General features: G+C 43.8%; 2 protein-coding genes, 1 long non-coding RNA gene and 1 other non-coding gene across 5 annotated transcripts; 3 read left to right on the top strand and 1 right to left on the bottom strand.

Moving 5' to 3' along the window:
- The first annotated feature begins 23,351 nt into the window (after positions 1 to 23,351).
- Positions 23,352 to 23,427, top strand: TRNAS-GGA (transfer RNA serine (anticodon GGA)). Its single transcript has one exon. It is a non-coding gene; the product is annotated as a tRNA-Ser (tRNA).
- Positions 23,428 to 46,740: 23,313 nt separating this feature from the next.
- Positions 46,741 to 89,031, top strand: GTF3A (general transcription factor IIIA). The gene is made up of 10 exons (XM_066254425.1): positions 46,741 to 46,860; positions 72,378 to 72,671; positions 74,805 to 74,905; positions 81,568 to 81,664; positions 81,856 to 81,944; positions 83,274 to 83,347; positions 86,014 to 86,094; positions 86,915 to 87,144; positions 88,438 to 88,497; positions 88,748 to 89,031. The coding sequence occupies exons 1-10, from the start codon at positions 46,741 to 46,743 to the stop codon at positions 88,910 to 88,912; spliced, it is 1,311 nt and encodes a 436-aa protein (XP_066110522.1). The 3' UTR covers positions 88,913 to 89,031.
- A 110-nt stretch (positions 89,032 to 89,141) lies between these two features.
- On the bottom strand, positions 89,142 to 103,104 carry MTIF3 (mitochondrial translational initiation factor 3). 2 transcript variants are annotated; one of them, XM_066258966.1, is made up of 4 exons: positions 102,973 to 103,104; positions 94,190 to 94,653; positions 91,325 to 91,482; positions 89,142 to 89,374 (listed from the first exon to the last, which is right to left on the bottom strand). In XM_066258966.1, exons 2-4 carry the CDS (start codon positions 94,650 to 94,652, stop codon positions 89,156 to 89,158), a joined length of 840 nt encoding a protein of 279 aa, XP_066115063.1. In that variant the 5' UTR covers position 94,653; positions 102,973 to 103,104; the 3' UTR covers positions 89,142 to 89,155. The 2 variants fall into 2 exon arrangements, with proteins under 2 accessions (XP_066115063.1, XP_066115064.1); XM_066258967.1 differs by lacking the exon at positions 102,973 to 103,104 and adding an exon at positions 102,687 to 102,816.
- A 205-nt stretch (positions 103,105 to 103,309) lies between these two features.
- On the top strand, positions 103,310 to 111,564 carry LOC136325120 (uncharacterized). Its single transcript, XR_010729205.1, has 3 exons — positions 103,310 to 103,449; positions 104,125 to 104,241; positions 110,898 to 111,564. It is a non-coding gene; the product is annotated as an uncharacterized lncRNA (long non-coding RNA).
- Positions 111,565 to 144,179: the final 32,615 nt, after the last annotated feature.

Below are 144,179 nucleotides of genomic sequence, written 5' to 3'. Positions count from 1 at the left end.
GGGTATTTCTTCCAAGAAGCAGGTAAACTGATCTCATTTGCACAAGGGCCACTAAACTATGTCTTACCTGAATAGTCAGGTTTTTGTTCTTCCCTCAAAGATCTCTGTTGTGGGTGTTGATAGTCCTATTTTCTGCTACTTTGTTTAATATATAGTGTTACCTTTATTCCTCCTACCTCAATGTCCCACTCATATTTCAGGCTGGAACTACTCCTAATTTAGAGCTCTCTCCCCCCCTTTTGCCAACTTCTATTGTGAATTTACCTTTGCCACCCAGCTTAGTGTATCCCAAGGTTCTCTTTACCAAGCCACAGTCACAGAGCTCCAGGGAAAAGCACCCTGGTCTCATCTCTCCAGGCAGAGGAGAACAGAAGCTCCATCTCCACACATACTGCAGATGGCTTTTCCAGTCTACCTGAATCATTACCAGCTAGAAGCAGCGGTCATTGGGACTTGGACGTGAGCTGCAAAGTATAGAATTGTGACAATTCCAGTGCCATGTGGACCTTTCCTGGATGTGGACTTTTCCTGGACTCCTGCTCCTTGTGATAGCTCCTAATGGACTGAACTGGGGTTGGGTTGCATTCACAGGGATTTGGAATGGTGTTGGTGCCAACTTGGACTTGGTGAACATGTTAAGGACACTATTCTTTTATGGATTCTTGTTGTATTGGCCAAGAGTTTGCTTAAAGGCTTTAATCACTGTAAAAAAAAATATATATAGAATACTGGATAAAGAAGATGTGGCACATATATACTATGGTATACTACTCAGCCATAAGAAATGATGACATCAGATCATTTACAACAGAATGGTGGGATCTTGATAACATTATACGGAGTGAAATAAGTAAATCAGAAAAAATCAAGAACTGCATGATTCCATACATTGGTGGGACATAAAAACGAGACTAAGAGACATGGACAAGAGTGTGGTGGTTACGGGGGGCGGGGGGAGGGAAGGAGGGAGAGGGAGAGGGGCACAAAGAAAACTAGATAGAAGGTGACAGAGGACAATCTGACTTTGGGTGATAGGTATGCAACATAATTGAATGACAAGATAACCTGGACATGTTTTCTTTGAATATATGTACCCTGATTTATTGATTAAAAATTAATAAAAATTAATACAAATTTATTTATAAAAAATAAAAAAATAAAAGTGGCACAGAGTCTAAATTTGTCTCCTAAAAGAACTCACTGGTCCACAGGTAGAAAACTCACATGGCTGTAGCTCTGGCAGGTGGCTAGCATAAAGTTCATATGAAAGACCGAGTTTCACCCAGGGGTACCTGCAGCTCAAGTCCTGCGAGAGGCTGTGGTAGTCAGTGGGCAGGCTACACGTTTTGGTCACTGGCCACTGCAGACTCCTATTGGACAGAGTGACAAAAAGGGGCTCTGATATGGTTTCAAGATGGTCAGATAAGGAACAAGACCACCTTTTATGCTCTCCATTCCTTTTTCCTAACATCCTATCACTCTACTCAGAGGTGGTACCCTGGCATCCATCCGTCTGTCTGTCCGTCCATCCATCGAGCCAGCCAGCCCCTCATTTGTTTATTACTCCTCACTCATTCAACATGTACAGTCTGTCAGATGTCATGCTGAACCCTGGGGTTATGCAAATGTATGAAACATAACCGTCTTTAAGTTGCTGTCTAGAAAGGAGATGGACTATTTTTTTTTAAGTGAAAGCATTTCTGTGGGTTGCGCACAGAGGCTGTGCATGGGAGCTGGGCTGAGGCTTTTTCAGGGAGGAGAGCTTTCAGCTGAATCTTAAAGGTAAATGGGAGTTTATCCAGGTGGAGGGCAGGGTGGCAAGAAGGGGACATTTCAGTCTGAAGGAGCAGCTTATACAAACTGTACAGACAAGAAATCACAAGCAGTTGGCAAATCTAATGATACTTCGGGCCACCCTTGCTTCTGGCCTTGCCCCGCTGCTGATCAATCATAAATCCACCACTGGGTTACTCTTCCTAAAACTTGGTATTCACTATGTCACTCCCCTGCTCCACCTCTTCCATGGTGTAGGGTACACTCCCCAATGTCTGGATTGGGAGCCAAGGCCCTCCACCACCTGAGACCCTCTGACTGCCAGGTGACTTCCGGCTGCTTCTGCAAATGCAGCCTTTCCTTGGATCAGTGCTAGCCTCTGAAAACATGCAGCCCAAGGGGGAACCTGAGGCTACAGATACCACCAGGGCAGCCTGGCCGAGCAGGGACAATAGGACACCTGTGACAACAGGCTGCTGAACATAGACATTTCCACTCAGGTCTCCTGCTCACTGATTTGGGGCACGCAGGGCTGTTTGGGGGCTGTTCCTGGCTTGTCTTGCCTCCAACATTGTACGGCCTGGGCCTTGCTTCTGCCTCACCCTCCTCCCCTGTGCATTTCCTGGCCTCTCTTCAGCACTTACCTTTGTGGAGACTTCCAAAAACATTTCAGGAAACAAAAACTCCCAGTCTGCCATGTCCCCAAAACAAATTTGTCCAAAACCAGATTCATCTTTCTTTCCCATAAGTCCTTCCTCATAATATTCCCATCTTCAGGAACAGCCCTGCCATTCCTCTGGTCACTGAGCTGTAAGCCACACTCCTCCTGCTTTGCTGGCTTCTTCACACTGTATACATATCACGCACAGCATTGCCCACTATTGGAAGGGACTCCAGCTGTCATATATCTACCTGTCCACACTGCCAGGAATCTCCTTTATCAGGGCTCTCATCAGCGAGCTTCCAGATTACTTGCCCTCCTTTCCTACCTGCCCAAAAGCTCTTCTTTATATCGATGAAATAAAGCATTGCCTTCCTGGGCCCTCCCTGCTCCCCAGCCCCACAGAGTGGGTCTTGTTCCTCTCCTGGATGCATTTGCCATGAAACACATGCAAACCCACAGTTTCAATGCAGCATTAGGAATGAGGCAGAAGTGCATCTAAACTATGAAGGGTGCTCAGCAGTGTGTGTGTGTGTGTGTGTGTGTGTGTGTGTGTGTGAGAGAGAGAGAGAGAGAGAGAGAGAGAGAGAGAGAGAGAACTGTGTCTCCAGTTCTGGATACTACCCTGACCCCCGAGGAGAGCATTAGCCGATTTAACAGCCAGTGTTTGCTTGTACTCATATAAAAGACCAGTTTCTCCCAATTTGTTTTTTTTGTTTTTTGTTTTTTTGAGAGGCAGAGAAAGAGAGAGAGAGACAGGAACATTGAGCTGTTCCTGTGTGTGTCCTGACTGGGGATCGAACCAGCAACCTCTGTGCTCTGGGACGACACTCCAACCAACCAAGCTATCCAGCTAGGGCTTAATTTTTATTGATTTTTAGAGAGATAGAGAAAGGAAGGCAGAGAGAGGAGAGAGGAGAAAGGAAGCATTCATTTGTTGTTCCACTCAGTCATGCATTCTTTGGTTGCTTTCCATGTGTGCCCTGACCGGGGATCAAACCCTCAACCTCGTCATTTCAGATGATGCTCTTAACCAACAGAGAAAACTGGCCAAGTCTAAAACCAATTTAAAATTCAAATTTTTTTTTTTTTTTTTTTTTTTTACAGAGACAGAGAGAGAGTCAGAGGTATAGACAGGGACAGAGAGATGAGAAGACAGAGAGATGAGAAGCATCAAGCATCAGTTTTTTGTTGTGACATCTTAGTTGTTCATTGATTGCTTTCTCATATGTGCCTTGACCACGGGCCTTCAGCAGACCAAGTAACCCCTTGCTCGAGCCAGTGACCTTGGGTCCAAGCTGGTGAGCTTTCGCGCAAACCAGATGATCCCGCGCTCAAGCTGGCAACCTTGGGGTCTCGAACCTGGGTCCTCAGCATTCCAGTCTGTCGCTCTATCCACTGCGCCACCGCCTGGTCAGGCTAAAACCAATTTTTTAAAAATTGAATTTAGAGAGAGGAGAGAGAGAGAGAGAAAGGAGGGGGGAGGAGTGGGAAGCATCAACTCATAGTAGTTGCGCCGTGTATGTGCCTTGACCTGGCAAGACTGGGGCTTCAAACCGGTGACCTCAGCATTCCAGGTTGACACTTTGTCCACTGCGCCACCACAGGTCAGGCTGTCCCAGTTTTCATAGACTAGTTATTCTCCTGGGCCATGGGACCAGACTGTCTAGGTTCAAATCTGTAACTTTGGTAACTTACTCATCTCTTGGGGTCTCAGATTCCTTGTCTATACTAAGGTCAATAACAGAACCTACCTCATGGAGGTGTGAGGTCCAAATTAGAAAATATCTGCAAAACCCTGGCACCATGCTTGGCATGTTGTTAGGGACTCAGATGATCCCTACTTTTCTTCTCCTCCAACTCCTAAATTATTCTTATAGAGAACTCTTTCCATCATAGAATTCATGGCCAAACATCATATTTCTTTCCCACTCCCCCCACCAACAAGCACATTCCTGCAGGCCTCTCACTGGGAGCGGGGAGGGCTGAGTTCCTCGAGCTCTCAAGTCCTCCCGCTACTCCTTGTTCTGGTGCCAGACTCCTGGCTGAACGGCAGCCGTGCTGGGGCTGTGTGTGTGTGTGAGGGGGGGGGGGGGGCGGTGACCCTGTAGGACCAGGACAATGTGAAAGGGAAATAATGAAGGTTCCATGTTCTTAGAAAAGAAGAGGCAAAAGCAAGGCTATGTTAATCTGAGACGGACCTGCATCACAAGCGTCCCTTCCCTCCCGGAAAAGCTAAGCCACAGGTTGCAGGCTTCATTTTTATTGCTCTGGGACTCAGCCTCACTTTTTTGAGTCTACAGCGGCACCTAGTGGCGTTACCCACACACACCTAGTCATTTTGACAGCCCAGATTATCACTGTCCTGGTATTGACACAATGTCTAATGTACTTCCTCCATAGTGAAAGATCCCTCTTAGCAAAATTATATTCATTTCTGTCCTAATAAAAGTTTCATCTTGAACAAAATATTATTTTCTATTTTGTTGAAATCACATTCGAACAACAGAAATCTACAACACATACTCTCCTGTGTGGTAGGGAAGTGCTTATTTCTCTGTTATAAAAAGTCACCCTGTCTTGGCCAACTTGCTCAGTGGAGAGAGCATCGGCCTGGCATCCCTGGTTTGATTTCTGGTCAAGGCACACAGGAGAAGCAATCATCTGCTTCTCTTTCTCTCCCTCTCTTCCTTCTCTCCCTTTTCCCTCTCACATCCACTGTTTCAGTTGGTTCAAACATTGGCCCCCAGTGCTGAGGATAGCTCAGTTGGTCTGAGTGCATCAGCCTCAAGTGCTAACAACCGCTTGGTTGATTTGAGCATCAGCCCCAGACAGGGATTGCCAGGTGGATCCCAATTGGGATACATGCAAGGGTCTGTCTCACTATCTCCCCTCCTCTCACTTAAAAAAAAAAAAAAAGTCACCCTCCAAGATGACTCCTCACAAGTAGCCTGCTGCTCTCAATCTACCCACTACCTCCTCTTGTGGTCCCACTTCCAACACCAGACCAACTTGCTCTTCCTTCTTGTCCTGCCTCTGTCTGGTCTGTGCACTTGCCAGTTCCTTCTGGAATGGTCTCCCCCTTCTTGACGGGCTCCCAGAGTCATTGTGAGTTGCACCTAAATGCCAATCTAAGGGCACCCTTCCCACGGTGTCCTCTCTATGATGAAATAATCACGATATGTTTTCTTCTCCTTATGACAGAGACACTCATCAGAAAGCATCTTTGTCTACTTGTCTACTGTCTGTCTCCCAACCACAGTGTGAGCCTCAGTTACAATTCACATTGACATTACCAGTCTCTTCTGCTCTACTGGCAGCACCGGGTGCCTGAGCCGTAGAGGCACTCTATGACCAATTTGTCGAAAGAATCAATAAGTCTTATCTTTTAAAGCTGGGCTTTTCTGCTAGCTGGGCAGCCCTCCCCAGCCTGTGCTGGACCAAGGGAATGAGAGGAATGACACAGGTGTGTGCTCTTTCAACAGTGACCTTGCAGGAAGCATGAGGTCATTGCATATGTGGATGGCATGTCTCCAAAAAGATCACTAACTTCATTATTAACTCGCTGAGCAGATCACCTTGCACCAATGAGGCAGGGTCTCGGCTCTATTGGGAAGACAGTTTCTTTTTCAATAACCTTTTCCAAGTGTATCAACCATCACTTTGATGTGCACACTTCTTAGAAAATGTTTGATGCTTAGGAGACTAAAAGTGCCCAGAAGTGGTTGGGAAAGCTGCTGGTATCTGCCTCTCGCTGTGGTTAGACTGTCATACAGAACTTTTAAACAAGGAGCAAAGAGGTCATCTAATTTCTGAGAACTGGCTTTTATTAACAGCACCTGCCAGCAGATGTCACCATTGCACAAGACATGCTTTAACCATCTAGTGTGAGCATTTGTGCCAGCTCCCTGTCCCCAGAGCCGCCTGCAGGACCCTTGACTTGTTCTGATTGGCAAGCAAATGGTGGTGATATGATGTTCAATAGGGGTTCCATCTCAGTGGAGGCAAAGGTCTCACATTTTGATGTCTTTCATCACTACTTCAAGAAATTTAACATGTTTCAAAACTTCAGAAATCAACTGGAATGGAGCCAGCTCTGTCCAGGAGATTATTAATGGCCTTGGAGCTGACTCATCATTTTTGCACAGCCTTTTAATAAACAGCTTCCACAACAAGGCAAGTAGAAAAGAAAGCACACACCTGTCCAATCAGGACCAACTTGAAGTATTGATTTCACTACCTCCTTCCCCACCCCCACCCCACTTTTGAAACACACTCGTGTATTACGCCAGCGAGTTTGATCATTGCCACATTTCCATGTCACCAGGCCCAGCTAGGTTTTGTGGGACATGCATGCCTTCCTTTAGCTAAAGTAATCCTTCCAAGGCTTCCTGAGGCCAGGGGTGTAAATAGCTGAATCATGAGCACAGGCAGCAATGAACGGGACATCTGCTTGGGCCCAGGTGCTCTAGGTGGCTTTTCCTGATTGATCACCTTGTGGCTCCCTGGGAAGGTGCTGCCATAAACCTCAGAAGGAGTGGCTGGTCGCCCCACTGCCCTTCCCCCCAAGAGCCCTGGGAAGAAAAGGCATTCCTGCCACAGGAGGGTGGCAGGCAGGCCCAGGAGAGCCTCTGTTGTTGGCAAGGCTTCCTCCTGTTGTAGAGTCTGTCCTGTTAGTGGGACATGGCCAGAACCATGGGAGATAGTCAGAGGACCCTGTCTTATCAACCTACACACCTGGGGTACTGCTGCTCTGCAAACTTGGTCCTTATCCCCTGTGACAGAAGCAATGACTGCTTGGTGACATAAGGACATGGATTTTCTTCTCTCTCTCAATTATTCTAAAATTTCATGGATTAACACAAATTAACTGGCTAATTGTGCGACACCCTCCCTTCCCTTTCACTTCCATCTGCTTCAATGATTAACAAAACCTGTTTTGCTTAGTCTTTTCCTCTTTTAGGTGTTTTTTTCTCCTATCTGACTACAATGTCACCTTAATGCTTGGGACTGAGGATAACCTTTAAGGCCTATGTGACACCTTCCAAATAACAGCAAAAGATATGGCAGAGAAGCAAGAGCACAAGTGTTGTAGATAGGTGGATATATATCACTTTATTCATTCAGCAACATTCACGGAGGGCCTGCGAAATGCCAGGCCTCGTGCTACCTAAATATCAGCTGTGCCACTCAGCCTCAGGCCCTTGAGTCGTGGCTGTCTCACCTGTGGCTATGCAGGTAATGGCACCTGGGGGTCTCCCAGGGGGCTCAAAGGGATGATGGTGCAGGCTGGCATTGGGCAGCGCTTGATAATCTTTTGTTTCTTCTCCCTTGGATCAAACCCAAGGGAGGCAGTTTTAGAGTGAAGCATGATCCATGAGACCCCAATGTGTTAGTCAAATGAGCCTGGCAGAGACCGAGTCACTCTCCTATACTTATCACTGTGTAAAAAGCAAGGCCTCTGACCCTACGCCCTATCTTTAAAAAGTTTACTTTACCTGTACAAACACCAGGTATCAAAGAAACAAATAAGAGTAACACAAAAGCTCAGTTATTCCAGGTGGGAGTTAATTAGATCTAACCAGTCATCAAATGGTGTCTGGTCTGTCAGGTTTTAGGAGAACACAGTGGGTGTGGTCTTGAATTAAGGACCAGGAGGACTGGTTCTGACCCTAGCCAGGACCCCATTTACCTAACTAAAGCCTATGACTTTGGATGTAGCCTCTTTGTGCTGGGCCAAAGGTCCTTTTATCAGAGCACAAAGTGAGGCACTGGATGATCTGAGAGGCATTCCCCCTCCCTGTCTTTCCTTCCGAGACCCCTGAGCCCCTTTGGTACCAGGCCTGCGCTGTACGTGGGGGAGCCGGGCTCAGGAAGGAGTACCCCGTGCCCTGAGTGTCCTCCTATCCATTCTGATTGTAGCAAAGGAAGCTCCCCAAAGGACACTGATGTTCTGTAAATCCTAAGAACTATTGTTAGTAATTTTCTTTTGTCACTAATTACCATTTTGCATCCAGTGTTATTCTAGAAGCGCGGACCAGGAGGGGAGAGCTTCCGCTGGTCTCAGAGGGCGCCGCAGAGTAGGTGAGTCATGGCAGATGCAGCGGGGCTCCCGGCCTCGCAGGCCCTGCTGCCTGGCGCAGTGTCAGCACCGGTCCACCCACAGGGCCGGGCTGTACGGTGAGCTTCTCAACTGCTTTCTGGTACTTACTACATGATGTTTTGAAAAATGTGTCTCATAAATTCTTATACAGTAAGACACAACATCACTCAATGCCCCGAGTTTAGATTTAGACAATAACCTTATTCCTTTTTTAAAGTTGTGGTAAAATACACATAACCTACAACTTACCATTTTAACTGCCTTTAAGTATACAGCTCAGTGGCATTAAACACATTCACATTATTGTGCAACCGTGAAACTCATCCCATGCAGACCGATGCTCATTGCCTTTCATTCGCAGTCTTTGTCTCCGGCATCCTCCTGAAGCTGCTGCCAGTTGCACAATGAGGAGTTAGGTGGGCAGCGAAGCTGGGTGTCTAGCCAGTGATAGGCAGCTAGGATTTGGTAATTTGAGATGCAAACTTAGATTATTTGCCTTTCTCCCAGGTGATGTGCATGCACAGTGGTCTGAGAAACACTGGACTAGACATTGTGCGTTCAGACGCCTCCTACCCCTTTAAATTGTTACTCGTGTTACTTCCTCTCAGCAGCTTACTTTGGTGAGATTTGGGCCTGTGCTAACCTGAAGGATTGTTAACTGGTAAAAACATCGAAACACCTGCATTGAATGCTGTCTCCACCCGACTGGCCTTCACCTCCCTCCAGCAGCACTGTCTTCATGAATGCCAGGGTGACAAATGCCTTCAGGCTGAGTCCCTTTCGGTCCTTGACCCACCTGGTGAACTGAGGGTGAGGAGAGAAGACGCCTCGTGTTCCTGAGCTGCTCCTCTGTTTCCTGACTTCGGCCCATGGGAACATCCATGCCAGCACTCCCTCGCTGCTTCCTCTCCCATAGGTCCCAGGCCACAGCGGTATTTGTCCAAACTGGAGTCCGTTTACTTTGCAAACCACACTCTAGTTTCCCTAGACACCAAGCAGCTGCTCCCCACCGTCTCCACCAGAGCCCTGTTTGCACTGCAGGTTGTCAGCAAACAGACCGCCCTGAACAAGCCGCAGAGGGCCGCTTCCTGGCGGGACCCAGCAGCAGGCACGTGGAAGACTCTCTGGCTTTTCCTTAACAAACTGCGCCCTCGGTTCACTATTTAAAAAGAAATACAGCATTTATACAAAAGTGTCCAAAGATGTCTACGTGGAGTGTAAGCAGCAATAATATGCCCACTGTGTGGTAGCCACTTGGCCTTTGCTCCTCCAGACCTCTCTTTATTGGTAGGAAGAGTGGTGGTTATTAAAGCCATCTCACCAGCAAGACTGCCTAGAGTTTTATCTTGGTCCTCCCTGAAAGCAACTTAACCTCTCTGCAGCTCTGTTTTCTCACCTGTAAAATGGGGTGAAGAATCCTATTAGGAAGCTTAAATAAACTAATAATGTAAGGTATTTGGAACAGGGTCTAGTACACAATAAATTCTCACTAAATAATAGCATTTCATTGTCTTTCTGCTTGCTAAAAGAGTACTGAGTTATGAGGCTTTGGTGGGGGGAGGGGAGTAGGGGGGATGTGTTATTTCCAGTGTTGAAGATCCTTCCAGACCAGAAATTGTCAGCATGAAATGCTTGTCAGTACCTCTGTGTAACAGATGGAGCAGAATTTGGTTGGAACAAGTTTTGACACAAAGGGGCTTACTAATGATGAAAACTGGATGCCCAGGAATCTGGTTCTGGTCTCATTTCTGTTGTATTTATCCCTGTTGCGGGTCCAACACCACCCACCTTCATCCTCACCACATATCAGAGACACTTCCAGCTCCTCCTCTGAATAGACTCATTGTGGAAATGTACTATTTTCCATCCCAGTAAGGACAATGTTTGTCTGTATATCCCACTATTCCTGCATTTGTGTAGCTCTTTGGGGTTCACATTATTTTTTCTCTCTTGAAACTACCAGACAGATATTTCGTATGAAACTGAGTCTCCTTGGAGCCTCCATGTGGTCTTGCCATCTAAAGCAGGCAATGTCTTCTATAGTAACATTGTGTTCATTGGCAGCAGAATAAAATGGAATTCATAGAATAGGTCCACGGGAAGGACGAGTGCCTAGACTGGAACTGCCTGTGGTGCCGAGGAGCTGCCCCTGTAGGCTCCTCTTCAAGGCAAGCCACGGGCTCCCCCTTAGCCCTGCAGGTCTTCTGTGAGCTGCTGCACCTACTGTGAGCAGTGCCCTGCAAAGTCCTGACTTGGCAACAAGGGCTGGGCAAGGGAGGGGACTCTGGAAAATCCCATGTGATTCTTTGGAAGGGAGTGGAAGGCAAGGGATCTGTCAGTGAACATAGAATTGCCACACCCCTGTTCCCAAGCCTAGCCTTAGACACTCTGGTGCTTAGAAGTGTCATTTCCTGGCAAAGGTGAAGAGAGGATTGGTTTCTACCTGCTGTTCCTGATTCAACCAACTCTTGACCCAGTGAGCAAACACAGGCAACCTCCCCAGCGACAATTGAAATGTTCTCCCTGATTCTCCCTAGTCTAGATCTGCTCTGGTTGAGTTATCATGTGCCATGCACCTCCCATTTTATTTGATGGTTTCCATTAGGTGGTCTTTATAGACACAGCCAATCCCTGGAGGTATTATTATGCTCAAGGTACAGAAAAACTAGTACAGCCCCACCCAGTTCTCTCTTTCTTTCAGGCTTAGGCGTCAAGCACGTTCTTGTCCGTACTGTTCTAGGCTTTCTGTATTACTGTAATGACCAGGAGGGGGCACTGTGTAGCCACGAAATGTCTTCATAAGGGCTTGGAGGTCCTGGTACTGGTTTCCCCAGGTCCTCTTTGACCTGGCCATCCATCCATCTGCAGAGGGATTTCACTCCAGAAGTCTAATCTAACTTGTACCTGGACCTGAACACCTGGATGGAATTGCTGTGTAACAAGGTCAGGGCAACACATTTCGTAGGATCTTTTCTGATGGAAATGCTGGATGGCTAATTTTTTTGTTCTGAAGTGACAATGAATTTATTGATTTGAGATTAATCACTGAATAATATTGACACCAACTCTTCATACTCCTGCATTTCCTCAATTAACTTGAAAATTGATCTGCTTTCCCCAAAGAACATGTTTAGAACATAAAGCTTTCAATGAATTTGTGTATTTAGGTACTGCTAAGAATAAAAAGGAAAGCTTTGTGTAAAAACAAAATATCTCATGAGTATTTTTAAAAACCCAGTTTTATTGAATGAAAACAATATTTATGAGTTTTGTGTTTCATTTTTACATTTGGCCTAACACGGAATAGGAGAATTTTTGTATGAATAACAATAAGATTTTGGTGCCAACACCAAAAACAAAAATAACTGTACAGGGATAAGTGACACACCCAGTGACGTACAAAGCAAGTGTTAACAGAAACAATATAGAATTAGGCATGTGGGAAGGGGCCTCACACACTCCATACAGGCTGCCATAGTAGGGCCGGGAGAGGGAGGATAAAAGATAGCCCTGGAAAATCAGAGAGGTGATTTCCCAGCTATGGGCCAATGGGCCTTGGCCACCCCCTCACAACCCCTAACACTTCTAACCACCAGGGGGCTTCACTCTTCTTTTCTGCTTCTATTCTTTTTCTTAGACTCTCTTCCTTCCTTTCACCTGTAGGTTCCCCCCCACACTCCCCAATTTTCCTCCCACAAAAGGGTTTCCCATTCTCATTTCCCACCCAATCTATGATCTAACTATTAAGGCTTTGGGGAGCAACAGGTGAAATAAAGCAAAGCTCACCAGTCCATTATATCAATACTGTTTCTGTGTCTGTAACTGCATCTGAGACAAAGTCTATGAATTTTTCCTAACATCTAGCACAGTGTAGTTGGAGGTGTTCAACAAATATTATGGATCTCAGCTAAACTGGGACCTCCAAAAAAATGTGAGTAAGGTTGAATGAAAGCAATACATTGAGAATCCACTGCTGATGAATTTGGATAATTTTTTAAAAATCACACAAGAGGGGCCTCAGATAATAGGGTTTTAAAAAAAATTTTTTTTTATTTTTTAGTCACAGTTGACATACAATACTATCATAGTTTCAGGTGTATAACCCAATGATTGAACATTTATATAATTTACAAAGTGATACCCCAACAATTCTAGTATCTATCTGGCACCATCCATAGTTATTACAATATTACTGACTATATTCCTAATACTGTACACCCTTGTGACTATTCTCTAGCAACCAATTGGTACTTCTTAATCCCTTCCCCTTTTTCACTCAGCCCCCAGTGCCCCTCCCATCCCACAACCATCAGTCTGATCTCGGTCTCTGAGCCTGTTTTTGTTTTGTTTGTTCATTTATTTTGTTCTTTAGATTCTACATATAAGTTAAACCCTATGGTACTTGCCTTTCTCTGTCTGACATCAGATTTGACAACACTCTTTTTGCTTTTATTTTAGTTCTTTCTCTTTATCATGACATAAAGGACTGCTTGGCAGTTGTGCTTCCCTTAAATATTTTTTCCCCTTCTTTTCCAAGTGAGATAGAGAGACAGACTCCCGCATGTGCCCCGACCAGGATCCACCCGGCGAGCCCAGCCTGAGGCTCATGCTCTGCTGGTCTGGGACCATGCTCACAACCAAGTTAATTTTAGCACCTGAAGTGGAGGCTCTACAGAACCATCCTCAGTGCCCAGAGCTGATGCGCTCTAATCCAGTGTTTTTCAACCAGTGTGCCACGGCACACTAGTGTGCCGTGAGACATGGTCAGGTGTGCCGTGGGGAAATTAAACATGGGTCCCCAAACTACGGCCCGCGTGCTGGATACGGCCTGCGGAGGCTATTTATCTAGCCCACCGCCAGCTGCCACCATCCGAACATAAACATTCACCTCACAATCCCTCCAGCTATTAGCGACAGGAAGAGTGGAGGCACAGGGAACGCTCACTGACCAATCACCTTCTAGGATTCATCCCGACCACTAGCGATGAACCAATAGCAGGCCGCCTCTCATCCACACCCAGGAAGGTCCCCGCTCTCGGGCTGCCGCGCACTTGTCATTGTGTGGCCCCAGCGAGTAGTTGAAGCTGCTACTCCTCCCCATGGTCCTGATTTCTAATCCTGGTCAGGACTGGAGGTAAATGTTGCCACCACTAGATGAAGCCTCAGCCTCATCTGGTTCTGTCTATCCTGATGGTGTATATAGATATTTAACCTTTTTCTTTTTAAAAGAGGTCCCTGCAGAGGGTGATATACAATGTATCACAATGCATCACAATGTTATCTATATTGTATATGGCCTCCTGAACGGTCATCTTCTTAAAGAGCTCAAAGCTCTATATACACCATCAAAACAGACAGAACCAAGGCCCCTGCACCCAGCTGACCATGGAATTTGAACCTACAACCTCAGGGAGAACTCTAGTATTTATCAGAATCCTTACTTAGAAAGCAAACTTCTCAATCTGACAGTAGAGATGCTCTGAGGACTTATGATGTTACACAAGTACTCAACATTTTCTAAAATTGATTTTGTCCAGACTCTATATAGAGTATTTGCCAAATTGATTTGAACCCACAACCTTGATGAAAGCTCCAGTATCTATTAGCGGGACTGTATATATGAGGGGATACATGGGAGTGTATATATGAGGGGTTACATGAGACTGTATATATGAGGTTACATGGGACTGTATATGAGGGGATGTTACACAGGACTGTATTTATAAGGGGATGTTACGTGGGACTGTATATATGAGGGATGTTACATGGGACTGTATATATGAGGGGGTTACCTTTTTATTTAACTTTTTTTAATATATGTAATTTATTTAAACTTTAAATAAATTCTAACAGTTCGAGTGTCATTTTGTGTCATTTTGGTAGGTGGTGTACCCCAGGATTTTATAAATGTAAAAAATGTGCTGCGGCTCAAAAAAAGGTTGAAAATCACTGCTCTAATCAACTGAGCCATGGCTGCAGGAGGGGAAGAAAGAGAGAGAGAGAGAGAGAGAGAGAGAGAGAGAGGAAGGAGAGGGAGAGGGATAGAGAAGCAGATGGTCAATTCTCCTGTGTACTCTTGTTAATCCTAATCCGGAGGGACCTGAAACACTGAAGACACGAACAAGGTCCGTCGATTACACACCAAAGCTTTATTGTCTAGTTTGGCCAAGCAGCAACAACTCCAACAGTGGTCTGAGGGAGCGCACGCTGGCCCTTTGTTCTACCTAGTTTTTATAGTTTTGTAAGTGGGAAGTACAGAAGCAAAAATTGCAATTAGGAGCCCCTTACCACTATTGGTTATAGTCATATGTCCTTTAACATGATAGGACCACGTTCAATTTGCAAGCCATACATTATTTTGGAGAAAACATAATTTACAAATCAACACATTGGTAGAAAGATGTCTCTTTACATATTAAAAGGCATTCCTATATTTTCTAGTGTTCATCAGCTATCTCTCTGTCCAGAGTCACATGTGTTAACTACACGCATTTACATAGTAGAGGTAGTTTCTGTGGGGACAAATGCCCACAAATGGCTCATAGTTATAAGAAAAGGTTTATTTTGGCTTTTCTCTTCCTGCACCTGGCTAGCCATTCACCCCTTTCCCCACAGGTATGGTGGAATGTTTTCCTCCCCTTTGCATTTACAATACAATGCCAAGGGCCATCCTGGTTATGCCAATCACACAGTACAGAAACTATTTTCACAATTTCTCTGCACACCTTAACCCAAATTAATAAAATGTTCTCCAAGCCTCTTAAAATGTTAATATTAATTCTGTAATTTTTGGTACCTTACAACACCTGCAGGTGAAGTGGGTCAGTGGCTCCTCACTCTGACTGGGAATCGAACCCAGGACATGCACATGCTGGGCTGACACTCTACCACTGAGCCAACAAGCCAGGGCCTTAGAATCTTTAGACCTATTTTATATATATTTATTTTTTGTATTTCACATAATATATATTACATATTATATTTAGTTTTATATGGACACACCTTATTAACTATATAAGATATATTATTGGCTCTATTTTCATAAAAAGGAAATTAAATTTTACATAAATAATAAATAAAATGGAAAACCATGAGATGTGAAAAAAAAGAAAAGGAAGACAACCATGACGTATGAAAGTGAATATTTACTTAGAGTAAGAAAATAGATTACAAAATTTCAAAAGGTGACAAATACCATAAATGTTTCAAAATCCAAGAAAATGACATAATACTTCATTTATTACCTATATACCTATATACTTTTATAAGACTTTTTCTTTCATTAAAAAAATGAAAATGACATCGGCCTAGCGTGCGAAGGACCCAGGTTCGATTCCCGGCCAGGGCACACAGGAGAAACGCCCATTTGCTTCTCCACCCCTCCGCTGTGCCTTCCTCTCTGTCTCTCTCTTCCCCTCCCGCAGCCGAGGCTCCATTGGAGCAAAGATGGCCCGGGCGCTGGGGATGGCTCTGTGGCCTCTGCCTCAGGCGCTAGAGTGGCTCTGGTCGCAACATGGCGATGCCCAGGATGGGTAGAGCATCGCCCCTGGTGGGCGTGCCGGGTGGATCCCGGTTGGGCGCATGCGGGAGTCTGTCTGACTGTCTCTCCCTGTTTCCAGCTTCAGAAAAATGCAAAAAAAAAAAAAAGAAAATGATACATAGGGTGGGACAAAAGTAGGTTTACAGGTATGAGTACGTGAAACACAGTGAATTCTTGTATTATTATTTGTTAATTATTGTATTATTTTCCATATAAACAACTGTGTTTTTCATACTCACAACTATAAACCTTTGCTCCACCCTATACATAAGACAAAATTTACCATTTTAACCATTAAGTATAGTTCTGTGGCATTAAGTACTTTCGCATTGTATACAAACAAAACCACCATCCATCTCAAGAACTTTTTCATTTTCCCAAACTGGAAACTCTGTTCTCATTTAACAACTTCCCATTTCCCTTCCCCCACTCTCTGGCACCCAACATTCTACTTTGTGTCTCTTTGAATTTGACCACTCTAGGTAGCTTATGTAAGTGGAAACATACAATATTTGTCCTTTTGTGACTGTCTTATTTTGCTTAGCATAATGTTTTCAAGGTTCATCCATGTTGTAACATGTGCCAGAATTTCCTTCCTTTTTAAGGCTAACATTTTATTGTATATGTTTATTTATTCATCCATCAGTGGACACTTGAGTTGTTTCCGTGTTTGGCTATTGTGAATAGTGTGTGCACTCGGGTGTACAGATATCTGTTCCAGTCCTGCTTTTACTTCTTTAAGGTATCCATCCAAAAGTGTGATTGTTAGATCATATGATAAGTCTTTGGTTAATTTTTGGAAGAATTCCCATACCATTTTCCATAGTGGCTGCACCATTTTATATTCCCATCAACAATACACAAGGTTTCTAATTTTTCTACATCCTCACCAATTGCTATTTCGTTTTTTTGATAATAGCCATCCTAATGGGTGTACAGTGGTTTCTAAATTTTTTGAGATTATAGTTTTTTATCCACTTTTCACATGCCAATGATTTTGTATTACTACTTTCTAAAAAAGACAATTCAGTTTTTTCTCTGGCATGGTGGTTGGGATTCACAAAATATGTGACTCCACATAGCCACCGTGCAAATACTGCTGTAGACTTGGGCCCTACAAACACAGCAGTCCTAATAAACACTTGATTTTTATTTAAAAATAAAAATCCACGTGATGCATTCAATTTATAGTCTGCACTAAATATAAATACATTCATTTTATAGTCTGCATTGAATAAAGTCCTGGGAGGAGAGAACTTTTGTGAACTCAGAGTCATTGCAAACCACCTTTGCCACTGAAAAATTTCATATGTCTAGTGATCAGAAGATTGCCTCACCCTTGTGTCCCGATGCTGGGTGCATCTGTGTGGTGACAAGTGAACACATACCTAGGAGCCATTCGTACACCAAAACAACTAGCAATAACTTAGCTGTGCATAGACAAGACTGCAAACCACATAGATGCATCTGGTTAACTCAAATTAAATGTATCCCTAATCAACTTCTCCTTAGCAGGATCCCCCAAATGCGTGTTCCTATCCGCATGCTACTTGATAGTAGGGCAATGTTAGTGGTCTGTCATTTTCTTATTGATCTATGAGCATTCTTTATATGTCACAGATACAAGTACTTTATCTGTAAATGCTTAAAAATATTGTCTTGTACTCTTGGCTTGCTTGACTTCTCCCGATATGAATTATATTTTTGACGAACAGAAAAGTTCTTGATGTTGATATAGTTCAATTTATCCATTTCCTTTATGGTTAATGATTTTGGTGACCTTTTAAGAAAAGTTTTCCCTAGTTCAAGGGTGAGAAGATATTTTTCTGTTTTCTTCCAGAAACTTTGCTTTACCTTTCACTTTTAGATCATCAACCATCTGGAACAGATATTTTTGTGTATGGTATGTGATGGGGGCCAAGATTGTTATTGTGATTTTTAAAATTATGGCCATCCTATTGCCCTAACATTGATTACTGGCATGACCATTCTCTCCACTCCACTGTGTTGGAACGTTTCACATAAATCCAGTGTCTGAGTATGTGTGGATTTATTTTTGGACCTTTTATCTGTTCCATTGGCTATTTTTTTTAATCTTTGCATCAATACTACATTGTGTTAATTATTGTATGTTTATAATAAATCTTGATATCTGGTAGTGTAGAAACTCCAGTTTTGTCCTCTACAGTTTTCTCAGCTTTTTGGGGGACTTTATATTTCCACATAAATTTCAGAAGGAGATCGCCAATTTCTAAAACTAAAACTAAAAATAAACTGTTGGTATTTTAATTTAAATTTCATTGGTCTATAGATCAGTTTGTGGAGTAAGTCATTTAACTGTTCTGTGTCCTGTATCCCTCTTCTAAGAAAAAAAAAGGCAAAAAGACTCATGAGCATTATGTGAGACAATGTATTTGTAAACTGAAAAAAAAATGTAGAAATGCTGAATCTTTATTATAAAATGAGAAGGAACACGAGCAAGGACTGAAGCCAAATCTGCCTACAGTGGGTTTGGAGAAGGCTGGAGCAGCTCTGCAATTGGGCCCCTCGGGCTCCTCCTTCCAGCACTGTGGCTCCTGCTTTGGGGAGGCGGGAGTTGGGGAGAAGGGCGGAAGGGGCCACGGAGGCTTTCCTGTCCCTGCACTCCCTTCACATCCCAACAAGGATTATCTGTGTGTTTGTCTTCTCACATCTTTAACTTTGTAGTCTGGAAACTGTGGAGAGAATCACGTGATGGTTTATTTTTTTAAACATGTGGCTGTGTGTCAGGTCCAGTTGGGAGGATCAGTCTTTCCCTGCGTTCTGTATAGAATGTCATCAGGAGATGAACCGGCACCACTGACTGGAAAGGACTTTCCCACAGGACTGTCCTTGTTCTGTTTCCCTCGTGCATGCTCTGCGTTAAGGCCACGTGTGTGTGTTTGTGTGACTGGGGAATGAATTGGAGGCGATCTGCTTTCTCTGTGAGTCAGCCTCTTCGGAAAATACAAGGATCTGAAACCTCCTCTCCCGATGCCTCACCCTGGGCTCTAGCCCCTTCTTTCAAAGGTTTCCTTTGGAATCTCTTGAACAAACACCTTTTGTGAGAGAGGAATCCCCAGGCTGACACAAAGGGAAGTCAGTGGGACCCTACCACATTTTCTTTTTGTGGGTCATTCTCTTTCCCTTTGCTTTTCAGGGAGCTGTCTGTGGACCCCACATGGAGAGGGTGGCCACTCCACACAGTGGGCAGCATCTGGCAGAGCTGCTCAGTTACCCACAGGAGCTATAGGGCACATTCCGACAGACTGTGGGAGCCATGAGGACTTTCATGCTCTTGGGTCCCCCAGGACTCTGTCCTCCCCACCTATGGAAGGAGGGCCCAGCAAAAGAATTGGCTCTGAGCTGAGAAAGCAGCCAGTCAGCTGAGGACACCAGCTTGGATGAGTTTCAACTCACTCTGGGACCCTGCCTGGGAAACATGACCTGGTGTCCTCAGCAGAGTCTGAGTGTCTCCACAGTGGGCAGGACCCAGGTAGCATTGAGGAGTCCTGTTTCCTCCATAGTCCCTGGTGGAGTGTGGGGTTTACCAGGATGGCTGAAAGTACAGGATAGGACTGGGGTGTCTTTATAAATAATTCCTTTGAGGGAAGGTGGCAGAGATGTGGGCCAGGTGAATCCCCTGAGGACATCCCTGGAGACTCCCCTCAATCTTGGGGGAAGAGGGACACCAAAGCAATGCTTTGTCGCTTTATTCCTGCCTCCTGTCAGGGCAGCCATCTCGCAGTTGAGGAGAAGCAGACAGGAGTGATCTGAGTGGTTGGAGGCCTTGCACCCTCCTACCCAGCAGCGGGCTAGAGGCCTCCCTTAGAAGACTGGATACCTGTGGTGGGGGTGGGGAGGAAGGAAGACAGTGGGAGAAAATGAGACAAAGGAAGACGACCATAAAACCAGCAGCATGTCTGTAATCACAGGAGCCCTTTGTTTAGAACGGGTTTAAACAAGTTGTGATCCTTTGGAAGGAGAGGTCATAAACTGAAGTGAGAATTAAAGTGTTTACAGCATGGGAGACCCGGATGCAGCAGGGATTCCTTTGGCCAGGATCAGGGGCGGGGGGTTGTTGGGTGGCCTGGCTGCACTTAGAGAGGGGCTTCCTCTTGGTTCTGGGCTCTTCCAAACATCACAGACTCAACACAAATGAAGGGGAAGGAGCTGGAAGGGGGGTTGGGGGTCACCCTTTTTCCTCTCCTTGACTTGAAGTGGCCAAGGGACAATCCCACATTCCAATCATCTGGAGAGAAGAGGGCAGGGTGCCAGATCTTGTGACATCCAGAGATTCATCTCTGGAGGCCAGAGGCCTCAAGATCTTAGGGTCAGCTTTTCTACCTTTCTGCAAATTCCTTTATAATAGACTCGAGGGATTGCACTAATAAGAGGATTTGAGGGTAGTTGTTTCTCAAAGAAATCCCTGTTAGGCCCAACTTACCATCCTGGAAAGGTGTGAGAAGGGAAGTTTCACCCAAGGGAAAAAACATTCCTCAGGGAAGCACCACACAGGCTGAGGGCGGTGAGGAGGAAGGCAGATATTGTAGAAGGTGAGGCAGAGGTTCCTATGCCTGAAATGTCTGAAAGCTCTCGGCTCTGATCAGGCTGTGCACGCCTCCTGTCATGTCTGCACTCAGCCCTGTTCAGTGTGGAACACAAACATCTCATAGTCAGTCATTCATTCAACCATTTAACAAACATGAAGCACTAAAGGCAGGCCAGCAGGGCAGGGGCTCTCCTGGTGTGAGACACAGTCCCTGATCTAAAGTGGCAATTGTAGATTCATACTTACCCCTGATTTTTAAAAGATTCGTTCTCTCCAACAATACATGTATCCATGTAAAGCAACACTTTTGGAGAATGTCATATGGTACAATTTGTTGTCTGTACTAAGACAAAAAGGCCGCCTGACATTTTTGCAAAAAAAAAAAAATCACACTAAGATTACATTTATACTAATAAGTAAAATGTGGCCACCTCGTGTCCTTTTTCCCTTTATAAAACGTGCTAAGGCTCTTTTGCTGGCAACATTTGTTGAGGTGTCCCAATGAACCTCTGTCCTCCCCTCCCAACTGCAATAGCCCAGCTAGAAATGTCTCCTCATTCATGGACTTGCTCTCAATTCTGGCATCAGCCCAGCCAGTGAAAGATGTGAACTTTGTTCTAACACCCTGTACACTTTCTTTATTAGGAGAACTGGTAAGGAAGTTAGCAAAGAAGCCAGTTCTGTTTTTCAAATACCTTTATTTTCTATAGCCAGCTCATCTCCTCAAGACGGTTATCTTATTCACAAAACAGGCACAAGGACTGGCGGGAATGCTGCAGAGCTTGGCTCCGCCTGGCTCAGCTGGGCTGGGGCTCAGGCTCCTGCCCGTAACGCTTCTGAAGAAAGTCTACAGAAAATAAATCTCTCGAATTTCAAGGAATGCCAACTGGATATTAACCAAAGTAATTTAGAAACCATTAGTGGTTGATTCGGTAGGAATGATTTCAATAGCAAGGTCTCTTGACAAATATTTGTTGCTTTTCTGAGCTCTCTGAGCCAGTGTCATCAGGGATTAAACATGAAAAGTGACTCAATCTAGTGCTGAATGACATACTGAGCATTAGAAATTCAGAGTGAGAGAGGTGGTGGGTCAGTGAACTGCAAGGGCCCCTCAAGGAAGAGAGGGTTGGATGGGTTGGAGGTGGTGGTCTTGTGATGCAGTGTGTGGGAAGGACAGTGACAAGGCAGACTGCAGCTGGGAAAGGACTGTTGGGACTAGGGAGAGATGAATAGCTAATGGCAAGATTGGGAAGCTGGGCATGGAAACTGGTCATGACTGAGCCATAAGAGTAACAAAGGGTCAGGAGTGTGACTTCTGGACAAGTAGCCAGGTTCCAATCTGGATTCAGCCACTGCCTGGCTCTGTGATCTTGGGATGTTACATGATATCACTGTGCTTAGTTTCCTCATCATAAGACAGTCCCTAAGTGGCGGCTTTGTTGTGAACCGACAGTGCTCTGTGGTTGGTAACAGGTGTAGTGTGGGTAGCAGGTAGTGGGGAGTGACCCAAAAGGTAGGAAGGTGCCCTGGAGACTGTGCTGGAAGTTTATGGATTTGTTAAATTTGGCCTAAATTATAGGACATGCCATTTGCTTGTTACATATCAACTTCCACGTCATGTGTAGTTGGTAACTGAATCAGTCAGGTAGGGCTGCCATTGCAATGCACCACAAACAGGAGCTCATACAATACATTGTACTTTCTCAGTCTGGAGGCCAGAAACCTGGGGTTAAGGGTGTGGCAAATTCCATTCTTCTGAGGCTTGTCTCCCTGTGTCTCATGTAGTCTTTTCTCTGGTCATGTTTGTGTCCTATTTCCTCTTCTTTAAAGAACCCCCATCCTATGGGATTAGGGCCCATTGTAATAACCTTATTTTAACCTAATTACCTCTCTAGACAACTTACCTCCAAATACAGTCACATTCTGAGATGTGGGGGTTAGGACTTCAATAAGAATGGGGGCACAATTCATCCTGTAACAGTAACTATAGTTCTGCTGGTAATACCCACCAAATGCAAAGATCTGAGCACCTGGGGGAGGGAGCAGGGGGGGCAGGGGCCAGGAGGAAGGGCCTGGGGTTATTTCCCAGCTTCTGTCCCATCTGCCAGGACTGGTTGCCCTCCCCTTTCTGTGGACAGTGGTGCTGCGGCCCTGGCCCGGGAGGCTGCTGTGACATGTCCTCAGATCTCGCTGCTACCTCTGAGCCCGCAGTTCCAGGTTGAGTCTTGAAGAACATTAAAAGACTTTTTGAAGCCCTGGCCGGTTGGCTCAGCGGTAGAGCGTCGGCCTGGCGTGCAGGAGTCCCAGGTTCAATTCCCGGCCAGGGCACACAGGAGAACCACCCATCTGCTTCTCCACCCCTCCCCCTCTCCTTCCTCTCTGTCACTCTCTTCCCCTCCCACAGCCAAGGCTCCATTGGAGCAAAGATGGCCCGGGCGCCTGTGGCCTCTGCCTTAGGCACTAGAATGGCTCTGGATGCAACAGAGCGATGCCCCAGAGGGGCAGAACATCGCCCCCTGGTGGGCATGCCGGGTGGATCCCGGTTGGGTGCATGCGGGAGTCTGTCTGACTGCCTCCCCGTTTCCAGCTTCGGAAAAATGAAAAAAAAAAAAAAGGCTTTTTGAATCTGCTTTCCGGAAATTTTGTACCATTCATGTCCCAGCTCCAGTAACATCAGCAGCTTTTTAAAAAGAAAGAAAAGGAGGCCCTGGCCGGTTGGCTCAGTGGTAGAGCGTCGGCCTGGAGTGCGGGGGACCCGGGTTCGATTCCCGGCCAGGGCACATAGGAGAGGCGCCCATTTGCTTCTCCACCCCTCCCTCTCCTTCCTCTCTGTCTCTTCCCCTCCCGTAGCCGGGGCTCCATTGGAGCCAAGATGGCCCGGGCGCTGGGGATGGCTCCTTGGCCTCTGCCCCAGGCGCTAGAGTGGCTCTGGTCGCAGCAGAGCGACGCCCCGAGGGGCAGAGCATCGCCCCCTGGTGGGCAGAGCGTTGCCCCTGCTGGGCATGCCGGGTGGATCCCTGTCGGGCGCATGCGGGAGTCTAACTGTCTCTCCTCATTTCCAGCTTCAGAAAAAAAAAAAAAAAAAAAAAAAAGAAAGAAAAGGAAAAAGGAAAGGGCTTGTGTGTATGGGTTCCTGGCAACAAAGCAGCAGTCGATGGCACCTAAGATGAATTCATACTGACCGCTGACGGAGCTGCTGTGTGGCCAGGTGTGGAAGACTTCAATAAGTTATTCCCGAACAGGACACAAATCCTTTCCTTTTATTTTGGGCTCCAAATGAAACACTAAGAAGAAATAGATTTATAGTGAGGCAAAGGCAGAGGAACAAAGTAGAGACTGAACAGTCGCCCAGGTTTATAGAAGAGAGGAACATTTTGCCCAGCCCCTTCTTGTACAGGTCCTGGTTCCTAGGGGAGGACTGGAAGGAGCATGGGATGGTGTCCCCTCCCCTACTATTGCAGGGAGTGGGTGAGAATAAAGAGGACAGGGCCACAGAAAGCCCTCAACCTCTGGCAGAGAGAGGGGTGAGAGGGAAGTGGGAGGGGGAGAGAAGAGGGAAAATGAGGAAGGAAGAGGGGGTAGAAGCCCAGCAGAGAGCAGAAAAAGAAAGGGCAGTTTTGGCAGATGTGAAGAAAATCAAGTTTTTGGTGTCTCTTTATTGTTAAAGCAATTTTGACCTACCTTGCCTCACCTGTAATCTGCTCTGGTGTCTAATGCACCTCATGCTAAGCTAAGATTGTTATCCAAGTATTTAGAATTTGCTATCTTCTGACCAGAAGATGCTAAGTGCCCTGCCCCCACCTGCACCTAATAGGACCTGGTTATTCCTTTATTCAATATGTATTCATAGTATATGTATGGGTCAGGCTCCGTGGTAGGCCCCAAGTACCATCTCAGTAGCCAAGAGAGTCCCTTTTCCACCCCAAAGGAAAGTGTATAAATCATCCTGTTGTTCTGTCTAACCTCCTTTCACGGAATGAGTACTACTGTCTGTCTGGCTGGCTGGCATTATTGAGTCTTGAGTAGGAGGGCACACTGAGGCTTCATGGAACAAACTAGAATATTCTTAACAGAGAGAGTAGTATAATGACTCTCATTTACTCACCCCAAGCTTCCACAAGGCCAAGCTTGGCTCATCTTCTTTGACACCCTTGCCCCCCTTCACCCCCAGATTATTTTGAAGCAAATCCCAGGTAGCTATCATTTATAAATAGTTTAATAAGTATTGCTGAATGATAAAGACTAAAAATATAACCACAGTAAATTGCACTTCAAATATAAACAGCTGTATCCTCAATATCAATTAATGTTCACATTTCTCTGATTGCATACAATTTTTTATATTGTTTGTTTGACTTAGGATCCATATAAGGTCTTTGCATTGGGACATATCTCTGGAGTATCTTTTAATCTGTAGGTTTCCCTCCCTCCCCCACCCCTCAGAAATGAAACTGTTTCTCCTTTAAAGTTGTCTATGGGCTGACTTTTGCTGATGAAATTTCTGTGGCGTCCTTTAACGTACTGTTCTGTCCTTGTACTTTTAGATCTAGAAGCTTGGTTCTGAGTGTGTGTGCACTTGTGTGAGACTGTTCTGTGGGTGGTATGTATTTCCATCAGCAAGTATATAATGTCTGTTTTCTCTCATAACTAACTATTGATGATCACTATCTAGACTTATTAGTTTATTCAGTTGCAAAATGGTGATATTCTAGTGCTACCCAGCATACCTCTTCATCTATTAGCTGGAATACTATAAATTAAGATTTCCCTCATCAATTTTTTGGTTACCCTGAGGTCTGGATCATATGGGAAATGAAGATATATGCTTAGCTTTTTCCCTTGATTTACAAGTTCAAAAGTGAATAAAAGAGTTGGTTCCTTCACATGATCCAAAGGAAGGTAAATAAGCTGTTATTGTGTGGGTGGGTCTTTGGATCACCGTGACCTTGCGGACTTGAACATACCTGATCTATTTTAATGCACTGCACTTTTCATCCTTATTAAAATTGTTTACATTGTCCTATCAATGAAAGCCTCTTCAAAGTAGGTTCCGAGTCCTTAGATGTCAGTTGAGCAAACTTCTAAATATGAGAAACTATGGTACATTATCTGACACAAACCTTCAATGGGCCATTTTTCCTGGCCAGCTCCTGATTGCTGTTAGCAGGAAGTGCCATATAGTGATCACAGTCTGGGCACTGAGACTGTCATTACAACTTCGTGGGCCATGGTGTACAGGTCTTTTCCATAGATAGAGCTAGAAAATGTGTACTCTTTATTCAACATCAAATTATTTATTAGGTGATACTTTGATCCTTCCACCTAAATGCAGGATAATAGGAATTTCACTTCATAACGTCATCAATCTTACAACATACCTCCTTTCAACCACAGTGAAAAGTTCTCAAAGACACTAGCATAATTGTTCCTTTGATTTGTCCCAGGACCCACAGACACCAGTTTCAGGATTCCAGCACCAACATGATCATCAGCAGTGTGAATACTGAAAGCCATTTAATCCTTTGTTTCCAGTTCCCTTTGTCCTTCTAGTCCGTCCCACTCAGAGCACGCAGACTACAGGGCTTTCTTTGCATAGTTCCTGTCTGTGTGGCACACCTTTGGGCCATTTGTTTCCTTTTCATTTCAATGTTCAGGAATTGCTTTTTGATTTAATTTTGTTATTTCAAATTATATAAAATATTTACTTACTCCAAAATAAATTCTATAGTCTCTTCATTCCTTTCCTCGGTTAGTAAGCATTTAAAAATTAAATGATGGTTTGTTCATTCATTTTTAAATACTTATGTATACATATATTTATAAAAGCTGTATTGAAATATAATTTAAATATCATAAAATTTATCCTTTAAAAGTGTATGTCTTCTTTTCTTAAGTAATGGCATATAATAAACACTTTCCTCGTCCTTGCTTTTTGCATTAACAATATACCCAAGGGATCCTTCCATGGCAGTATGCAGATTTTCCTCATTAGTTCATACAGCTGCATTGCTTAAAAGTACCATAATTTATTCAACCAGTTTCCTATTGTGGACTTTTGCGTCATTTTCAGATTTTTGCTATTACAAAGAATGCATATATTTTTTCATATTTTGGCCAGTATACTTTTGGGCCAACCCTGTGTAGAAGGGAAGATGCTGGGTCAAAGGGTAAATGCACATACAACTTTTCTAGACTTTGCCCAATTCCCTTCCCACCAGGAATACATGAGAGGCTTGTTTCCTCACAGCCTTGCTAACATTGCATATGGTCGAACCAGTGCATGTCTGCTAACCAGCCAGCGGGGAAACAGTCCCAGTGTTGCTTTACTCTGGGTTTCTCTCCACACGAGTGCGGCTGAGGGTCTTTTCATGTCACTAAGAGCCCCTGAAGGTGTGCTTGTGAACAGTGTTCTAATTTCTCATCAGGTTCTCCAAAGATTTGTGATATAAGTTAATGATTTTCCTAATTGGTCCTTTGTCATTTGACTTTGTAATAGAGCCTTATGCCATATAAAAAAAATATTGTTTTTGTTGTTTTATATAAACAAATTTATTGATCTCTTCTTATTTCTTGTTTTGAGACAGAGTGAACTTACCTTGTATCTGGTTAATGGATTTGAGATGTTTCCTTCGTAGTAGACTGAATTCTCATGTGCACTTGGGGTCAATTTCTGGGTTTTCTTTTCTGGTCCATTGGAACGCCTGTCTAGTCTTGGGTCAAAGTTACACCATTTTCATTACAGATGCTTTATAATGCACTCTAATGTGTGGGAGGTTGATTAACCTTTCTTCTCCCAATTGGTGCTCTTTCCCAGGATTTTCCTAGCTGTTCTTGCCTCTGTACAAACCACATTTTTAGAGTTTAAGGTGGTTACAGAATTGCCATACATACATCTTGGTTAAATCCTCATTCAAACAAAAATATATATGTATACAGAGTTTTGTATCAAGCCCAAGAAAATACCCATACTATATCTTTGATGAAATTAAGAGATTATTGCCAACTTGTGTGTGCTTGATAATGGTATTGATGGTTCTTTTTAAAGTCCCTATCCTTTAGAGATATACTGTGAAGTGATCACAATTTATAGTTTATATTTGTTTCTGAGTAATCTTGATATATAGTGGTCACTTAAATCATAATTAATATTTGCTCCCAAGTAACCCTGGTGGTGGGAGCAGATACAGACGAAACAAGATGGCCACAAATTGATAATAATTGAAACTTGGGACTCAGTTTACTGCTCTATTTACTTTTATGTAGATTTAAAATTTCCTATAATAAAAAGTTTTAAAAATAGACAAGGGTTTCAAATCCTAAAGGTTTTTGAAATGTGGAACAATACAGGACTTAAAAAAAATCAGGTTTTGCAAGGACTGGGAGCTTTGCATAAGGAAATGTTCAGTTAGAGGCAGGGGATCAGAATCAGAAAGGGGAGAAGCACTGGTTACCAGTTACTGCCTTGGCTCAGGGCCAGGTGCATTTGCTACGCATTTTCTCCATCAAACGTTTACCTGTCTTCCGTTGTGCCCAATTCACACCCAGACAGGCTTCCAAAAAGTTGGGTTGAAATTGTATATTTTGTAACTGTTAGGCTAGCATGTTGCTCAGAGTTTTTTTTCAGGTGGTACTTGAAATTCTTAAGTGTTTTCAAAGAAGAAAATAAGTAAGATATCATAAATGTCACTTTTATGGTGATCCTTTTACTTTAAGCAATGTACTTTTTAGAAATGAAGAAACTTTATAACACCTGAAATTAATGTGAAATATTGAATGTCAACTGTAATTGAAAAATAAAAGATAAATAAAATATCCTGGAAATATAAAAAGAAGACATTATAGATTGCAGACCATAGAACCCCTAATTTGCTATTTCCACACTTTAGCACTTCATAAGGTAAATTTTGTTCATGTTTAAAACCACAGTCAATCCTGCCATTTAATACCCTCTGTCACTTGCATAGTCTAAAGAATGGGAGACTGAGTACTTTGATCACCAGGAGGTAGCACTTCAAAACTTAAGGAGTTGGGGTGAGGAAGAAGGGAAACAAATATATATTCTTGGTTCCTTTAAAATGCAATGCTGCTTATGTATATTATCTGATAAACATTGATAGATGTAACTACTCTGAAAACCAGCTCTGCATTGGCCAGAGGTAAAGATACAGAGATGTTATTACCCCGAAACGCAGCTTCTAAAATACCCTTCAGAGAAGCACATGTACATGTCCACCTGTATATGAGGGCCAGAGGACGTGCTAAGATTATTCACAACAGCCAAACACTGGAAACAAAACAGATATTTATCAGCAGCACAGGGGATAAATATGTAGTTGAATATTGATGTATTAAATAATCACACAGTAATGCAGAAGAATGAACCGTGGCTACAGTCAGTAACGAGGGTAAATATTGCGAAAGTGCTGTGGTGAAGAAAGCAAGACAAACAAGAATGCATACGAATTATTTATCAACTACGTTGCTAAAGGATGCCTACATAAATGTTAAACTAAAGCAATAATAGGAGTAGTGAAAATTATCAATGTGTTAAAGTCTATGAACAACTATAAAGAGTTGGAGCCATCATAGAAGGCAGGATAGTGGTTACCTTGGCAGGAGTGGGAAATAAATTCAAAGGGACACTTAGAAATATCTGGCGTTCTGGAAATGTTCCATTTATCAACCTGGTTGGTGAGTGCACAGGTAAACAATGTAAAATTGTTTATTAAAGTAAACATATATTTATATGCACTTTCCTGAATATGTTCTACATTTTCAATTAAAAAGGTTAAAATATAAAAAGGTAATTGCCTGACCAGGTGGTAGCACAGTGGATAGAGTGTCGAATTGGGACGTGGAGGACCCAGGTTCAAAACCCCAAGGTCGCCGGCTTGAGCGCTGGCTCATCTGGTTTGAGCAAGGCTCACCAGCTTGGACCCATGATCACTGGCTTGAGCCCAAGTTTGCTGGCTTGAGCAAGGGGCCACTCGCTCTGCTGTAGACCCTGGTCAAGGCACATATGAGAAAGCAATCAATGAACAACTAAGGAGCTGCAACAAAGAATTGACTCTTCTCATCTCTTTCCTTCATGTCTGTCTCTCTTTATCTGTCCCTCTATTTCTGTCTCTGACACACACACACACACACACACACACACACACACACACACAAAAGAGTTAGTTTAAAGGACTTTTAAATTTTTATGAGAAACATAATTTCCTATGTATTGGCCATACATAAAAATACATGACTTGTAAAACAGTCATTGTGAACATAATTGTCTGTAAAGCCATTAAACTGCTGACTCAAGTAACTCAGGGAGAGGACACTGGGGAAACTAGAGAGTTAAAACAAAATAAAACATCAAAATGTGTCAAGAGCAGGCTTATTGCTGAATTACAGTTTGGAAATACACACCCCACATCCCTGAGTCCAGGTTAAAAAATGATTAGTAAAGGGAAAATAGAAAATGGATAAAATAATATGGCATAGGGGGAGATTAAGATGGTTAAAAAAACAAATTTGAAGTATATTGCTTCTTTTTTGCACTTAGAATAAAACTCCTTTTTTACACTTGAGGAAGAGAGGACCATTTTGAGTAACATGGGAATATGACTTTACTGTTATTGATCAGTGCAACCTTTGGGGTCACACGCAATTTAGCATGCTGTAGGCAGCCAGCAGAGCCCTTTCCAGAATCAGTCATAGCTATCAGTCAGTCAGAAACTCAATGTAGAATGCATTTTAAGATTTTAACATTGATTAATATAGTACTTGCACATTCCCTGCATTATGGATTGTTACAAAAGAGCTATGTATTACTTTACATGGTATGAGAACAAGCTACAGAAATATAATGGACAGTTATACATGTTATCAGCATGAGTAACAGAATCACTCTGAGCAAGGAGACTTAAGGAGAGGAGCTGTGAAGCTTACTGTAGGCCTGGTACTGGACTAGGCGCCTGTACACATGGTCTCGTACAATTCCACTGGCAGTACCTCAGTACTTTCTGTGAAGTATATGCAAATGCCAAAGGATGAGCTGCTCTCCCCCATTTCACAGATGAGAAACTGAGATTCAGCATGGCAAACACTCACACAAAGTAAATGGCAGAACCTGGGAAAAGTGTGAATTTCCATAGAAAAAATAAATTGTGAAAATAGACAAGTTAAGAAAATGTAGATGCTTTAACTAATATATTTATTATAAATGAAGACTAAATGCTCAGCTCAAATAAATATTCAAATATAATCCATTGCAGTCTTCCTGCTTTAAAGACTTATTATATGACTACAATAATTAAGAGTGTGCAGGCCCAGGCTGGTTTGCTCAGTGGATAGAGCATTGGCTCAGCGTATGTATGGCACACAAGAGAAGCAGCTCTCTGCTTCTCTCCCCTTCTCTCTCCCCCTTCTCTCCCTCTTTCCATCCTGCAGCCAGTGGCTTGATTGGTTCTAATGTTTGCTGGGGCACTGAGGATAGCTCATTTGGTCCTCAAGTGTGTTAGCCTCAGGTGCTAAAAGTAGCTCAGTTGATTCAAGCATTGGCCTCAGACAGGGGTTGCTGGGTGGATCCCAGTCAGGGCATATGTGGGAGTCCATCTTGCTATTTCCTCTCCTCTCACTTAGAAAAAAAAGTGTTTGGTATTGGTGGAAAGGTAGACACTTAGATCAATGAAACTGCATAGAGAACCTATACAAATACACACAATTAATTTTTGGGAAAGATGTAAAAACAATTCAGTGGAGGAAGGATAGCACTTAAAATAAAATGGTGTGGAACAATTGGACATCCATAGGCAAAAAAAAAAGAAAGAAAAAAAAGAAAAAGAAAAAGACCATGACTTGATTTTCACAGTTAATACAAAAGTTAACTTCAAATGGATGATAGACTTAAGAGTAAAAGTAAAATTATAAAACCAGAAGAAAAAAAACAAGGAAGAATAGCCTTAAGACTCAGGGCTAGGGTCTGACCTGTGGTGGCGCAGTGGATAAAGCATCGACCTGGAATGCTGGGGTTGCCAGTTCAATACCCTGCACTTGCCTGGTCTAAGGCACATATGGGAGTTGAGGCTTCCTGCTCCTCCCCCCCTTTCTCTCTCTCTCTCTCTCTCTCTCTCTCTTTCTCTCTCTCCCTCTCCCCCCCCCCTCAAAATGAATAATAAAAAAAAAAGACTCAGGGCTAGGGAAGAAGTTCTTAGACTTGACATCAAAAGCATGACCCATAAAAGGGAAAATTGACCAATTTCACTTCAAAATTTATAGCCTTTGCTCAGTGTAAGACCTTTTTTAAGAAGGATGAAAGGACAAGCTACAGAACAGGAGAAAATATTTACAAACTATATATACGATAAAAGACTACTGTCTAGAACATATTTTTAAAATAACCCTAAAACTCAAAGGTTAAAAATGCAAACAATCTAATTAAAATATGGGCAAAAGGCTCCATTGGAGCAAAGATGGCCCGGGCGCTGGGGATGGCTCTGTGGCCGCTGCCTCAGGCGCTAGAGTAGCTCTGGTCTCAACATGGCGACGCCCCGGAGGGGCAGAGCATCGCCCCCTGGTGGGCAGAGCGTCGCCCCATGGTGGGCGTGCCGGGTGGATCCCGGTCGGGCGCATGCGGGAGTCTGTCTGACTGTCTCTCCCTGTTTCCAGCTTCAGAAAAATGGAAAAAAAAATATATATATGGGCAAACGATAATTACTGAAGAAGATACACAGATGAAAAATAAGTACATGAAAAGATGTTCAACATCATTATCCGTTAGAGTAATGCAAATTAAACAACAGTGAGATCCTACTACATACTTATCAAAACAGCTAAAATTTAAAACCAGTGACAACACCAAATGCTGCGAGGTTGCAGAGGAACGGGATCACTCAGACTTTTTTGGTTGGAATGTAAAATGGAACCACCCTTTAGAAACAGTTTGGCAGTTTCTTTTTTTTTCTGTTTTTTTTTTTTTTTTTTTTTTTTTTTTTTTTTTTTTTTTTTTTTTTTTAGCGAGAGAAAGAGACACACACACACAGACAAAAAGGGAGAGAGATGAGAAACATCAGCTGGTAGTTGTGACTCCTTAGTTGTTCATTGATTGCTTCTCATATGTGCTTTGACTAGGGGGCTCAAGCCAAGCCACTGACTCCTTGCTCAAGCCAGTGACCTTGGGCTTCAGCCAGCGACCACAGGGTCATGTCTATGATCCCATGCTCAAGCCAGTGACCCCACGCTCAAACTAGCAAACCCACACTCAAGCCGGTGACCTTGGGGTTTTGAACTCAGCATCCCAGGCTGATGATCTATCCACTGTGATACCACCTGGTCAGGCTAGTTTGGTAGTTTTGTAAAAAAGTAAACATGACTCTACCATATGACCCAGCAATTGAACTCCTGAATATTCATCTTAAGTTAATGAAGATTTATGTTCATGCAAAAACCTGTATATAAATGTTTATTTGTAGTAGCCAAAACTTGCAACCAACTTAGATGTCCTTCAATAAGTGAGCAGCTTAACTGTGGAACATCTGTTCCCTGGAATAGTACTCAGCAATAAAAAGGAGCTGACTGCTGATACACACAACTGGGATGGCTCCCCAGAGAGTCATCATTTTTGGTAAAAGACTGACATGGCCTCTTTGCTCTTTTCCTGGTTTTGGGGAATTTTAACAGTTCTCCATTCTTTGAATATCATATGTCTTTGTTCAAAGTCTGATTTAAGGCTTTGGTTTTAGAAAATTCTGTGAGCAGTTTGAGGAAAAACCCAATTGTTGTCCAAGGGTTTATCAGCCTACAGTCTTCAAAATTAAGGTTTAGAGCAGTGGTTCTCAACCTGTAGGTCGCGACCCCGGCGGGGGTCGAATGACCAAAACACAGGGGTCACCTAGGTGACCCACAGGTTGAGAACCGCTGGTTTAGAGCAATGAGCAATGTTATAACCAAATATTTTTGTCCTTCTAGTGCAGTAATTCTGAAACTTGTTGGTCTCTTTACATTCCTAAATATTACTGAGGACCCCAAAAATCTTTTGATGTGTGGGTTATATCTACCTCTATTTGCCATATTAGAAAAAAAACCACTGAGGAACCAAATATTATTTTATTAATTCACTTAAAAATAACAGTAATGTCTTTTATATGTTAACATAAATAGCATTTTTTGATCAAAAATACATATATTTTTGGAAATAACAAAAATTTAGTGAACAGAGTAGTATTGCTTTCCATCTTTGCAAATTTCTTTAATGTCTCACTTTCTAGTTTGCAAATTTAACAGCTGAGTTCTCATGTCCGCTTCAGTCTATTGTGAGCTACTGGTTAAGATGAAGCCAGTGGTGGGATTCAGCTGGTTCACACCAGTTCAGCAGAACCAATAACTAATTTTTTGTTGAGTTCAGCAAACCGGTTGTTCAAATGGCACTTGTCATCAGGGTTGTCTCTAAGGTAGGTGCCTGGGCAGCCGCCTAATGTGGAAATCACAAATTTATATTTCTTTTTCTTTTATAACATTCATCTGTTTCAACAGTGTATTCTAAGCACCTGTAGTAATATTCATTCCACCCATAGGTGAAAAAATTGCAAGTGAAAATGCCAGTCAAGAAGCAATATGGAAATAATCTTAAATAACAGTTTTATTGTTTTTGTCAGGTATTGTTTAGTATTTTTTCATTAATATTTTAAACTCTTATAATTAGGTTTGTGTACCTCTTTTTTTATATATAAATAAATTTTTATTTTAATGGGATGACATCAATAAATCAGGGTACATACATTCAAAGAAAACATTTCCAGGTTATCTTGTCATTTAGTTATGTTGCATACCCATCACCCAAAGAGAGATCGTCCTCTGCCACCCTCCATCCAGTTCTCTCTGTACCCCTCCCCCCCCCTCCCCCTCTCCCTCCTTCCCTCCCCCCACCCCCCATAGCCACCACACTCCTGTTCATGCCTCTCAGTCTCGCTTTTATGTCCCACTAATGTATGGAATCCTGCAGTTCCTGTTTTTTTCTGATTCGCTTATTTCACTCTGCACAATGCTACCAAGACTCCACCATTCCGCTATAAGTGATCCAATGTCACCATTTCTCCTAGCTGAATAATATACCATGGTGTATATGTGCCCCATCTTCTTCATCTAGTCCTCTATTTTTTTTTACAGTGATTAAAAGCCTTTAAGCAAACTCTTGGCCAATACAGCAAGAATCCATAAATGAGTAGTGTCCTTAACATGTTCCCCAAGTCCAAGTTGGCCCCCTCACCATGCCAAATCCCTGAAAAATGCAACCCAACCACAGTTCAGTCTGTTAGGAGCTGTCACAGGGAGCAGGCGTCCAGGAAAGTTCCCCACAGGAAAAGTCCGCATGGCACTGGAATTGTTGTCACCATTCTATACTTTGCAGCTCATATCCAAGTCCCAATGATCGCTGCTTCTAGCTGGTAATGATTCAGGTAGACTGGAAAAAGCCATTTGCAGCATGTGTGGATATGGAGCTTCTGTTCTCCTCTGCCTGGAGAGTTGAGACCAGGTTGCTTTTCCCTGGAGCTCTGTGACTGTGGCCTGGTAAAGAGAACCTTGGGATACACTAAGCTGGGTGGCAAAGGTAAATTCATAATACAAGTTGGCAAAAGGAGGAAAGAGAGCTCTAAATTAAGAGTAGGTCCCAGCCTGAAATATGAGTGGGGCATTGAGGTAGGAGGAATAAAGGAAACACTATATATTAAGCAAAGCAGCAGAAAATAGGACTATCAACACCCACAACAGAGATCTTTGAGGGAAGAATAAAGAACCTGACTATTCAGGCAAAACATAGTTAAGTGGCCCTTGTGCAAATGAGATCAGTTTACCTGCTTCTTGGAAGAAATACCCTAGGCTCGTCCACAGTGTCGTAGATGGGGTCGACGGCCCTGGGCACCTTCAGCCTTCAGTGGCCAACCCCAGCATTCTGGGCAAGGTTAGGTCATAGGTGGCTGGAGCAGGCCTGGAAGAGACTGAACCCTCCCTTAGAGGAGCGAGGGGGAAGCCCACCTTCCAGTGTCCCTGTTTCCTCACAGCAGAGGTGTGTAAGCCTGGCAGGCTTTAGCTCAATGACCTTCCTTTCCACTATTGAAGCAGGACCCAGATGGCATCCTATGAGACCCCTTTGGGGTGCTGGAGCCTTTAAGGGTGTATCCTAAAAGCTGGTAGTTCCCCCTGATCTCTATTGGGCTTTTTATGCCTCTAGGTATCTTAAAAGCCATTCTCAGAAGATCTCGCTGAGGGGTTTGAGGATCCCCATCCGCCTATATAAATCTTTTCCATATATCTGGAGCTATTTGGAAAAAAGACAGAACAGTGTTATTAGCTAGATCTAACAAAGAAGGTAGATTTGGTGTCTCCTGTTCATCAGCTTTCAAAAGAAATGTAAATTTTTTTTTTTTAAGTAAAAAGCATGATATGGTAGACCCGTCGGAGTCATTGGCCTGGTGTGCAGGATTCCCGGGTTCGATTCCCGGCCAGAGCACACAGGAGAAGCGCCCATCTACCTCTCCACCCCTCCCCCTCTCCCCCCTCCCGGTCCCTCTCCTCCCGCCCACAGCCAAGGCTCCACCGGAGCAAATCCACCCTGGGCACTAAGGATGGCCCCATGGCCTCCGCCCTAGTTGCTAGAATGACTCCGGTTGTAACAGAGCAACATCCCAGATGGGAGAGCATTCCCCCCGGTAGGCATGCCAGGTGGATCCCAGTCAGGCGCATGCAGGAGTCCGTCTGCTTGCCTCCCCATCCCCATCCTCAGAAATATACAAAAAATAAATAAATAAAAGAAAAAAAAAAAAGGAGGGGGGGCATTCCCTTGTGCTAAAGCACCAGGAAGCATGGAGTGAGCTTGAGTATGTCCTATGAAACATGGAGCTCTATGTTTACATATAAGTCTTTGAAGAAGGAGGAACTGCTGAAATAGTTTGTCAGCATTTGTCCCTAAGACAGCAGTCTTTATAGTGGGAACACCATACGTAAATATTTGCTGTCTGTCTATAGATTAAGGGGGGAATATGGCCAATGCTGAAAAGCCATGATCTTTGTGCCCCTCCCCTCCCCCAACCCCCTCCCTCTCCTCCCCCCACCCTGTAACCCCAACACTGTTGTTCATGTCTCTGAGTCTCATCTTTATGTCCCACCTATGTGTGGAAACATATAGTTCTTAGTTTTTTCTGATTTACTTCTTTCACTCAGTATAATGTTATCAAGGCCCATCCATGTTGTTGTAAAAGATCCTATGTCATCATTTCTTATGGCTGAGTAGTATTCCATAGTATATATATACCAAAGCTTTTTAATCCACTCATCCTCTGATGGACACTTGGGCTGTTTCCAAATCTTTGCTATTGTGAACAATGCTGCCATAAACATGGGGGTGCATTTCTTCTTTTCAAACAGTGCTATGGTGTTCTTGGGGTATATTCCTAACAGTGGTATAGCTGGGTCAAAAGGCAGTTCGATTTTTAATTTCTTGAGGTATCTCCATACTGTTTTCCACAGTGGCTGCACCAGTCTGCATTCCCACCAGCAGTGCAGGAGGGTTCCCTTTTCTCCACATCCTCGCCAGCACTTATTCTGTGTTGTTTTATTGATGAGCGCCATTCTGACTGGTGTGAGGTGATATCTCATTGTGGTTTTAATTTGCATTTCTCTAATCATTAATGATGTTGAACATTTTTTCATATGCCTATTGGCCATCTGTGTGTCCTCTTTGGAGAAATGTCTATTCATTTCTTTTGCCCATTTTTGGATTGGATTGTTTGTCTTCCTGGTATTAAGTTTTACAAGTTCTTTATAAATTTTGGTTATTAACCCCTTATCAGACGCTATGTCAAATATATTCTCCCATTGTGTAGTTTGTCTTTTTATTCTGTTCTTATTGTCTTTAGCTGTGCAGAAGCTTTTTAGTTTGATAAAGTCCCATTTGTTTATCCTGTCTTTTATTTCACTTGCCTGTGGAGACAAATCAGCAAATATATTGCTGCGAGAGATGTCAGAGAGCTTACTGCCTATGTTTTCTTCTAAAATGCTTATGGTTTCATGGCTTACATTCAAGTCTTTTATCCATTTTGAGTTTATTTTTGTGAGTGGTGTAAGTTGGTGGTCTAGTTTCATTTTTTTGCAGGTAGCTGTCCAGTTTTCCCAACACCATTTGTTGAAGCGGCTGTCTTTACTCCATTGTATTGTCTTACCACCTTTGTCAAATATCAGTTGTCCATAGAGCTGTGGGTTTATTTCTGAGTTCTCTGTTCTGTTCCATTGATCTATGTGCCTGTTCTTATGCCAGTACCATGCTGTTTTGAGTACAATGGCCTTATAATATAACTTGATATCTGGAAGTGTGATACCTTCCGCTTTTTTCTTCCTTTTCAGGATTGCTGAGGCTATTCGTGTTCTTTTTTGGTTCCATATAAATTTTTGGAATATGTGTTCTATGTCTTTGAAGTAAGTCATTGGTATTTTCATTGGTATTGCATTGAATTTATAAATTGCTTTGGGTAATATAGACATTTTAATGATGTTTATTCTTCCTAACCATGAGCACGGTATATGCCTCCACTTATTCGTATCTTCCCTGATTTCTTTTATCAATGTTTTATAATTTTCTGAGTACAAGTCTTTAATCTCCTTGGTTAGATTTATTCCTAGGTACTTTATTTTTTTGGTTGCAATGGTAAAGGGGATTGATTCCCTGATTTCTCTTTCTGACAGTTCATTATTAGTGTATAAAAATGCCTCTGATTTCTGAGTATTGATTTTATATCCTGCCACCTTGCCAAATTCTTTTATCAGGTCTAGTAGTTTTTTGACTGAAACTTTAGGGTTTTCTATATACAATATCATGTCATCTGCAAATAATGATAGTTTTACTTCTTCTTTTCCAATTTGGATGCCTTTTATTTCTTTTTCTTGTCTGATTGCTGTGGTGAGGACTTCCAGAACTATGTTGAATAAGAGTGGTGAAAGGGGGCAACCCTGCCTTGTTCCTGATCTTAAGGGGATAGCTTTAATTTTTGCCCATTGAGTATTATGTTGGCTGTGGGTTTGTCATAGATGGCCTTTATCATGTTGAGGTATGTTCCCTGTATTCCCACTTTGCTGAGAGTTTTGATCATGAATGGGTGCTGGACTTTATCAAATGCTTTTTCTGCATCTATTGAAATTATCATGTAATTTTTCTCCTTTCTTTTGTTTATGTGATGAATCACATTGATTGATTTGCGAATATTGTACCAGCCTTGCCTCCCAAGAATAAATCCTACTTGATCATGGTGTATGATTTTTTCCATATATTGCTGGATCCGGTTTGCTAATATTTTATTGAGGATTTTTGCATCTAAGTTCATCAGGGATATTGGCCTATAATTTTCTTTTTTTGTGTTGTCTTTGCCTGGTTTTGGAATCAGAATTATGCTCGCCTCATAAAAGGAGTTTGGAAGTCTTCCTTCCTCTTGAAGTTTTTGAAATAGCTTGAGAAGGATAGGAGTTAGTTCTTCTTTGAATATTTGGTAGAATTCACTTGTGAAGCCATCAGGCCCAGGACTTTTCTTTTTTGGGAGTTTTTTGATAGCTGTTTCAATCTCATTTGTTGTAATTGGTCTGTTTAGGTTTTCTGATTCTTCCAGATTGATTTTTGGAAGATTATATGATTCAAGGAATTTGTCCATTTCATCTAGGTTGTCTAGTTTTTTGGCGTACAGTTCTTCATAGTATTTTCTTACAATATTTTGTATTTCTGTTGTGTCAGTTGTTATTTCTCCACTCTTGTTTCTAATTTTATTTATTTGAGTCCTCTCTCTTTTTTTCTTGGTGAGTCTTGTTAAAGGTTCATCGATCTTGTTTACCTTTTCAAAGAACCAGCTCCTGGTTTCATTGATGCTCTGTATTGTTTCTTTAGCCTCTATGTCACTTATTTCTGCTCTGATCTTTATTATTTCCTTCCTTCTACTAGCTCTGGGCTTTACTTGCTGTTCTTTTTCTAGTTCTTTTAGATGCAGGGTTAAGTTGTTAATTTGAGCTTTTTCTAGCTTCTTGAGGTATGCCTGTAATGCTATAAACTTCCCTCTCAGGACTGCTTTTGCTGTGTCCCATAAATTTTGAGTTGATGTATGCTCATTATCGTTTGTTTCTAGGAATTTTTTAATTTCTTCTTTGATCTTAATGTTAACCCATTCATTGTTTAATAACATGCTATTTAGTTTCCAAGTGTTTGAATGTTTTTCAATTTTTCTATTGTGGTTGGTTTCTAGTTTAATGCCATTGTGATCAGAGAAAGTGTTCGATATGATTTCAATCTTCTTAAATTTGTTGAGCCCGCTTTTGTGCCCTAACATGTGGTCTATTCTAGAGAATGTCCCATGAGCGCTTGAAAAGAATGTATATTCTGCTCTTTTAGGGTGAAAGGTTCTGAAGATATCTATTAAATCAAGTTGATCTAATATGTCCTTTAAGTCTGCTGTTTCTTTGTTAATTTTCTTTCTTGAGGACCTATCTAATGATGTTAATGGGGTATTGAAATCTCCTACTATTATAGTATTGCTGTTGATCTCGCCCTTTAAGTCTATCAAAGTCTGCTTTATATATTTAGGTGCTCCTATATTAGGTGCGTAGATATTTATAATGGTTATATCTTCCTTTTGTATTGCTCCTTTTATCATTATGTAGTGACCTTCTTTATCTCTAACTATGGTCTTTGTTCTAAAGTCCATTTTGTCTGATATAAGTATTGCTACCCCAGCTTTTTTTTCATTTCCATTTGCGTGAAATATTTTTTTCCATCCTTTTATCTTCAGTCTGTGTGCATCTTTTGATTTAAGGTGTGTCTCTTGTAGACAGCATATGTATGGGTCCTGTTTTCTTATCCACACAGCTACCCTATGTCTCTTGATCGGATCATTTAATCCATTAACATTTAAGGTTATTACTGATATGTAATTGTTTATTGCCATTTTTTTTCTTTAAAACTGTTTTTCTCTTTTGCTATATTCTTTTTTTCCTTTGATCTGTTTATAACAGGTCCCTTAGCATTTCTTGCAGCCTTGGTTTGGTTGTAGTGAAATCCTTTAGGTTTTTTTTGTCTGTAAAGCTTTTTATTTCTCCTTCAATTTTAAATGATAGCCTTGCTGGATAAAGTAGTCTTGGTTGTAGGTTCTTGTTCTGCATGTACCTCTTTTATTGTCTTATTTAAGTATTAAATGCATGAAACAATAAACTATCCTTCAGTATATTGTTTTTTACTACTTAAAACGATCATCAGGGCAGAGAGCCGGTTGTTAAATTATTTGAATCCACCGCTGGGTGAAGCATAGAAGGAAGCCTACCTCACACAGACATGCAGGTGGAGCAGGGAGACACTGGAGGAGCCCCTGGAAGTATCTCAGGTCCCTTGGGATCTGTGGACCACACTTTGAGAACCACTTACCTAGCGTGTTTCCTCAAATTTCATTTAAGTTCTTTCCTCAAAGTCACAGAAAACATGCAAAGCTTGAGTTTTTGTTCAAGTGTTTGGGGGATTTGGTACTTTAACACAATTTATGGAATCTTAAACAGAAAATAAGACAATGAGGAAAACTGTCACCAGAAGGCTTTCTTTGGGGGTGGGGAGATGTCTGTTTTTTCTTTAAAAGAATGCTCTGAAGACAACTTCGGAGCAGGAGCAGCTCCCAGGCCCCAGCATTTGGCAGGAGAGAACAATCCTCCTGAGCCCGCCGAGCCTGTGAGGGCACACAGGTGACCAGTCCTGGGAAAACTGGGCGTTTTAAGTAGCTAAGTAAAAGCAGTGTCTATCTTAGCTTTCCTTTTAATGAGATTAGTCTTGCTTTTCCCCTCCTCTTTATTTCACTGTCTGCAGGCCACCTCTTGGCTCTCATGGTAATGTGATTAGCTGGCCTGTGGCCCACACCGAGGCCACTGTCACAAAGATCTCTGCTTACTTGAGTGCACCTCTTTCCTGAATGTGTTTATAGTCACAGGGGTATTGTTAACTCTGAGATCCCAATAGAATGGGATATTTATGACACCCTCTACCTCCCCCACCCCATAAAAGTTGATTCAGAGAGACACTTAGGGAAGAAATAGACAAGACAGATGTGTTTCCTTCTCCAGCTAGTATGGACCTTAATTGTTCTGCATGTGTAATGACTTTTTATAGTTCCTTGCAAATGTCTCTTCTGACTTTTAAAAAGGTGCCAAAGTCAAATATAAGTAGTTACTGAGAACACTTTAGTAATCTCACGGGCCACTCCAGCTAGTTAGAAATCCTCTATCAGAGGATGCATGATAAGCCTACATCCCCTTCCCATTTTATGGATATAACTTATTTCGTTGTGTTTATATTTAAGACTGTGCAAGTACAGATGAATAGCAGCAGTGTCTTATTTGAACAACAGATGTCTTTCATAAACATTTAATGGTTCAATAATTGTTTCTTATCTTTTTTTATTTTTATTTTTCTGAAGTTAGAAGTGAGGAGGCAGTCAGAGAGACTCCCGCATGCACCCGACCGGCATCCATCAGGCATGCCCACCAGGGGCAATGCTCTGCCCATCTGGGGCATTGCTCTGCTGTAACCGGAGTCATTCTAGCACCTGAGGTGGAGGCCATAGAGCTGTCCTCAGCACCTGGGCCGTCTTTGCTCCAATGGAGCCTTGGCTGTGGGAGGGGAAGAGAGAGACAGAGAGAAAGGAGAGAGGGAAGGATGGTGAAGCAGATGGGCGCTTCTTCTGTATGCCCTGACCGAGAATTGAACCTGGGACTTCCACACGCCAGGCCGATGCTCTACCACTGAGCAAACTGGCCAGGGCTTCAATAATTGTTTTAAAGAGAATTTATGTAATTACAGCAAAAATAAAATGAAATTAATGGAGAATGTGGACCTCTACTTCTTTGCTTTTAATGCAAACCAATAAATCCAGTGAAGGACAAGTTTGATTTTAGTGATTTTGATGATTTAGGTTAAGTGAACAGGAAAATGTCCAGGATAGGGAGATTTCCTGTCTGAAACAATGCATTTTTAGCAGCATTTGCTGTGTTGCTCTCATTTTAATAAGGTGACCAACTTTTTTACAATGAAAAGTACAAAAATAAATGGAAGAAAACAATATCATAAATAAAGGAAACATTTTACTCATTGTAACAATAATATACTATAATATGATAAATGTATAATAAACACATTTGTAATATTTTATATTGTAATTATGCTTACATGCCTATTAATTTTTAATAATAATTGTAAGAATTATTTTTTAAATTGAATGAATATTTTTTGTCAATGTATCATCTTGTAACAATATATTGGAAATATCTGAACAAGAAATATTCTTCATATTGAATTTTATGGCAAGTGCTGCAGCTAGAGTATCAACATTCATTTTTGATTTCTCACTTGTTCAAAATCATTAGCAGGCCCTGGCCAGTTGGCTCAGCGGTAGAGCGTCGGCCTAGCATGCGGAGGACCCGGGTTCGATTCCCGGCCAGGGCACACAGGAGAAGCGCCCATTTGCTTCTCCACCCCTCCGCCGCGCTTTCCTCTCTGTCTCTCTCTTCCTCTCCCGCAGCCAAGGCTCCATTGGAGCAAAGATGGCCCGGGCGCTGGGGATGGCTCTGTGGCCGCTGCCTCAGGTGCTAGAGTGGCTCTGGTCGCAACATGGCGACCCCCAGGATGGGCAGAGCATCGCCCCCTGGTGGGCAGAGCGTCGCCCCATGGTGGGCGTGCCGGGTGGATCCCGGTCGGGCGCATGCGGGAGTCTGTCTGACTGTCTCTCCCTATTTCCAGCTTCAGAAAAAATGAAAAACAAACAAACAAACAAACAAACAAAAATCATTAGCAACTGAAAAAACTCTTTCAACTGCTGCATTATTTCCAGGGCAGCCCAATGAAAATGAACAAGAATAAATAAATTTTCACATAGAATATGTTCATTTTTTAAATGGCTGAATATTTCCACTCATGTTTTATCAATTTTTACATGTTCATTTTTTCATTGTATTAATTTTTCAGAATTTAAAATATACATTCAGTCTTTTAATTTCTTCAAAGAGACAACGGTCGTCTATTTTGATGTCTGGCATTTCTTTAGATAAAAACTCAAGATAAGATTCAATATCTGTTTAATATACTTGCGATGAAGTAAAAAATCACCATTGAAAACTGCTATGTCCCGTGATGTTTGTTTCAGACCATTTTTCGATATATTGAAAACATGTCTGGTAAAAATTCTGCGCTTCTTTGATAAACTTTTCTGTTATACCTAGATTTGATTCCTCTAAGTCTGACAGGTTTTTCTTTTATAATTAAAGGAAGAAATTTTTCTTCAAAACGAGATTTATATTGAAGGACAAAGTCATTCAAAATAAGACTAACTTTCGTAGCTGAAATGTGTTCACCTTCAATCTTTAAAATCGTTTTGCAAAAAATAGGTGCTTGACTATGTACAAAATACATTAATATCTCAGACATTTTATTATTGAAAAACAATTTCAGGATTTTAGGACATTTGTCTAAACTTAAAAAATATGAATGGAGAGGCTCAAATAATTGTAGAACACACTCTATAGCACAGGGGTCCCTGAACTACAGCCCGTGGGCCGCATGCGCATCCAGCCCCCCCCACTGCACTTCCGGAAGGGGCACCTCTTTCATTGGTGGTCAGTGAGAGGAGCACATTGACCATCTCATTAGCCAAAAGCAGGCCCATAGTTCCCATTGAAATACTGGTCAGTTTGTTGATTTAAATTTACTTGTTCTTTATTTTAAATATTGTATTTGTTCCCGTTTTGTTTTTTTTACTTTAAAATAAGATATGTGCAGTGTGCATAGGGATTTGTTCATAGTTTTATTTATAGTCTGGCCCTCCAACGGTCTGAGGGACAGTGAACTGGCCCCCTGTGTAAAAAGTTTGGGGACCCCTGTTATAGCAGGTGTTAGAGCAAGCCATCTAACTTTTAAATATCCTAAAAGTTTTTTGTATTCAACATTCGCTTCTTCACAAAATTGTTTTTTTTTATTTTTATTTTTTAGTTTTTTGTATTTTTCTGAAGCTGGAAACGGGGAGAGACTCCCGCATGCGCCCGACCGGGATCCATCCGGCACGCCCACCAGGGGTGAAGCTCTGCCCACCAGGGGGCGATGCTCTGCCCCTACGGGGCGTCGCTCTGCCGCGACCAGAGCCACTTTAGCGCCTGGGGCAGAGGCCAAGGAGCCATCCCCAGCGCCCAGGGCCATCTCTGCTCCCATGGAGCCTTGGCTGCGGGAGGGGAAGAGAGAGACAGAGAGGAAGGGGGGGGGGTGGAGAAGCAAATGGGCGCCTCTCCTGTGTGCCCTGGCCGGGAACCGAACCCGGGTCCCTGCACGCCAGGCTGACGCTCCACCGCTGAGTCAACCAGCCAGGGCCCTCAAAATTGTTTTAAAGTAGCAACATGAACAGTAAAATGACTAAAATGCAAATAAATTGTAGTTATTACTTCTACATCAATAGCCATGGCACATGACGCTGTTGATTGCATTTGACAAAATATGTGCATTACAATGAATTCCTAGTGTTTCCTTTTGGAGTAACTTGTAATTTTACATACACATTATTCACCCCTTTGCATCTTCACACATCAAAATTTGTATTTGTATTATCAGCTGTTAATGCAACAACTTTGGATTTCAAATTATTTTTATTTATTACTCTGTATAGATGGTTTGATAAAATTTCAGAAGTTTTGCCCTCAATGGATTCTAAATTTAAATATTTTACTTGAATGCCCTTGATAACATTAAAATATCTTACTATTATTGGATACAATTTAATTCCATTATGATTTGATGCATCAGATAAAATCATTACAAATGCTGCAGTCTCCAAATCCTCTGTATTTTGTCACAGTAATTTTTAAATACTGATTTCAAAATAGCTTTGCATTTTGTCTTGGCACATGAAAATCTTGCATTGTGAAACTTTTTCAATAATTTAGTTGGTACAATCCATACTACGGAAACTTTGTGAATTATGCTATGAAATGCAAATATTTCCTCCATTGTAGCCAATTGTGTTTCATCTTCAGAATAATTTGAAGTTTAAAAAAAACTTGTTACTTTACAACTGAAAGCTGATGCATCTAATGATTGTTTATGTTTGTTGGTGGTCAAGTGTTTTGTTACCATTGCTCTGCCCCCAACTGCAATACAAAATTCTCTACTGCAAATATTGCAGAAAACAATGGTATCTTTCTTTGATATGAGGAATGGAAATTCCTTTTTCAATTTATCGTTGAAATGGCATTTTCTCTTTTTTGATTTTTCCATCCCTTAAATGAAATGTAAAATTAATAATAAAATATAGAGCTACATGAATGATGCAAGCACATTAGGAATGAAAAACGTTACATCATGGTAGGCGAATTTTCTGGAAGCTAAATTAACAAAACTAAATATCAAACAAAACCACTAATTTGGAGTGATAATTGGGTGTATTTATCATTTTCTAATTAAAAAACATCTGTTTTATGCAACTATTTAATCAAAATGCATTATTAACAGATATGATTTGCCCTGGCCAGTTGGCTCAGTAGTAGAGCATTGGTCTGGCGTGTTGAAGTCCCAGGTTTAATTCCCGGTCAGGGCACACAGGAGAAGCACCCATCTGCTTCTCCAGCCTTCCCCCTCTCCTTTTTCTCTATCTCTTTCTTCCCCTCCCACAGCCAAGGCTCCATTGGAGCAAAGATGGCCCGGGCACTGGGGATGGCTCCATGGCCTCTGCCTCAGGTTCTAGAATGGCTCCGGTTGCAGCAGAGCAATGCCCCAGATGGGTAGAGCATTGCCCGCTGGTGGGCATGCCAAGTGGATGCCGGTTGGGCACATGGGGAGTCTGTCTGTCCCCCCCCCCACTTCTCGCTTCAGAAAAATACAAAAAAGGAAAATAGATATGGCTTGAGGTTAGATTTTCACTTTAAAACTCAAATTTGGGGGAAATACTTGTAAATAAAATTATACGTATTTGGGAATTATTAGATAATGAATTAATAAAACATGAATTGTGCTTACCTGTCTATTATTGAATATTCACTGAGAAAGAAATAATCATGAGTCTACAATGTCGTATGCGTGTTTCAGTAAGAAGTGCAAAAGCCATTTGCGCACTCGGTATGTCGTGCGCTCTCTCAAAGTCTCCCATGTGGAGCACATGTGTCTCATAATCGCGTCTCACCACACTGTACTGAATTGATCCTTGATGAATCGTCATGTCAAATACAAATACGTCACATCACATGCAATGAATCGACTCTGCATCAATTGAATACAGACATTTACAGATTAGTCTTCCAATATCAAAAAGGAGGACATGTAGGAGGACACTTTTTGAGGGAGGACAGAACTTACAAAAGAAGGACTGTCCTCCCTAAAGGAGGACTATTGGTCACTTTAATTTTAAAGACGGTCTGTGAGTTTTCCCCATTGGATTTGATCCCTACACACAGAGACTTCTGACATGTCAGAAGAATGTGAAGAAGAGTTCCAGGTGCTCCACAGACCTGCTCCTACTGTCTTTTACCCTTCAAGGTCTGGAGCTGAGAAACAAATCCATGATGCATAAAAAAACAAAAAACAAAAAACAAACAAACAAACAAAAAATGGCAAGAGACCAGCTCTAAGGTTGTTGAGGGCTTGATCTCTGGTCACGGCACATAGGAGAAGCAATCAATGAATGCAAAACTAAGTGGAACAACTAAGTGAAAATGAGTTGATGCTTCTCTCACTCTTTCTATCCTCCCCTCTTCCTCTCTGTCTCTCTCTCAAATCATTAGAAAAATTAAAAGAAGAAGAAGAGGAAGAGGAAAAATGAGGAGAAGAAAGATAAGGAGAAGAAGAAGAGGAAAAGAGAAAGAAGGAGGAGAGGGATAGGTAGTGGGAGAGGGAGAAGGAGAAGAAGGAGAAGGAGAAGAAAGAGAAAGAGAAGGAGGAGAAGGAGAAGGAGAAGGAGAAGGAGAAGGAGAAGGAGAAGGAGAAGGAGAAGGAGAAGGAGAAGGAGAAGGAGAAGGAGAAAGAGAAGGAGAAGGAGAAGGAGAAGAAGGTGGCAAGAGAGAGCAGGGTCTGTGGATGCTTCCCAAGCACAGATATTCCTCCACTTACTTTCCTCCCAGATCAATTATCTCTGTCTGTGGAAGTCCTTGGTGCCCACACCCATCCAAATGTCTCTGGATCCTCACCTTAGTGAGGTGTGCTCAGTGGTATGCTAGTAAATGCTTAACAATCTGCTCTTTGGGGGGAAATGCACCTTAATTTGTCATATTTGTGACTCCTGTGGCATAAACACTCCTCCATGGCTGACTTCAAACCACCACTGTTATGTCACTGACCCCAGAATTGGGAAGAGATGCCCCTGATGAGCTCCTGCCCACCAGGGCCCTAGCTTCAGCACACACTCCTGCTTCTTCCTGCTTAAACTATGAGTTGAAGACCTATTTGTTTGTGTCTCCAGGCAGATTAGAAGGTGATGAAGGCAAAGTGAGTGTTCTATAGGTTTATGCCATTTATAGTGCCTGGTACAGTGTCCCACAACAGAAAGACCCCCATGAACTATCAGCAAATTGTATCATTATTACTATTTTTATCATTGCTGTTGTCATTTAGTTAATATTTATTGAATTTAAATGTACAGTACTCTCATAAAAACTTCACTTGTATTATCTCATTTGCTGATGATGACTACAAGAATGTATTATAGACCTAAGAAAGTGATGGAGAAAATGTAAATAGGTTAACACTATTGTCCTGTACACTTAGAAATTAAGATGATAAATTTTATGTTATGTGGGTTTTTTAATACCACAATTAAAAAATAGAATTGCTATTTGATCCAGAAATTCTACTTCTGGGTATATACACCCAAAAGAATTGAAAACAAGGACTTGTACACATATTTATGTGTATAGCAGCATTATTCACAATAGCCAAAAGGTGTAAACAATCCAAGTGTTCATTGACAGATGAATGGATGAACAAACATCATCCATGGAATGGAACAACAAAACATTTATAATTCAACCTTAAGAGAACTTTAAAAAAAATTAAGTTAGAGGCAGGGAGACAGAAAGACAGACTCCCACCCCTACCGGGATCGGCAAGCCCCTGACAGAGTGATGCTCCGCCCATCTGGGGCCGCTGCTCCATTGCTCTGTGACCAAGCTATTTCAGGGCCTGAGGCGAGGCCATGGAGCCATCATCAGTGCCCTGGGCCAATTTGCTCGAGTCATTTGAGTCATGGCTGTGGAGGAAAAAGAAGGGAGGTTGGGGCGAGAAGCAGAAGCAGACGGGCGCTTCTCCTGTGTGCCCTGACCAGAATGGAACCCAGGACTTGCACACGCCAGGCTGACGTTCTACCTCTGAGCCAACCAGCCAGGGCAAGAGAATTTTGACAAATGTCACAGCATGGATGAACCTTGAGGACATTGTGCTAAGTAAAATAAGGCAGCCACGAAAGTACAGATATTGGATGTTTCCACTTACATAAGGTACCTATAGTGGTCAAATCCATAGAGACAGACAGTGAGATGGTGGTTTCCAGGGCTGGAGTGAGGTAAGAATGGGAATAGTTGTTTAATGGATATGGAGTTTCAGTTTTGCAAGATGAAAAGAGTTCTGGGGATAGATGGTGGTGTTGGCTGTACGACAACCCGAATATACTTATTGTCACTGACCTGTATACCTAAAAATGATTAGGATGATAAATTTTATATTATTTTTACTTTACCACAATTTTAAAAATAAAAATATTAAAGATCGTATTAGATAGAATAAATATATTTGTTGAAAGAGTTATCAGAATTATACTCATTAAATGTCTGGAGACCAATAAACAATATTTCCTAATCCTGTCTCCTCCTCCTCTTCCCTATCTCACTGAGCATTCTTCCTTCCCTATTCCCTCTTCTCTTCTCATGAGTTTTTCCTCTCCATCCTTTATTATGTGTATGTATACACAATTGTTTGCAAATTAATTCTCAATCATTAGAGCAATCAAACTTTTCTTTATCTTACCTACAATTATCAGTGTCATTCCTCTGCAAAAAAACCTTTTTTGTGTGATTTCCTTCATCAAGAGTTAGGGGAAATGAATAGCTGTCTCGCCTAGCATCTCCTACCCTCCTGACCTTGGAACCCCTGGACAGCAGACAAAGGGAAGGAAAGGGAGGAAAAGGGAAAGGCTCTTCCAGGCCCCTGCTTGCCTGTGAGGAGTCTCAGAAGAGAGCTTTTGTGGCAGCTCAAAGGTTTTGCAGATGGCAGGGTATCAGTTCAGTGAACTGGGTGCTAGAGACTTGGCTTACTATTTCAGCTCATCCACAGAACTATGTAACTTTTGGCAAGTCATCTCCCCTATATTTGTTCAACATTTAAAAAATTTACATATTCTAATTTATTAATCTATACATTGGGAACAACATATTTTATTACAGTTTTTTTTATAAAGTTCAAATATTTGATTTGATATATTTTTTTTAATTTTAATTTTAATTTATTTTATTTTATTTTATTTATTCATTTTAGAGAGGAGAGAGAGAGACAGAGGAGAGAGGGACAGAGAGAGAAGGTGGGGAGGAGCTGGAAGCATCAACTCCCATATATGCCTTGACCAGGCAAGCCCAGGGTTTCGAACTGGCCACCTCAGCATTTCCAGGTCGACGCTTTATCCACTGCGCCACCACAGGTCAGGCTGATTTGATATTTTAAAAGCACAAAGTAAGATATATGTCCCATATATAGAGCATGTGAGAGTCCCATGTTATATGTTGTAAACACATTGACAGGAAGTGTTCCTTTCCTTTGGACTGTAGACCAGTGAGCTCGTGGCTGGCATAGACATAGAGCTATCTTACCATACTGATCTAAACGAGTAAGATGGCTTGTGTTATCATCAGCATAAAAAGTGTTTATTAAATATTTACTAAATTTCCATTTTTGCTGTGTGTTGGTCCTTGCAGTCTGGGTGACTATTTGTCTTTGAAAATAGTGAGGAGCTATGTGACCGAGAATCACAATCCTATTTAGCTATACCTATTAGTAATGGAAATTCTGTCAATTCTAGATCTTTATTGAATATTTAAATTTCTGGATTGGGCAAAAGTTACTGAGAGATTTCCAGTTTCTATTAAGACTTTTTCCTGTGCTTTTAGTGATTAAGTAAATTAGCAGTGTCATTCCTCTGCAAAAACACATTGTCGCTGAAATACATGATTGTTTCTTTATAAATTAATTTCAATTTCATTTCAACTGCTTTAGCTGTTTGCCTACAATTACTCACCGCATAGACTCAGAGGATTGTTTTACACTTTGAGTTAAGAATTATTCAGTCAATATCTTCTTGTGGAATGAATGATGATCTGGGACTCATAGCCAGTGTCCCCAAGGTGCTGATGATGACTGTTTTACAGAGTTCCATTATTGCAGTATGAAGCCCAGCTTCACCCCTCCTTCTTCTTATCCATCAGTTGTAGAAGAACATTGGACTTCTGCTGTATAAAGACAGATATACTGACTGTGGTTCAACACCAGACACCTGCACAAGCTCATAAAAGTCTTTGGTCCAAATATCCAGTTTTATATTCTTGGCCAAATGGAGAAACTCACCCTCACCTGGGCATGGCTGGGGGAAATAGGAGACAGGATTAAAGCTGTAGCATGTTCAAGATAAAGCTCACATACCTTGTCCTCTTGGGCTTGCAACCTCCTCAGAAACAAGAGGGAAGTGGCTGCTTGTTAGGATATCGATAAGACAGACACAGAGATGAAGGTTCAGAGGGAGCAGAGCCTACAGACCAGATGATTCAGTGAGACCCTAGGAGATGTGGGAAAACTGCTACACCAGGTACCCTCAGTCCATTGCTCCCTGCACCCTGATCATTAATACTATCAGATGGATGAGAGCTAGATTTACTAGAAAAAGAAAAAGTGACATTTAAACCTCATCAATTAAGCCCAACAGCAAATGCTTCCTCCTTCAGAAACTAAAACACATTTGTTGCCAAAAGACCTATTCATGAAAGCAGTTATGTCAATACACCACCTGGGCACAAGGAAAAGAGTCTTTAGAATGTACGTAAATGCAATTAATTGTTTTTAAAGTTGTCCAAACTGGCTGTAAGTGACAGTTGTGTTTCAGCCAGTGCCACCTGCATTCTTTTCTCTGTAGGACTGTCTTAGAAACCAGATCAGTGTATCTCAAGATTGTCATCTCCCTTGACCAAAAGAAAGGAAGTTATAGACTGCCTACTATACTCAGGCTTTTTAGATCAAGAAGAATTGATCTTTTTTTTTCTTGTTCAACCAATTATTATATTTATACAATATATCTACCACAAATGAAGGTGTTGATTTAAATATATTTTTCCTGTAGTCTTTCAAAGAATAAGTGTTTGTTGTTGTTGTTTGTTTTTAAGAGAGAGGATGGGAGATAGACTCCCTCATGGGCCCCTCCTGGGATCCACCCAGCAACACCCAACTGGGGCTGATGCTTAGACCAACAGAGCTATCTTCAGCACCTGGGGCTGATCCTCGAACCAATCAAGCCACTGGCTGTGGGAGGAGAAGAAAGAGATAAAGAGGAGAGAGAGGGGAAAAGAAGGAGATGGTTGCTTCTCCTGTGTGCCCTGACTGGGGATTGAACCCAGGATGTCCATATACTGGGCCAATGCTCTATCCATAGAGCCAGCCGGTCAGGGCCAAGAATTAGTGTTTAAAACTCAAGAATGACTTGCAGATTGATAATTTGTTTGCTTGTTTTTAAAAACTGTTTATCCCAAAGAGATCACAGATCAAGATTCTTCTTAGAAGAGTTGCAAACTCTGTATTGCTTCCTTCTGGGACGCATGTGGGGGGTGGGAAGCAGAGCAGGTCTAGAACAGTCCTGAATGGAGGAGAGCAGGGAAACAGCAGTCACTCACCTGCAGGATCCCAGCTCATTTCAACAACAAAATGAGAGTGGGAGATGGAGAAAATTGTTTTGTCTTGTTATATTTTTAAGTAAATAGACCCTTTTAGAAAGATACTAAGACGTGTTGTCATTAAGAATTAGATACTATGAAAAATGAAACTTAACAATTCTACTGACCAATCAAAGGACTAAAACAGTTACATAGAATAAGAAAGACCATTTTGGTCATTTGATAAAGCATTACAGGATGTATAAATCATATATATCTATCCTTGGACATGCCCTTTAACACTGGAATTTGAGTTTTATAATCTGTTTGTAATTAAAGTTTTGGGTTCAGTTTTTAAGGGAGAGAAAATTAAACAGTTTAAAAGCCAACACTTTGTTTCTTTGTTTCTTTTTTTCTCTTCTTCTTTTTTTTTTTTTTTTTTTTCATTTTTCTGAAGCTTGGAAACAGGGAGAGACAGTCAGACAGACTCCCGCATGCGCCCGACCGGGATCCACCCAGCATGCCCACCATGGGGCGACGCTCTGCCCTCCAGGGGGCGATGCTCTGCCCATCCTGGGCGTCGCCATGTTGCGACCAGAGCCACTCTAGCGCCTGAGGCAGAGGCCACAGAGCCATCCCCAGTGCCCGGGCCATCTTTGCTCCAATGGAGCCTTGGCTGCGGGAGGGGAAGAGAGAGACAGAGAGGGAAAGCGCGGCGGAGGGGTGGAGAAGCAAATGGGCGCTTCTCCTGTGTGCCCTGGCCGGGAATCGAACCCGGGTCCTCCGCACGCTAGGCCGACGCTCTACCGCTGAGCCAACCGGCCAGGGCTAACACTTTGTTTCTTAAGACATAACCTAGGTGGGATTTTATGGCTGCATGAGGATTTTAGTCATTGGCTGTCACTCTCTTCCTAATTCTCAAATTGCTTCTAGCACTTCCTCTTTGTAGTGGGGGCTGTGCTTCCTGCAGGGCCACAAGTGGAGGCCTCCCCCGCCCCATCTCCCTGTAGGCAGTATGTGCAGCCGCAGCTCAGTCCCGGGGGTGCACACAGTGCCCAAGACAGGCTGGGGGTTGGCACTGACCAGTGTGAGGCCAGGATTAGATGCTGGCCAAATTATAAACTAAGGGTGGCTGGGATGGGAAACAGCATTGTCTGAAAGTGTAACTGGACTTTGTTAAACCACAGCTACCTTTGCTGCCATACACTCCATGGTGTGCCCAGTGGCTAGTGCAGGCTCACCAGGATTTTTAGTAGTGCTCCAAGTCAGCGATTAAATGTAGCCATTATTAATAAAGAAATTATATATATAAAAAAAGCTGGTAATATTCAAAGATGATCACTTCTTTTTTGTTTTTTACTACACTTTACTATTATCAATGCTCTTTAGATTACTTGGGTAGTGCAGCAGTGTGGTTGGAATACTATATAAGTGTTATCACTGGGTGTCTTTCCAACCCCACTTTCAGTGAGAGCATGTCAGTAGATTGAAATTGGCCATGGTGCAGTGCAAGTGTTTGCACCATAGAAATTGGCAAAATGCTACAAATCAGGGCTTGGTTTATTATTCTGTTGATTGTTTAAGAAAGTGATGGAGAAAATGGTAATAACGCATATTAAATGTAAGTGTATATAGATAGTTGTTAAATTGTGAATAGCCAGAAAGCTGGAAATGCAGCCTTCCAGTGTTTGCAAATGTTAGCCGATTTAGCAAAGAATTTACCCATATCATTGATAAATAACTGAAGTTTGGACACAGTCTTCGTTGTTTTACTTTTGTCTTACTCTTAAGCAAAAATATCAATTAACACTAAAGTAGGAACTACCCTTGTTAATCAGTTGTAACTATAGTTTAGCTATGCATACAGTAATTCAACAAAGATAGACTAGAAGCATTCTACGAGAATCTACTGACTATATGGAACTATCATGAGTACTGTATTTCTTTGATTTGTAAACCCTGTGTCACACATCTTCTACATGAGTAAAATTTATAATAAATCTATATATTAAACGCATCTCACACATACACACACTTTTACCCCCAGAGCTGATCACTAATATCTACTTGCACACCACCACACACACTGGGGCAGTGTCATCTCGGACTTCTAAGACAGTGGCTTTCAAAACTTTCTTGACTGCTGCTCACTTTGACAAGCTAGAAAGCTCCCAGCCTACGTGCCTCAATCAGTTTCCACATGGTACAGAAAACGAGCTCCTCAAATACATTCAGCAGAACTATGCGCATTTTAAATTTAGCAAAAGGCATGTTGTGGCTCATCTTTGAACCTCAGTGTGTTTATGTGTTAATGTGTAGTCACTGGGAAAGTACAGGCAGATGCCAGAAGACACAACTATACACTTGCAGGGCTGATCCAACAGCTCACAACAAACTAAATTGACTGTAAAGAAGCTAAACCAACAGTAAGTTATAATTTAAAAGCAAGAAAGGCAGCAACTGTAAAAAGCATGACCAATTCAAGACAGCACTGATGAAAAAGTGTTCCTCCCAGGTAGGCCAGACCTCTGGGGACTGAAGTGGAACCCTCAGTGCATTCCAGTCCTGTGCTAATTTTAGCTCATGAATAACAAATTGTACCAACTCTTAAGAACCCACTTCTTAGGTCACAAATAATTAGGTACTAGTTATCTGGAAGAACAAACGTGTCTGGAACTGAATGTCAGAAAGGAAGGAAGGACCTGTTCACTGCAGGTGGGCTGCTCGTCCAGGTGAGCCCACATGTCACAGGTGCTAGGGAGTTCTGCAGCTTCCCTAACATCTCACATGTAAATACTCTCTCCGCCTAATCTGGCTCAAACTTTGGAGTCCTTGGGCTAAACAAGGTCCTTGCTGGTAGTTAGGACAATAGTGTGGCATATTTGTAGACACACAAATATTTCAGGTCAGCAATCAGTCAGTTGGTGCTGGGGTCAACTCAGTCACAGAATTTCTTCACTTTCTCCATGTCTTAGAAGGGCTTCCCTTACACTGGTCTCTGTAGAGGCCCAGCTCCATCCCAGGCTGGATGGGACTTGGGCAGACAGCCCTCTATACTCCAAAGGAGGCCCAGAGGCCCCTTATCTCTGCTTGGGAAGTTCTGGGTCTGCTTTGTGTGCATTTTAAAGAGCTTATCTCTCTGTTTATTTGTTTCTCCTGATCAAAACAGCATTGGCTTGGTGGCAGACTGGCACCCGGAACTGCCGGACCTCCTCAGCTTCAGTTTAGAGTTGATTTGAGGGTTAAAGGTTACACTTTTTGAAAGGTAGTAAAACATTAATGATGGGTAAAGTTCCTTCTCTCACCCATAAGGTAACTGGGTGATCCTGTTTGCTCTATAGAGTGTGCCGTGTTTGCTAAGGGTGATCTGAAATCAGCAGCGTAAACGACCTCTTTGGCTTCCTCCTGCATCTGGGCTGCTGTGGGGAGGTGAGCATTACAGGGCGTGATCAGACAGCCAGAAACAGCCTTGCCATGATGAAGACCCACTCTTAATCAGGTTTCCCAGTGGGACAAATGCTGCATATTTTGTGAGAATCACTGGATTAGAGACTGGAGTGCCTAAAGATTTTGGGAGCCGCACAAGTTCTCACAGCCTGAACCTCATCTGCAGATGTGCTAGCTAACTTGGGCACATCAACATGCCGTGGGCATGGTGACCTGGGAGGTTGGGAGTCTGGCTGACTGTCATCACTGAGGACTCTGATTTTATCCCCATCTCTGGACTGCAGACTCCTGGATGACCTCGGACCATGTTTCAGATTCTACATCTAGAATGCAATGAACTTTGTTCTTTATCCACCTTCCACTGGAATAGAAACTTCATGAGAACAGGGTCCTGGCCTGCTTTGTTTTCTGCTGTCTCTCCAGGGCTTACAGCAGAGACTGGCCCAGAGCAGACACTTAGTATTTATTAAACAAACCAAGGTGTCCTGTTTTACACTTGTTGCTCATTGCTTTTGTGGCACTCACCATCTCCCTGGGGAGACGTGAGAGTTACGTGGCACAGGTGGAACAATGAGACCAGTAGAGTCAAGAGCTAAACCATGGGCAAGGGCAGGAAGTCAGTAGGCTCAAGGTCCTTGTGGACCAAGGCCTGAGGTTGGGCGGTGCCGCTGCATCTGCTGAGCAAAGGTCAGGCTGGCACAGGATGGGGGCTGGGCAAGTGTGGAAAACAGGAAAAATTTTAGCTTGCCCTAAGGACATGGGAAAACTGCTTGTTTTAAAAATCTCACTGAATTTTGTCTTAGCTGACTATTAAAGCATGGCCAAAGCCAACTGTAGCAGACCATCTCATGGTCTGGGTTAGGGGCGTTCCTCAGTATCTGGAAATGTTCAGCCATGTTGACACTTGCACAGTTTGTTGTCCATGGTCTTGAGACTTGACTTTCCTAAATATAGCCTGGATACCTCCTCCTTTAAGCTTGAGGCAGGTGACTGAGCAGGGGCCCAAATCTGGAGCCTCCTGACCGCTCTCTGAGAAAAGCCCCCACTAGTCATCACATTAAAACAAAACAAAAAAATCTCTTATAATAGATGTCCAGGATGGGCGTGCCTCCAGAGCTCCGGTGGGAGGTGACTTGCTTACTTAAGAGCTGAAGTCAGTAGGCAGAAATGTACATGAGCATCACCAGCCACAGCTGGGGGGACTTGATGAAGCTCTCTGTCACTGTCCAGGCTGCTCAGAACAATCCTGTAGATGCAGGCGACATTGATTGGATTAGCAGGCACTCAGGCACCAGGTGCTCAAACGGCAGCTGCTTGGCCATCTCCACTCAGGTCTGTCACATGTGTTCCAGGGTTGGGGTGAGGGTCCACTTCATGAGCTCCCACAGGCTCCTGTTGGCAACTTGAGAAAGGGCTCACACGACGGAGGCTTCCAGGAGAGGCACCCCTGTCCTTCAAACATACAAATGGCTTCTCCAGCAGGTCCCGTCTCTGATGAATCAGGCTTCTGCTGTACAGAGGATGTGGCTGCACAGCGTCGGAAGAGCCATTTGACCAATCTTTTCTAACAACACAGTAAAACCAAACCATATAATTGAGGCAAATAAATCTTTCAGGATTATGATTCCTGAAATTAGCTGTTTACTTTAATCAAATCATAAATAAGTTATCAACTCTGGATTTGATTATGTGCCTATAAAGATAACCAGGGAGGCAACATAAGTCATCATCTGTCGAACTCTTCTCATACAATGGTTGGCATTACAATGCACCAATTACAGTTTTATCAGGTGGTTAATTACCTGTGGTAAATGTGTTCGTGGGACAAGTGAAGATGGCTGTCAATGTTTGCTGACCACTTTAAAGCGCTGCCTGAGGGACGAGGGAGTCAAGGTGCCACAGCATGCAGACGTACTGACATCTGTGGTGTCATGTAAAAGCCAATCACGTTCTTTATGCTGAAACTTGTGTGTCTTTTTTTCCACCACAAGATGGCTCTGCATGGTTTCTTCTCAGAAACTTGTGTTTGCAAAGCACCATGAGCCCCGGACAAGTCGTCGGCAGAGCTGGGCACTCAACATGAAGCAGTGACTTCAGCCTAGTCTGTCTCCCTCCAGCACCCAGGGCCCCTGGCTGCCCTCCACACTGGGTGACAGCAGCATCTGGTGCCTGCACCCCGGCAGGGGCTGGCCTGTCTTGTTTATCGCATCTTCCCAGGTGGCAGGGCAGGGTAGGGCCTGCCACCTGCTGGGAAGTTCTGGGCCCGCTTATTCACTGGGGCATGCTGGGAGACCGAGACCGCAGGCTGAGTCTGTGGCATGTTCATGCCCTGTCAGTCTCCGAATGAGCAAAGAGCTACCTGCCCTGCCTGAGAGCATCCCCCTCCACCTGCAACAGTGGTGAATCTTTATATCATTTTTAATACATGACTTATTCCCTTTGGCTACTCCACCAAACTGGTGTAATTCAAAATTTGCTTTCCACTGGAATGTTAGCCACGTTCATATTCCTTCCCCCACCATTCTTAGTACCAACTCTGGTCAGTCCCCACTTTTAGGAAATCTGTGGATTTATCTTATTATCTCCAAAGTTTTTCTTTTCCTACCAGCCTAAATGCCTACAGATAGTCTCTGCCTTTGCCTGCTGAGTGCTGCCACGCACTGGCTGACTGACTTCTCTCTCTGACTTCTTGCCTCTGCTACATCAGTCACTAACCAAAGTCCTGCTCTCCAGCATCCAAGCTTTTGTTCAAATACAATTTGAACAACTTGTCTCTTGCTCTGTGCCCTTCTGGGATAATATGCTTTTTTTTTTTTTTTAAACTCCTTTCTGTCACTTTATTAAGGTTTTAGAATGGTGTTTCCCAATGCGGGGCCCATGTCCCACATGGGGGCAATTCGATAGTTAAGGGGGGCAATTTGAAAATGGACTCGACACGACTTTAACTCTTTCGCCCCGGGCCATTTAAATGCAATGCTAGATATTGGTGCCAAATTTAACAAAAAATGCAATTCTTAAATAATTGCGGAAAATAATTATTAAGTATAATTTCGTTTGACGAGACCAAAATATCAACTGGGTGATTGGCGTAGTCAAGTAAACTTCATCCTGGGTTCACCGCGGAGCGTGCCATCTGCCGCGGGGAACCCCGGACGTTTTAAAAACTCGCTAAACAACGCAGTTATTCTCACCTAATTGGCCCATCGCAATTTCTGTACTGTTTCACATCATTCAGTTGGTGTTAATTTGAAATAAGTGTCAGTCAAAACTGTTGTAAAAGCTCGTTGATTTAATAAATATACATATATATATTGTATAGATATAATTGGTAAGTATTAGATTTTATTTTTATCAACATTAAACTCTTTATTAAGTACTTCTTGCATCGGGGCTAGAAAGCACTAATATTTTATAAGTATTATTGGGGCTACAATAGTGCATGCATGACAATTTTAATTTTTTTTTTCTTTTTGCATTTTTCTGAAGCTGGAAACAGGGAGAGATAGTCAGACAGACTGCCGCATGCACCCAACCGGGATCCACCCGGCACACCCACCATGGGGCGATGCTCTGCCCACCAGCGGGGGTGCTCTGCCCATCCTGGGCGTCGCCATGTTGCGACCAGAGCCACTCTAGCGCCTGGGGCAGAGGCCACAGAGCCATCCCCAGCGCCCGGGCCATCTTTGCTCCAATGGAGCCTTGGCTGCGGGAGGGGAAGAGAGAGACAGAGAAGAAGGCGCGGCAGAGGGGTGGAGAAGCAAATGGGCGCTTCTCCTGTGTGCCCTGGCGGGGAATTGAACCCGGGTCCTCCGCACGCTACGCCGACGCTCTACCGCTGAGCCAACCGGCCAGGGCCGACAATTTTAATTTTAGAAGCGTAACTTTCCAGAAAATTTTGTCAAGTGGAAAAAATATAGATACCTTTTGATTTGTGGTAGTAGTGTGGTAAATGTGTTATATACATTTAAATAAATATAAATTTTTAGTATACGTTTACTCTATGTCACATTGAATATATTTTAACACACATTTTAATATTAGTTTTTTTGTTTTTGTTTTTTTTGTTTTTTTTTTGTACTTTTCTGAAGCTGGAAATGGGGAGAGACACTCAGACAGACTCCCGCATGCACCCGACCGGGATCCACCTGGCACGCCTACCAGGGGCGACGCTCTGCCCACCAGGGGGTGACGCTCTGCCCCTCCGGGGTGTCGCTCTGCCGCGACCAGAGCCACTCTAGCGCCTGGGGCAGAGGCCAAGGAGCCATCCCCAGCGCCTGGGCCATCTTTGCTCCAATGGAGCCTTGGCTGTGGGAGGGGAAGAGAGAGACAGAGAGGAAGGAGGGGGTGGGGGTGGAGAAGCAAATGGGCACTTCTCCTATGTGCCCTGGCCAGGAATCGAACCCGGGTCCCCCGCACGCCAGGCGGATGCTCTACCGCTGAGCCAACCGGACAGGGCCTTAATATTAGTTTTTAATTGATCTTATTTTTATTTCTTATAGCCCATAGTAAAATGAGTGGTGCAAGCAAGAAAAAAACTCATCAATATTCGGAGGAATATTTAAAATTTGGGTTCATACCCGCTGTTCATGATGAGCGGTTTCCTTTTTGTCTTTTATGCCAGCAATGCTTGACCAACGAATCAATGAAACGAGGTTGTCTTGAGGCGTATTTGAAGGCGAAACATAGTGCTCATATTAATTCAGATTTGAGTTACTTTAAAACTTTAAAGAGGCCTGACCTGTGGTGGCGCAGTGGGATAAAGCGTCGACCTGGAACACTGAGGTCGCCGGTTCGAAACCTTGGGCTTGCCTGGTCAAGGCACATATGGGAGTTGATGCTTCCTGCTCCTCCCCCTTCTCTCTCTCTCTGTCTCTCTCTCTCACTCCTCTCTCTCTAAAAAAATCAATAAATAAAATATTAAAAAAAAAACTTTAAAGAAAAATTTTGAAAAAAGAACAACATTAAAGTCTCTATTTACTGCTCATACTTCAACTACTAATCGTGTTCTTGAGGCTAATTATCAAATTTCTTTATTCATTGCTAAAACTGGAGAAAATCACACTATAGGAGAGAATTTAATAAAACCGTCAATATCAGCATTTCTTAAAACGGTTCTTGAAAAAGATGACAAAGATGTAAAAGCTATGCCACTCAGTGACAATACTGTTAGCAGAAGAATAGACGAAATGAGTGAGGATATTGAAAAACAACTTATTGAAAAGCTGAAGACAAGAAAATTCTCCTTGCAAATGGATGAATCAATTTTGAGAGACAGTGAGGCAGTATTGATAACTTACGTAAGATCTATTGATAAAGGATATTTTGCTGAAGAAATGTTGTTCTGTAAAAGATTAGAAAGCACCACTACCTCCAAAGATATATATAATAAGCTAAAAAACTACTTAGATGTCAATGATATACCAATGAAAAATATAACATCTTGTGCTGCAGATGGTGCTCCCAATATGATGGGCAAGAAAAATGGCTGCTTAAAATTGATGAAAGATGCGAATCCAGAAATGATTCTTGTGCATTGTGTTATTCATAGGGAAAACTTGGTAGCTAAAAACATCTCGCCTGTTCTGAATGAAGTATTACATACAGTAATAAAGCGTGTTGGCCCTGGCCGGTTGGCTCAGTGGTAGAGCGTCGGCCTGGCATGCAGAAATCCCAGGTTCGATTCCCAGCCAGGGCACATAGGAGAAGCACCCATCTGATTCTCCATCCCTCCCCTTCTCCTTCCTCTCTGTCTCTCTCTTCCCCTCCCGCAGCGAGGCTCCATTGGAGCAGAGATGGCCTGGGTGCTGGGGATGGCTCCTTGGCCTCTGCTCCAGGCGCTAGAGTGGCTCTGGTCGCAACAGAGTGACGCCCCGGAGGGGCAGAGCATCACCCCCTGGTGGGCAGAGCATCGCCCCCTGGTGGGCGTGCCGGGTGGATCCTGGTCCGGCATATGCGGGAGTCTGTCTGACTGTCTCTCCCCTTTTCCAGCTTCAGAGAATTACAAAAAAAAAAAAAAAATAGATAAATAAAGTGTGTTAATGCTATTAAAGCTAGTGCCAAATGTGAGCGTCTTTTCAAGCTATTTTGTGAAGAACAAAATGAAGACCATGTGAGACTTTTACTTCATATTGAAGTAAAATGGCTATCTAAAGGAAACTGTTTGAATAAAGCGTCGACCTGGAACACTGAGGTCGCCAGTTCGAAACCTTGGGCTTGCCTGGTCAAGGCACATATGGGAGTTGATGCTTCCTGCTCCTCCCCCTTCTCTCTCTCTCTCTCTGTCTCTCTCTCTCACTCCTCTCTCTCTAAAAAAATCAATAAATAAAGGAAACTGTTTGAAAAGATTTATGGAACTGTTTGATACTCTTAGTGATTTTTTTAAGCGACAAACCTGAAATGAAGTATCTGTTAACAATAGATGGTAAAGCATTTGTGAGTTATTTAGCCGATATCTTTGAAAAACTAAATATATTAAATAAGCAACTTCAAGGAACAAATAAAACTCTTGTCGATGCAAAAGCAAAGATATTTGGTTTCATTACCAATATTGAGTTATGTCAGAAACATATGAACAACAAAAACTTTAAACAGTTTCATTGGCTCCAAAAATGTGAAGTAACTGATACCGCTTTACTTGTTATTGTCAATCATTTGAATATTCTATCGGCTGATTTAAAAGAAAGATTTTCTGATTTAAAACAAATTGATTTCCCAACATGGATGATGCAGCCAATGTTAGTGGATTTGTCTGATATATCAAATATGCAGTATCAAGAAGAACTCGCTGAATTGCAAAATGATGAGTCAGTTAAAGCTTTATTTAATATCAAAGGAGCGATGGCATGGCTTTGTGAGGAAACAGAAATCAAATACCCAAATTCAACCAAATGTGCAAGAAAACTATTGCTGGCCTGACCTGTGGTGGCGCAGTGGATAAAGCGTCGACCTGGAAATGCTGAGGTCGCTGGTTCAAAACCCTGGGCTTGCCTGGTCAAGGCACATATGGGAATTGATGCTTCTAGCTCCTCCCCCTTTCTCTCTCTGTCTCTTCTCTCTGTCTCTCTCTGTCTCTCCCTCTCCTCTCTAAAATGAATAAATTTAAAAAAAGAAAGAAAAAAAAATTAAAAAAAAAAAAAAAGAACACTATTGCTACCGTTTCCATCTTCATTTTTAGCTGAATGTGGATTTAGTGCTGTAAATGATTTACTGGTAAAAAAAAAGAAAGAAATTGGCTGGATATAACACAACATGGAGACTTGAGACTAAAGCTAACCAAATTGGAACCTAATATAAAATCTCTGTGCAGCAAGCATCAAGCTCAAGGATCACACTAAATTAAAATAATAAATTAATATAGAAAAATCTGTATTAAAATTATTTGGAATTTAAATTTCTGTTTTTCATTATATGTTTTGAAATTTTACTTACTGTGTTTTGTTAACAGTTTCATAGTGATTTCTTCCTAGAACCTATCATTTATGTTTATTAAGTGAACAAATCAATTTTTTAATGTTAAAAATTATGTATGTTACATGGGGGGGACATAAAAATTTTAGAAAGGTTAAGGTGGGGCATGGCACAAAACACTGTTTTAGAAGGAAGCAGTCAATGTCTGTGTTTGAGCCACCAACATAATAAGAAGGCAAAAGAAAGTAAGCCCTTTGCACGTAGTAACTCAATTTACTCCTCATGATAACCCTGTACGGTAGCCTCAATTTTCAGATGAGGAAACTGAGCTCCAGAAGAGTTGACTGCTTTGACCTAGTTCACACAGCTAGAAGGTGGATGTCAGCAAGAATCCAGTGCCAGATCCCTTTTCTTCATTCCCTACAAGGTCGCGTCACCTTCTCCTGACCCCAGATGCACTTCTTTCTTCTTGGTTTACTTTGTATCTCGGTGGGGAGCTCTGCAGCTCCCCGAGAAAGAGCACAGGGAAGTAAAATGTGGGAGACCTTGTACATCTAAAAATATCTTTTGTGTACCCTCATACTTAATAGATGGTTTGGTTAAGTATGGGAATTTTAAGTTTGAAATATTGTTTCCTCAGGATTTTGACCCTCAGGGTAAAACAAAAAGTTTTACAAGAAGGAAAGAGAGGTCACTATGTACCACATGGATCAGATGTTAGTAGCGGCCTGACCTGTGGTTGCCCAGTGGATAAAGCGTCAACCTGGAATGCTGAGGTTGCCGGTTCAAAACCCTGGGCTTGCCTGGTCAAGGCACATATGGGAGTTGATGCTTCCTGCTCCTCCCTCCCACCCCCTCTCATTCTCTCTCCTCTCTAAAAATTAATAAAAGTAAAAAAAAAAAAATTAGATGTTAGTAGCATTGATATAATTACATTAGTAAAAATATGGAAGTTGGCTCTGGCCGGTTGGCTCAGTGGTGGAGCGTCAACCTGGTGTGCAGAAGTCCCGGGTTTGATTCCCGGTCAGGGCACATAGGAGAAGCACCCATCTGCTTCTCCACCCCTCCCCCTCTCCTTCCTCTCTGTCTCTCTCTTCCCCTCTTGCAGCCGAGGCTCCATTGGAGCAAAGATGGCCCGGGCACTGGGGATGGCTCCTTGGCCTCTGCCCCAGGCGCTAGAGTGGCTCTGGTCGCAACAGAGCAACGCCCCGGAGGGGCAGAGCATCGCCCCCTGGTGGGCAGAGCATCGCCCCTGGTGGGTGTGCCGGGTGGATCCCGGTCGGGTGCATGCGGGAGTCTGTCTGAGTGTCTCTCCCCGTTTCTAGCTTCAGAAAAATACAAAAAGAAAAAAAAAATGTGTGGTGGGGCACAAGCTTTACCACTCTGATTCAATCCCCTTATCTGTAAAATGGGAACATACAGAACCCAGGGATTGCGGGAGTATTAAATGAATTAATACATGTGAAATGCTTAGAACAATGCCTGTTATGTTGTAAATTGTGTATAAGAGTAACCTAATATTGTTATTTTATTACCATTTAGGAGAATGGAATGAGGTGTGTGTGTGTCTTAATCTTTATATTCCATAGGAGAAACCAACAGAGAATGCCTAAAAATGAAAAACCAGGAAGTAGCACTATAAGAATGTTACTTAGAGATGTAAAGAAACATACCAAAAACTAAAAGCTAAGATGAATGTAAAGTGGTTGTTTCTGGAGAACAAGAAATTGGAGGAAGCCTGGGGTGGGGGTAGGGGAGAGAGAGGCATTTTGTTTTACATAATAAGCCTTATAAAATGATGTGACTCTTGGTGCCCTAGAAGTGGATTCCGAGACCAGGAGTAGTGTGAAGTATTTATCAAGTGCTGTCACAGGAAAAAGTAGAGGAACTGGCCAGGACAGGGGAGACAGGGCACAGCTTGGCTTGACCTCACCATAGCACACCCTGGGCTAAGGAACAGGTGCTCCGCACCCACAGGAGCAAGAGGCTTCCTGCAGTCCCATGGTGAGCCTCTGGGGATAGTCTTGGGTGCTGATACCCAGAAGGCTGGTGATAGGCCTCAGAAATGTAAAGCATTTGGCGTGGTAGCCTGTAAAGAACAGAAAGTCCTAAAAATATAGTTCAAACTCTCCAATTTGTATTTCCAGCCAAACCATCCCAAACTTATATTTCCAATGGGACAGGCAATAAACCCAATTTGTCCCACCGCAGGGGACTGTGGCTGGATGCTGCTGGTGAATTCTTCCTCAGAATGTCTGTTGTTTTTTCAGGGCACCAAAATACCTCAGCACACACTTTCCAGCATGAAGGGGAGAAATCGTTGTAGGGTGGGGTCTTTCTTGAACTCTGAAATCACGCCATTGTCATGGTCCCCCTAAGTGCTTTAAGTAGAAACAATAGTCTTGAAGTAAAGTTTAGCACAGTTATAATAGTTAAATAATACTGTTTTTTGTAAGTACAACACTAACAAAATATTTTTTTTCTTGCTCACAGTAACTTGGAGACAGAAAAACTGCACCTTCAGTTCTCTCCGGAGGACCTTCACTGCCTTCCCTCCACATTTACATACTTGCATTTACCACTCAAGAGAAGTTTATTAAAAAGTTTGTACATGATGACATAATTAAAACTCATAGTCTTTCTTCACCAACCCTGCTATGAACAAGGGGCAATGTCATACTAATGTTTTTAGCACTGAAATGGCACTGGCCAAGGGGCCCCAGCTGTCGGCTGGACGGCTCTTGAGTACTCTGCTGAGCGACAGGTGTGGCTGACTCACACCTCACACAGAGCACCCCTTAAATATCCAGAGAAGTCAACCTGAAGCCATTATAGCAAGTTCTCTCCCATTATCGCTGATGCTGTAATCATAGCAGTCTCCCAGCATCTTTTAGCAACTAGATGACAGAATCTCCCTCTGCCAATTTCTGGAAGAAAGACTGGGTAGTATGACAAGAGGGGATGAAAGAGAGGAGAGGCCACTGGAGCTCGTGTAGCTAGGAGGGAGAGCTGGTGGCCTTTGTGAGAGGTCAGATAAGCTGGAGGTCACTGTCCATATACCACAGTGAGCCCAAGGAAGGTGACAGTCATGACCACACAGTGAAGGAGATAAAAGAACAAGATCCCGAGTTCAGAAAAGAGAGAGCCCAGAATGCTGGTCCCCAACAGAGCCCTGCACCTCCCCATGTCCACGTGTTTCAGCTGGTCCCCATTTCTAAGGAGATTTAATAAATATTTTTTGAGTGAATGGATGTTTCAAAGTATATTTTAAAATTTGCCGTGTTTTTGCTCTATGCCGTGGGTAAGCAGTACTAATGACTCTGTAGTCTCAAGAAACATGCAGGTTTCTCTCGAAAACATAATTGATAAATAAACACCTCCACTTACTAGTAAAGGGACTCCTCAACAGGACTATGTGGAACCCACAGATATGCAGACAAGGAGTCATTCAGGAGAGGTGACTTAGGGATCAAAGCACAGGTGTGTGGCCATTAGACAGCTGACACAGAACGTCCTGTGTAAAAACACTAGCTTCCTTACATGTGAGTAAGAACAATAATATCTTCCTTACAAATTTAGGATAAAAGGAGATGGTGCGTTTAAATACTTCATATAGAAATTAGACAAAAACTTACCTAAAATAGTTAAGAAAAGGATGTGTGTGTGAGGGGTGGGGGTGGTGGCGGAGTATTTTAAAGCCTTTCATAGACCACAGAAAACTTGTGAAGCATGAAAGAAAATTTAAAAAATCATTGGCAGGCCAGAAAGCAATAATTAGGTCTTTTGTTCCAGCCCAAAATTGATGTTTGGTATGAAATGTTATCTGGACCAGTAAATGTTTGACCAAGGGAAATGCCACAAAAATTCCACTGTTATTTCTGTTGCTTTATCACAGTGGTGGGAAAGGTATTATTGATTCAGTCAAGAAATATTGATTGGCGCCTGACCAGACGGTGGCGCAGTGGATATAGCGTCAGACTGAGATGCAGAGGACCAAGGTTCGAGACCCGGAGGTCGCCAGCTTGAGCGCAGGCTCATCTGGCTTGAGCAAAGCTCACCAGCTTGGACCCAAGGTCTCTGGCTAGAGCAAGCAGTTTCTCGGTCTGCTGAAGGCCCGCGGTCAAGGCACATATGAGAAAGCAACCAATGAACAACTAAGGTGTCCCAACAAAAAACTAATGATTGATGCTTCTCATCTCTCTCCATTCCTGTCTGTCTGTCCCTGTCTATCCCTCTCTCTGACACACTCTCTCTGTCTCTGTAAAACAAAAACAAACCAATATATATATATAATAAGTAAAAGACATAAAAAAAAGAAATATTGATTGGCACCTGCTGTGTGCCAGACCCTGTGCTAGGTACTAGGGATACTGGGGTGCCAGGAGACATGGTGCCTTTCTTCCAGAGCTTGCAAAGACCTGCCGGGGAAGACAGCTGTGGTAAAGTATGCAGAGTGCTGGGGAGGGGCGGATTGCAGAGTACTGTTGGGTATGGAGTGGGCCACTTGGCCATCTGGAGCCTGTCTGTCAAGCTCTTTGGAGGAACTGACCCTTAAGCTGCCACTAATAAACTGACATTTGCTGCTTGTGAGGGACAGTGAGATGCAAGAAGGATAGAGTGACATGAACCAGGTGAAGAGGATGTGTGAGGTCTGAAGGGAAGGTAGAGAGGCAGGTGTGAACAGTGAAGGGTGCTTGGAGGGCTTGGATTGGTGGAAGCGAGACAGGGGGCCAGGAGGTAATGTGGGCTTCTTTGAGGCCTTGCAGGGGAACCTGTAAGGAAGCATAGCTTTACCTAAAGGCCTAAAGGCCTAAAGGCCATGGGACGTTCCTGGAATCCCTGCCTTTGGGAAGGGTCCCTTAGCCCAGGGGTAGTCAACCTTTTTATCCCTACCTCCCACTTTTGTTTCTCTGTTAGTAGTAACATTTTCTTTTTTTTCTTTTTAAAATTTTTTTATTTTTTTGTATTTTTCTGAAGTTAGAAATGGGGAGGCAGTCAGACAGACTCCCTCATGTGCCTGACCGGGATCCACCCAGCATGTCCACCAGGGGGCGATGCTCTGCCCATCTGGGGCGTTGCTCTGTTGCAACCAGAGCCATTCTAGAGCCTGAGGCAGAGGCCACAGAGCCATCCTCAGCGCCCAGGCCAACTTTGCTCCAATGGAGCCTTGGCTGCAGGAGGGGAAGAGAGAGACAGAGAGGAAGGAGAGGGGGAGGGGTGGAGAAGCAGATGGGCACTTCTCCTGTGTACCCTGGCCAGGAATCGAACCTGGGACTCCTTCACGCCAGGCCGACGCTCTACCACTGAGCCAACCAGCCAGGGCTACTATGTTAGTAGTAAAATTTTCTAACCACCCACCGGTTCCACAATAATGGTGATTTATAAAATAGGGAAGTAACTTTACTTTATAAAGTTTATAAAGCAGAGTTACAGCAAGTTAAAGCATATAATAATAATTACTTACCAAGTACTTTATGTTGGATTTTTGCTAAGTTTGGCAGAATAAATCTTTATAAAACAACTTAACTATAGTTAAATATATATATATATATATATATATATATATATATATTTTTTTTTTTTTCATTTTTCTGAAGCTGGAAACAGGGAGAGACAGTCAGACAGACTCCCGCATGCGCCCGGCCGGGATCCACCCGGCACGCCCACCATGGGGCGATGCTCTGCCCACCAGGGGGCGATGCTCTGCCCATCCTGGGCATTGCCATGTTGCGACCAGAGCCACTCTAGCGCCTGGGGCAGAGGCCACAGAGCCATCCCCAGTGCCCGGGCCATCTTTGCTCCAATGGAGCCTTGGCTGCGGGAGGGAACGAGAGAGACAGAGAGGAAAGTGCGGCGGAGGGGTGGAGAAGCAAATGGGCGCTTCTCCTGTGTGCCCTGGCCGGGAATCGAACCCGGGTCCTCCGCACGCTAGGCCGACGCTCTACCGCTGAGCCAACCGGCCAGGGCTAAATCTATATTTTTATTTATACTTTGGTTGCTCTGCTACCGCCCACCATGAAAGCTGGAACGCCCACTAGTGAGCGGTAGGGACCAGGTTGACTATCACTGCCTTAGCTGTAGTGTGGGGAAAGGCTTTGGGAGGGTGAGCCTGGTTGCAGGCACCTGAGATCAGGTGGGATGATGGTGGCAGTGGAGCTGAAGAGGAATGGATGGATTCTACTCCTAAAGTAAACCAAGAAGCCACTCATAAATGGGGCAAGGACTCTCTAGAGATGCCTGCTCACCTCTTTCAAGGGTGTCTCTGGTGGCTCAGTGAAACACACTGGCAAGGAGAGGTTATCAAACGCAAAAGTCTTGCATGGCTGTGGATGGAAAGGGCACATTCCAGAGCCTGACCCACTCTGTGGGTAATCAGAGAGCAGTGAGGCCTCACTCAGTAGACGGAATGAGTGGTTAAGCACTAGCCTGTACGGTACCCTGATGGAGCTGTTACAACCACAGGGAAACATGATAATCAGACCTAAACAAGAGGAGGGCTAGCTAGAGAAGCCAGTTAGAACTACACAATGAGTGGCCAACTAAGAACAAAATGGTAGTGAATGTAAGTACTGTCTACTAGATGATTCCAAAAGTCCATGTGGGTGACATTCAAACAACGGATGCTGAGAGGGTGAGAAATCTGCTGACAGTACAGCTGGAAGCAAGGACAGAGAGCTCTAGGTGACAGCCTGGGGGACCTCTCCTAATTGGGCAATTAGACAATCAGTGACTGCCAGAGGTTCCCTGAGGGATGATGTCAGTGAAGGTTTTATTGAGAATATGGCCAAGGGGTGGAATCTCTCTTGCACAATCACAAGGCAAAGTGGAAAAAACTTTTCTTAACTATTGTCTTCCAGCTCCCTTTGGGTTGACCTTGACCAATGTACTAGTGCTCATTCATTCACATTTTGTTTGAGCCAATATTTGAGAACAGAGTATCAGTAACAATTTACAGATGCACAGCACTTCATGGTAGGCAAAAAGACAGAAAATATCTTCAGCCTTCTTCATGGAAGGGACAGTCACATGGAAAAGAGCAGGTGCAAAGCTGAGATGAGTAGATACAATCTTCTAGCCAGAACAGGCATACCAGAGTTCTGTCTAGGTTAATGCACAAAACCCACAGTTTTATCCCTTCTAGGCAGAAGTTGCCTGGGCCTGGGGAGGAGCCTGAGTGCCAGGTGGGCCAAAGACTCTTTCAGGAATCATTAGCCATGGGGCATTAAGGAGTCAGATTATGTAAGGTGCAGGCTGCTTGGGTTGAGCCAAAACACTTGGAAAACCACAGTCACAGGGGCAGAAACTCTGAACCTCATTAGAGAAGCTGATCGGGATAGAAAGGCAGGGATGATCAGACTGTGAAGGCCTGAAGCCTGGGAGAGAGGGGGGAAGGGAAGGAGACAGAGAGATGAGAAATGGGGTGGATGGGTGGGAGAGAGAGAGAGAGAGAGAGAGAGAATAGCCAGATGGAGATGGTGAGATTGTTTAACTTATAAATTATTTGGGTTTGAAGTCACTGCTTAAAGTTCAAGTAAAAAGAAACATCTATTCATCATTTAGAAATGCAGGACATTGGAAAACACATTGAGTAAATAGCAGAGAGGAAAGAGGTGAAGCAATGGGTCAGTTCACAGGAAAGAAAGATAAGAAAAAAGGCCTGGCCTGGATCCTATACATGGCTTTATATGCAGAGTTGTTAGTACAACTAAAAGTTGGTGGTAAAGGGGCCTAGCACAGGGGGTGGAGATTAAATATAATCTCATTTGTTCCAAAAATGACTGTAGCAGGTGGATGTTAAACATCCAGTGTGAAAATGAGAAAAGAGTCAACACAAGGGAAACTGTTTAAGACTTCTGGAACTGTAGGAGGAATGTATGTGGACTTGTATCCTGAGGAGGGGCTGGAGCGGCCCCTGAGGAAATCAACAAGGGGATGTATGTCCCAGACAGCCTCTCAGTTTTCATGTGACAGATGTTATCATCATCATCAAAACTTTAAAGAGGAGAAGACTGAGGCTCAGGCATGAGTTTGATGTGAGGTTCCAGGTCAGGACTGACTGTTGGGACCTGTCTTGATTTCTGCAGGAACTTATTCCTAAGATTCAGACAAGGTCTTCCTTAATGATTTGGAACGATGCAGGCTGTGAAAAATACAAACCTGGTGGATCGGACCATCCATCGGTTTATTCTTATCCAAGGACATCCTTTAAATATGGGTCTTCATAAATCGAGATATGTAACAATATTCATTTAAGCCTGTACACAGTGCTTTTCAAATTTTCATTTCTGTCAAATCACCTGGAGGCCTCTCTGATCCAAGTAGGTCTAAGGCTGTTATTTCTAATGATGCTGCTGGTTCACAAACCACACTTTGGGCAGCAAGGCCTTATGGAAATGGTTCCCAAACTTTTCTGCTCATTGGAGTCACCCAGGGCCCAGAGAGTTTCTAAACTACTGATGCCTGTTTCCCGCGCCCAGAAATTGTGATTTGATTGGTCCGGGGTATGCCCTGGGCTTAGGGGTTTTAAAAGGTCGCCCTGTGATTTTAACCTGCAGTCAAATTTCGGAGGCACTGTCTGGGACTTGCAGAGGGAGCGTGTAGATTGCACAAAAGGAAATGAATCCCTAAAGAAGACATCATGATAACCTGGTAAAAAGAGGGCAGTTTAAATTTTGCAAGGTTAGTCCTTCGAATAGGGTGGTGGCGGGTGGGAAACTTGTCACATTTAATCAGTGTCTCGCAGTCTGTTGAGGCCCAAAGGACCTTTGGCTGTGGAGGAGGATGCCAGCTGCAGGCTCTACCGTCACCTAAAGCGGAAAGACCCCAGGCGCGGCGGGGCTTCTCGGAGCATGCGCATGCGCGGCGCTAGCGCGGGGCGGAGCCTGCTTCCCGCACGCAGGCGCGCAAATACTGCTCCTCCGGAAGTCTCATTCCCGGAACTGCGCCGAGTCGGTGGTAGGGCCCGCCCAGATCCGCGGGCGCGAGACCCGGCGTGGGTTCCGCGCGGTCCGTTAACCCGCAGGTGGCTCGACTAGTGGCTGAGCGCCTGGCCCCGGGCGCCCTGGAGCCGCCGGCCTCAGTTGCCTTGGCGGTTTCATCTCTGACCATCGTTGATGCGTTCATCCGGGCGGGCGAGAGCCCCGCGCCGCCGCTCCCCGCGCAGCCCAGGTTTATCTGCTCCTTCCCGAACTGCAGCGCCAATTACAACAAGGCCTGGAAGCTAGACGCGCACCTGTGCAAGCACACGGGGGAGGTAACGAGGCCGGAGGTGTGGCTGCAGAGGGGTCCGCCAGGTGGGGTCCGCCCGCGCGGTCGGGGGACAGCGCGTGGGTGCGCAGGGTCGCAGGCCTCTTTGCAGGACGTGTTCAGCTTTGGCGCCGTGGATCACAGAAGCTAACTGGCCACGCCTTAGCTTAGGGAAGAAGGAGCTGAGGAGGTAGACCAGAAGTTCTAGGACCGAAGTATCCTTGCCACGGGCTCGGCGTTTACTGAGCAACCTTTTCCCCTTATTTCATCTGGACTCTGCCTCTCCCCCCCCCCCCCCGTCATCTGTAAATACATGCACGATTGGAGGTCCCCACTCCAACAGACACCTGTCATAAGCACCTCTCTCCCGAAACTTGTGTGGAGGATAAAACTTCAAGGACTGGAGGTTTAGCAAGCAGCACGCATTCATTCTTTCAAAACTACCATTCTAGCCCTGGAGAGAAAGCAGTGAACAAAACAGGCATGGCTTCTGTTGCCACGGACCTTATGCTTTAAGCAGGGCAGATAAAGCAATGGGTAGGAGTGAGACACAGTAAAACGAGGGCTGTTGGAGGGTGCGCTGGAAAGGCCTCTTTCTGGTCCTGAATGAGAAGGAAAGGATCCAGCCTTGCAACCATTAGAGGGCAAAACAGTCTGGGCAGAAAAACTGCAGCGAGAGCTTGTGGTCCTGGCAGGGAAGGCAGGCCTGTGTTCTTGCGTGGGATCCATACAAGAGGAGCTTTGAGAAGCGGGCCTGGTGGGATCATTTGTAGGCCAGGGTACAAACAGGTTTGGAGTGTGGGTTTTACTTTGATGGCCTTAGGAATACTTTGGAGAAAAGTTGAGGGAAGGTAGGCTCGTGGAGGCCAAGGAATCTGTCCAATTTTCAAGTTTTGGGCAGAGCCTGTACTCACACTGTCTCAGCAAAAGGCCCTTAATTTCTTAAGAGGTCTGCAGTCCCTACTGTTCCTCCTAGCATCTACTCAACTTAGAGGCCACTTCTCTATGTGGCCTAATGACACATTCTCCTTACACCTCCAGCATTTCAAGACTGACCCTTTCCTTCTCAGGGCCTTCTTTTCTAGCTCTTCCTCTTCCTCACTGACCCTTTTCACTGGCTCTTGCCCACTATCTGTCTCCTTGGTAGGCTGACTGGGTTCACTCATGACATCCATGACCCTTTGCCTCCTGCCCTTCTTACCTATCTTATCCCTCAAATTCTGAGCTCTAGAACTAATATGAGCAAATTAGAGCTTACCTTTAATTTTAGACACATAATATTATATTTTGGCTATTGGCGCTATCAGCTTCCTTCATGCAGGCTGGAAAACTTTGTGGTTCCAAATCTCACATGTTGATTAATTTGACAAGTATTGACTTAGCTTACTCCATGACAGGAGCTGTGCAAAGTTCTGTGGATCTGCCCCTAGTGATATGGCTCATCTGTTTTCCTGTCCATTTGCTTTGCTACTAATACTGTCATTTGAAGCTTTGGTACCTCCCTGCTGGACTGTTGTGGTTCATTTTACATAGTAAATAGGCAAAACTGGTTATTAGGAGGACATGTTTGGCCCTTCTTACAGATTCAGAATGGAGTCCTCTCCTCCCAACAACTAGGTCTCAAGTGGTGGTTGCAGTTAGGGCTGTGAGCTTTGCGTTACCCTGGCACCTGTGAACTTTTTCAGGTGTGACACATTTTCCTGAAGCTGTGCCAGCCATTCCCTTAGCACACACATTGGGCTTGTCCAGTATGAAGTAGAACCTGCACGCTCTCCCCTAGGCTTCCAATGGGTGCACATATGTGTGGGAGAATTCTGTGTACATAGGCCACGCTAATAGGCAAGTAATCTTTAGGAGCAGATTCACCAACTGTGAAGGCTGCCTGCTTATTACATATCAGTATATATATCATAAAGCCTAGTCTGCTGCAGTCTTTGTTGAGAAGTTGTGGCATTGATGTATAACTTCATATAGGACTCCCTTGTCTTGCCTTGGTGTAGCAGGTGCTCAACACTTAGTGGAAACCATCTCTGGAGACAGAGCCCATAGCTTTACCGATTAGACATTTGAGGACTTTAAATAATACCAGAATTACTGACCTGGGCAGAATTGACATGTTTTTTTCTTTCCTTCCTGCTAGAGACCCTTTGTTTGTGACCATGAAGGGTGTGGCAAAGCCTTTGTCAGAGACTACCACCTGAGACGCCATGCCCTGCTTCACACTGGAGAGAAACCCTTTGTGTAAGTAAAGAGCTGGGTTTAGGCCTAGGAAGTGGTTGGCACACTGACCTGGTTAGAAAACTGATTGATAGTTACCTCAAAATCAAGAGAATGTAAGCTTCACTTGCACCTCCTGGTATAATAGGAGACAAGGTTATTTTTTGTGTTGTTTTTTTTCCCCCCCGAAGTTAGAAGCAAGGAGGCGGTCAGACAGACATGCGCCCGACCAGGATCCACCCGGCATGCCCACTAGGGGCGACGCTCTGCCCATCTGGGGCGTTGCTCCATTGCAGCAAGAGCCATTCAGGTGCCATCCTCAGCGCCTGGGCCAACTTTGCTCCAGTGGAGCCTTGGCTATGGGAGGGGAAGAGAGAGACAGAGAGGAAGGAGAGGGGGAGGGGTGGAGAAGCAGATGGGTGCTTCTCCTATGTGCCTTGGCTGGGAATCGAACCCCGGACTTCCACACACTGGGCCAACACTCTACTGCTGAGCCAGTTGGCCAGGGCGGAGACCAGGTTTTTTTTGTTTTTTTGTTTTTTGTTTTTAATTTTATTTATTCATTTTAGAGAGGGGGGGGGAGAGAGAGAGAGAGAGAGAGAAGGGGGGGAGGAGCAGAAAGCATCAACTCCCATATGTGCCTTGACCGGGCAAGCCCAGGGTTTCAAACCAGCAACCTCAGGGTTCCAGGTTGACGCTTTATCCACTGCGCCACCACAGGTCAGGCCAGGTTTTGAATATGTAGAAGGGAGTAGGGATTTTGGGGTTATTTGTGTATAATAATTTCAGAAATAAGTTGATCTAAAGTCCTCTTGCATTTTCATTCTGTCATCTCAGTGTAAAGTGTATACTAAGTGGGAAATTAACCTTGAAATACACACAGTTTAGATCAGATGCAAAACAACTCCTTGGCAGGTTCTTGGCTCCACATTGTCACCGTCTTTCTGAACTGATAAGCTGCTGGGATGAGAGAGAAAAGCATAAGGAAGGTGGGCTTTCAGTATTTTGTCTTGTATTTCTTTGGATTAAGCCCCTGCACCTCTATGATACCAGTTTTAATTTTATTCTTGGAGTTACTGTTTATCTGAAAGGATGGAGGTACAGCGTTTCTTTTAAATCCACTATTTATTTAAAGCAGAGGATCTCAAATTTAGAGTGTATCGGAATCACTTGGGGGCTTGTTAAAACAGCTTGCTGGATTCCACTGCAGTGATTCTAGGATGTGGCCTTGGAATTTGCACTTCTAGCAAGTTCCTGGGTGATGCTGATGTGGCTGGTCAGGCATCTACACTTAGAACCATTAAACGGAATGTTCCAGGGAAACATTGTTTTCCTTGGGGAAAACAACCACAAATCTAATAGCTGTCTAGCAGTGTACTGGAGACTGGATCAGAAAAAGCTGTAGGCAGGTTTTGCAGATGTTAGGATTTAAGATTGTAATTTTGTTCTGTGAGACAGTTTTTTTGTTGATTTTTTTTTTTAGAGAGAGAGAGGGAGGGATAGACACGGACAGACAGACAGGAACGGAGAGAGAAGCATCAATTATTAGTTTTTCGTTGCGACACCTTAGTTGTTCATTGATTGCTTTCTCATATGTGCCTTGACTGCAGGCCTTCAGCAGACTGAGTAACCCCTTGCTTGAGCCAGCGACCTTGGGTCCCAAGCTGGTGAGCTTTGCTCAAACCAGACGAGCCCGTGCTCAATGGTGACCTCGGGGTCTCGAACCTGGGTGCTCCACATCCCAGTCTGACGCTCTATCCACTGCGCCACCTCCTGGTTAGGCGAGACATTTTTTTTTTTTATTGCTTTCTCATGTGACTTGACGGGGCGGGGGGGGGGGCACTTCAGCAGACCAACTGACCCCTTGCTCAAGCCAGCAACCTTGGGCTCAAGCTGGTGATCCTTGCTCAAACCAGATGAGCCCATGCTGAAACTGGCGACCTTGAGGTTTCGAACCTGGGTCCTCCATGTCCCAGTCCGAAGCTCTATGCACTATGCCACTGCCTGGTCAGGCTGTGAGACAGTTTTTTAAACATTAGTATTTTCTAGTGAGCTGAGTTGATTTTTGTTAATTTTCAGCTGATGAGTGTGAAGGGTCCCATGTCTCACTAAGGGTCACATAGTCTGAAGAAGGTGTGCTGTTGACATAGGACAACCTTCACTGTTGTGTTCCTTATGGAAGACCATCTTCGCTCCCTCTGCCCAGTGCCAGCCAGGGGGAAAGGAACAAAAAGTACTGGGTATGGCAGATGTCTACTTTAGTCCCTGTTCAAGCACACAGTGTGTCCGTAAAGTCAATGACCCTAAGGGAAACTTAATTTATTTCAAAATACAGTTCAACTATACCAGCAAAAAGTAACTAAGATGGTCTGAAAAACAGGGCTGGAATATAGTCTTTGACCTATAAGTTTCACTTTGGGAAATTGTACATATACCCTTGTTCCTTTATTAAAGGCATGTACAGGTCTTCTGCAATACTATTAATAGCAAAGCATTGGAATCAACCCATGTGCCTATCAGGAGGGTTAAGGTGTGTCACCATAGTGGAACACTGAGCTAGGAAAATGAATGCAAATGAGCTCTAAGAAAATCTCCAGAGCATCTTAAGTGAATATAAACCTTTTTGTATATAAGAAGAGAGGGGGTATTTGTATATGTATAAGAAACCATAAACAACAGGTCCCAGCTAGAAAGAAAAGGGTTCTTCTCTTAGTATCTTTGCTGATGCAACTTTAGGTTTATCATTTAGGCAAACCTCACTCAGTATGACAAGCTGAGGCCTTTCAGCCTACAGTCTAAGAAACAGCCTGGAGGCCTTGGCTGGGTAGCTCAGTTGGTTGGAGTATTGCCCTGATATGCCAAGGTTACAGGTTTGATTCCTGGTCAGGGCACATACAAGAATCAACTAATGAATGCATAAATAAGCAAAACAAATCAATCGCACTCTCTCCTTCCTATCCCTCTCTAAAATCAATTTTTAAAAAATTAAGTAACAACCTGGAATTCCAGAACCACTATAGTATGTTAGACTTTGGATTTCTCTGATCAAAGTACTAATAAATACCATAAACATTACATAAAACTAAAAACGTTGTCACCTGTCTTAGGAATGGTGGGGAGTACTGGGTGGGTAGGGGCAGGGATGGAAAGAAACAGTATGCGGCCCTGGCCAGTTGGCTCAGTGGTAGAGCGTCGGCCTGGCGTGCAGAAGTCCCAGGTTCGATTTCCAGCCAGGGCACACAGGAGAAGCGCCCATCTGCTTCTCCACCCCTCCCCCTCTCCTTCCTCTCTGTCTCTCTCTTCCCCTCCCGCAGCCAAGGCTCCATTGGAGCAAAGATGACCTGAGCGCTGGGGATGGCTCCTTAGCCTCTGCCCCAGCTGCTAGAGTGTCTCTGGTCGCAACAGAGCGACACCCCGGAGGGGCAGAGCATCGCCCTCTGGTGGGCAGAGCGTCACCCCTGGTGGGCGTGCTGGGTGGATCCCGGTCGGGCACATGCGGGAGTCTGTCTGACTGTCTCTCCCCGTTTCCAGCATTATGCATCTGGGTCCCTTTTTATGCTTTTTGGTTTCTGACCTATGGTAAGTTACTGTGTACTCTTTAAATGTGATGAAAGAAAAAATGGGTCTGGGTACAGATGGCACAGGGTGAATGAGAAAAGTGAGGATTATTTCTGCTGGAACAAGGTGATCTCCTCCAGCTCTCTCTCTAGTCCAGATCCCCACAGCCAGCTACTGGTTGTAGTGTTACCTTGCTTCACTAAGTCCAACCTGAGCTTGGCTTCCACTTTGTCCTTCTCCTCCCTTGGTATTTTTGTTTTTGTTTTGGTTTTTTTTTGGTGTATTTTTCCAAAGTTAGAAGTGGGGAGGCAGTCAGACTCCTGTGTGTGCCCAACTGGCATCCACCTGGCATGTCCACCCGGGGCAATGCTCTGCCCACCAGGGGGCGTTGCTCCGTTGTGGCTGGAGCTATTCTAGTGCCTGAGGCGGAGGCTACTGAGCCATCCTCAGTGCCCGGGCCAACTTTGCTCCAATGGAGCCTTGGCTGCGGGAGGGGAAGAGAGAGAGAGAGAGAGAGAGAGAGAGAGAGAGAGAGATAAAGGAGAGGGGGAGGGGTGGAGAAGCAGATGGGTGCTTCTCCTGTGTGGCCTGACTGGGAATCAAACCCAGGACTTCCATATACCAGCCTGACACTCTACTGCTGAGCCAACCAGCCAGGGCCTCCCCCTTTGTTCTTGTCAGGTGGCATCACTGTCTATCTGGTGACCCGCAGCAAAGACAAGGCAGTTCCCCTGGCCCCCTCAATCTGCTCTCCAGCACATAGCTCATCAAGTCCTGTTACTCATCCTTCAAGTCCCTCTCCTGCTGCAGTTACTGCTGTCTTATCTCAGGCCCTGCTTCCCAGTGGAATCATTGCTTTGTCTCCACACAGGCCTTCTTCCACTTTACCCTCCAATTTCTTTAAGTGGTGCAGTCGTTGTTACGCACTATTTACATAATGAAGTCCAGGTTCTTAGTATGTCGTATAAATGACCTTTGTGATTTGGTCTTCTTTTTGCTTATCTTGACCCATTCACTTGACTTTGAAACATGAAATTGTGGTCCAGCTCTTCTTAATTGAACAGCAGCCTCCCCCGCTCACCTCTGCTAATTTTGCCAGGGTCTTCAGTGCCCCTGTGCCTGCTATTTGCCTCCTGTCAAGACTTGTTCTGGCCCTGTGTTCCTGCTGCCCACACCTGTTAGATGCCTTTGTCGGGAGTCAAGTCAAGAGTCGCAGAAAACCCAGCACTATAGAGACTTAAACATGATAGTTTCATTTTTCTGTTGCATAACTGCAGTGCAGAAGTCAAGTCAGGGGCTGCTCCATAACCATGAGGGTCTGGGCTCCTAACTTGTCTCCACCATTCTAGTCTTGGGGCTTCAACGTCACGGTCCAAGATGCCTGTTGGAGCTCTAGCTGTTGCAGCTTCCAAGATAGAGGAAGATGCAAAAGAGGTGGGCCCCCTTTTTAGACACTTTATGGGATTTAAGCAGCATGGACCAGAACTTAGCCATGTTGCCACCCCTAATCACAAGGGAAGCTGGAAAGCGCTCTTTTTATGTTGGCCATAAATCCAGCTGAAACTTAGCATTCTGTTCCTGAGGTCAAGAATACCTGTTGGGCCTGACCAGGCGGTGGCGCAGTGGATAGAGCATCGGACTGGGATGCGGAAGGACCCAGGTTCAAGAACCTGAGGTCACCAGCTTGAGCACGGGCTCATCTGGCTTGAGCGAAAAGCTCACCAGCTTGGACCCAAGGTTGCTGGCTCCAGCAAGGAGTTACTCGGTCTGCTGAGGGCCCACGGTTAAGGCACATATGAGAGCAGTCGATGAACAACTAAGGTGTTGCAACGAAAAACTGATGATAGATGTTTCTCATCTCTCTCCATTCCTGTCTGTCCCTATCTATCCCCCTCTCTGACTCTCTCTCTGTCCCTGTAAAAAAAGAAAAAAAAAAAGAATACCTGTTGGAATTTCTAGTGGTTTCTGCCACAGTGACCTGTGTGCTTCCAGGGGGCTTCTGGGTATATCTCCTACTGTCACTGCAGTCTGGCTTCCTCCCCTGACCCTGTGCTAACACAGTGCTTCATCTGAGTATTAGTCCATGCTCATCAGGCAATGATAGGTAGCTAGGATTAGGGTTTATAAAGGAGGTCCTGTCTCATCCATCAGGCTGGTGAAAACACATTACAAAAGAGCACATATTAAAAACAACTTCACATAGATTAGGTAATTCAAGGCCAAGATATAAAATTGCTTCTTAAGAGAACTTGACTGCCTTGGTGATACGCCTAAGGGCATAATGGTTTATGGTTCTTGTTACCTCTAAGCTGAAACCCATTTTTTAGTTAGTTTTTTTTTTTTTGAAAAGGAGTTTATAGTGACATGTTAAACAAAATTAAAGGTTATCAAATTCTAAACTAAGAAAAATTTAACTTAAACATGATTTAAGCCTAAGTAGGGTCTGGGTTTTTGGAACTAGTATTTTTCACCTTCCCTCTGTCCAGTGTACAAAGGATGTCTGATGCTGTGTGTTTAATTTCAGAAGCCTAACATGAAATGCATTCTTGTTACATGCTAATCACATCGAAGCAGAGAGGCTTATATGTGTGGCTTACACTTTGGAATTTGTTAAAGACTATTTTTTTTTTTTTTTTTTTCTTTTCACTTTTCTGAAGCTGGAAACAGGGAGAGACAGTCAGACAGACTCCCGCATGCGCCCGACCGGGATCCACCCGGCACGCCCACCAGGGGCGACGCTCTGCTCACCAGGGGGCGATGCTCTGCCCATCCTGGGTGTCGTCATGTTGCGACCAGAGCCACTCTAGCGCCTGAGGCAGAGGCCACAGAGCCATCCCCAGCGCCCGGGCCATCTTTGCTCCAATGGAGCCTTGGCTGTGGGAGGGGAAGAAAGAGACAGAGAGGAAAGCGCGGCGGAGGGGTGGAGAAGCAAATGGGCGCTTCTCCTGTGTGCCCTGGCCGGGAATCGAACCCGGGTCCTCCGCACGCTAGGCCGACGCTCTACCACTGAGCCAACCGGCCAGGGCTGTTAAAGACTATTTTATGGTATACTTTGGAATAATTAGCTTTTATAAAGTCTTAAAACTTCTTCCTTTGGTTTGTTAATATTTGGGTTTACAATTTCTCAGTTGTGCAGCTAGTGGCTGTGACCAGAAATTCAACACAAAATCAAACCTGAAGAAACATTTTGAACGCAATCATGAAAATCAGCAAAAACAATATGTAGTAAGTAGGAATGATTTTCTATGCTTAAATTCTCTGAATATTTTTAGGCTTATTGTCTGTTTCTAAAGTTTTCATCAACCAAATTTTATCTGTCTTAATCTAGTCTATAATCTCCACAATGTTTTTATCTTGAGGATTGTTACGAAATGTTCTTTGATTTTTCTCAAGACTAACACGCCTTTACTGAACAGTGCACTTTTGAAGGGTGTAAGAAGACCTTTAGGAAGCATCAGCAGCTGAAAGCCCATCAGTGCCAGCATACCAGTGAACCGCTGTTCAAGTAGGTACTCTGCTGAACAATCAACACCAGGGGTCCCCAAACTTTTCACACAGGGGGCAGCTCACTGTCCCTCAGACCGTTGCAGGACCGGACTATAAAAAAACTATGAACAAATCCCTATGCACACTGCACATATCTTATTTTAAAGTAAAAAAACAAACGGGAACAAATACAATATTTAAAATAAAGAACAAGTAAATTGAAATCAATAAACTGACCAGTATTTCAATGGGAACTATGCTCCTCTCACTGACCACCAATGAAAGAGGTGCCCCTTCCAGAAGTGCGGCGGGCCGGTAAATGGCCTCGGGGCTGCATGCGGCCCGCGGGCCGTAGTTTGGGGACCCCTGATCAACACTGCACATTTCAGATGGGAATAGGTTGAAATGCAAAGCCTGGGTACAGTTGTTCTGAAACAAAAATCAACATTTTTTGTTAACATATATAGTGTATGCCCATCTATATATTGGGCCGTTCCAAATGTTTTGCTTTTGTTCCTCTACAAGAAGTATTTAATGTGCTTCAGAATAATTTGTGAGATTAGTCCAACTGCAGTTAAATTTGAAGGAAAGATTAATAAATGACAATTATTCAAATAGAACCTGTTCAATTACATGATATGTCATTATGAAGACACTAATTGTTCTTTTCCTGTAAAACAAAAGCAGTGTGGCTTAGCGAACGTTAGAATGGGTTTCATGAGGAATAGGAGAGAGTGACAGGAGAAATTAGACTAGACGTGCACAGGGTGTCTAGGTGGTTACTCTTGAAGAGCCTGGACTCTGAGGCTGCTGTGCGGCGGCGCTTCCTTGGGCTCAGGCGGGGTGCCCTTCGCCTGAGAGCTGCTGCCTGGACAGTGCCTGTCATTGCCATGCTGCTGGTGGCCCTGATGCCGAAGCGGCCTGTGCTTGTCATTGCTCACCAGAGGCTGGTGAAGCTGCTGCAGTTTCCTAGGGCAGCATCTTTAGGAAAACTAGGTCCAGATGATTTGGAACGGTGAGGTATTCACCTAACCCTTCTGTTGTGTAGCCATGAAAGTGGAGTATATTTTCACAAATATAAAGATAAAACAGTGTTTAATTTGATCACATCAACAACAAAAAAATGCAATGTGGCATTTTCCTCTCAAATAGTTTGGCCCCAAGTTGTTCAAGTAACTTGAATTTTACCTGTGATAGGATCTAAATTTTTTAAATCTCATTTTTCTAAGACTGCTTTGGTTGTGGGAAGAGGAGACTTTGGTAGGAGAAATAGGACAAAGTACTGTTTACACAAAGTGGAGTTCTCTATGAAAATGGACTGGCTGTCCTTCACGTCCTGTCACCCCAGGTGCACCCATGAAGCCTGCGGGAGACACTTCGCTTCGCCCAGCGGACTGAAACGGCACGGGAAGGTCCACCAGGGTGCGTACGCGGTCCTGGCAGTGCTCTAACACACTGGCCGCAGGGTGTATGTGTTCAAGTCTTTGCCACTTGCCTCTTTCTACTCTATTCTGTGGTCATGCTGAGAAACTCAGACCTGGGCAGGGCACCATTCTGCCTGTTCAGGTTTTATACTCTTGACCAGAGGTGCTGTATGTTTGTCCATTCTTCCACTCCGCTGTCAGTGTGCAGAGTGAATGTGTTGTTCGGAGCACGTGCCTGGCGTGCTCGGTCCTTGAGACCGTGCCGCTGCCTAGCCCAGGTGCTGCTTCCTCACAGTGGCTCTTCCTCTGCCACTTACTCCATGCCATCCTCCTGGGAGCCTTCAAAGGCCTTAGATAATCGTTTGGAGTTTTTGGAGCAATTAGATTGTAACTTTTTTCAAAAAGACGTAATTAAACCGACTACTTGACTCTATTATGTTTCCGTATAGGATTTTTCATTCCAATTTCCCAAGCCCTAGAATTTTTTTCTTTTTTATGAGACTAGTAGCTCAGAGTGACTGGCAGCCTCATTCTTGTTCCCCTATCTGGTATTTAGCTGGGTGAAACTCAAGCTGGCTGTTACACTGACTGATAAACCCAATTCTAGTGCTTTATGAAATGTTAGTTTTTGTTAATAGTGTTTCTGAGTTATTCTAGTTTATTTTCTTTCTTAACTGTACCCTGCTTTTTTACCATGTGAAACTTACAAGATGGTAAGACTAGAGCAGGGGTCTGGAACCTTTTTGGCTGAGAGAACCATGAATGCCACATATTTTAAAATGTAATTCCGTGAGAGCCATACAACAACCTGTGTATGTTACGCGTTATTCAATAAAAATTTGGTGTTGTCTGGAGGACAGCTGTGATTGGCTCCAGCCACCCGCAACCATGAACATGAGCGGTAGAAAATGAATGGATTGTAATACATGAAAATGTTTTATATTTTTTAACATTATTATTTTTTTATTAAAGATTTGTCTGCGAGCCAGATGCAGCCATCAAAAGAGCCACATCTGACTCCCGAGCCATAGGTTCCCAACCCCTGGACTAGAGGAAGCCAGTGACTGGGTACATACCTGCTGAGATTTAATGTTGGTGGTTTGCCCAGGACAAAGTACCACCTAAACATTTTTTGCTGAGGAAAGAAAAGAGGCAAGCATAAAGCAGAGAGGGTAAGGGGCATGAGCCATTGGAGGGGAAGGAGTTAACACAGCTGGGCACCATGTGCAGTAGAACCAGCTGAGAACAGGAGAGGGAAAGGCAGCTTTGTGAAGTCTGCTAAGGCTGAATCCATTGTGAGGTACTTGATGTGCATCTGTTAGGTTTTACTGTAAAATACAATCTTTTTACTGTTCTTTTTTTTTTTTTAATATTAATATTTTTTTATTAAATTTAATGCAGTGACATTGATAAATCAGGGTACATATGTTGAGAGAAAATATCTCTAGATTATTTTGACATTTGATTGTGCTGTATACCCCTCCCGCAAAGTTAAATTGTCTTCTGTCACCTTCTATCTGGTTTTCTTTGTGCCCCTCCCCTCCCCTAACCCCTCTCCCCTTCTTCACCCCCTCCCCCCTCCCCCAACCTCCCCGCCCCTGTTGCCATCACATTCTTGTTCATGTCTCTGAGTCTCATTTTTATGTCCCTTCTATGTATGGATTCATCTCAGTTTTTTTTCTGATTTACTTATTTCACTCCGTATAATGTTATCAAGGTCCATCCATGTTATTGTAAATGATCCGATGTCATCATTTCTTATGGCTGAGTAGTATTCCATAGTATATATGTACCAAAGTTTTTTAATCCACTCGTCCTCTGACGGACACTTGGGCTGTTTCCAGATCTTCGCTATTGTGAACAATGCTGCCACAAACATGCGGGTGCATTTCTCCTTTTCGAGCCGTTCTATGGTGTCCTTGGGGTATATTCCTAAAAGTGGGATAGCTGGGTCAAAAGGCGGTTCGATTTTCAGTTTTTTGAGGAATCTCCATACTGTTTTCCACAGTGGCTGCACCAGTCTGCATTCCCACCAGCAGTGCAGGAGGGTCCCCTTTTCTCCACATCCTCGCCAGCACTTATTCTGTGTTGTTTTGTTGATAAGCGCCATTCTGACTGGTGTAAGGTGATATCTCATTGTGGTTTTAATTTGCATTTCTCTAATGATTAGTGATGTTGAGCATTTTTTCATATGCCTATTGGCCATCTGTATGTCCTCTTTGGAGAAGTGTCTATTCATCTCTTTTGCCCATTTTTGGATTGGGTTGTTTGTCTTCCTGGTGTTGAGTTTTACAAGTTCTTTATAAATTTTGGTTATTAACCCCTTATCAGACGCTATGTCAAATATGTTCTCCCATTGTGTAGTTTGTCTTTTTATTCTGTTCTTGTTGTCTTTAGCTGTGCAAAAGCTTTTTAGTTTGATATAGTCCCATTTGTTTATCCTGTCTTTTATTTCACTTCCCCGTGGATATAAATCAGCAAATATATTGCTCCGAGAGATGTCGGAGAGCTTACTGCCTATTACTGTTACTTCTTGAGACGAACTACTATGGGGAGGTAGGAGGAAGATATATAGGCATGTAAGTTCCCTTTCTAATTATGATTGGTTGTTTACACGGAATATTCCCAAAAGCCAACATGCCAGTCTTTTTTTTTTTTAAATAGGCTATAAATGTCAGAAAGAATGTTCCTTTCTGGCAAACACATGGACAGAGCTTCTGAAACATGTGAGAGAAACCCATAGAGGTAAGATGGACGTGAGAGGTTTGATAACCGTTACCCCTGTAGAACTGATTTGGTGCTTTAAAATAATAGATGTTGCGTGCGGAGGACCCGGGTTCGATTCCCGGCCAGGGCACACAGGAGAAGCGCCCATTTGCTTCTCCACCCCTCCGCCGCGCTTTCCCTCTCTGTCTCTCTCTTCCCCTCCCGCAGCCAAGGCTCCATTGGAGCAAGGATGGCCCGGGCGCTGGGGATGGCTCTGTGGCCTCTGCCCCAGGCGCTAGAGTGGCTCTGGTCGCGACATGGCGACGCGCAGGATAGGCAGAGCATCGCCCCCTGGTGGGCAGAGCGTCGCCCCTGGTGGGCGTGCCGGGAGGATCCCGGTCGGGCGCATGCGGGAGTCTGTCTGACTGTCTCTCCCTGTTTCCAGCTTCAGAAAAATGAAAAATAAAATAAAATAAAATAATAGATGTTTTGTGAGGTGCTGTGCACTTACTGTTTCTAAAGGCTCTGAGGAGCACTGGTGTTCTGTGGGACAGTTTGGGAAAGAGTGCCCTATGTACTGCAGGGCAGGGAAGGAAACTGGTCTATTTCATTTTCTCCCTTTCAGCCACCATGCTGAGCACCCCTGCTCCTTGGCAGGGGTGACTTTATGCTATATAAGGACTTGGGAGAATTGAGACATATGTCCAAGCAATAAAAACTAGAGATTGTTTCCTCTGAAATTTATGACTTATGTATAGTCAAAGGTTCTAGGTATTGAATAAGTTACTTATGTATTGAATATTAATGTTTTCTATATGGTAGTACTTGGGGAAATGGGTTTTTTTATCTACTTCACCAGAGGAAGTGATCTGCGAGGTATGCCAGAAAACATTTAAACGCAAAGATTACCTGAAGCAGCACATGAAAACACATGCCCCGGAACGGGAAGTGTGTCGGTGCCCACGAGAGGGCTGCGGCAGGGCCTACACGACCGTGTTCAACCTGCAGAGCCACATCCTCTCCTTCCACGAGGAGAGGCGCCCATTTGTGTGTGAACATGCTGGCTGTGGCAAAGCCTTTGCCATGAAAGTAAGTCCTCATGCTCACAGGTGTAGTCCTCCCAGTGGGTGGCTTTCCAGCTGGTTCTTGGGAGCCCTGGGTCCCAGGGGGTGTCCTGAGGCCTGCAGGTGGGACGCTGGGCGAGCAGAACTTTTAGGTCTTCTGCTCTTGCTTCAGCCACAGTGGTTCTGAAGTCTGCTGTGCAGCCAGTTTTGCCTATGCCGAATGTTTCTCAGTGTGGCCCTGGCCCAGGACCACCTGCATCACCTGGAACTTTTTAGAAACGCATACCTACAGGCCCTACTTTAAACCTACTGAGTCAGAGGCTCTGGGGTTGGGGCCCAGGAATGTAGTTTAGCAAACTCGCCAAGTGATTGTCACGTGGTCTGTATTTGAAAACCAGTGGTTTATGGTACCAAATGCTTATTCAGAAGAATATGCTGATAGTTTGGGTGCCTTTTAGACTGCTGTCACCTAGGAGCCATCCTTTTAAACTACAGTCATGTAGGGACTGAGAAGGGAAGTGGGACATGAGGGACTGTAGAACTTTGGGAATCTGTCTAGTCTACATCTTGGTGTGATTCAGACAGGTTAGAAACGTGACACTGCAGTTTTGCAGACTCTCACTGTGGTTGGTGCCCTTATATGCACTGAAACCATGAATTATACTGAAGACTGAAGAGAGAAATGAGGCTGGCTCAGCACAGGCCTGAACCACTAGAAAACAACTTGGGCTGCTGGTGGTCGGTATTACCATCAAGGACAAGACGACTGTGGTCAGATATTCCATTGGTTTGGGGATGCTGTTGACATAGCTTCAATTAAAATAGCCTCCTTCAGTTTAGAATAATTCATTCAGAACTAATTTCCCTGACCTCTTACTTATGAAAAAACGAAGAAGCTGCAGGAGATTGAGACTATAAATCTCTGACCTGGGTCGTTAGAAGAGGCAGTGATTTCAGTTCAGGCTTTGAGGAAGACTGGTGGCAGGCCTTGTAGGTAGAGGTGACACCCCTCAACAGAACTTCCAGTGGTACCTTGACACACAAGTTTAATTCATTTCATGGCTGAGCTTGTGACTCAGTTTGCTGGTGTGTCAGATCTAGTGGAGGGTGGCGGAAGCTCGTGATTCAAGTATACACTCTTGACTTAAAGCAAAAAATCCCACTAGTGACTGCTTGTCTCAAATTGCTCGTGACTTAAAGTGCTCATTTCAAGTTACTGCTGTAACAGGAAGAAGGCTATTTATTTAAATAAATCATGGAGTTTTCATGTTAATAGGAACCAAATGGCATTGTTCTAAAAATAAAACTTTCATTGCAGCAGAGTCTCACTAGGCATGCTGTCGTGCATGACCCTGACAAGAAGAAAATGAAGATCAAAGTAAGTTGAGATGACTTAGCAAGCTGTTGTTTTTAACCCAAAACTGCTGATTGAAGCCAGACTATCTAGAGTATTTTCAACTACCTGTACTTAGTACTGTGAGTCTGCATCACTATGGAAAGCAATTAGATGGACTTCACTTTTATAAAGGAGTGTCGTGGACCTAGTGTACCTATCAGGATGCATAACTTGTAAAATTAGTTCAGATAATTTTCGTCTTGAATTCTAATTGTTTTCCTTATTTCCAAAGGTAAAACGAGCTTGTGAGAAACGGAGTTTGGCCTCCCGTCTCAGTGGATATATCCCTCCTAAAGGAAAACGAGAACATGGCTTATCTTGGCCTAAAACTGGAGAGTTGCCGAGCTGTGCTGAAGACCAGGTGTTCTCACCAGTGGCAGTACACGCCCTCAGCTAGACACACTGCTCTGCTCTCCACAGACCAGCCAGCTCAGTCACAGGCAGACCTTGGAGATCACGGCTGGTCCCAGGCCACCGTAGTCAAGCATGTAGTGCAATAAAGTGAGCTGAAATGTTTTTGTTGGTGCAGGGTCTTGCCTTCGATTTGTAAAAAAATGCAACATCTGTAAAACACAGTAAAGTGAAGCACAGTAAAACGAGGGATGCCTGGATTTTCTCTCAGAAGCACATTTTACTTTAATCACTGATGCAGAATATCTGATTCTTTATCCTTTCCCTTTTCTTTGCTCATAGGGTTTCCTTCCCGGATCTCTTGAGTTTCTCTATATGCAGTCTCTTCCTTTTTGCTCAAAAGACGAAAAACACATGTTACAGCTTTTCCTCCTTTAACAGGTTGTGGCCTGGATGAGAAGGTAGCTATTCCAGGCATAGTCTGGAGGATTTGATTAAATAGCTCCTCCTAAGAAGGGAAAACAGTAAAAGATTAATTTGAAACCAGTGTTTGATTTTGGTGTTGCTCCTCTAATACCCAGTTCTTGAATTGCTGCAATTTAAGTGGTTAGCTAAATCAAATCCTACATGTCCAGTTAAGCCTACTGAAACCTGTACCATAACCTGGCAATTAGACAAACTCCATGTAACTAACAAGGCACTCAAGGCTTGGTAGCTTTAAATCCCTACTCTGTTACTACACTAGGGGCAATTTGGCCCCGAGCTATCTCCTTGCAAAACCGAATATAAAGCAGTAGGTTTGGGTGTTGGCAGAGGATTAATTTATCCCCTAAACCAGGGGTCCCCAAACTTTTTACACAGGGGGCCAGTTCACTGTCCCTCAGACCACTGGAGGGCCAGACTATAAAAAAACTGAACAGCCCTGGCCGGTTGGCTCAGCGGTAGAGCGTCGGCCTAGCGTGCGGAGGACCCGGGTTCGATTTCCGGCCAGGGCACACAGGAGAAGCGCCCATTTGCTTCTCCACCCCTCCGCCGCGCCTTCCTCTCTGTCTCTCTCTTCCCCTCCCGCAGCCAAGGCTCCAGTGGAGCAAAGATGGCCCGGGCGCTGGGGATGGCTCTGTGGCCTCTGCCTCAGGCGCTAGAGTGGCTCTGGTTGCAACATGGTGACGCCCAGGATGGGCAGAGCATCGCCCCCTGGTGGGCAGAGCGTCGCCCCATGGTGGGCGTGCCAGGTGGATCCCGGTCGGGCGCATGCGGGAGTCTGTCTGACTGTCTCTCCCTGTTTCCAGCTTCAGAAAAATGCAAAAAAAAATTTTTTAAAAATTAAAAAAAAAAAAAACTATGAACAAATCCCTATGCACACTGCACATATTTTAAAGTAGAAAAAACAAAGCGGGAACAAATACAATATTTAAAAGAACAAGTAAATTTAAATCAACAAACTGACCAGTATTTCAATGGGAACTATGCTCCTCTCACTGACCACCAATGAAAGAGGTGCCCCTTCCGGAAGTGCGGTGGGGGCTGCATGCGGCCCGCGGGCCGTAGTTTGGGGACCCCTGCCCTAAACTGTGAGCCTTGTGCAGTTCCCAACACTCACACAGTTACTTGGGGTATTAGAAAAATACACTGAGTCTGGAGATTCTGGGTCAGCTGGCTGGCGGCTTAGGTTTAAGTGATTCTAACGTGGAACTAGAGTTGACCACCACTGTGCCGATGCTGCCTTTTTATTGATAAGTTATTCTAACCCTAAAAGCAAAACAGATATGCTGTAAATTATCTTGGGATTGTGAACTGATACACATTTTTTTTTTTTTTTTACAGAGAGAGAGAGGGATATAAAGGGACAGGAATGGAGAGAGATGAGAAGCATCAATCATTAGTTTTTTGTTTTGACACCTTAGTTCATTGACTGCTTTCTCATATGTGCCTTGACCGTGGGCCTTCAGTAGACCAAGTCACCCCTTGGCTCAAGCCAGTGACCCTGGGTCCAAGCTGGTGAGCTTTGCTCAAACCAGATGAGCCCGCACTCAAGCTGGTGACCTTGGGGTCTCGAACCTGGGTCCTCTGCATCCCAGTCTGACGCTCTATCCACTGCGCCACCGCCTGGTCAGGCTACACATTCTTGAAGACAGTTTGTTGACCTTAAATACGCTTATATGCATTTATAAAGAGACAAACTATAAAAATGAATTCACTAAGTTTCTAGTTTTTCTATTTAAATATTCTATAATCTGTAAAATAGGGTAGTATATAGCCCTTAAATTATGAAGTATAATGTTACCACATGGAAAAATATTTATACTATAGTGGAAAAAGTAACAGTATGCTTGCATCTTGAAAAACAATTGGAAAGCTGTTGTCACGAATAGATTTCCATCAGTTTTCTTTGCCTTTACACTTTCTACAATTGCACTTAAGAAAGCAAAAAACACAAGTCACTCCTGTTTTTACTTACCATTCTATTTTCTGGCTCTTCTACATTCTTTGCTTTCTTTACAGTAACTTGAACTTTATAGTTTTTCTCAATCCACTGCTGAATCTGTTTACTCTTTGTGTCCAAATCATGTTGTCCGATATTTGAGGAAAACGTTAGTTCCTTTGTCAAAGCTGGTCCTGGTTTGAAACAGTGAGACTTGGTGCTAGGACTATTTACTACCCTGTTTATGAGACTAAACCACCACGGATATTTGAAAAAACCTTAGGTTGCCACAGAGGCCCTAACAGTACTCTCACATGACCAGTTTCACAGACCAGTCAACACTTTTAAATGGGAGACAGATACAAAGGTACCATTTTTTTGCCTGTCAAGTAAGGGTATTTAAATATAAAATGCCTCCATTTATTTTTACCAGCATTTAATGAAAGAACACTGAAAGAATGGCCCCCAAAAGGAAGAAGTTTTGCTTTCTGATAAACTTAATTATCCTTGTTTTTCTTTCTAATGTGGCTCTGTCTGGGAAGTCCTCTTCTCATCTTCATCAGTGATGCACTAGCTACAGTGGGGTCATCCAGACTTCATTCACTACTCCAGAAGTCCTGACAGTAGAACATTATTTTACAGGGGACGAACTGACTACTCATTAAAGGCGTTAGGATAATTGAGTTTTTTTTATTGGAAAAGTTAAGATTTTGACCCATACAAAAACCTCTCCAGATGGACTATGTGAAAAATACAACTTTAATACAAATAGGAGAAAAGAAAGGATATGTTTATGACCTCAAGACAAAAACAAAAGAGAAATCTAACTAGGATAAGGTTTTTGCTTCATACAGAATTGACCCTACAAGGGAAGAAAAATAAACCGTTGAAGAAAGAAAAAATAAAAGTGAATAGGCGATTTGCAGAGGAGGAAAACTCAGTGGTGAAAAGAAGTTAAAACAGGATATGGTCTATGCATTAGCATGGCAAAAATTAGTGTACAGTACTAAGTGTGGGTGAGGGCCCTGGCCGGTTGGCTCAGCGGTAGAGCGTCGGCCTGGCGTGCGGGGGACCCGGGTTTGATTCCCCGCCAGGGCACATAGGAGAAGCGCCCATTTGCTTCTCCACCCCCACCCCCTCCTTCCTCTCTGTCTCTCTCTTCCCCTCCTGCAGCCAAGGCTCCATTGGAGCAAAGATGGCCCGGGTGCTGGGGATGGCTGCTTGGCCTTTGCCCCAGGCACTAGAGTGGCTCTGGTCGTGGCAGAGCGACGCCCCAGAGGGGCAGAGCATCGCTCCCTGGTGGGCAGAGCATCACCCCCTGGTGGGCGGGCCAGGTGGATCCCGGTCGGGCGCATGCGGGAGTCTGTCTGACTGTCTCTCCCCCGTTTCCAGCTTCAGAAAAATACAAAAAAAAAAAAAAAAAAAAGTGTGGGTGAGGACCTAGAGAAAAAGTCCATACTCTGCTGCCCCACAGGAACCTTGAGCGTGCACAAGGAGACACTGATGCATACATGTGCTCATCGTTCACAATGAAAATGAAAGAAGCCCAATGGCCAGGGAAATGGACTAACAAACCTATGGTACATGCTTATGATGAACTGTCACTTGGTAATTATAATTAGCTATAGCCGTTACATAAACAGATCTTGAAAACAGTAGTGTGCCATTTATAATTTTATATATACAAAATTATTCTATATACTGTTTATAACAGTATCTATAATGAGTTTCACATGGACTGGATCTATACCCTGAATCCATGAGAGGGTGCCAGGTCCTCTGGGGAAAAAGGATAGAAAAGGAGAAGGGAACACAGGGGACCTCGACTTTTCTGTAATGTTTTGTTTAAGAAATCTGAAGTATAACAATGTTAATTCTTGTTCATTTCAGATAGTAAGAGCTGTTTATTGTGTTTTTCTGCTTCTAATTTCCAAAATAAGTAACTTCTCTAAAAAGGAGTTATTTTATTAACACCTTGCTTCCTTGAAGCTCTGGCCCGTTGACTCTAGTTTCCTATCAGGACAAAGTCCGGCTTTTGACAATCTCTGAGCACAGCAAGGTGTCTTCTCCAGTCTGTCAACTTTTTGTTTTCAGTGACAGTTTGATGTCCTTATCCCCTAGTTGGCCTATTCTGAAAATGTTTTGTTTTCCAGTCAACATCCTTGTTGTAAGTGTGGTGTCACAAACTGAGCCACAGACAAGGTGTGATTTTCTCAAGATGCACAGCCTCACTGTGGCAGCCCTGGGACCAGTCTTCCGACCCCACCTCAGTGCTTTGTCCATTGAACAACTTTCTGTAACGAGCAGAACTTAAAATAATGAAAAACCAACATCTTCACTTAATAGCCAAGTAATGGCTTTTATTAAATGACAAATACCTTTAAAGGTGACTGGCAAAATATGTAAATGAGTGTTACTGTTAGTACTGTAACAAAATACTCTGGCATGGAAGATGCTCTGAAAATCACCTGAGTTTAACAAGGGCTTCCATGGATTGGGCCAAACACTTCCACTTGGGATGAGATTTTTTTTCTTTAAAGGAGGGTAAATGAGTGGCTTAAGACAGGATGGGGACTTGACTCCACCTCTTCCAAGTCTCATTTCATTACACCCATTAGTTACTCTGCCTTCCTGGGCACTGGGAGACAAAGCTAAGGGCAAAAGGGAAAGAATTCCTATTATTTTTGTGGTGTTTACCTTGTTTTCCTTCATTGTACATAGATTTAAAGAAAGATGATAGACACAGGATACAAAGGAATAGAAATAGGTGAGGGATGAAAAAACACTGGAAACAGTGGTGAAACTGAATTTTTCAGTTTCTTACCTCCCCATTGTCACAGGCACTGTAGCAAATGCCCAGTTTGAATTGTTGATTTGTAGGGCAAAGAGCAAACTACCTACCAGTTTTAGGTCTAGCCTTTTCCCTTTCTCTCAGTCTCAGCCGCTCTTCATGGATCTGCGTGCCGGTCATGAGCTGGTACTCGGGGGGCCCTGTGCTGGGCTTCCTCTGCACAAGCCTCAAGTCTCGCTCGTCCATGAGTCGGATCACGTCTGCTCGGTGCAGGTTTCCCAAGTCATTGCCCTTCTCATCAAATAGATGAATAATTCGCTCACTGATTTTTCTTCCAATGTTACTAAAATCAGTTTCATTCTTTTTTCTCTTTTTTCTTTCATTCTGGCTGTCTCCAACAGTACTAAAAGCTTTTGCATGAATCCGCTCGGACAGTGTTGGGGCAGAAGCAACAAGGGGCAGCTGTGCTAGTGCCACCTTCTGCACCATGTGCTCACCCAAACATCTTCTAAGGCAGTTCTGTTCGGTCTTTATGGTCTGTAATGTTACTGTCTTTAGAAAAACAGCAGCCATCCTAAAAAGAGGGAGAAAAGTTGACTGAAATGAAATCATTTGTTCTTGTAGTTTGATATTGTGGTACAAGGAGGGTGTGTATAAGGCTGTGACTATGTCATCTGTGTTTTCCTCACATTCACAGGAAATTTACACTAATAATATGGATCATCAGGTGACCATGGTCACACTCACTCATGGTGGTACTGTCCCCAGTACCAGTTATTGTTATAATAAACCGTATTTGCAGTGCTTTTGTCTTCTGTTTTTTTCTTCACCAAATATTGTACAATTGATTCTATTTCCAATGGATCTTGTAATGACAATTTCAGAAGCAAAGACTATCTGACGGGTTTATTTAGGAAGATGCAGTTTATCAAATCCTTGGTGATTTATAAACACCAACTCATAAACTTTAAAAACATTTAACAATTTGTCATTATATCTGACGGTAAACAAAATATGAGAGCACTATTATGGGAAAGTGGGCTCTCCACAAGGAAAGCTGACCCACTGAAAAACTAGTTGAGACTATCAGAAAGAAAATACCCTGATGTTAAAGCGCTGACCTCATCAACGATAAAGACCACTTACAAGGTAAGAAAGGCATTACTATGAAGTGACAGCAGTTCCTGGTGAAGTGCTGCACTTCCAGTTGCCCCTCTACCATAGGAAGTGTCTCTCTCCTTCCATTCACATGGTTGGTAACAGTGCTGAAAGAGGAATGAGAGGACCCATTCATCTAAGTTTTGCTGAGAAACATCAGAGAACCAAGTACTCAGAGAGGTGTGCCTTGTCAAAGATCAAAGAGGAGAGGATGAGGTGCCTTGCATAGTGCTTCTTAATGACCAGTCCTGGGCAACTTACTGGAGACCTGGGCTCTTTGTTAGCACTGGAAATTCCCTCTGGTCCCTAGCTTTGATCCCACCTGTCAACCCACTGATCTTATCTACCACTACTCCCTTTGTGACGAGTGAAAAGGGAAAAAGGAGGCTCAGCAAACTGAATAGGAAATGCATGGAAGGTTCATATTCTCGCTTCCCCTTACCTAGCTTGATAACACCCAAGTTTACTGCTCTGGCTCCAACTTCTTCCCCAAATTACAAACGTATAGTTAACTGCCTCCCCAGCATCTCCACTTAGATATCCAATACTCATCCTACAGTGAACATGTCCAAGAATGAATTCTCCACCTTCCCACCATACACTTGCTCTTCCCTCAGTCTTCCCAGTCCCATATAATGACAACACATCCTTCCAGTTGCTCAGGCCAGAACTGCAAAGTTATCTTTGACTATTCTTTTTCTCCCTGCAATTCATCAGCAAATCCTTATGTTCAACTGCTAAAATATATTCAGGGTCCAACCACTTCTTACCTTCTCTATTGCCACCGCACTGCTCCCAAAGGCCAGCATCATCATTCCCATAGGTTACAGTAACAGCCTCCTGACTGCTCTCCCTGCTCTGCCCTTCCCCCTATAATTTATCAACCATAAGGCACACAGAGTGACCTTTTAAAATGTGTAAGTCAGATTACCTGCCTCCTGTGCTCACAACCCTCCATTTGCTCCCATCTCAAGGCAAAAGCCAAGCCACGTTGGGGCCTATGGCGCCCCTGGTGAGCTGGCCCCCGCCACCTTCTACCCACAGCGCTGACCCCACTTCCTCCAGCTCACTCCATTCCAGCCTTGCTGGCTCCTTGTTGTTCCTTGTAAACACTAGACCTGCCGCATCTTTGGGTACCTGCACCCAGGGGGGTCTCTTCCTTCACACAGCTGCATGGCTTACGTACTTCAGGTCTTTGTTCAAATGTAACCACTTGACAAGGCCTTCTCTGGCCTCTCTTTTCAAATCCACTGCCTCACCTTTTGAAAAAATTCACTGCGGGACATATATTTATTCACATGTATTTTCATAATCTTTCCTCACTAGAAGGTAAGCTTCATGAGAAAATGTAATTTGCCCATTCTCCGCACTGCTAGATTTCTAACACTAGAGCCTACAGCCTAGCTCAGTGGTGCACACTGAAGGACTGTCTGAGCCAAGGGATACAGCTATGATGGTGGTGTCTACGGCTTTTAACCTCGTGGTCTTCAGCTGCATCGCTCCCGGCCAATCCACATAAACACTGGTTAGCCATCATATTCTCATTGCTAGCTGGCACATCAAATGTCCACTGACATCGGTGACATCTATGGTTATGTGTCATCCACACTGAATGAGATAAATTTACAGTCCTTCACTGGTTGGAGATCCCAGTTGTAGATGTTGTAAGGGCTCAAAGGGAGCACATTAGATCTGAAATGGATGAGATGCTTCACGTTTACTAAGAAACAGATATTGGTGGAGGAAGGCCCCAAACCAAAAAGTGGAAAAATTCTGAAGAGACCAGAGAAGATATCTTTCCATTTATTATCTGAAAAGTAGCAGCAGCAGCAAGTCTCATTTCACTGTGAGTCACAGATGAAAGCTAATGTGCCCTATGTAGTTTATCATCAACATATTAACATAAAAAATATTATTTCAAAATGTAGGATTTTTAGAAGAAAATAAACTAGGCATAAGGAAAAAGATAAAATTTATAAAAACCCTAGTTATTTGAGGTTGAAAATTGGTGATTTTTTTCCTATTGTTCCTAATTATTTCTCAAAAAAATTTTTTTAATTGAGGCAGGGAGGCAGACAGACAGACTTCCACATGTGCTCCGACCAGGACCCAGCCGGTGAGCCCACTAGGGGGCAATGCTCTGCCCATCTGGGGCCACTGCTCTGTTGCTTGGCAACCGAGCTATTTTTAGTGCTGCAGGCTGGTCCAGCCTCCAGACTCAGCTTTCCATTTCCAAGGAATACAAGGACCAGGCTCAGGGAGGGATAAATTAGACCACAGGAAACAATCGGACAAATCCAAAGCGTGAGACGAAATAACTGGCTTAGTGTCTTAAAAAAAGTTTCACTGGGAAAGAAAGGGGTTGGGGGAGGCTGTTCTTGAATAAAAGTACTGAGGAAAACATAATTGTAAAACGCAATGTGTTTGGAAAAAAGCAACTAAAAAGACATACGTACTGAGATAAAGGGAATTCTGAAGATGGCCTAGATACATGGATGGATTAGATCAGGGGTTCCCAATCTTTTTACACAAGGGGCCAGTTCACTGTCCCTCAGACTGTTGGAGGGCCGGACTATAAAAAAAACTATGAACAGGCCCTGGCCAGTTGGCTCAGTGGTAGAGCGTTGGCCTGGCGTGTAGGAGTCCCGGGTTCGATTCCCAGCCAGGGCACACAGGAGAAGCGCCCATCTGCTTCTCCACCCCTCCCCCTCTCCTTCCTCTCTGTGTCTCTCTTCCCCTCCCGCAGCCGAGGCTCCATTGGAGCAAAGATGGCCTGGGCGCTGAGGATGGTTCCGTGGCCTCTGCCTCAGGCGCTAGAGTGGCTCTGATTGAGGCAGAGCGACGCCCCAAGATGGGCAGAGCATCGCCCCCTGGTGGGCATGCCGGGTGGATCCCGGTTGGGTGCATGCAGGAGTTTGTCTGACTGCCTCCCCTGTTTCCAGCTTCGGAAAAATGAAAAGAAAAAAAAAACAACAAAAAACTATGAACAAATCCCTATGCACACTGCACATATCTTAAAGTAAAAAAACAAAACGGGAACAAATACAATATTTAAAATAAAGAACAAGTAAATTTAAATCAACAAACTGACCAGTATTTCAATGGGAACTATGCTCCTCTCACTGACCACCAATGAAAGAGGTGCCCCTTCTGGAAGTGCGGCAGGAGCCAGATAAATGGCCTCAGGGGACCTCATGCAGGCTGTAGTTTGGGGACCCCTGGGCAAAGCACTATAACCATTACTACACAGTACAATGGCCCCCATACTCCCCCAAATGTACGACAACATAATGGCCCCTATAACCTCCCTTTGCCCAAAAGTCCCCCCCCCATATTACTACACACCATGTTTCCCCTATTATAAGACCCTGTCTTCGGCCAGGGCACACAGGAGAAGCGTCCATCTGCTTCTCCACCCCTCCCCCTCTCCTTCCTCTCTGTCTGTCTTCCCCTCCCGCAGCTGTTTTGTTCTTTTACTTTAAAATAAGATATGTGCAGTGTGCACTGAGGGAAGAAATACATAATATCTATTCTTTATTTACTTGAAATCGATCACTGAAAAACTTCATATCCAACCACTGAATGGTATGCAGACAAACGGCCCAGGGTCCCTTTCCTCTTCTGTACTGTCTTTCCTCAGCGATCCCTGCTCCTTTTCGTACTCATCTTCCTCGTGGCCCTCTTTGGCATCATCCCTAACTTTCTCAGGATGAGGTAAGAAAAATGAGTCAATTGCATTATTCAAAATGCACACAACACAGAGGAATTTTAATGTACAGTCCATAAGAAATTGAAATGATTTCAATAATAAGTCATGAAGTGGGAAATTTTTTAATGAAATAAATACATGATTACTTACATATGCTGTGTATATTTCAGGTGGGGTTAAGGTTGTTTTTTAAATTTTCTTATTTATTTATTTATTTGAACCAAAACTTCTATCAACATGTAGACTATTACCATCAACCCAGAAATTTTCTTCATGCTTCTTCCAAGTCAATATCGATCCACATCCAGAAGTTATGACTGTTTTGATTTTTTCCCATCATAGTCTAAGATTTCATATAAATGGAATCAAACAGTATGTACTCTTTGTTGAAAGGCATCTCAGCAAAATGTTTTTAAGGTTCATTCATGTTGCTGCATGTATCATTAGTTTGTTCCTTTTTATTTCTGAGAAGTGTCCTAGTATATGAATATGCTGCAGTTTTTATTTTATTTTTAGATTTTATTTATTCATTTTAGAGAAAGGAGACAGAGAGAGAAGGGAGGGAGGAGCAGAAAGCATCAACTCCCATATGTGCCTTGACCAGGGAAGCCCGGGGTTTCGAACCGAGACCTCAGTGTTCCAGGTTGATGCTTTTACCCAATGCGCCACCGCAGGTCAGGTTTGCTGCAGTTTTTTAAATCCAGTTTCCAGATGATGAACACTTAGGCTGCTCTCAGTTTTTGGTTATTATACGTAAAGCTGCTATGAACATTCCTGTACACCCCACCACCAAAAAAAAGTGACCAAATGATTACGTACTCTCCAAAGGACAGCTGCATTCCCCCAATGACACATTATCAGCCTCACCTCTTCTTCGCAGGTACTATCTGTGATCTGTTATTCTGCACCACCTTTTGTATGTCTTTAGGAGGTACTGGGTAATGTATTTATTTTTTTATTTTTTATTTTTTGTTTATTTTTTTACAGAGACATAGAGTGAGTCAGAGAGAGGGATAGACAGGGACAGACAGACAGGAACAGAGAGAGATGAGAAGCATCAATCATTAGTTTTTCGTTGCACATTGCGACACCTTAGTTGTTCATTGATTGCTTTTTCATATGTGCCTTGACCGTGGGCCTTCAGCAGACCGAGTAACCCCTTGCTGGAGCCAGCGACCTTGGGTTCAAGCTGGTGGGCTTTTTGCTCTAATAAGATAAGCCCACGCTCAAGCTGGCAACCTTGAGGCCTCGAACCTGGGTCCTCTGCATCCCAGTCCAATGCTCTATCCACTGCGCCACCGCCTGGTCAGACTGGTAATGTATTTTTAAGAAAACTTCCTAGAATGCAATTTATATATGTGGGTTAGAAGATATAATCATGGAAGGTGAGTGGGGAAGTCCTGTCTTGTAAGAAATTAAATTGTTTAAGTGTATTCTGAAACTATGTAGACTAAGGAGTGAAAGTAACTTCTATTATTCGTTTATTCACTGCTCTTCTAATACAGCTGATAGTCACAAGCTCATATTTACATTTATTCTCTCCAGTGAAGCTGGCTGGATCAAAGTAAGAGAAACTGCAGTAGTTTAAGTACTTGTTAAATTAATTTTTCCAATTCCTATGACTTTAAAATTCTTTCTTGCCTGACCAAGTGGTTGGATGCAGAGGACCCAGGTTCGAGACCCTGAGGTCGCCAGTTTGAGTGCAGGCTCATCTGGTTTGAGCAAAGCTCACCAGCTTGGACCCAAGGTCGCTGGCTTGAGCAAAGGGTTACTTGGTCTGCTGTAGCCCCACAGTTAAGGCACATATGAGAAAGCAATCAATGAACAACTGAGGTGCTGCAATGAAAAACTAATGATTGATACTTATCTCTCTGTTCCTGTCTGTCTGTCCCTATCTATCCCTCTCTCTGACTCTGTCTCTGTAAAAAAAAACAAAAACAAAAATTCTCTCTCATACCTTCCAAAGAAGTTTCACAAAGTCCTTCCTCCTGCCTGTAGACTTGCAAACTTCCCATCAGCCCACCTCTAGCTTAGGTTATGCAGCCTCAATCCCAGAGGACTGACTGCACCATGGTCACAGAGTCTTCATGTCGCTGTCGGCCGGCTCTGGTTTTGCTCTTCCATAAGGAACATAAAGTACTCTATTCAGGATGGCTGTTTAAGAGCAAAACACTGATTTGCAACACTGGAAAAAGCCAAGACAAATCTTTGGCCAATTTTTAAAACTTCTAGCTATAAAATTTTAAGTTTATTTTACTGAAATAATCTAATAACCACCCAGGAAATGTTTTCTTAAAAGCTTTTAAATCTCGCCCTGGCTGGTTGGCTCAGTAGTAGAGCACCAGCCTGGCATGCAGGAGTCCCGGGTTCGATTCCCGGCCAGGGCACACAGGAGAAGCACCCATCTGCTTCTCCACCCCTCCCCCTCTCCTTCCTCTCTGTCTCTCTCTTCCCCTCCCACAGCCAAGGCTCCATTGGAGCAAAGTTGGCCCAGGCGCTAGGGATGGCTCTGTGGCCTCTGCCTCAGGCGCTAGAATGGCTGTGGTTGCAACAGGGTAACGCCCCAGATGGGCAGAGCATCGCCCCCTGGTGGGCATGCCGGGCAGATCCTGGTCGGGCACATGCGGGAGGGAGTCTGTCTGACTGACTGCCTCCCCATTTCCAGCTTCAGAAAAATACAAAAATACAAAAAAAAAAAAAAAAAGTTTTTAAATCCCAACTAAAGACTCAATATTACAAGTTGAATTTAACCTCATACAGAAATTTTCTAGTCATCTCATCTTCCAGAATTTCATATCTCAGTAACCAGCATCCTGGTCCATCCAGAGCCACATGTTATCTTTTCCACTTCTGCCCTCCCAACACCCAGTCTCATCAGTTTTACTTACTAATACCACTCAAATTCATCCACTTCCCTCCATATCCACTGCTACCACTGTAGTTTAAGATATCGTCCAACTGTTGTTTGGATTCCCACCAGTCCCCTAACTAGGCTCTCACACCACACTTGAACTCCCGCAATCAATGCTCCTCTCTGCATAGCAGTAGGAAACCCAGTGTCCTCCCCACCTTAAAACTGCTCCTCAGGAGGGCAAGAGCCCCTTCCCACCTCTCCAGCCTGTTTGGTATGGAATAAGGCTGGAAAGGTGGGAAGGGCCTACTTCTTTTTGTCTACACCACACTGGCCTTTCAGATTCTTTAAAATGTTCTTCTCCTTGGTTTAGGAAACATCAGATCATTGCCCAATGCCACCGTCTCGGGGCGTTCTTCATTGCCTCCCAGATCTACCCAGATCTCCCCCTGCCCACCCTCACCCCGCCCATTTGCTTGTTGAGTTCAACATTAAGGCTGAACATCAAATGCTTCCACAGTACAGTTCCTCTTTCCCATACAGCATTTATCACAATTATAATTTTGTGATTATCTTATTACTGTTTCCTGCAATAGACAGTAAGTTCTATTAAGCAGAAAAGAATCCGAGTTATCCTTTACTATATTGTGCCACGCACAATAAATTGTAGCTGACTTTTCTCCACTCTCTGTACTTTGAGGCTTTTCCTAACATGCTTTCCAATGAGCAAACTTCTTTCAGGAGTCTTAAGTCATGCAATCTACTAAATCATGACTGGGGACGGGGGGAGGAACCCCACAATCACTTCGCGACCTCCCCCAATATGCCGCCCTCCGGCAGCTTGGGTTCGGCCGGCCCTTCCCGCGGGGCGCGCAGCCCAGACACCCACCGTCGACAGTGCTTCCCACCGAGCGGGCTCGGTCACCGGCGGCAGAGGCGGCCACGCCCACACCGAACACAGAGCAGGGCGCCCGGCCTGCGCGTGCGTGCGTGCGCCTACGTGCGCCGGAACGGCCGGCTGTGGGGCAGGTGTCGGGTCTACGTCCTGTGGCTTCAGATGCCCGAGCGGCAGCTTAGGCCCAAAGACGGCTTTATAGCCGGACCGAACCCTCGACTCCGTGGTAGAGCCTGGGAGGCCTCTGCGCTCTCCGCCCGGCAGCATGGGTGGCACTGACCTTCCGGGGACACGGCCGAGCGCAGTGCCGTCTCCTCCGCAGGCGTGTCCCGTAGAGTACGCTCTCCGCCGCAGCTCCCGCAGCCGGTCAGCGCCCTTCTCCCTCGCCTTTCCCCACCCGGGCGGGCGAAGGTCTGGTAGGAGCAGTGAACGGCGTCCGTGGCGAGACTCCCTCGCTCTCCGTACTGGGCGGAGCTTTGGGCTTGGTGTCTTAAAGGAGAGGTGACCTGGGGAGGAGCGCTTTTCTGGCTCCCCGACAAAATTCCTCCGACAAAAGTAACGTAGAGGGCAAGGTTTCTGCTGGGAAACTGCTACTCACCATCTCCTGTGTTTCCGTAGTTTAGAATGCTGGTGTGCTGAGTTTGTGTGGCAATCAGCTTTCCTTTTCTAGTTAAATTACGCCGTCTTTTGTGTTTAATAAAGTATTTCATAAACGTCTAATTATTTTGAGTCAAGAAGTGCCGCCACCGTTTTGCAGGTGAGTCAATGGACTCGGGAAATAAAAGGCAGCTGATAGGCTGCAGGCCAACCGGGTCTGATTGCCGGGTCACCGAAGACTTCACGGAGATGGGGCCAGGACTTGGGTGGTTCTGAAAATGTAATTAGGAGAGCTAATGTTGTAGTAATATAAGGTTATAGTAATTAAATATATAGAAATATAAAAAATAATGGAAGCTATATAAAAGTAACTAAAATGATATTTAAAATTGTTGGAATCCATGGGAGTCCAAAAAGACCAGAGTAACAGGCTTTATTGAAAGGAAGAAAGGAACCCTGCCGAGTACTTCTCCCAGGGAGAAGAGCACCAGTACAAGCTGGGGGGACGAATTTTATAGGGTAAAGGGAGAGTCTCGAGCAAGTGGGTGTTGAATTAGAAGTCCTGGTATGTCCGGAATGCTCCTCCTTGGGGGGCTTGCCAGCTTATTGGAATTCCTCTGTCTCAGGGGCGATAGTCCAATAAATAAGGGTGAGGTCTGACATAAGCAGAACATCAAGAGGGCGGTTTGGAATTCCTGGTAAATTCACGTATCTATCATTTCTCAACTCTGTGGTTACATATAAAAGAAAGGCAGTTATTAATTTTATAATATATGGTGAGGGGTGACGAGGAGAAAGAGGAGAAAAAATTGGAAAATTATTGCTTCTTCTGCAGAGAACTCAAGAAAAGAACCTTGCCAAGCCAAGTCCCTCATCCAGTTAAAGAGGTTGTCAATTTCCTTGCTGTGATGTCTTCCAAAACCTGAGTGAGGATGTAAAAGAATTTTGCGAGGTAATAATTGTGAATTGCTTGCTGCGAGTGCCGAGTGGACAGAGTGACATGGTGAGCCAGGTTTCCTGGATGAGCCTCATGAGACGTGCTGGTCTGGTTCCTCTTGAATGGGAGGACATATGGAGATTTTTAGATACAGGGAACCTGTTGGTGTAAGTTTTTGAAGGACTGAGTATGTGTGGTTTAAAAGGAAGGGGGTTTGGAGAACATTCAGGAGGGAACTTTTCGGGCTGAGGGGCAGCTTCTTCCTGCTGTCATCCCTACCTATTTGATATTTCCCTCATGAAGTTCTCCTTGGGGTATTGGGGAACAGGAGTGTAGGAGCATTTGATTGTAGGTAATCCTAGAGATTTCTCTCATCTGGGCCTGTAGGAACTTGATAAAGAAGGAGGATAAGGAGAGTTGTATAGTGGGGGGTGAAAGTTCTTCCATGGTAAAGTTAGAGATATTCCTGGCAGCCTTGGAGAGAGCAGTTAGCTTGAGCTAAAAGAAATGTTTCATGTCCTTTTGTAGGCTCTTCTTCAGCCAAGAAGACCCAGCGATCTTGTCCCCTTACTATGTGTTGGTCAAATAAGTTTTTAAGTATGATATATATGTTTGCTCGCTTATAGTTTGTATTGGGTGTCGGGGACAGCAGACCAGGTCATCATAGCCTAAGGCAGGGGTCCCCAAACTACGGTCCGCGGGCCGCATGTGGCCCCCTGAGGCCATTTATCCGGCCCCCACCACACTTCCAGAAGGGGCACCTCTTTCATTGGTGGTCAGTGAGAGGAGCATAGTTCCCATCGAAATACTGGTTAGTTTGTTGATTTAAATTTACTCGTTCTTTATTTTAAATATTGTATTTGTTCCCGTTTTGTTTTTTTACTTTAAAATAAGATATGTGCAATGTGCACAGGGATTTGTTCATATATTTTTTATAGTCTGGCCCTCCAACAGTCTGAGGGACAGTGAACTGGCCTCCTGTGTAAAAAGTTTGGGGACCCCTGGCCTAAGGCTTAGTTTTAAGACTAAGCTTTTACCCACACCCTTGACTGATTGCATGATGTGGGTGGTACACTGTCACAAGGAATCCAATTATGCCTCAGATAAGTGACTTTGTATCAGAGACTTCCTTATTTGTATATTGGATTAAAGGTTTTGGTTTCTACACTATAAAGTGGGACAGACTAGGAGCTTGCTCTCTCAGTTCCTGCTATCACCATTGCAGGAGCCTCCCTGATCCCTTGCCCTTCATGGGAAAAGCTGGTTTTTCTGCTTTTCCCTTGTCTTCTCTTGTGGTTTGCCTGTCTTGGTGAGACACCAATAAACAGGATGGCCCACCATCCTCCAACTCTGCCATTTCTTTACCGTCTGCCCGAATCAAATGGGAACCTGCATGTGAATGGCCACGATGGCAGCTCCTGGCCTTACACTATGTGAAAGGTAAAAAGACTGAGAAGCGTTAAGAGGTGAATACTATTCATTCTCCTAGTTCTTCAGGGATACAGAAGAGCTTTAGGGTTAGGGGACCTGTAGGGGTTGAAAGATAGGATTTAGGAAGTTTGTTGATAAAGGGTTTCAGATTTTTCTGTTTGGCGAGAGCAGGTTTCAGGGTTGGCGTGTAGGGTTACGTAGATTTTTGCAATTTTCTGATTGGTGAAGGTCTGCATGCAGTTCTGTAAAGAACTAGTGAACAAACGTAAGAGGCAGGGTCCAAAAGTTAGAAAAATAAATAGTGTGAGTGGACCAATGAAAGGCAATAGTCAAGAAACCCAGTTTGTGTGAAACCACTGATTCCATGTTTATGAATTCGCTGGGCTTCAGAGAGAGACAGAGAGAGTGGGAATAAGACAGGGAAGTGGCCAGTCCCCCTGCCCCTAGACCTACTTCTATAGAGATTCCTAAAGCAACAGGAAGAGGGATTACCTGTACAGCTCGTTTGGTCCTTAGATTGATGGGTAGTGTACTATGAATTGAAAGAGGCTCATGGGGTGGGATTAGGTTGATATTTGGGATGAGATATATTAGGGTACAGGTTTTTTTCCAATTAGTCGGGAGACACATATAGGTGTTATGCCGTTTTTCTACTTTAGCTGCAGTGGGAGTTGTCAGGATCACGATGTGTGGAACTATCCATGTGAAAGTCAGTCCTTAGGTGATGTACTGCTGGAAGTGCCTCTTGGACAGGCTTTGAACTGTTTGCTGAGTAACCTGTAAATTCTGCAAGTACTTAGGTAAAGGGTGGTTACATTTCTACACTTTGCAGTTTGGGTTTAAGTCCTAGTTACCACTGCTTCTAGCTGGAATTAGCAGCAGATCCCAGCCTATAATAGGCATGGGGCATTGAGACAAGAGGAATAAAGGAGAAAGAAATGAAATCATACTGTCAATACCCACAGTAGAGATCTTTGAGGGATAACTAAAACTCAAATATTCAGGCAAGGCATAGTAAATGGCCCTTGTGTTTCCAAGAAATGAGATCAGTTTATCTGACGATGTCCTTGGGCCTTCAGTGGCAATTCCCAGCATGTTGGGCAAGGTCAGGTCACAGGTAGCTGGAGCAGGGCTAGAAGAGACTGAACCCTCCCTCCATGGAGCAAGGGGGCAGCTTACCTTCTCGTGTCCCTCTTTCCACAGCAATGATGTGTCCCTTGATCAGGCCCAGAAGCCTGGCAGGCTTCAGTTCAATGACCTTTCTTTCTACTCTGGAGCAGGGCGCTGATGGAATTCTATGAAGCCCTTTAGGGCGTTGGAGACTTTAAGAGCATATGCCAAAAGCTGATGTTTCTTGACTTCTTTTGGGCCTTATTTGCCTTTTCTGTTACTTCCTTGGCCATTATAGACCTTAAAAGCCATGCTCAGAAGATCTCACTGAGGGGCTTGATTAAGAGAGCAAAATTTGGAATCCAGTGTCTAAAGAAGCCCATTAGACTGAGGAAAGAAAGGATTTGATTTGTGGTGATAGGTGGTTGGGGACTGCTAAGTGTTTGAGTTCGATCTAGGGTGAGACCTCAGGTCGTGGGGGTTAAGGTGATGCCCAGATAGGCTACGAACTGAGAGTGAAGTTGAGCCATAGCAGAGAAGACATGATATCCCTTCACAGTAAGGAAGTTAAGAAGAGTGGTGGTGAGTCTCCTTGAGGCAGGCAGGGAGGGGCTGCAGAGGAGTAGGTTATTTACATATTGTAAGAGAGTACTAGTTTTTTGTTTTTTTGGGTTTTTTTGTATTTTTTCTGAAGCTGGAAACGGGGAGAGACAGTCAGACAGACTCCCGCATGCGCCCGACCGGGATCCACCCGGCACGCCCACCAGGGGCGACGCTCTGCCCACCAGGGGGTGATGCTTTGCCCCTCTGGGGAGTCGCTCTGCCATGACCAGAGCCACTCTAGTGCCTGGGGCAGAGGCCAAGGAGCCATCTCCAGCGCCCGGGCCATCTTTGCTCCAATGGAGCCTTGGCTGCGGGAGGGGAAGAGAGAGACAGAGAGGAAGGAGGGGGTGGGGGGTGGAGAAGCAAATGGGCACTTCTCTTATGTGCCCTGGCCGGGAATCGAACCCGGGTCCCCAGCACGCCAGGCTGACGCTCTACCGCTGAGCCAACCGGCCAGGGCAAGAGAGTACTAGTTTTGAGATTGCATGCTACTAAATCCTGAGCTAGTGCCTGCCCAAACAGGTGTGGGCTGTTTTTGAACCCCTGAGGTAAGACAATTCATGTAAATTGCTGGGCTGCATTAGTGGCCGGGTCAAGATAAACAGAAAGTAAGAGTTAGGGTGTAGAGGAATGGTACAGAAGGCATTCTTGAGATCTAGGACCATGATGTGAGTGGTGTTTGAGGGAATGTTTGACAGTAACCTGTAGAAATTAAGGACTACTGGATGGAGGGGAATTACTTCCTCATTGATCAGGTGTAAGGCTTGTATGAGGCGATAAGCCCCTGAAGGTTTTCAAACAGGAAAGATGGGAGTATTGCAGGGAGAGTCCATGGGGATGAGTAAGCCTTGATTTAAGAGGTGGGTAATTATTGGTTTAAGGCCTTAGAAACAGACACAGTTGCACATCAAAGACTTCACATACAGATTATGAATTAAGGAATTTAAATGAGCATGCTTTACTTGTTTCAATTAAAATTATACTAGAGATATTTTCTGACAAACAAAGAGGAAAACAAATTACTTCAGCATGTGAGGGGGAGGAGGGGATTAAAAACATAGTGGAGAAAGGAGGGGCCCCTGGCCAGCAGGGAAGGAGAAAGTGAGACTGGTATTTGCAGGCAAATGAGAAACAGGATCCAGCAAAGGGAGGAGAGGGGGTTTTCTGGAGGGAAGAGACTCAAGTGGAAGAGATTTGCAGAGGGACCAGACAGGGGTCCCAAGAGAGGGGTTCCCTGGGGGTCAGGCAGGAAGAGGAGAGTGGTGGGAGTCCACGGACAAGGAAAGATTAGGAGCGGAGGTTTTAGGTGAGGTTTCTTTGGCCAAAAACCAGCCTGTGTGTAGAAAAAGCGGCACAGAAATTAAGGACAGGAGGGAAGGGAGAAGAAAGCCTGCACATAAGGAATCTCAGAGACCTTCCCAGTCTGGTGGCAGAAAGTATCTAGGTCCCTCAGCATATTGTAATTGAATGTCCCATTTTCAGGCCAATGGGAGTCTTTGTCTAATTTGTATTGGGGCCATGCCGTGTTACAGAAGAAAATGAGGTTTTTTTGTCTTAAGGTCAGAGGGACCCAACTTAGTGAGGTTTTTTTATGAGACATCCTAGAGGGGTCTGGTTGGAAGTCTTAGACTTTGAAGAGCCATGGAGACAGGTGAGCAAGAGGGGGCATCCCCGCCTTTTATCACTGTCCCAAGAGGAGAAAATCTCCGTGTGGGGGAGTTGCCCCTGATAGAGGTCGTCACCACCTGTCAGGAAGTTCCGAGAGAGAGAGAGTGGAGAGGTTTGACTAGGCGCCTAGTCTTCCGTGCTGTCTACTGAGACTGAAAGTCAAACCTTTCAAAAGCTGAGGTGTGTCAGAGAAAACCGTCCAACCAGAGAAAATTTTGTGGAAAAGAGAAGCTGACTGGGGAAGGGGAAGGGAGAAAACTCCTTACCTTCTGGTCCAGCAGGAATTTTGGACAGGGTTAGACTGCTGGCCAATCAACCTACAATTACATATCCAAACAGAATCAGGGAGTAAGCCCAGGACGAACTGCCACTGCCCATTGCTTCCCTGGTTGTAAGTTTAGATGGCAAAGAGGGATTGTCCAGGCAGTTAGTACCCTGTCCTGGGTTTTGGCACCAAATGTTGGAATCCATGGTAGCCCGAAAAAACCAGAGTAACAGGCTTTATTGAAAGGAAGAAAGGAACCCTGCCAAGTACTTCTCCCGGGGAGAAAAGCACCAGTACAAGCTGGGGGGAAAAATTTTATAAGATAAAAGGAGAGTCTCAAGCAAGTGGGTGTTGAATTAGAAGTCCTGGTATGTCCGGAATGCTCCTTCTTGGGGCGGCTTGCCCCTTCTTGGAATTCTTCTGTCTCAGGGGCGATAGTCCAGTAAGTAAGGGTGAAGATAAGCAGAACATCAAGAGGGCAGTTTGGAATTCCTGGTAAATTCACGTATCTGTCAAAAATAATTATTAAAATTAAATAAGGTTATGCCATTTGGATAAGACTTAATATAGTGGCTTGGTGCCATAACTGTGTAGTGTGATAGACTATTTACAAGCGGGGCCCGGTTAGTATGTGTGTGAAGTTATACATAGATGAGAAGTGGCTTGGTTACTTTGTAAGTTAATGTAAATAAGAACATCTTAAAAAGTGGTTTGAAGTAAACATTTCAGTAGATTAATGTAAAAGGGATTCCCTTTGGGGAACTCCCAAAAAGGTGGTTTGAGGTGATAATCCTATAGATTGACACCTATTAGAAGGCGCTGGCCAGAAAAGGTACTAAAGCTGGGGAGCCCCGTGCTGCATTCGTCACCCAGATCCAACGTTGATGTGGACTGTCTCCACGACGCTCTGAGCTCTGAAAAGAGACAGCCAAGAGGAGCACACCCATGGGGCCCCCTTAAGCTGTACCCAGGCACGCCAAAAGCATTTGTGAGTGATAAATGGCCTGTGTGATTAATGCAACAAACTCTGTGTCAGTGGTATCTTTCCTCTGGTGGCAGTTAGTGCTGGCACTTATCATTAGTATCTTCATAGCAGCCTCAAGAGTTGTCTCAAAGAGGCTGCCAGCCCTGCTGGTAAGCAGGAGTGTCCCACTGAGTGGGTAATCAAATCAGGGACACCTGATAGACGTAGAGCTTGGGCTCTACTGGGACAGCTTCCAACAGACCAGCAATTTTATGAAGGGGAGAACTCACTAGAGAAGCCCAGTGTTCTGGTTTCTTACCTGCCCATCTTTAGGAGCCCATCCCTGGTCCCTGAGACCACCAACTGCTAAGGCCTTGGTTGGACTCTGGATGTCAGCCCCCTGCTCCTCTCACCCCTTCAACAGGAAATTCCTGGATAGCAGAGAGCCTATGGTCGTGACTTAGTGAAGCCACCTAATTGGAGAATACTTTCAGTAATCATATGAGAGGAAATTACATTTATTGGTACTTGTAGTCCAGCAGAACACATTGCTTTTATGCTCATTAAATTATTTCTCCTCTCTTTCCCCCTTTTGCCAACTTCTATTATGAATCTACCTTTGCCACCCAGGTTAGTGTATCCTAAGGTTCTCTTTACCAAGCCACAGTCGCAGAGCTCCAGGGAAAAGCAACCTGGTCTCATCTCTCCAGGCAGAGGAGAACAGAAGCTCCATCTCCATACATGCTGCAGATGGCTTTTCCAGTCTACCTGAATCATTACCAGCTAGAAGCAGCGGTCATTGGGACTTGGACGTGAGCTGCAAAGTATAGAATTGTGACAGCAATTCCAGTACCATGCAAACTTTTCCTGGATGTGGACTCTTCCTGGATTCCTGCTCCTTGTGACAGCTCCTAACAGACTGAACTGGGGTTAGGTCGCATTTTTCAGGGATTTGGCATGGTGTTGGTGCCAACTTAGACTTGGTGAACATGTTAAGGACACTACTCTTTTATGGATACTTGCTGTATTGGCCAAGAGTTTGCTTAAGGCTTTAATCTCTGTAAAAAAAAAAAATAGAAGACTGACTGGATAAAGAAGATGTGGCACATATACACCATGGTATACTGTTCAGCCATAAGAAATGATGACATCGAATCACTTAAAACAAAATGGTGGGATCTTGATAACATTATACAGAGTGAAATAAGTAAATCAGAAAAAAACAAGAACTGCAGGATTCCATACATTGGTGGGACATAAAAACGAGACTAAGAGACATGGACAAGAGTGTGATGGTTACAGGAGGTGGGGGGAGGGAAGGAGGGAGAGGGGGAGGGGGTGGGTGAGGGGCACAAAGAAAACTAGATAGAAGGTGACGGAGGGACAATCTGACTTTGGGTGATGGGTATGCAACATAATTGAATGACAAGATAACCTGGACATGTTTTCTTTGAATATATGTACCCTGATTTATTGATGTCACCCCATTAAAATAAAAATTTATTTATAAAAAAATTATTTCTTGAATTAAGTATTACCTCTTTTATTACAAATGAATAAACTAGTTCAGCCTTAAATAGCTCCCTGAAAGCAAAGATCAAGTATTGAGTGTCATCATGTCCACTCTGTTTCCTCATCAAGTCCCACGTCTGACAGTTTAGGCACTGAATATTGAAAGGCAGGAAACTGAAAACACGGGACAAACCGAAAACACAAGGAAGGCTAGTGTGTCCCAAAAGAAAAATTTATTTAATATGCCTGGGTGCAAGTGTGCTGAGACCAGCAAAAGGGTGTCAGCCCTGAGCTGCGGGAGAGAGCATTAGATGTAGGGGTTACTGCGGGCACTTGGACATACTTAGATTAGCATATTGGGATTTGTTGCCTTAGTTACAGACTGTCTCCTTTTCCCTACCTTCAGGCCCCTCCTGATGTCCTTGTCTCAAGAATATTTTTCAGAACCTTCCCAGGGTGGGGGAGTTGATTAAGGGGAAAGGAAGGTTGGGTGAGGAAAATGTTTACTGAAGAAGTTGCCTTAATAGAAGTTGGGTGAGGGGAATTTGAGTTTTTAAGGAGCCAATTTAGCCCTAACATTCCAGCCTTTTGTTGTTTATGGAAAAGGGCTGAAGGTCTGTCTTCCATAGCTGCTTCCTGCTGGTTAGGGTTGGTGAAGTATTTATGGGGATGGTGTAAATCCAGGAGGCATGGCCAGGGCTACCATCACAGCAGCCAGGCCCATGCAGGTTCGCATTGGATTCGGACAGTCGGTAAAGAAACAACGGAGCCAAAAACTGATAGGCCATTTTCTTTAATCCTAGCTTGCACCGGCAGGCAAGTAAAAACACACACTGGGCTCCAAAACCCACTCACATTCAGTGCTCACAAAGCCACTGACTTATCCGAGTTTCCTAGAATCAAAGGTTTCTAGCTCACCAGCCTTATTCTCCTCAGTTTCCCATCTCCTTCCTTCTCCCGGCACAAACTCTGCACAAACTGGCATCTCACTCAGCACTCCGCCATCTTGGCTGCTTCTCCTGGCCACATGGCCTCTTTCTGCTCTCTGCTCTGCTCCCTCTGCTCTCTCATGCTAATCATCCCAGGAACCAAGAGACCAAACTCCTGTTCTGCCCCCATTTTATATTGTAGCTTCACAACCTCTAATCCAATATACAAAATAGGGAAGTCTCTAATACAAAGTCACTTCTCTTAGGCATGATTGGATTGTACCACCCCACATCAAAAAGGGTGGGAAAGGCTTAATCCCAAAACCAAGCCCCAGGCTACAAGGATTCTCAACACACATTAATATCACCTGGGCGACGGCCTCACGTGGGCAGCGCCATTTTTAACAAAGTGAGCATAATACATTTTATCTGCCCAACAGATGGGGATGGATGACAGTTGGCGGGTTGTTGATAGTGGTCTTCTTAGGTCTGGACCAGGTGGTATGGAAGCAGTGGCTTGAAGTAACATAATCTCTCTAAGGAATTGGTTTGCAAATGCCCTTTGGCGGTCCTGAAGGAAAGAAGAAAGGTATACAAGACATGATCTGAAAATTAGAGTAAGTATGAGGAAGAATATGGAACCTATGAAAGGTAGTAGCCATGCATTGGTTTCCTACCTAGACAACAGAGGAGAGAGGGGGTAATCAGTGGGTTGGAGGGACTGTGGATCCTAATAATTGAGATGGAGGAAGGAAACAGTAGTCCTGAAAATTTAAAGAGTATTAAATAAGTGGCCTTCATATCTAATAGGAAAAAAGTGACCTTACTGATGACTAGTAGTGTTACCCAAGGCTCTGCCATTTAGATGGTGGAGGGGGAGGCTTGTGGCAAGTCTGGGCCCTGTTAGTGTTTTGTTTTGTTTTGTTTTTTACCCTAGGGAGAGGCCTGGACAAGAAGAGATGGTTCTCTTGTTTTGACGGGCTTGTGGGTGGTTCAAATTTCAATAGCCCTTACAACTACAAAGACCAGGAATTTATGGAAGTTATAGAGAAGATGAAACTTAAGACAAAGTAAGAAATGCATTATGGATCTGGTATAGAAAGAAGAGAAGAACAGGTTGTGATTATGTATGGTTTTGGAAAAGTGGAATAAAATGATATATGTATTTAATTGTAGTCTATAAAAACTGCCTTGTAAATACTTTTCCCTCTACACAAACCTTCACCATTCAGAAAAAACCAGCCTCTTAGAACAATTTCCTTTATCTTTCTTTTAAACATACCTCCGTACCTTATACCTTTTACTATTAAAATCATACAATATTTCTAATTAATTAGAATTCTGATTTTTAAAAACCTTAACTTTTAGTGAAGACTAAGTCAGTAATTAGCAATCTTAGATTGATACTTTTATAAACTGTGGATGAAAAATAAAAGATGGGGTCACAAACTAGACCTGACAAGTTCAGATGAGTCCTGCACAGTGGTCTTTTAAATTTAGAATTTGTCCTTGGCAGTCTTCTGGGATGACTGAAGAGAAGGGCAGGAGGGGCTGCTCAGAAGCTGCCACTTGGATTTTAAAAGTCCTTTTTTCTCCTTTACACTGAGTTTTACTGTCTGGAGAGAGAGGTGAGAATTTTTCTTTTGAGCTTTGTAGGAGAAGTAGGAAGAAAGACTTAGCCAAATCAGGGGTGGGGGTTAAGAGGATTATGGAGGTTATGGAAGATAAGAGAATATCTCAGCCCAGTAACAGGGTGGGAGAGCAGGGGAGAAGTAAAAAGGTGTGTGTGAAAGTGAGGGATTATAGCATGCTTTGTAGGAGTGTGGTCAACATGGTTGGGAAGTTTGGCCATCAATCCCAGCAACAGAGACCGCAGACTGGCAGAGTAAATTGTCCCTGTATTTATAAGGAAAAGAAGTTGGCCTACCTGCCACCATCAAGTTTTGCCCAAGGCTCAGAAGATGTGGGGGTTTGTCCCCAGACACCGTCAGTCTTCATCAGCCAAGCCTATCAGCTCCAAAAAGGGGGGATACAGGATGACTAGGAAGTGAAGGGGTCTTGCCTAGAGAGATCCAATCACAGCCTGACTTCTACTGGAGCCCACTGCAAAGGGGGCAAGGATTTGGGGGTAACCTGGATTAGGGCACTTGCTGACCCAGTGACCTCATTGCTGCACTTAAAGCCAGCACCTGGTGGAGTGTTAATAGGATATTTTTGTTGTTGTTTTTGGAATGCTGTTAGTGCTCCAGGATTGGGTTTGCAGGCCCTTGCGAGGCTAGCATTTGAAAGTGAACTGGTTTTTGCTTTGGGGCTTTTGTCCCTGTTGCTTAAGACCTTGAAGACCAAGTTTAAAAGGTCTCATTGGGGAGTTATGTGGTAAGGTACCAAAGAGTTGCAAAAATTAATATTAGTATTTTAGGAGAGAAATTCAGGTTTCTTGCTCTGTCCTTTCTTTAGAGAATAGAGAGAGAAGGATATGGGAGTTTCCTGACTTACAAGGACAACTGGGTCATTTAGTTTAACTATAATTCTCTGAAAGGATTAAGGTTATCTGGAAAACTTCCTTTCTCTTTCAATAAGAGACAAATTTACATACCACCCTACATTGATCTTAGCTCTCCCTCCCTTCCTGGAATCCTTTTTCTTTTCTTTTTTTTTTAGAGTCAGAGAGAGGAATAGACAGGGACAGACAGACAGGAATGAAGAGATGAGAAGCATCAATCATTAGTTTTGTGTTGCGCATTGTGACACCTTAGTTGTTCATTGATTGCTTCTCATATGTGCCTTGACCACAGGCCTTCAGCAGACCAAGTAACCCCTTGCTTGAGCCAGCGACCTTGGGTCCAAGCTGGTGAGCTTTGTTCAAACCAGATGAGCCCGCGTTCAAGCTGGCGACCTCAGGGTCTCGAACCTGGGTCCTCTGCATCCAGTCCGAGGCTCTATCCACTGTGCCACCGCCTGGTCAGGCCCTTCCTGGAATCCTGAGAGTAACATACCTCTAGGCGAAGGATGGGAGATAGACACTAAAAGATTTATGAATGTCTTTGATATGTAAAACGCCATCACTATTGTGTTACCTTGAAAGTTTTAACGTTCTTTGTAAATCCCCTAGACAAATGTTATAATCTTGCTAATGATTGTGTCATGCTGTCATGCCCCCCAACCTGTATGTAGTCAAAGGGTATATAACCAGCCTCTGAAATATACTTGGGGCACACAATTTGGGTCTGCTATGCCCTGTGTCAGCCATATGCGGCTGGCATATTTAATAAATCTCCTTTAATAAAACTCTTCAAATTCATCTGGACTTGGTGTCTGTACATAAACCCAATGAAGTGAGGTACAGTGCCTTTCAGAATCTGGGGTATGGTACTTTACAACATTTGGGGGCTCATCTGGGATCCGGTGTTTCATGTCACCGGGTAGCAACCCCCCAAATTGAACGGTCTCTCTGCTCTCTGCCCAGCCCCGCTTGAATCTCAAGGAGAGGTATGACACATGACATGTTTTCAGGGCTCCCGGTTTTCCTGTGGGTCCAACAGTTCTCCAGTAGACACCCTCGGTTTCCGAATTTGACAATTTGGACAATTCGGCAGAGAAATCAAGGAGGTAGGTAAAGCAACTCTTTTTGCTTTACTGAATTCTGGCTTTCCTCTTGCTTTTTTTTTTTTTTTTAATCTTTTTTACAGGGACAGAGAGAGAGAGAGAGTCAGAGAGAGGGATAGATAGGGACAGACAGACAGGAACGGACATAGATGAGAAGCATCAATCATCAGTTTTTGGTTGCAACACCTTAGTTGTTCATTGATTGCTTTCTCATATGTGCCTTGACCGTGGGCCTTCAGTAGACCGAGTAGATGCTAGAGCCAGCATCTTGGGTCCAAGCTGGTGAGAATTTTTGCTCAAGCCAGATGAGCCCACGCTCAAGCTGGCGACCTCAGGGTCTCAAACCTGGGTTCTTCCACATCCCAGTTCGATGCTCTATCCACTGCACCACCACCTGGTCAGGCTGAATTCTTGCTTTTGCTTTTCTGTTTGGGACTGGTACTGGTCAAATTTGTTTGGGGCTAGAATGTAGGTAGGGTAGATATGGGGGCTTTCCTGAGTTGTGACTCCAGAGATGTGGAACTCCGGTGATGTAGGTAGGGCCTTTAGAGCTACTTTACTGAGTTGAAACTCCAGAAATTTGTAGGTGAGGTAGATCTTTTGTTTTGCTGAGTTGTAACTCTGGAATTTTGTAAGTAAAGTAAATCTGTTGCTTTTACTGAGTTGTAACTCCAGAGGTGTGTATGTAGAACAAATTGTCTGCTTTGCTGAGTTGAAACTTCGGAGGTATGCAGGTAGAGCCAGCTATCCAGCATTACTGAGTTAAATCTAGTCTCACTGTGGACTTTCCAAAGATTGAGACATTGGTAGGAGGTCTGTTGGTCCTGATTAGAATTCTCTGAGATGCATTTAGTTGTACTCTGGAAAACGGGCTTCCAGAGATGTCCATTTGTGTTTGCACATTTAGTCATACTCTGAAAAGACAATTAGTAGGACCTGAAGTGAGCAGATCCATCAGTTCTGTCTAGAGCTTTTCAGAGACATCTATGTGTGTTTGCATATTTGTACATTTCTCTAGGAAGACAATTAAAGAAAACTGAGTAGAGACCCCGAACTTCCAGAGGTAGCTAGTTGTGCTATGCTTTTAGAGAAAAATCTGAGTAGAGATACCTTTGTATTTGTCCAGATCTCATTCTTTGCTTCTCTTATGTCTATCTAGAGATCCCTGGTTTAAGAAAATCTCTGGTGCCTAAGCCTAAGTTCTGGGAACTTGGCTAGGAGAACACCTGAGAGACCCCTGAATGATTGGTGTGTGAGTGGGAATCTCTGGTGCCTAAGCCTAAGTTCTGGGAAAATGGCTGGGAGAACACCTGAGAAACCCCTGAAAGTGGAACCCCTTCCTTTATCGAGCTGTGTGAGTAAGTAATCTGTTTGTCTCTTTGGTTGTCAGAAAAATCTCTAATATGATTTTAATTAGAATAAGTAAGTGCGCTCATTTAAATTTCTTAATTTATGATTTGTGTATGTGAAGTCTTTGTTTAATGTATAACTTTGTCTGTTTCTAAGGCCTGAATTGAATTTTTGCATGCAGAATTAGAAATTTCTGGGCAAAAGTAAAAGGAAATTCATGAAACGAGCCTGAAAAATAGAAAATCTTTTTTTCTTGGATCCAAGACCCCTAGCTTCAGGACACTCTATCTGACTGCTCCCCTGACGAAATTATTCTCTTCTGTTGGCTCCTTTCTCTTGTTTTGTGTGATGATTGACACCTCTATAGTCAAACATCCTTTATTCTATGTGCTAGTTATTGTCTGTCTTTCTTGCATTTATTAGTGTGATAATTCCTGCTTTCTCTCTGGGCAGTTTGAAGTGTTTCTCCAGCCTCTGGGGAAAGGCTGACAAGTAAGCGGTTTGGGTGAGAGAAAAGCAGGGCTGGGAAGTGCTATGGGCAAAGCAGCAGGGGAAGGCCGCTAGAGTAAGATGGCAGGGACAACTAAGGGTGAAGTGACTAGAGAAAGTATGGAATAAAAACTAATTTTAGATATCCACCTACTGACCAAAAGAAATTTTACCCATTTGGAAAAAACAGGGTAGGAATAGTATTAAAAATTGGAACTTTGCCTTAGAAAAATCATAAGAAAAGAAAAAGAACAGGGCCAGGTAAAAAGATTTACAAATTGACAAACCATGAGTGTGGACCTTGCTGGTTATCAGTTCTTTGAAATGAATTGCAATTCCAGAATGAGTGATGGGATCATGAGTAATAGAATTATAGGAAATAGGATTATCAGGACATTCCAGAATAAGTAATGGGATCATGAGTTACAGGATTATAGGGGATGGGATTATCAGAAACAGGCCCTCCAGCTGCCTCTCCCCTTCTCCTTCCTAGGACATAGGGGTCCTGTGAGCCCTCCATGGGTTGGGATTAATGGCTACTGCCCTCCACTGGTGTATAGAAAATTATAGAAGGGAAAATAAGTGTAAAGTGAACAAGATTAGCACTGGGAGAACGGTTCTGACTCTCTCCTGTGGGACCAAAGTGGGTGTTGGGTCCCTGCAAGTTTCCCCTACCCTTCCCAGTTCCTTCGTGTGGCATAGTGATTGTCTAATGTAAAAAGCATGGCATTCATGGGGAAGACCCACTGCTTTAGCCATAATAGTTCTCCCTTGGGCACCAGGAATCCCAGGCATCCTGATCCCCATATTGACTTAATAGTGTAAATTACTGTGGGTCAAAAAAGGGTTAGTATCTCTTTGCCAGCTGGGTAGTTTGTACCAAAGGCCCCTTATTGTGTAAAAAATATCTTCCATGTTAGGAATATGTATGTTATTTCAAAGGCCTCTTGTTAATTCTTTTTATTTAATGATTCATAACCCTGTGATATTGAAATCTGGGTTTAAGTATTAGAAAAATATATAATAATTGTTAATAATGTCTTTTTATGTAATGTTTAGTTTATTATCATTTTGAAACAATACTGTTAAACATTTCTTTTGAATGCTAAATACTGAGTTATTCAGCAGTGTAGAGACTATGGAATCCTAAAGGAGACACCAAACCTGTTCCTCCTGCAAGCTTTTACCCTCTTTTATTTGATCCAGCTAATAACGCTGTTTTTGTCTTTTTCTAAAAGTTTATACAGACAGAAAGGGGCCCTCATGCCCCTCAACGAGATCTTCTGACCATGGCTTTTAAGATCTATAATGAAAAAAAAAAAAAAAAAAGGAACAGGAAAGGCAAATAGAGCCCAAAAGAGATCAGGAAAATACCAGCTTTTGGTATACTCCCTTAAAGGCTCCAATACCCCAAAGGGGCTTCATAGAATTCCATCAGGGACCTGCTTTAAGAGTGGAAAGAAAGGTCATTGAGCTAAAGCCTGCCAGGCTTCTCAGCCCCCACCAGGGACATGCCTTTGCTGTGGAAAAAGGGACACAAAAAGGTAAGCTGCCCCCCTGCTCCACAGAGGAAGGGTTTAGTCTCCTTTAGCCCTTTCAGCTGCCTGTGACCTGACCTTGCCCAGCATGCTGGGACTTGCCACTGAAGGCTAAAGGTGCCCAGGGCCATTGGCCCCATCTCACGTCACTGTAAACGAGCCTAGAGTATTTCTTCCAAGTAGCAGGTAAACTGATCTTATTTCTTGTAAACATAAGGGCCATTTACTATGCCTTGCCTGAATATTCAAGTTTATCCCTCGAAGATCTCTATTGTGGGTATTGACAGTCTGATTTCTATTGCTTTGTTTAATATATAATGTCTCCTTTATTCCCCTTGTCTCAATGCCCCCATGCTTATTTTAGGCTGGGACCTGCTCCTAATTCCAGTTAAAAGCAGTGATCATTAGGACTTAAACTCTAGCTATAGAGTGTAAAATATGATCACAATTTCAGTGCCTTATGGACTTTTCCTGAATATATGTGACTCCTGCTCTTTGGGACATTTCTCATACTGAAGTGAGAATTGGGTTATATTTGCAAATAATATAAAGCAATGATATTGTTGACAAAGACTTAGTGAAATTACGTTACATGTTAAGAACATTTAAGACTATAAGAATATTATTTTAAATCCTGTTGTATTAGTTAGAACTTTGTTTTTGTTTAATAATCTAGTAGACTTTGGTCACTTTATTGTAGTAGGACACTTGTTATAGTATTTGTTAACATTAGCTATTTGAATTTTATTGTTTATTTTATATTTTTCCAGTCTGCCTCAAAATTGGAACATAGAAATTAGGAATTCAAATTAATAGAAAAATGCCACTTAAAACTACTGGGGTTTGTGGAACCCTTATTGCCAAAGGTTTATTCAAAACCAATTAGAAAAAGATTTTGCCAACAAGAAAGGGATAATTAGAAAAGCCAAACTTAGAATCTATTACAGAAGACATAATATCTGAGTATTTAATTTATGTTCAAGTGAATACTAAGTAAAATAAGAAAATTATAGATAAAAACAGGGGAAAAGAAATTTCCTAGGTAAACATTTAAAAGTAGACTTTAATAAAATAATTGAAAATTGTTAGGAAATTGCTATATAGAATTCTTTCCAGGTTTAGCTCACCCATTCTCGTGTTGGCCTACATTTGTATCCACAGTCTCAAAGCTGGTAAGAAAGGAACTCAATATTAATTAGAAACTAATTTGAAGTTACATTGTACCCATAGGCACCAAAAAGTTCAGGACAAATAGAATGCATGAATCAAATCATAAAGGAAACATAACCACCCCTTCCTTAAGTACTTGCAGGGTTTGCAGGTTACTCAGCAAACTTCAAAAGACTGTCTGAGAGGTGCTTCCAATATTGCCAGGAAATCCAGTACATCACCCAAAGACTGATTCTCACATGGACGATTCCACACACTGTAATCTTTTTTTTTTTTTTTGTATTTTTCTGAAGCTGGAAACGGGGAGAGATACTCAGACAGACTCCCGCATGCACCCGACTGGGATCCACCCGGCACGCCTACCAGGGACGACGCTCTGCCCACCAGGGGGCAATGCTCTGCCCCTCCGTGGCGTCACTCTGCCGCGACCAGAGCCACTCTAGTGCCTGGGGCAGAGGCCAAGGAGCCAGCCCCAGCGCCCAGGCCATCCTTGCTCCAATGGAGCCTTGGCTGCGGGAGGGGAAGAGAGAGACAGAGAGGAAGGAGGGGGGGGTGGAGAAGCAAATGGGCACTTCTCCTATGTGCCCTGGCCGGGAATCGAACCCGGGTCCCCCGCATGCCAGGCCTACACTGTACCGCTGAGCCAACCGGCCAGGGCCCACACACTGTAATCTTGACAACTCCCACTGCTGCCAAGGTAGAAGGATAGCATACCCTACTCCAACCACAAACCGGAAACTGGTTGGTCTACGTATGGCTGAGGAATAAAAAAACTTACTAAAAACTCCCTTTTTAATCAGACTTTGGAAAAAGGAAAACTAGGGTAAAAAGAAAGTCAATTTAATTGTCACTAAAGGTTAAAAATTTTAAAAATAAAATTTCTGACTAAAAGTAAGTTTTTATTTTATTTTTAATTTTTTAAAAATTTTATTTATTCATTTTAGAGAGGAGAGAGAGACAGAGAGAGAAGGTGGGGAGGAGCTGGAAGCATCAACTCCCATATGTGCCTTGACCAGGCAAGCCCAGGGTTTCGAACCAGCAACCTCAGCATTTCTAGGTTGACACTTTATCCACTGCGCCACCACAGGTCAGGCAAAAGTAAGTTTTTATAAAAGCCAATTAATTTTATGTAAAATGCAAATGGTATATGCAGTTCATATGAAATTAATAACATTTGTTTTTTTAACATTTTTTTTTTTTTTTATATTTCTGAAGCTGGAAACAGGGAGAGACAGTCAGACAGACTCCCGCATGCGCCCGACCGGGATCCACCCGGCACGCCCACCATGGGGCGACGCTCTGCCCACCAGGGGGCGATGCTCTGCCCATCCTGGGCGTCGCCATGTTGCGACCAGAGCCACTCTAGCGCCTGGGGCGGAGGCCACAGAGCCATCCCCAGCGCCCGGGCCATCTTTGCTCCAATGGAGCCTTGGCTGCGGGAGGGGAAGAGAGAGACAGAGAGGAAGGCGCGGTGGAGGGGTGGAGAAGCAAATGGGCGCTTCTCCTGTGTGCCCTGGCCGGGAATCGAACCCGGGTCCTCCGCACGCTAGGCCGACGCTCTACCGCTGAGCCAACCGGCCAGGGCCCAACATTTGTTTTTTTAGTGAACTCTATTGCTATTAATGTTGTCTGTTTAATATCTTTTACATGTTTTTTTTTAATTTTTTTAAGCTTCTTTTTTTTTTTTAATTTATTTTTTTACAGAGACAGAGAGTGAGTCAGAGAGAGGGATAGCCAGGGTCAGACAGACAGGAATGGAGAGAGACGAGAAGCATCAATCATTAGTTTTTCATTGTGCGTTGCAACACCTTAGTTGTTCATTGATTGCTTTCTCATATGCACCTTGACCGCGGGCCTTCAGCAGACCGAGTAACCCCTTGCTGGAACCAGCGACCTTGGGTTCAAGCTGGCGAGCTTTTGCTCAAATCAGATGAGCCCGCGCTCAACCAGCATCCTCGGGGTCTCGAACCTGGGTCCTCTGCATCCCAGTCCGATACTCTATCCACTGCACCACTGCCTGGTCAGGCTTTTTAAATTTTTTTTATTTATTCATTTTAGAGGAGACAGAGAGAGAGAGAGAGACAGAGACAGAGAGAAGGGGGGGAGGAGCAGGAAGCATCAACTCCCATATGTGCCTTGACCAGGTAAGCCTTGGGATTTGAACCGGCAACCTCAGCGTTCTAGGTCAATGCTTTATCCACTGCACCACCACAGGTCAGGCTCTTTTACATGTTTTGAGTTAATATCCCTACACAACAGCCTCATGCTTTTCAGTAAACTAAGTCAAAGATTTGACTTAAGACATAAAACTAGTGGGGGATGTTGTAAGATACCAAAAAGCTACAAAATTAATATTGATATTCTAGGAGGAAAAGGTCAGGCTTTCCTGTCCTTTCTTTGGAAAATGGAGGGAAAAGAATGTAGAAATCTCCTGACTTACAAGGATGACTAGGGTCATTTGGTTTTAAGTTCTCTGAAAGGATTAAGGTTATCTGAGGAACTCTCTTTCACTTTCAATAAGAGGCAAAATTTACATACTACACTGATTTTAGCTCTCCTTCCCTTCCTGGAATCTGAGATTAACATGTACCTCTAGGCAAAGGAGGAGAGATAGACACTAAAAGGATTTGTGAATGTCTTTGATTGTATTACCTTGAAAGTTTTAATTCTTTGTATATCCCCTAGACCAGGGGTAGTCAACCTTTTTATACCTACCACCCACTTTTGTATCTCTGTTAGTAGTAAAATTTTCTAACCGCCCACTGGTTCCACAGTAATGGTAATTTATAAAGTAGGGAAATAACTTTACTTTATAAAATTAATAAAGCAGAGTTACAGCAAGTTAAAGCATATAATAATAATTACTTACCAAGTACTTTATTTCAGATTTTTGCTAAGTTTGGCGAATAAATCTTTATAAAACAACTAGTTAAAGATAGATTTAAATAGTTAAATCTATCTTTTTACTTACACTTTGTTGCTCCGCTACCGCCCACCATGAAAGCGGAACGCCCACTAGTGGGCAATAGAAACCAGGTTGACTACCACTGCCCTAGACAAATGTTATAATCTTGTTAATGATTGTGTCATGCTGTCATGCCCCCTAACTGGTATGTAGTCAAAGCATATATAACCAGCCTCTAAAATATACTCGGGGCACACAATTTGGTTCTGCTATGCCCTGTGTCAGCCATAAGTGGCCGGCGTACTTAATAAATCTCCTCCTTTAATAAAACTCTTTAAATTCATCTGGACTTGGTGTCTTTATGTAAACCCAATGAAGTGAGGTATGGTGCCTTTCAGAATCTGGGGTTGGTACCTTACAACAATAGGGCTTTGGAAAGTTTTTGCTTATAGAGCTGCTACACTCACTCACCCGAATGTGATTGTTGCCCAGGGTGGATGTGGTGAGGTGAAACGAGAGGTGGTATTTCATCCCGGAGTCGGGTTTTTGGTTCATCTCCTTGTAGGGAAAGAGTTTTCTCTCTTGGTGGGTTCAGGAAGTGCGGCCAGAGGGTTGGGTTAACCAGACCCTCAACTCACAGGCCAGGGAGGCAGGACCCTGGGGTTAGCCTGGGATGGGCTGCTGCTGCCCACTGCTCCCTGGGGAGCAAACTTCACTTCTTCTGGGGTCGGGGTTAGACCCTCGAGTTGTCTCTGGCACATATCTCCTGGGTTTTGGCACCAGAATGAAAAAGCAGAAACCATGGGAGACGAACCAAAAACACAAGGTTAGTGTGTTCCAAAAGGAAAATTTATTTAATATGCCTGGGTGCAAGCATGCTGAGACCAACAAAAAGGTATCAGCAGGCTGAGATCAGAAAAAGGGTATTAACCCTGAGCTGTGGGAGAGAGCATTAGATGTAGGGGTTACTACAGGCACTTGGACATACTTAGATTAGCATATTGGGTTTTGTTGCCTTGGTTACAGACTGTCTCCTTTTCCCAACCCTCAGGCCCCTCCTGATGGCCTTGTCTCAAGGACATTTTTTCAGAACCTTTCCAGGGTGGGGGGAGTTGATTAAGGAGAGATGGAGGTTAGGCGAGGGAAATGTTTACTGAAGAAGTTGCCTTAGTGGAAGTTGGGTGAAGGGAATTTGAGTTTTAAAGGAGTCAGTTTAACCCTAATAGATATTTGTGGGAATAGTGAAGTGGTAAACCCAGAAAGAAATCATATTTGTGACCCAAAGTTCAAGGTTAATATTTTCATGTTGGCCATTTTCAAGTTAAACTAGAGAATTAGAGATTCATTTTATTCTACTAAAATTATTTCTTTTTTTAAAATAAATTTTTATTAATTTTAATGGGGTGACATCAATAAACCAGGGTACATATATTCAAAGAAAACATGTCCAGGTTATCTTGTCATTCAATTATGTTGCATACCCATCACCCAAAGTCAGATTGTCCCTCCATCACCTTCTATCTAGTTTTCTTTGTGCCCCTCACCCACCCCCTCCCCCTCTCCCTCCTTCCCTCCCCCTGCCACCCGTAACCACCACACTCTTGTCCATGTCTCTTAGTCTCATTTCTATGTCCCACCAATGTGTGGAATCCTGCAGTTCTTTTTTTTTCCTGATTTACTTATTTCACTCTGTATAATGTTATCAAGACCCCACTATTTTGTTTTAAGTGATCTGATGTCATCATTTCTTATGGCTGAATAGTATACCATGGTGTATATGTACCACATCTTCTTTATCCAGTCAGCCTTCTATTTTTTTTTTTTACAGTGATTAAAGCCTTTAAGCAAACTCTTGGCCAATACAGCAAGAATCCATAAAAGAGTAGTGTCCTTAACAAATTCACCAAGTCCAAGTTGGCCCCAACACCATGCCAAATCCCTGAAAAATGCAACCCAACCCCAGTTCAGTCTGTTAGGGGCTGTCCCAAGGAGCAGGAGTCCAGGAAAAGTCTGCATGGCACTGGAATTGTTGTCACAATTCTATACTTTGCAGCTCATGTCCAAGTCCCAATGACCGCTGCTTCTGGCTGGTAATGATTCAGGTAGACTGGCTAAAATTATTTCTTAATACCAAGATAGAAACTTGTTTAGTTGGTCATAGGGCAACAGAGTGACTAGCACATACCTTGAGAAATGGTAGGTGTTGAACAATGTAAATACCCACACTTTTAGCATTTACCTTGTATATACCAGGCATTGTTGTGAGTGCTGTACTTCGATGAAGTCATTTCATCATTTAGGACAACCTTACAACCCCATTTCACAGATGAGAAGACTGAAGCATAGAGAAGTAATTTGCCCAAGGTCATACAACTAATAACTGGTGCCAGATTGGTGCTCCTAATGCTAAATATTCCTTATGCTGATGATGAGGCAATGGGGTTACAAATCTGTGAAGATAGTAAGTGAGATGTGTAACACTAAAGAGTTTAATACCCAACTAAGGACTTGCAATTGGATAGGAATATGATTTAAATAAATCTGCACCAAGTAATCATTGGTACCTGAGCTACCTGCCAACATCCCTTGTTGTGGCCTCTCTTTGAAGGCATATGTGTCTAGAATAGATGATATGGAAAGTTTTCTAGGCACCATTGTCAGATGTCTCAACAACAGGTGAGCAGAAAAGGGCCGGTGTTACAGACATGTCCTCAGATAGAGAAAAGCTGGGTTTTTGTTTTTGTTATCAATCTTTTGAACTCTACTTTGACTTTCAACTGAAATAAGAACTGGCAGCTTTATAGAGTCATTGATAACCTTATTTTGAAGTCCCTTGAATAAAGATAGTAAAGCAGGCAACTGGCTCTTCCATGACCCCTTCTTGTATTTCTAGCCTCTACTTACCAAGGCACAATTCTGAGTTTGGGGAAGTGTTGGGCAAATAAGTTTGTAAAATCTGTATTTTCTGGGCTAATTACCTTCCTGCTTGGAAGGGGCCATTGTCTTGCTAATGTTTACTGGGAGATTCTGTCCCCCCACTGAGAGGTGTGGTAGGATTTCTTTTTCTCTCCTCCCTGATCCCTTGCCTTCCATGGGAAAAGCAGGTTTTCTGCTTTTCCCTTGTCTTCTCTTGTGGCTTGCCTGTCTTGGCGAGACCCCAGTAAACAGAATGGCCCACCATCCTTCGACTCCACCATTTCTTTACCATCTGCCTGAATTCAATGAGAACCTGCATGTGAATGGCCACGATGGCGGCCCCTGGCCTTACACAACTGGAGTAGTTTGCAGCAGGATTCAGAGATTGGTATGGGGCCGCCAACCTTGAGGTGCGTGGTAGAGGACTGACTGGTTGCTGTTATGGCTCCCCATGGCTGTCCTTTTAGGGGATGGGGGCTGCATGTTTTTTACTCAAGGGGAAACTACAGCCGGGGAGTTCCAGCTGTGGATCAGGGTTGTGAAGGCAGTGTTGGGGGACACGCATCGCATTCCCCTTTGCAATTACCCATCCCTTGGTGTGTGACTAACACCAAGCAGTACCGCCTGCCAGGTGGTTATGAAGAAATCACAGGGATGATCCTCGAACTAGAAAAGGTGGGGATCATCCGGCCAGCACACAGTTTTTACAATCTCCCCCCCCCCCATGGCCTCTGCACAAACTGAAGTGTAGAAAAGAAAGGCTCTTAAAATGAATAATTTTTTTATTGGCAAAACTTACTTTCTCTAAAACAAAGAGATAAGCAGAACTTACTTTTTCTGAAAGTAAGTTACTACCTATTCCTGGCCTTGAGGCCAGTCTCTCAGACTGTGGCCTTGGGCTAGCTTTGCAAAGTTGCAGGTATATAGATGAACATTATAAAAAAGCTTGTTTCACTGCTTTGTTTTACTGCTATGCTTAAAAAAAACCCAGCCCCAAACTGTTCAGGGCCGCATTGATTTGAATGACTTAGATTTCCATGTGGTCCATGTAGCCAGCTAATTAAAGCCTCCTAATTTCTTAATTTGGCTAATTGATTGTGTAGCAAGACATTTGTTTCTCACTGTTCTGACATAACAAAACCAGACGGAACCTGGAGAATGACAGTAGATTACAGAGAACTTAATAAAGTTGTTCCCCCTTTGCACGCTGCTGTTCCCTCGATAGCTAACATGATGGATCAGCTAAGCCATGAGTTGGGGACATACCACTTTGTGGCAGACTTGGCCAATGCTTTTTTCTCTATTGATATAGCTGCAGAGAGTCAAGACCAATTTGCTTTCAGTTAGGAAGGGAGACAATGGACCTTTACAGTGTTACCCCAATGCTATTTGCATAGCCCCATCTTGTGCCATGGGCTGGTGGCTGCTGACCTGGCTAAATGGAAACAGCCAGAGGTAGTTCGCGTGTACTATTATATTGATGATATTATGCTAACTAGTGATTCTCTCCCAGAATTGAAGCAAGAAGTCCCTACCCTGCTATCCCATTTGAAAGCATGTGGCTGGGCAGTCAATGAGAACAAATTACAAGGACCTGGGTTATCTGTTAAATTCTTGGGAGTTGTCTGGTCGGGTAAGACAAAAGTTATCCCTGACGCAGTTATAGATAAGATCCAAGCATTCCCTGTGCCCACTACGGTAAAAGTTACAGGAATTCTTAGGTTTGTTGGGGTATTGGTGAGCATTTATACCCCATTTGGCTCAGTTACTACATCCCTTGTACAACCTTATTCAGAAGAGGATTAGTTGTGATTGGACTGAGCAAGCTCAAGGTTCATTTGCAGCTGCTAAGAGAGCTGTCAAGGTGGCACAGGCCTTGAATATATTTGATCCTGCCAGGCCCTGTGAGCTGGATGTTCATGTAACCTCGGAGGGGTTTGGATGGGGCTTGTGGCAATGGACAGGGCACTTACGGCAACCTATTGGGTTTTGGTCCCAATTGTTGAAAGGTGCTGAAGTACATTACTTACTAGTGGAGAAGCAGTTGGCAGCTGTGTTTTCTGCCCTTCTGGCCACTGAGAGTATTACAACCAATAATCAGTTACAGTCAAGACAGCATACCCTATTTCAGGATGGGAGAGAGATTGAGTGACCCAACAACATAGTGATACGGCCCAAACCTCTACCCTGGCCCAGTGGGGTGCCTACCTGCAACAACGCTGTGCTCTTAGCACCAGCCCGTTGAGGGCAGAACTGCAGGAAGTCTTGGGTCCAGTAGATTCAGGTGCAGCTGGGGTTCAGGAGGCAGAAACTAAAGTCAGTCCCTACCAGGAGGTGTGGGTGCCCATCCCCAAGGATGACTGGTACACTGATGATTCCAGCAGGGGCCAACCTGCAAAATGGATGGCTATAGCTTTCCATCCGGCCACTGAAATTATTTGGATGGACACAGGTACAGGCCAAAGCAGCCAATGGGCAGAATTAAGAGTTGTTTTGGCTAATTGCCCATAATAAACCTTCACCTCGGGTGATATGTACTGACAGCTGGGCTGTCTATCATGGACTGACCCTTTGGATTGCTACTTGGCACATTAACCACTGGGTGGTAATGCACCATCTGCTATGGAGTCAGGCCATGTGGCAGGACTTATGGGAAATAAGACACCAGAAGCAGATGACAGTATATCATGTCATGGGGCATGCCCCTCTAGCCCATCCTGGGAATGATGAGGCAGATACGTTGGCAAGGGTGCAATGGTTGGAGATTGTGCCTATAGGTGTGTTGTAAGGTACCAAAAAACTGAATAATTAATATTGATATTCTATGAGGAAAGGTTAGGTCTGTTAAATATTATAAGTTAATATTCCTACACAACAACATCATGCACTTCAGTAAATTAAGTAAAGGATTTTACTTAGGAAATAAAACCAGTGGGGATTGTTGTAAGGTACCAAAAAGCTGAAAAATTAATATTGATATTCTGGGAGGAAAGGTCAGGGTTTCCTGTCAGGCTTTCCTGTTCCATCCTTCCTTTGGGAAGTGGAGGGAGAAGAATGTAGAAGTTTCTGGCTTGCAAGAACAATGGGCCATTTAGTTTTAAATCTAAAATAAAGGTTAATCGAGAAACTTCTTCTCTTTCAATGGGAGACAGAATTTATATACCACCTTGCATTAATTGTAGTTCCTCCCCCTTCCTGGAATCTTGAGAGTAATATACCTCTAGGCTAGTGAGGAAAGAGGAACCCTGAAAGATTTGTAAACATCTTTGATTGTGTTACCTTGAAAGTCTTAATGTTTCTGTGTATCCCCTAAACAAATGTTGCCAGCTTGTGCCATGATGTCATGCTCTCCCCAACCCGTGTGTGATCAAGGGTGTATAAGCAGCCCCTGAACTATTTTTGGGGACTGCACGATTTGTGTTTGCTGCCCCGTGTCAGCCATATGTGGCCAGCATATTTAATAAATCTCCTCCTTTAATAAAAACTCTTCAAAATTCATCTGGACTGGGCGTCTCTATGTAAACCCAATGGAGGAGGTATGGTGTCTTTCAGAATCTGGTGTACAGTACTTTATAACATATGGGGGCTCATCTGGATCTGGTGTTTCGCATCACTGGGAAGAGACACCCAGAATCGGATGGTCTCTCTGCTGAGCTGCCCGGCCTCCTTGAATCTCGAGGAGAGGCACCACCTGAGACATTCCAGGGCTCCCAGGTTTCCTGTGAGTCCAGACAGTTCTCTGGTAGATGTTTCCCGGTTCCCAAATTCGACAATTTGGACACTTTGGCAGAGAAATCGAGGAGGTAGGTAAAGCAACTCTTTGCTTTACTGAATTCCAGCTTTCCTCTGTATTCTTGTTTTTCTGTTCTGTTGTGGCTGCCACAAAATAAATCTGCCATGGTCGCATGTTCACAACAGGTTCTCCAAGACTGAGATGTCAGTGGAGAGTTTCTTGGTCCTGCCCGGGTTTTGCTGGGGAGGGACAACTGGTTATACTCTGGAAGGACGACTAGTGGGGATTGGGTCCTACTTAAGGCTCTCTGAGATATCTGTTTCTCTAAGAGAGGAACTAGTAGAGACTTCATCCTGCCCAGGACTTCCAGAGGTATCTAGTTGAGGCTCTCAGTAAAATGACATTTAGTGGGGACAATTGTTTCTGGTCTGGGAGGATATTAATGGGTATTGAATTGGTCCAGGATTAGTCTTTCTCAGGCCTTCAGAGATGTCAGTTTTTCTAAGAGAGGTATTAGTGGAAAATTGGGTCCTACTTGAGGCTCTCAGGGATATCTGCTCATACTTTAGTTTAGAAGGACACCGGTAGAGGCTGAGCTAGCCTGGATTGATTAATCTTGTGGGTGGAGCACAGAGTGCATTCCTAGCAGCTGTGGCTGATGCAATGCTGTGAGAATACTCCAGCTCCCAGAACCTCCTGGGCACACCCAGGAAGGTAGCTCGCCCGCTATAAGGAAGTGACTCAGCACCAACCACGTGGCTCCCTGATCTTTTCAGCCATTGGCTATGAAGCACATGCTGTAACATCCTATTGGCTGAACCCATGTATATAAGCTAGCTTACTTCCTGAATAAAGTGGATCTGCATCACTGAACCTGGTCCCTGGAGTCGGGTCTCTGCGTCTTCATTGTCCTCACCTCCGGCAGGACTTGTCCACAACTGGCACTCAACATGGGACAGGGACCTAACCGGCATCCAAGGGATGGGTGAGTGACCCTCTGCAAACCTTCTCCCCCACTCTCGAGCCCTGCACGCCCTATTGCAGAGTAGGCAAGTTGACGTTTGTGAAAAGGATCTCTGTACTTACAGGGAGATTCTCTCTGGTCTCAATCCCTGGATTTAGGACATGCCTCTCTGGGACCCAGATACTTGGACCCAAGCTCTCTGACGTCCTTTGGCCAAAGTACATGGGGGACAAACCTTCCCTCTCAGCCTCATTTCTGCCCTGCTAGCAATACATGCCTGCCTGACAAGTGCTTCTGCTGAAGACCCTCCACTGGTTCTTAAGATACTGCAGGCTACTCCTCACTTTGGGGAGCCTCTACCTTCCTATTCACCCCCCTCCACTGAGGAGGAAAATAGTTTAGCCTCCGAGTTTGACAGAATCGCGGCTGAGCGCGCAGAAATGAAACCAATCGAATTGCTAACTGTGCCATCAGCTCTGACGCTGGAAAAGGCAGAAGTCGCTACTTCCACATTCCCTGCTGGGGCTCAATGCCCACCCCAGCCTCTCAGATGCCATTTTCTACCCCAGCTTTAACTCCAACACGTGTTCCTGCTGCAAACCCATGGGCCAGCCTATACACCCCCATGTGTCTTTTTTCTTTCTGTCTGTCTGTCTTGTCTGTTTTTCTGTATTTCTCACTCTCTCTCCCACCCCCTCTCTGAAATGATGCTGGAAAGACCCAGCCATGGCACAGTGGCGGGGATCACACCCTCTTCTAACATGAGGAAAAGGTTATGCTTGTGTTTTTCAGCCAATTTGGATCCCAAGAACCCCCCCAACCTGCTTGACAGGGTTTCTTGGGCACCCACTAAGTGGTTCAGTCTTCACCCATTCAAAGCCACAGCCCTGGCCTCCTCCACACCGACTACACCTGAGGGGAAGAGGTCCTCAGCGCTCCAGAAGAAGACCTCGTGGGCCAGCATGTGTGCCCCATCACCTGGGGGGATGTGGAGGCTTTGGCGGGGCAGGCCCAGAGAATTGCCCCTGACGGGCCCCCAGGCCTTGGTGCTCTGTTCTTGCTTATGTGTGCTGTAGTAACTGCTGACTACCAGATGCAGGTGGCAGCAGCCCAGGGCTCAAGCCCAGCAGTGCCAGCTAGTGTTTTCAGTTCATCTTTGGAGGATGAGGAGAATTGGACTGGAGTTGCAATTTGCAGACTCCAGAAGGTAAACAGCGGCAGCTGCAGTGGGAGGATGAACGGAAGCCAGGCTTGCATCGCTGAGAGGCTGCTGAAATGGCAAGGAGTGCCTGCTAAGCCACTGGTGGGTTCACTGACATTTTGGGTCATAGAGGTGATGCCATCATGCTCTCCAGAGCAGAGATGGAAATGCTGACTGCCATTGCCACATGCTCCTCCTTGGGACAGTGTAAGACCTGCCAAGATGGCAGGAATGAGGGAGGTGGCTGACAGCCCATGTGCGTGGACTGATTTCCTGGACTATGACCCGAGTGGGCATTGGTTCCTTTGTTGGATGGACTTGTGGATTTTAGACAATGTGAAGTACCCTGATGGGGGTGGAGGGCAGCTTTGCTAGAGGCCCTTCCCCTGCCCCGGGAAGCTTTTCCCATGGGTAGAAAGAAGGCAGAGGACATTTTGTGCTTTTGGAAAAGTGCTCAGACTGGTGAAATGTACCTTTGTAATTGTTGAAATTGTATGATTTGTCATGTTGTTGTAATTTGTGTAATGTGCTTTGCAAACATATACAGTACACAGCCCTCGGCAAACCATGCGTTCTGTGTTTGGACACTGGGACCTTTGTGGGAAGGGGGCGTGCATAGACCTATGTCCATATTTTACAATCAAAATGGAATTGTGTTTAACGGCACCTAGAAGGTCTCTGTAATACAATGGGAGGGAAATTACATCCCAACCCCTAGGAGGAATCCCCTGTTTAAGCAAACATTACAGAAGTTTGCCTCATTGTTTAATCCAGCTAATCTATTAGCACATAGTATAATAGGTATTATAATTGTTTTAGTTCTACTAGGGTTCCGTTGCATAATGAGTAGCATTCAGAAGCTATAACAACAGCAAGCTGTCATTCATCAAGTCCAATTAGCCTTAATTAAAAGAGAAGGGGGACCTGTGGGTGGAGCACAGAGCGCATTCCTAGCAGCTGTGGCTGAGGCAATGCTGTGAGAATACTCCAGCTCCCAGAACCCTCTGGCCATACCCAGAAAGGGAGCTCGCCTGCTATAAGGAAGTGACTCAGCACCAACCATGCAGCTCCCTGATCTTTTCAGCCATTGGCTATGAAGGACATGCTGTAACATCCTATTAGCTGAACCCATGTATATAGGCTAGCTTACTTCTTGAATAAAGTGGATCTGCATCACTGAACCTGGTCCCTGGAGTCAAGTCTTTGTGCCTTCGTCATCCTTACCCCAGCAGGACTTGTCCACAAATCTCACCTTGGATTGCCAAAAACTTCTCTGTGTTCATTGAGATCTCAGTCTTTGTTTTTATTTTTTAAAATTAATTAATTAATTTTTTTTTTTACAGAGACAGAGAGAGAGTCAGAGAGAGGGATAGACAGGGACAAACAGACAGGTATAGAGAGATGAGAAGCAGCAATTATTAGTTTTTCGTTGGGCATTGCAACACCTTAATTGTTCATTGATTACCTTCTCATACGTGCCTTGACCACAGGCCTTGACCACGGGCCTTCAGCAGACCGAGTAGCCCCTTGCTCAAGCCAGTGACCTTGGGCTCGAGCTGGTGAGCTTTTGCTCAAACCAGATGAGCCCTCGCTCAAGCTGGCAACCTTGGGATCTTGAACCTGGGTCTTCCACATCCCAGTCTGATGCTCTATCCACTGCGCCACCACCTGGTCAGGCTCAGTCTTTGTTTTTAATGTTTCTGTCTAAAACTCCTGATTTAAAAAAATCTCTGGTGCCGCGGCCTGCGGGCACCTGAGAGGCCATGAGGGGGAGCCCTTCCCTTGTCTATGAGGCTTTGTCTTTGTTTATCAAATTATCCAGTATTATTTAATTAAAATAAGGCGTGCATTGTTTGTGTATATGAAGTTCTTTGTTTAATGTCTAAATGTGTTCATTTTTAAGGCTTGGTTTGAGTCTTTTGTGTCAAAATTTGAAGCTTCTGACTAAAAAGCAATCTTAAGTGGTGAATTGTTGTTCTCTTTGTTCTCGAATTCTAGCTTCAGAGTGCTCTGTTAGATTTCTCCCCTGAAGGAAATTATTCTGTTCTTTTGGCTTCTTCCCCTTGTCTTGTGTAATAACTAATATCTCTATAGTCAAACACCCTCTTATTCTGGGTGCTGGTTAATTATCTGTCTTATCTTTTTTGTTTTTATTAGTACACTAATTTCTGGATTTTCCTGAAGTAGTTTTAATTTTGCAATTGGTAGTCTTAGGTATTAAATATGGGAGGAGCAGCCACTTCACAGAAGACCCCTTTGGGTTGTCTTTTAAAGCACTTTCATGAAACTTATGGAGACAACTTTGGGTATGGAATTAAATGGTCCAAGAGAAGGCTACACACTCTCTATGAATCAGAATGGCCAACTTTCAGAGTTAAGTGGCCAAAAGCTGGAACCTTTAATCCCCAGATAGTAAGGCAATATGGAATATAGTAACTGGGAATCCAGGCTGTCCCAATCAGTTTCCATACATTGATCAATGGCTAAATTTAACATTAAATCTGCCACACTGGCTAAAAACTTGTTCGATACAGAGAGGGTGCCATGTCTTCCTAGTCAGGCTAGATTTAAGTTTACAGCAAGAAGGGAATATAAGTAGTGCCCCAGGACTTCCCGTCCTTACAGAGCCTCCTGAGGAAAATGAGCTGCCACCCTCCATTAGGTCAAAAGCTAGAGCCCCTGAGCCTACACAGCAACTACAGGAGGAGGCTATAACTTCCACTGTTACATCCCCTTCCCACACTCGGAGTGGATCGGAGTATGGGCAGAGAAGGGATCCTATCTTGCCACTCAGGGAAGCCCCCTCCCCCTTTGGGAACTGACCCCGACCATGAAGAAAGGCCCTTCCTTGTGTATGTTCCATTCTCCACCAGTGATCTATATAATTGGAAAAGCCAAAATGCCCCATTCTTGGAGAAACCTCAAGTTCTGATAGGGCTTATAGAATCTGTCCTACAAACTCATAGACCTACCTGGGGAGACTGCCAGCAGCTTTTAAATACCCTCTTCACTTCAGAAGAGAAGGATAGAATCAGACAGGAAAGTAAAAAGGCAGTCCTAGTTCCAAAAGGAGGCTCAGTAGAGGAAAATAGGGATCACATTAAAGCGGCTTTTCCCTTCTCTAGAACTAAATGGGTTCACAACTCCCAGGAGGGAAAAGCCTTGTAGGACACTTTTCACCGGTATCTTTTAGCGGGACTAAAGAATGAGGCCTGAAAGCCCACCAACCTCTCAAAGGTTGCTAGAATTATCCAGGATCCGCAGGAATCCCCTGCTGCATTTTTTTTTTTGAGAGAGAGAGTCAGAGAGAGAGGGGCAGATAGGAACAGACAGACAGGAATAGAGAGAGATGAGAAGCATCAATCATTAGTTTTTTGTTGCGACACCTTAGTTGTTCATTGATTGCTTTCTCATATGTGCCTTGACTGTGGGGCTACAGCAAACCAAGTAACTCCTTGCTTGAGCCAGCAACCTTGGGTTCAAGCTGGTGAGCTTTGCGCAAACCAGATGAGCCCTTACTCAAGCTGGAGACCTCAGGGTCTCAAACCTGGGTCCTCTGCATCCCAGTCCAATGCTCTATCCACTATGCCACTGCCTGGTCAGGCCCCTGCTGCATTTTTTGAACACCTTTGTGAAGCATACTGGGTGTATACCCCCATAGACTTGGATGCTACTGAAAACAGCGTGGCTATTAACCTGGCTTTTGTGACTCAGTCAGCCCCAGATATTAAAAAGAAACTTCAAAAGCTAGAGGGTTTGAGGGCATGAATAAATCCCAGTTAATTTCAATAGCTCAGAAAGTTTTTCATACTAGGGAGACAATTGAGGTAAAACAATATAAAAGAATAGCTAAAGTAGTAGTATCAGTGCTCTAAGAGACAAACTCTTTTAAGACCAAGAAGCCCCCAAGAGAGAGAAATGAAAATAAAGGAAAAAGAAGAAATTCAAGGAAGAATAGAACTATGCTAGGAAAAAAATCAATGTGCTTTTTTTAAAAATATTTTTTATTTATTCATTTTAGAGAGGAGAGAGAGAGAAAGGAGGAGCAGGAAGCATCAACTCCCACATGTGCCCTGACTAGGCAAGCCCAGGGCTTTGAACTGGCAACCTCACTATTTCTAGGTCAACAGTTTATCCACTGCGCCACCACAGGTCAGGCTCAATGTGCTTTTTGTAAGGAAAAGGACATTGGAAAAATAAATGTCCCACATTACAAGTGGCCAAGGAAAGGTCTAAGGTCCTAAATATCGAGGACTGAAGGGCCAAGGCTCTTCTTCATTGAACCCCGAGAGCCTATAGTAACAGCAGAAATAGGGGAAGACCCACTGCATTAACCATAATAGTAAAAATTATAAAAAAAAGAATTCTTCAGGGAATTGCAGGAAAAACTGGAAACCTCATATAGGTTAAAGCAACCCACTATTGGGAAAGTAATTTTGTAAAATTTGTATTTCAATTAGTTTCTCAAAGCAAGGCAGTTAGTTTGCAGGTGGTGAATTGATTTAAGCCCTGCTTGGGAGAAGCCCCATTATCTTGCTATGGAGCTTGGCTACAGGACAAATGGCAAAAGAAAAGAAAAAAAAGGGTAAAAGTGGCAGGCTCTCAGTTCTTGGAGTCTGCTTCCCCCTTAGGCATCCTGTTTCTCATGTTAACTTAATAGTGTAAATTACTGTGGGTCAAAGAAAGTTAATATCTCTTTGCCCACTGGGTAGTTTGTACCAAGAACCCCTTATTGTGTAATAAGTATTTTCCATGTTAAATGTATATGTTATTTCAAAGGCCTTTTGTTAATTCTTTTATCTTCTGTTTTATAGCCCTGTAATATTGAAATCTTAGTTTAAATATTAGAAATTGTTAATAATGTCTTTTGTTGTTAAACCTTAGTTGTTCATTGATTGCTTTCTCATATGTGCCTTGACTGTGGGCCTTCAGCAAACTGAGTAACCCCTTGCTCAAGTCAGCAACTTTGGGTCCAAGCTAGTGAGCTTTGCTCAAACCAGATGAGCCCGCACTCAAGGTGGCAACCTCAGGGTCTTGAACCTGGGTCCTCCATATCCCAGTTCAATGCTCTATCCACTGCACCACCGCCTGGTCAGGCAATAATGTCTTTTTATGTAATATTTAGTTTATTATTATTTTGAAACAATATTGCTCAGTGCTAAGTAATATAAGAAAAGGAGTCATATTCTGGAACTCCTGCAAATCTATTTTTATCATGGTATTTGTTTGAAATTTATTTTTAATGCTAATGTACTAAATTATTCAGCAGCAAAGACTCTAGAATCCTAAAGGAGACACCAAAACCTGTTTTTCTTGATTTAATCCAGCTAATTACGCTGCTTTTGTCTTTTTCCAAAAGTTTATATAAACAGATAAGGACCCTCAAGCCCCTCAGCAAGATCTTCTGAGCATGGCTTTTAAGGTCCATAATGAACAAGATAGTAACAGAGAAGGCAAATAGAGCCAAAAAGAGATCAGAAAAATACCAGTTTTTGGCATACATCCTTAAAGGCTCCAGCTCCCTGAAGGGGCTTCATAGGATTCCATCAGGGCCCTACTTCAAGAGTGGAAAGGAAGGTCATTGAGCTAAAGCCTGCCAGGCTTCTTGGCCCCACTGGGGGACATGCTTTTGCTGTGGGAAAAAGGGACACAAGAAGGTAAGCTGCCCCCTTGCTCTGCAGAGGGAGGGTTCAGTCTCTTCCAGCCCTTTCCAACTGCCTGTGACCTGACCTTGCCTAGTCTGCTGGGACTTGCCACTGAAGGCTAAAACGTGCCCAGGGCTGTTGGCCCATTTCATGTCACCTTGGATGAGCCTAGGGAATTTCTTCCAAGTGGCAGGTAAATTGATCTCATTTCTTGTAAACACAGGGCCATTTACTATGCGTTGCCTGAATATTTGAATTTTATTCATCCCTCGAAGATCTCTATTGTAGGTATTGACAGTCTGATTTTTGTTGCTTTATTTAATATATAATGTCTCCTTTATTCCTCTTGTCTCAATGCCCTATGCCTATTTTAGTCTGGGATATGCTCCTAATTCCAGTTAAAAGCAGTAATCATTAGGACTTAGACTCTAGCTGTAAAGTATAGAATGTGACCACAACTTTGGTGCCCTATGTACTTTCCTGAATATGTGTGACTTCTGCTCTTTGGGACTGAAGTGGAAATTGGGTTACATATATAAATAATATAAAGTAACAATAGTGTCAACATAGACTTAGTGAAGTTACATTAACATGTTAAGAACATTTGTGACTGTCTGTAAGAATTTTATTTTGAATCCTGTTATATTGGTTAGAACTTAGTTTTTGTTTAATAATCTAGTAGGCTTTACTCACTTTATTGTATTAGGACACTAATTATAGTATTTGCTAACATTAGCTATTTTAATTTTTTTATTTATTATATATTTTTTCCAATCTGCCTCAAAATTGGAACATAGTAATTCAAATGAATAGATGCCACCCAAAACCAGTGGAGTCTTGGGATCTTATTGCCAAAGGTTTATTCAAAACTAATTAGAAAAGATTTTGCCAATAGGAAAGGGATAATTAGAAAAGCCAGACTTAGAATCTATTACAGAAGGCATAATATCAGAATGTCTAAGTGAATACTAAGCGAAGTAAGGAAATTATAAAAAACAGGAAAAAAGGCTTTCCCAGGTAAATGTTTAGAAATAGACTTTAATAAAACAATTGACAATTTTTAGGAAATCGCTATATAGAATTCTTTCCAGGTTTAGCTTGCCCATTCTAGTATTGGACCTGCATTTGTGTCCACAGTTTCAAAGCTAGTAGGAAAGGAACCCAATATTAACTAGAAGTTAATTTGAAGTTACATTGTACCCACAGGCACCAAAAGGTTCAGGGAAAATAAAATGCATGAATCAAATAGTAAAAGAAACATAACCACCCCTTCCCTAAGTACTGGCAGGATTTATAGGTTACTCAGCAAACTGTTCAAAAGACTGTCTGAGAGGCGCTTCCAGCATTACCAGGAGATCCAGTACATCATCCAAGGATTGACTTCCACATGGATGGGTCCACACACCATAATCCTGACAACTCCCACTGCTGCTAAGGTAGAAAAATGGCGTGCCCTATTCCAAACACAAACCGAAAGCTGGTTGGTCTACATATGGTTAAAAAATGAAGAAACTCACTAAGGACTCTTTTAATCAGACTTTGGGAAAAAGGAAACTAGGGCATAAAGAAAGTCAACTTAACTGTCACTAAAGGTTAAAATTAAGAGTTCTGACTAAAAGTAACTTGTTATAAAAGCCAGTTAATTTTATGTAAGTTGAAAAAGGTTTGTACAGCTTATAAGAAATTAATCAGTAATATTTGTTTCTTTAGTGAACCGTATTGCTATTAATGTTGTCTGTTAAATATCTGTTACCATGTTATAAGTTAATATTCCTACACAACAACATCATGCTCTTCAGTAAATTAAGTGAAGATTTGACTTAGGAAATAAAACCAGTGGGAATTGTTGTAAGGTACCAAAAAGCTGAAAAATTAATATTTATATTCTAGGAGGAAAGGTTAGACTTTCTTGTCTCATCTCTCCTTTGGGGAGGGGAGGGAGAAGAATGTAGAAGTTTCTGGCTTGCAAGAACAATGGCCATTTAGTTTTAAATCTAAAATAAAGGTTAATCGAGAAACTTCTTCTCTTTCAATGGGAGACAGAATTTATATACCACCTTGCATTGATTGTAGTTCCTCCCCCTTCCTGGAATCTTGAGAGTAACATACCTCTAGGCTAGTGAGGGAAGAGGAACCCTGAAAGATTTGTAAACATCTTTGATTGTGTTACCTTGAAAGTCTTAATGTTTCTGTGTATCCCCTAAACAAATGTTGTCAGCTTGTGCCATAATGTTATGCTCTCCCCTGCCCATGTGTAATCAAGGGTATATAAGCAGCCCCTGAACTATTTTTGGGACTGCACGATTTGTGTCTACTGCCCTGTGTCAGCCATATGCGGCCGTCATATTTAATAAATCTCCTCCTTTAATAAAAACTCTTCAAAATTCATCTGGACTGGGTGTCTCTACATAAACCTGATGGAGAGAGGTACGGAGCCTTTCAGAATCTGGGGTATGGTACTATATAACAGGTGATGTGGCGCAGTGGCTCCACCGGCGCCTGCACCATGTGGGATGGTAAACTATGTGGGATACAATTAAGGTGTGGAACTTGCCTATTTCTATACAGAGGTACTTGCAGCTTGTGAGCAATGTGCAGTATGTTCCAAGGAGCACCCTTGGAGACCACTGGTGTCACCTAGACAGATCCAGAGAGGTCATGTTCCACTGACACGGTGGCAGATAGACATCACTGGACCCTTACCAAAGTCAGACAGGTACCAGTATGCAGTCACCTGTGTAGATACTGCCACCAGTCTGGTTGCTGCTTACCCCGCCTGTAACCCTGACCAGAGGGCAGTCATACAGGCCCTGGACCACCTAAGTGCTGCCTATGGGCGACTGCTGGTCCTTGAAAGTGACAATGGTACACATTTCACTGGTTCAATGGTGAGGCAATGTACTCAAGAGCTGGGGTGGCCTGGAAGTATTATATTCCCTACCACCCCCAGGCTGCTGGTATCACTGAGCAGTAAAATGGACTGTTAAAGCAGGGACTGCGACAGGAGGGGGGCACCAGCTCCCTTACTGGATGGACACGCCACTATGGACAGTACTTCAGATTTTGAATGAGAGACTTCGATGGCGGAGCCCAGCTCCAGTTGTGGTAAGGTACCAAAGAATTGAAAAAATGAATATTAATATTTTAGGAGGAAAAGTCAGGCTTCTTGCCTCATCCTTTCTCTAGGGAATGTAGGGAGAAGGAAGTGGGAGTTTCCTGGCTTACAAAGACATACCATGTACTGAGATAAGAAACTCCCTTTTACTAAGAAGCTTAAAAGGCTTTTTAGGCTAAGCATACAGAGAGATTTTTGTAAGTATGATATTTATACTTGTGTGTGTGATTTACACCAGCTCAAGATGCTTAGGAAGGGCTATTACTTTGTAAATAGAAAGGTTTTTGTACTGAGTTTTGAATGAAAGGAGGAGGGAGACTTGGATCCCCTCCTTCCCCACACCTGTGAGGAAGGAGTTAAACAGTTAGCCAGGAATGCGGGAGAGGGAAAAAAGATTTATTTATTATTATTATTTTTTACAGAGACAGAGAGAGTGATAGACAGGGACAGACAGACAGGAATGGAGAGATGAGAAGCATCAATCATCAGTTTTTTGTTGTAAGACCTTAGTTGTTCATTGATTGCTTTCTCATATGTGCCTTGACTGCGGGCCTTCAGCAGACTGAGTGACCCCTTGCTTGAGCCAGCGACCTTGGGTCCAAGCTGGTGAGCTTTGCTCAAAACAGATGAGCCAACCTCAGGGTCTCGAACCTGGGTCCTCGGCATTCCAGTCCAACGCTCTATCCACTGTGCCACCACCTGGTCAGGCAAGGGAAGAAAGATTTAAGTGGTACTTTCCTCTCCCCTTCCTTTCTCTTTAATGGGCAATCTACAAACACTTATCCTCTGACATCATGTAATCCCCCTCCCATCCTGAAGTCATGTGATTGATGTATGTACCTCTAGACAAAGGAATAGGAGGTAGACACTAAAAGATTTGGGAATGTCTTTGATATATAAATTCTTTGTTATTGTGTTACCTTGTAAGTTTTAATATGTAGGAATGTTTTTTATAGTTCCTATAGATGAATGTTATAAGCTTGTTAATGATGGTGTCATGCTGCCCTCCCCCCCCCCCCCCCCCCCGTATGTGATCAAGTGTATATAACCAGCCTGAGAGCTATATTGGACACTGCACAATTTGGGTCAGCTATACCCCGTGTTAGTCATATATAGCTGGCTTAATCGATAAATCTCCTCTTAAAAATTCTTCTGTATCCTGCCTGTTGTCTCTATGTAAACCCGGTGGAACAGTACTTTACAACACAGTGGAGACCCTCCTGCACTGGGCAGCTACTTTCATCCAGTTGCAGATATGCATCAAGGACATTTTACTCAAGCCAGGTTTTGAACCACAGGGCAACTTGCTCCTGCCCCAACAGCCCTCATGAAAGGCCAACAGCTTCAATGGACTTGGCCCTGGACCGTACAGGCCCCCCAATCCAATCTGAGATGGATGGCCTGTTGGCACTGTGGGGAAAGGGGTTAGAGGTGGACCTCCAGTTAACTCCTTGGGCAGCCAGCACCTGGCCACCTAAGATAGAAATGTATTATTTCTTGAGTGCTCAGGGGGACAGCATTATAAAGGGCACCTTTGTAATTTCTTTATGGCCAATAATAAATTCTCCTATTTTACTACACATAGAACCAGCAGATCCTGGTGTATTGGCCAATAAGGTTTGGTATGCCAGCACAGGGCAGCCTCTGGTACCAGCTCCTGTGCTGTCTGCAGACAAAATTCTGGCCTGTATTCTGCCAGAGGGAAAAGATTTGCCTCTCTTCACTGACAGCTCTCTCATTTAGTTTATGATTTGTTAATTCTATTGCTGTAGTTTGTACTGTTTCTTTTTTTCTTTCTTTTTTTTTTTTTTTTTTTGTATTTTTCTGAAGCTGGAAACGGGGAGAGACAGACAGACTCCTGCATGCGCCCAACCGGGATCCACCCGGCACACCCACCAGGGGTGACGCTCTGCCCACCAGGGGGCGATGCTCTGCCCCTCCGGGGCGTCGCTCTGCTGCAACCAGAGCCACTCTAGCGCCTGGGGCAGAGGCCAAGGAGACATCCCCAGCGCCCGGGCCATCTTTGCTCCAATGGAGCCTTGGCTGCGGGAGGGGAAGAGAGAGACAGAGAGGAAGGAGGGGGAGGGGGGCAGAGAAGCAAATGGGCGCTTCTCCTATGTGCCCTGGTCGGGAATCGAACCTGGGTCCCCCCACACACCAGGTCGACGTTCTACTGCTGAGCCAACCAGCCAGGGCCTGTACTGTTTCTTTTATGCAATGTACCCCACTCCTCGCACAGTGAACATTGTGGAAGATACCTGTGGTGTAGATTGTAAAGTGAGCAAAAGGGGTGGAATGTTGGGCAGATAAGTTTATAAAATCTGTATTATCTGGTTTTGCTCACTCTTATTGTTAAAAATTGCTGCTGCCCAAGTGAAAGGGCTAATTACTTTCCTGCTGGGGAAGGGCCATTGTCTTGCTAATGTTTACTGGAAGGAGATTCTGCCCCCACCATTGAAAGGTGTGGGGGGATTTCTTTTTCTTTCCTCCCTGATCCCTTGCCCTTCATGGGAAAAGCAAGTTTTCTGCTTTTCCCTTGTCTTCTCTTGTGGCTTGCCTGTCTGGGTGAGACATCAATAAACAGAATGGCCCACCATCCTCCAACTTCGCCGTTTCTTTACTGTCTGCCTGAATTCAGTGAAAACCTGCATGTGAATGGCCATGATGGCGGCCTCTGGCCATACAGGAAGTAATATTACTATGTCACAAATCCTCTGTAAACTGCCTGGTTCTGTATGGGCATAGAAGTAAACACAGTTTTCCCCATTGTTATTGTTTCTATCCATAATAGTTACTGACACACCAGGCTGTCTCCCTGATGCCACAATACCTGAAACAG

Source organism: Saccopteryx bilineata, chromosome 2, assembly GCF_036850765.1.
Source record: "Saccopteryx bilineata isolate mSacBil1 chromosome 2, mSacBil1_pri_phased_curated, whole genome shotgun sequence".
Classification (NCBI taxonomy): Eukaryota; Metazoa; Chordata; class Mammalia; order Chiroptera; family Emballonuridae; genus Saccopteryx; species Saccopteryx bilineata.
The sequence above is the reverse complement of the archived record's forward strand: the minus strand, read 5'-3'. Positions and strand labels throughout refer to the sequence as shown.

Excerpts from the sequence above, each read along its gene's own strand:
- GTF3A (XM_066254425.1), top strand. The coding sequence starts at position 46,741 with ATGTCGTATGCGTGTTTCAGTAAGAAGTGCAAAAGCCATTTGCGCACT. Across the intron at positions 81,945-83,273 it reads ACCAGTGAACCGCTGTTCAA|GTGCACCCATGAAGCCTGCG; the intron begins GTAGGTACTCTG and ends CTGTCACCCCAG. Across the intron at positions 88,498-88,747 it reads AGAAGAAAATGAAGATCAAA|GTAAAACGAGCTTGTGAGAA; the intron begins GTAAGTTGAGAT and ends TTATTTCCAAAG.
- MTIF3 (XM_066258966.1), bottom strand. The coding sequence starts at position 94,652 with ATGGCTGCTGTTTTTCTAAAGACAGTAACATTACAGACCATAAAGACC. Across the intron at positions 91,483-94,189 it reads AAAGGCTAGACCTAAAACTG|GACCAGCTTTGACAAAGGAA; the intron begins GTAGGTAGTTTG and ends GTTTCAAACCAG. Across the intron at positions 89,375-91,324 it reads AAGAGCCAGAAAATAGAATG|GAGGAGCTATTTAATCAAAT; the intron begins GTAAGTAAAAAC and ends TTCCCTTCTTAG.